This window comes from Electrophorus electricus, chromosome 9, assembly GCF_041902795.1.
Source record: "Electrophorus electricus isolate QZ-2024a chromosome 9, ASM4190279v1, whole genome shotgun sequence".
NCBI classification, from domain to species: domain Eukaryota; kingdom Metazoa; phylum Chordata; class Actinopteri; order Gymnotiformes; family Gymnotidae; genus Electrophorus; species Electrophorus electricus.
In genome coordinates this window covers 20,279,441-20,411,419 of record NC_137505.1, presented here as the reverse complement: position 1 = coordinate 20,411,419, position 131,979 = coordinate 20,279,441, and the positions used below count along the sequence as shown (strand labels likewise).

The 131,979-nt window shown below is 40.5% G+C and overlaps 3 protein-coding genes and 1 long non-coding RNA gene across 16 annotated transcripts; 2 read left to right on the top strand and 2 right to left on the bottom strand.

Annotated features, from left to right (window-relative positions):
• Nucleotides 1-16,177: 16,177 nt before the first annotated feature.
• LOC113592192 (uncharacterized) lies at nt 16,178-72,094 on the top strand. Of its 2 annotated transcripts, XR_014125397.1 has the most exons (4): nt 16,178-16,347; nt 19,249-19,405; nt 65,834-65,914; nt 71,973-72,094. It is a non-coding gene; the product is annotated as an uncharacterized LOC113592192 (long non-coding RNA). The 2 variants fall into 2 exon arrangements; XR_014125396.1 differs by lacking the exons at nt 65,834-65,914; nt 71,973-72,094 and adding an exon at nt 21,008-22,689.
• inhbb (inhibin subunit beta B) lies at nt 25,365-67,686 on the bottom strand. 8 transcript variants are annotated; one of them, XR_014125392.1, is made up of 10 exons: nt 66,531-67,686; nt 60,932-62,388; nt 59,639-59,700; nt 59,358-59,481; nt 46,414-46,550; nt 44,837-44,965; nt 33,438-33,640; nt 29,816-29,862; nt 27,131-27,207; nt 25,365-26,310 (listed from the first exon to the last, which is right to left on the bottom strand). XR_014125392.1 is itself a non-coding variant. In XM_027032965.3 (2 exons), exons 1-2 carry the CDS (start codon nt 66,913-66,915, stop codon nt 61,607-61,609), a joined length of 1,167 nt encoding a protein of 388 aa, XP_026888766.3. In that variant the 5' UTR covers nt 66,916-67,686; the 3' UTR covers nt 60,073-61,606. The 8 variants fall into 8 exon arrangements, 2 of the variants coding, with proteins under 2 accessions (XP_026888766.3, XP_081577103.1); XR_014125391.1 differs by lacking the exon at nt 59,358-59,481; XR_014125394.1 differs by lacking the exons at nt 44,837-44,965; nt 59,358-59,481.
• klhdc3l (kelch domain containing 3-like) lies at nt 69,439-76,628 on the bottom strand. 5 transcript variants are annotated; one of them, XM_027032937.3, is made up of 9 exons: nt 76,413-76,628; nt 75,362-75,440; nt 73,793-73,987; nt 73,587-73,669; nt 73,381-73,459; nt 73,129-73,175; nt 72,835-72,955; nt 72,035-72,215; nt 69,439-70,694 (listed from the first exon to the last, which is right to left on the bottom strand). In XM_027032937.3, the coding sequence occupies exons 3-9, from the start codon at nt 73,953-73,955 to the stop codon at nt 70,151-70,153; spliced, it is 1,218 nt and encodes a 405-aa protein (XP_026888738.3). In that variant the 5' UTR covers nt 73,956-73,987; nt 75,362-75,440; nt 76,413-76,628; the 3' UTR covers nt 69,439-70,150. The 5 variants fall into 5 exon arrangements, with proteins under 5 accessions (XP_026888738.3, XP_026888730.3, XP_026888744.3 ...); XM_027032929.3 differs by lacking the exon at nt 75,362-75,440; XM_027032943.3 differs by lacking the exons at nt 75,362-75,440; nt 76,413-76,628 and having other exon boundaries at nt 73,587-73,692; nt 73,797-73,930.
• Nucleotides 76,629-78,112: 1,484 nt separating this feature from the next.
• Nucleotides 78,113-89,262, top strand: ralba (RAS like proto-oncogene Ba). The gene is made up of 5 exons (XM_035522871.2): nt 78,113-78,259; nt 86,792-86,946; nt 87,120-87,328; nt 87,463-87,640; nt 87,778-89,262. Exons 2-5 carry the CDS (start codon nt 86,833-86,835, stop codon nt 87,892-87,894), a joined length of 618 nt encoding a protein of 205 aa, XP_035378764.1. The 5' UTR covers nt 78,113-78,259; nt 86,792-86,832; the 3' UTR covers nt 87,895-89,262.
• The last annotated feature ends 42,717 nt before the right edge of the window (nt 89,263-131,979 follow it).

Sequence of the window (131,979 nt, the reverse complement as noted above, 5' to 3'; positions counted from 1 at the left end):
TACATGATCTGTAATATCAAAAAGGCATTTAGGAAGCAAATGCATTTGTCTACTATCAGCAGATGAAAAAAACTTTCACTGAACACTGATTGATCTTCACATCATCCAGTGATTTTAGAAGCACTTAAAAACCTCTAATTTCTGTGAATTTTGTAAGTTACAATGACATCTAGAGGACAAAAATATATTTAAAACGTCATACATCTTGAAGGTATTAATTACATCACTTTTCAGAAAGAAACTCTTGAATTTATGAGGCAAATGATAAATCTGTTCGAAAATGAAGACAAAATAATCCTATTTGGAAAAAAATTAAACCAATCTTTTAAATTTATTGCTGTATACAAAGAATTTAAACACTTCAAAACAATTTCATCTATATCTGTTCAGGTTGGCAGTTACAGTTAACATAGATATATTTCAAAAATATAAATGATTTCCTGCTCAAAATGAGATTGCGTTATATTTCAAGTTTTTCAAATCTTTGCCCAAATGCAAAGCTTTGATGCTTTGACTGTTCCATTGGCTAGTGTGTAAAAGGTGTTCTTTGTAGAGATGCTTTAAAGAGCTGTTCTGTATCTACTCCTCTCTCTCTCTTGCTGCTGAGTGTAGCCTACCATACATTTCCCTTAGGCCATCCATTGAGGGGATAGCCTATGTCATCCCCAAATGCTTCTTTCAAACACACTCCTGATTCCCAATGCTGCTGTCAAGGCAGCAGGAGCTCCTAATTTTCTGAACTTCTGCGTCATTTGGATAGGCTCCAGAAAGTGCAATTATGCCATTATTCCCAACATTTCTCTGGTCAGTACTACGCCAAGCTCACTGTCACAGTGGTACTGCAATTATTGCTGGGCATGACCTGGTCAGGCTTTGAGGTGGATAGGGTGGCACTTGCTTGAGCTGTCCACAGCTCTGCCTGTGCAGTGAATGATGGTTTGTACACAGGCTGCTCACCTTGCTCCTGTGCCAACAGGGTCTAAGGCAGGAATGTTAATGAGCATGTTGGTCTCTTGCATGGTTGGGAAGAAAGAAGGAAAACTAATTCTCCTACTGCGAATGTTGCGTGAGCATGCTAGGTATGGTGTGGAAATAAGCAGGAAAAAAGACTTGTTATATATTTTTCCATATGATATCCTAAATGCAAAAACAATATATTCCACATACCCTAAAAACCCAGTGTTAGAATATCTTATATAAGGTACACACCAGATATGTTTCTTTATGTATATTTTAAAATCATTTCTGTGGTCATGAGTTAGGAGTTATGTTAAGCTTTCAATTTCTCCAGCTGCTGCTTAAACACTGAATTTAAAATCAGATGCTGTAAAAGTCAAAAGCACACTTATTCACACCTAATCTTTAAATCTGACATGAATTGCTCTGAACAATATCCCAAATTTATTGGATTTAGAGTCTCAGTCTTGCACAACAAGTTCTAGATTTGTCTTTAAATGTTTCGCAGATATTGTAAATCTTAAATAGAAGTGCTCTGTTGTTCCTCAAATGCACATATGCATGTATAATTACTCTCTGCAGCTTACTTTAGTCAATGGGCTCCTTATTCTTATTCTTGCTATGTCAAGTAACTTCATCTTGATGACTCTGATACCCCTTTTGGAGACAATGGTTGCCTTGTCTTCAACGAATCTTCACTGAGCTCTGCTTGATGGATCACCTCTCCATTCTTTTTCATCATGCCTTAGATCAAGGAAGCAATGCTGTGTCAGTGTATATATATATATATATATATAAAGCAGCATTTTAGACATAGAATATTTTACCTTATGTTACCTCACATGCTTCATTCTGTTTTCTTGCAGAAATGATGAGCTATAATGACTAGGATTTGAGGTAGCACTCAAATTATTGAAATATTTCTGTGATCATTTGAAAAAAAAATGGGATACATTCTGATTGTGTCTGATTGAGTGTAAATTCGTATGTAAAATCAAATGTAAAAAATACCTGCAAGCAAGAAACAGAAACTAAAAATACAAAGGCAAATGAATGCAGATAATAAACGGAATTTAATTTAAGTAAATAATCTGATGACAATAAGATATGTAAATAAGGCAAAAACAGTAGCAATATATTAAAATGGATATAAAAGTGAAAAGTAAGATTGAATAAGGAAAACAGGGAAATTAGAAGCTTTGTCTGATACATGCAATGGAAAACAAACTGCACAATGGTACTCTAACTACCTGTAAGAGATTACCTGGATATGGAGCCAGAAAGATCAACGAGCAAATGAAGTAAACATCTCCATCTAGTGGCAGATTAGAGAACATCCATGACTCTTCTGCATTGTTCACTTTTGCTCAGTTCATGAACAGATGGCTGAAATTGGAGCTGTATTTATAACATTTGAAAGGTAGGCTAATAGGTAGGCTAACACGCACACAGACACACATTATATATATATATATATATATATATATATATATATATATATATATATATATATATATATATATATATATATATATATATATATATATATATATATATATATATAGAGAGAGAGAGAGAGAGAGAGAGGGAGAGAGAGAGAGAGAGAGAGAGAGAGAGAGATTCAAAATTGTATTTCCAGAGAAGCAGCATGTTTTGAATATCAGCTGTGCAAGCAGTGTTTCTGAATTCGTAGGAGGAGGAGCCAGTTTATATATGAAACAGTAGATGTTTAAATCAAAATATTCATTCCATGTGGTTCTAAAGTTGCAAGCATGTAGATCATTTCTTTTCCTTTGAGATTCCTTATTTAATTTCTGCTTTAGCAACAATGGGCAATGCAAACAGATATGTCATGAATGCAGTGTCCATTAGTATTAAAATGCCTTGCCACTGGAAACTACAAATCCTGAACTCTGATGGTCTGAAGGTGTTCAACAAAACAATCAGCAAGCCTTCTCTTGGTTTCTCCAATAAAGTGTTTAAGTATATTATCAGCTACTGTTTTATTTGTAGGATGATAAATCAGCACCAAGGAAACTCTTGTGATCTTAAGAGTAGATTGTGTATAGCTCAATTCATCTACTCTCTGGTAAAACATGAGCACTGGCCTACATTAACACTTCAGAATCCTGCAGGACAATGCATCCTTTTTAAAGGATGCTGCATCCCTTTTTAAGGATCCTCCACTAATCTCTTACGCACGAAACAAAAACATCAAAGACATGCTTGTGAGATAAATGATCATTCAAATAATGGTTGTGGTACTGTGGCCTGCAACCGCTCTAGATGTACTACATATAAAATTATTAACACAGCTACTAAAATAACTGGGAAAAAAGGATCAGTTGGATCAATCATTCCTCATAATGCATCACTGCAGAAGTTTGTCTACTGTATTAATTGAAAGAGGTGTAATCAACCTTATATTGGAGAAACCATGAGGAACCTTGCTGATCGGTTTGTTGAGCACCTTCAGAATATATATACGTACTTCACTACAATTTTTTAATATCTCTTACTATAGTACACAGCAGATAACTATCAGGACTCTTCCTCAGATTTATATAAATCTGAAGAATATTCCAGGTGAAAACTAAAATGAGGGTTGAAAATGTGTAAAGTACAGTTCAACTCAAGAAGTTCAGCTCAAACTGAGTTAAAACATGTTTTGGCGATATGAAAAAATGAAATGCTACAACAGCAGCAAGCCCAATAAAAGAGGTGAAGTGCATGAATGAACTATGGATGAGGAGAAGGCCTTCATCCATGGTCACAGATCAGCGCTTCTTTACTTAGCACTCAGACGTCGTGAAACAAAGTCTCCTGCCAGAACTGGAGATGGATGAAATAAAAGGGATCTGTCACACCCAGGTAGAATGTCTGCAACTGAGAAAGAATGGTTAGATTGCAATTGGCATCCAGGACTACCAGAATATCACGTGAATATGTTCTGCTGCCCAGCTGTGAACATGCAGAAAATCATGACCATCATCAAGATGACTACTGTCAGCCACTGCTGTAGGATTCCCTTGCTTAGTGGCAAGTTACTGTTACATTCTAGCAGGTATGAATGGAGTAATAAGCTCAATACCAACAAGTAGTCTAACTGAAAAGAACAAACTGCTGCAATAGTCAGGCTTCAGACTGTCATCTACAGAATTCAAGCCATAGGCCACCCACTGTTCCCCTAGGAAACAAAGGCTGCAATCCAAGACAAAGACATTTTGGACGGAAGCAAGCAAAGTAATAGAGCTCCAGAACAGTATCAAAGATTGAGCCTGGCTATAGAAGAAATACAATAGGCAGTCCATAAGTGAGGCTGTACAAAGGTTTACAGCACAGGCTTCTAGATTGCTGAGGTACACAAAAGAAGCAGCAGACAAAAGAGTAAATTCCCACTTCACCAATTAATCATCCAAAGTGTACTCTCAGTTACAGAACAACAGAACCCTAAATGTATCTCCACCCAGAGCTGAAACAGAGCAGTACTGGAAAAGCATAAGGGAGAACTCACATAACACCAGTATGCAGTGGTTAAGAGATCTCAAAGCAGAGCATAGTCTCCCAGATCAGGGACAAGTCAGCATTATAACAGAAGGTGACCAAGAGCAGGGCAGAAACATGAAGAACTGAGCGGACCGTGGCCCTGATATGCCCACTGGCTAAAGAAACTAACAGCTCTGCATGGCCAACTATTAGAACAAATGAATACCAGCTTCCATCTGGGCTGGCAAACAGAACGCAGGACAGTGATGGTCATTAAGGAACCCAGCAAGGACCAAACACCATGCAACTACAGTCCAATAGCCTTCCTATCCACAGCATGGAAGCTCCTGTCAGGAATCCTAGCCACCAAGCTGAATAAACATATGTGCAAGTACATGAGCACTGCTCATAAGGAAATTGGTAGCAACACCAGAGGCTCAAAGCACCACCTACTGACTGATAGAGCTGTCCACTAGGATTCAGAGACCTGACAGACCAACTAAAGCATTTCCTGAATTGACTACAAGAAAGCATATGACTCAATGACACACACCCAGATACTCAAAAGTCTAGCCCTGTATAATGTCATTAAGACCATAAGAACCTTCATCCGGAACTCAGTGGAACACTCGAGCCAACTCAAAGACAATTGCCCAGGTGACTATAAAGTGTGATATATATCAAGAAGATTCACTTTTGTCACTGGTGTTCTGCATAAGACTCTCAGCCAGGTCATTAATAAAATGGAACGGAAGTACCATCAGCCACCTCCTGTACATGGATGACATCAAGCTGTACACAGAGACAGAAAAGGACATTGATACACTGATCAGGCTCTACAGCAAGGATATAGTAATGTCATACAGGCTGGTGAAGTGTGGTTGGCTGAAAGTAAAAAGAGGAAAAATGATCAGTACAGAGGGAATTAAACTTCCACAAGGCCGCATAAAAGGCCTAGAAGACAGCTACAAATACCTGGGGATTCTCCAATCACATGGGAACCATTAGTCAGAAATGAAAAGGACAGTATCATCCAAATACCTCCATAGGGTAAGGCAGGTCCTCAAGAGTCCTTGAATGGGAACAAGCCATAAACACGTGTGACCTGCCAGTCACCACATACCCTGCAGGCACAGTAAGCTGGCCAAGAGAAGAACAGGAAGCTGCAGACGTCAAGACAAGAAAACTCCTCACAATGCATGGGGCACTCCACCCAAGATCCAACATTCAAAGGCTGTAAACCAGCCAGAAGGAGGGGGGAAGGGACTTACAAAGTGTTAAATCCTCTGTCTGGGATGAGACAGGAAACATCCATGAATATGTACAAGCAATGGCCCCAAAGGATGAGCTGAAGAGGGCGTTCCTGAGTGAGGTAGGAATGTGCTTACCATGGAAAAAGAGGAGGTGCCATGGCCCTTTCCACGGAACGTATGACTGCCAGATAGGTTGCAGACATAAGACAATCATACCAATTGATTGGCTGGAAAATGTAGGATTCAAGGATAGCACAGAGGTGCTAATCATAGTAACACAAGATCAAGATCACTAAGCTAATTGAAGTAGTGTTGTTTGACACCAGAGAAGACCCAAGATGCAGATTGTGCAGAGGATCCTCTGAGATAATCCAGCACCTAAGTAGCAGGATGCAAGATCCTGGCAGGGAAAGCATACAATGAGAAACAACCAAATAGCAGGGATCATTTACAGGAACATAAGCAAGGCAGATAAGTTAGACACCTCCAAGTCCAACAGGAGGAACCACAAAGTGGTGGAGAACAACAAGACAAAGATCCTGTGAGACATTCAGGTCCAGACAAATAAATGAGTAGTGACAAACCAAGCAGACACCATGTTAATACTGTGATAGTAGAAAGATGCAGTAAACAGCAGCACTAATAGATGTGGCAGTCCCATGTGATGGAAACAAAGGACGTCCCAAAGGGAGGAATATGAGAAGTCGGAAAAATATCAGGGACTGAAAAAGAAATAGAATGTAGAAGGTTAACTTGGGGCACTTGGGGCTGTGACCCCTAAGCTGGAGGAGTGGCTCCAACAGATTGCAGGAATGACAACATCCATCAGTACAGAAGAGCACAATCCTAGGAACAGCAGAAATACTGCTGAAAGGCACTGTAGAAAGGCCACATATCTAACTGTAACATAACTATTGCATTTCCAAGTAATGAATTTCCAAAATGAAACAGTTAGTGAAGGATTTTTCTTAGGGCTTTTAGGGTTTTTAAAATGTCTGCACATATCCTATTTAAAATATTTAGTGCCATAATTCAGCTTTAACAGAATGTGAAGTGATGCCATTGCCATAGTAAAAGAGAATTAAAGCCTAAAAGTGAACATTATCAGCCGTTTGAAATTCACAACTGGTCACAGTTTTGTGAAGGTTAAATAATTCGCATGAGCACACAGCATCATGAGCATGTTTTTGACATGCCACAGGATATATCTACAGTTAGGCACATTGTAAAACTGCTGTGGAGCAGAGCAAGCAGTGGCAGATGTGGATCATAAACTCAAAGAATCCTAAAGCAAAGATTCCTAAAGCGGTTTTCAGGCTTTTAATAATAATAATAATAATAATAATAATAATCAAATCCTAAACTGAGTTATCAGTAAAAGGATCAGGGATAGTTCTAACAATCTATGAATCGCTATGCATGATAGCATATCAAGAAATAGGCTTTCAAGAAATTGACTATGGAAACTTATTGTGCCTTTGTTGAAGAAACTTGCCTACACATACTCAGAGGTGGTGGCCTTGATTTTTTATGGGAATCAGGCCATAGATGCATGTTGAGGTCAAGACAGGATGGTGCATTATTCTGCATGAAAGAGTCCCTTTGTGCCTGGACTTCCCATTGAAACTTAAATGAGCCCCCATCTTTTTACAGTACAGTTGATGGTATCTCAAAGGATGTCTTGATTTGTCATGCTAAAGTTTCCATGAAACCAGTGGAAGTATTTATTTATTTTTTTGCCCATTTAGGAGGGAGCTGATTATGCCAGTTTGTCATGGGAAGGTTTATTGTTTCGGGCAGTGCCACCCGTTTTAAACATGGGCTTATTAAGAGATGTGGTTCCTGATTTCTCACTTAGTGGCCTCAGTTTAGAACCAGAAGTATGTTGGAGGTCCTTTGGATAAGGGGCTCTATTTCTACAACTTCATTTTAAAGAAACATTTGAAACATTTTAATTAGTGACCAATTTCTTCTCACTGCTGATTTTTAATACTAGTTTGAGCAACTGGGAAAAGATGGTGTAACATTTAGATGGTTCACAGCCAGTGAGTGACTGATGTCTGACATGCAAATAGGAAATATGACTGTGCGCCTGCTGTTTGAACCCAGATTGCATCACAGAGTTTACAGCAATCAGGCCACACTCGTCTGTGACTCATAAAGCACTTCTTATCCTCACTCTGCCATGTCGTACTAACAGTGGCTGTGACAGAGCATGAGCCTTGACCATAAAGTCCTCCCTGCTAATGACAAACTTACGCTCCCTGAGAAACTGACCAGAGACCTCGGAAGCAGTGTGGTGACCTAAAAAAGATGCCTGTGGTTTTCCCGTAAAGTACCGCATTGTGGTTGATTTGGGGTTTGATGCTTTTTTAAATAAAAACAACAACAACAACAACGATAGAAGTGGTTTATTGCTGTTATTTCAGGGTGAATGAAAAGAGGGAGATGTTCAAGGACACAGTGTCTTTGGTGCTACTGGTGGTAGGGTTATGCATGCTGAAACATCAGATGGAAAAGTTGGACACTAGATGGTAGCAATTAGCTGTTTTTGCATGTCATATCGAAAACAGCATTTTCTGTCTGTCTCTGAGTTCTATCTTTCAGAAGTTTCTTGCAAAACATTTTTGTATGTATAAATGTAATTATGAACACATTTCCAATATATCCAAGGTCACTGTACATTTTTATTTACAAAAGACATTACTTCATTATTTAGACAACTGAATAGATATAGCAGATTCTAAACATTAAACTTACACAAGTAGAAGATTGAATGGTTAAACCATTTATAGAAAGTTTTTTTTTCTTTGCAACATTATTTTGATTTAATTAGAAAACTTAATGATACAGTCAGTTTTATTTTTTTGAGACCTCTGAATACTCATCAGAATACCTCAGCAAACAGAGGAAAAACAATTACTTAATTACACCAATCTTCACAAGCTTATACTACTGAAATCTTCATCAGGTATCTTAAAGTATTGTTAATAATAAATAAATACATGACAGGGTAAATACATGACTCTTACTTTGCCAACATGTTATATATAAGGTCATTTGAATCTGTCCACTTTAGTTTTCCACTTTATTTATTTATTTTACTATATTCTTCCTGTATTGTACTAATAGCTCAAGACCATTGAAAATCCTTATCTTTAACTACAGTTTAATATCTATTCGAGTGTTGATATTGATGCTTGTCAATATATGATGAAATTTGCATGGCCGTGAAGTAAAAATATGGTGTATATATGGTGTAATTATCTGAGCGCATGGTATAGGCATATGGATGAGGAACCTCTCCTTGTGTGATCTTGACTATTTTCCCAGATGACAAGTCTCAGTCTCCCTTTACACACCCGTTCCTAGTTATTTATGGGTGTGACTGTCTGCTTCAACACATTCACACACACTTGGCTCAGCATTAGAGTGTGACCTTGTTAAAGAGCTGACACCAAGAAAAATCACCAGGCAACTTGACCATTGCATTTCAGAAAAACTTTGAAGTTGGTTAAAAAGTGTCTCGTTGCGAGCGCTTCGTGCCCACAGTCCATCCTAAGATGTTTGCGACTTGTAGCACAGTTTCCTCTGTGCTCTGGATTATATGGCTTCCTTTTTTTTCAGTTGTGCAGAAAGCTCTTTAGCTTGAAAGGTTTTGACCTCTGACCCTTGCTCCTGCATGCACCATGCACTTCCCCTTGGTCACATATGGTGCAACATCTCTTGACCGATGCTACTCAAGACTATGAGAACAGACTTGCGTTCTGCTCCGTTAAAGGATCGGTACACCATTTTCAAAGGTTTCTTCCCCTTCGTTTATACTCACTAGCTTCTCATTGGTTGTAAGTTCAGTGTGGTGATATTTAAGCCTCCAAAAAAATGTGATAAATCTTTGTAAGCATTGAAAAGTCACAGAAAACCAGTGCAAGCCACGCTTGCACTGGTAATGGCTCTGTCAACCATTACTGGCTTTGTGTGGATGTTTAGAAATGGTCAGGAAGCATCACAGCAACTGCACATAGTTCCAAAAGTCTAATGTGATATTATGAACTACTGTTATTCAAAACAGGGTAAAATAAAGAGAAATACTGTGAGTGAGTTCCCCATGTTTGGGAAAGAAGATTTATCTGGATTTCTGAAGGTTTAAACCAGCACTGGAATGTATCCTAGAAAAACAGTAAAGCAGCAGTATGCCCCACAATATGAAGGTATTGCTATGGTTTATGCACAGTTCTGAAAGCTGGGAAGCAAAAAATGTAATGAGCTGTGGCGTGTAAAGCTGAAAACATTGTTTGAAATGAGAAATGAGAAACTATCACAGTACATGGATCACTGCTTTATACTGAACTTTTAAAAGTCCATAAAATGAATGTGCAGTAAAGAATCACTGAGCTCTGTGATCATTCATTATGGAACTAGAATTATTACATGACTTTTATTATGAACTACAAAATTGACAAGAGATGCCTGCCTTCTGCTGGGGATACACTATGTGTAGTGTGAGATCATACACAGACACAATCATAATATGCTATCACCATAGAGCCACCAGTTCACTCGCATCAGCTAGTGTTTATTTCTTTATTGCATTCTCATCAGTTTTCCTTTTTTTGTCATTCCTGTTTTAAGCATTTTTTCTCTTTTTGGTCGAATTTTCTTTTCTTTTTTTTTTTTTTTAACGCATGGTGCCTTTTCGGGAATAGTGCAGCAGCTTTGCATATTTACCGAATGTAATGAGTACAAACAGCCCCCCACCCTTTCCCCCTGGCATTCCAATGGTGCTGTGGTTGTTAACAGGTGGTTTGGCCAGCTGTTTGTGCTCAAATATACCACAAAAAGACCCTTTGGTCAGGTTTCGTCCATTGATGTATCCTGTTGTTTTCTGCCTAAAATCTGCTTGGAATTAACTTATTTTAACTGGACATTTACATCCATCTTGATAAAGGTCTTTAGGGGACCAACTTCTCGAAAACCTTGTGCAAGTTTACCACACGCTCAGATGGGACCTGTAAAAAGTGATACCTCCATTAATCTGGTTATCTGGATGGTTTTGCAAACTGTGTTCAAGGCTTGCATAGCCATAATGCTTCAAAATAATTTAATTTAATTTGTATAATATACATTTGTATTATTACATTTATATATTTTACATTTATATTTGTATAAATTATATACAATGAAGTAGAAGAAGAAGAATATATGCATATTGAATTTCTGCATTGTCTAACTGTTATACAGTTGTCTGATTGGACATCTTTGCACTTGCAGTGTCTCATTTCTCATTATGTTTTATTTCTGTCGTATATTCATTGTGGGGCAGTGACGATGTGAGTGGTTAGAGATATTTTTGAACTTCTCTTTCCGCTTCAGATGCTCTGATAAAGGGCCGTGCCTTCGTCTGACACTGACATGACATGGCGTTTGACATGACTCTCTGAATACTATCTGACTTGGTTCAAACAGAGTCAAGCATGAGTGACCACAGGTTAGGGCTTCATCTTGATATGTGCTGGGCTGCGGATATGCATCACTCATTCTGGGCATAAAGAAACGAAGGTCTCCTGGCACTGGCCATGTCAAGGGGCCAAAGCACATCAGTGCATCGTGGTTCTCTATGTAAAGAACAATAAGGGCATGATGGGAAGTGGCATACAAAATCCTAGCTCATTTGTAATTCTGCATAACATAATTGTCCACAATGGAAAAGCCGTAATTTTCCTATTCAAATCCTTTCTTTACTAGGTTTCTCTAAATAGGATGAAAAGTGTGCCCTACAAGGGCCATGTCTTCTGGTCTGTAACCAAATGACTTTAGGTCTTTGTGGAAACCCTTGCAAATGATAGATTTTGTCTGCTGGTCTTAAAGAGGTCCAGAGGCTGTGATTCTGCTGTGATTACTAACACTGGTTCTTCAAGCTTTTTGCATTCAGTTTAAACTACAAAGGCTTGCACATGACTTTAGGGGCTGATGTTGACTGCAGTGGGAGATTTGGCAGGCAGGGGAAGACAGGGTAAGAGGTCAGTGGGTTCCCCTTCTCTCTTTTGTTAGCCTCCATGGCCTTACGGTTAAGAGAATGAGCTAGCCATCCATTGCTTTCTCCAGCTCTGCTGCTTTCAGGCTGCTTTGATGCTGTGTTGTTAGATGATGGGGGATGGGGGAGATTTTCCTCTTTGACAGGTGAGCTTGATGAAGCTCAAAGTCCCTGAAATCGTGTTCAAAGACCTTTATGTTTTGGACATGTAACAATACAAGGAAAATCATTCACAAAAACAAAGACACAAACAAAAAAAAAACCCTTGTGGTGACATTATATCTCATTACCATTTCTATGTGATGTTACTTATAGTGATGTTTAACTGCATTTGAAATAATACGTTTTGTTTTTTAATGGTCCCCTGAACAAATCACCATGTGTTAATGACTACCCTGTCAGTGGGTAGGTGTCTTCTCATGTTACTAACCCTCATGCATGCATGCATGGTGTTGGGGCATTGTGGAGAAATGGGCATTTGACCAATAATTCAAACAAAAGACTCACTGTGCACCTGGGGCAACTGAATTAGAAAGAGGGTCATATAGTTAGCTTGATTGAAAAAGAGAAAAATAGAGAGAGAGAGAGAGAGAGAGAGAGAGAGAGAGAGAGAATGAGAGAGAAGAGAAAGAGAGAGAGACGTGGTTTTTGTTGGTGATTTACAAAATACACATTTATTGTCTGTTTCAGAGACCAGATTCATAGAATGCGCTGAAACTCTAAACAGATTCTAAACATCTTTGTCCCACAAGTCACCAAATTGCTTGTGTCTGGTTTCACCAACTTATTGTTTTTATTTCATTGGTGTGCAAAATCAGGCCTGATTATATACTGTGGCCCTGTACTTGAACACATACATCTTTTAATAACCTAAAGAATAACCTGATGGAAATTAAACAAACATAAGGGGCAACCTAATTTTAGGCTGAATACCTGCAGCATACCTGCTGCAAACACGAGCCGTAAACTGGATGGAGAGTGACCTAAAGCCTGTTGCCATCGCTGTTTCACCTTACCAGCATCTCCCATTCATCTTGTCACTGTGGGCCACCTTTAATCATAACAGAGGATGTGCAGTTTGTTTTCTGTCAGGCTTTCTAACTATAATCAGGTCATATTAAGTCTGCTGTGCCACAGGTAAGTTAGATGCTAGGTGTTGAACGAGTAGAGTGAAAAACTAGACTTGTTAAACAAGTCGAGTGGCATTAAATAACCTTTCATTTGTTTGGAAAATTAAGGGATACAAGGATCAATGAAGACAGGACATGTACGTTATTGCTAGCCTGGCAGTGCCAAAAGCTCAAGGCCTAGAACATGCATTGTCTGCATTGTCGACCAAGGCCATACAGTGTGCTATGGCCATTAGTTTAATCACAGGGAATGTAATGCAATCCTATGAAAAATTATACTGAAATCTAGATCCAGTGTTTTCCAGGGCCCCTTCCATGCTCACATAAGTTAATGTTGAGTGAGGCAGTAACCACATCCAGCCCTCTTTCTTCAACAATAGATTAATATCACTGAAAGCAAAAGCCTCCATTAAAACCACACATCATGAGCCAGATAATGACCTGGTATCTGCACCAAAGGCATACTGCAGCAGGAGTTAACCAGGATATGTGTTTATGGAACACATGGTTACACCTCTTTTTGTTTTATTGATCAATCGATTGATTCATCGGTTGATTGGTTGGTTGGGTGTTAATTCAGACTTGTTGAGAAGGAATTGTTCAAGGAAATGTTAGACATGTTTTCACTGCAGTGTAAGGCAAGTCATATTAGGTCTAGCTACTGACAGATTTCATTTGTTTCAGAAAAAAATGGTTACTGTGGATGATGTATCATAGAGTTATAAAGACAAATAATCATATATAATCTTCCAAACTGTGTTTTATCAACAATCAAAAATGTTTAAGTGGAATAAAGTGATGTTCATCAATGTACCAGTATATGTTCAAACCTTTTTTTTCTGGTTTTAGAACACTGTTCTAACATTCCTTATTTAAAACGCTCCAAACGAGCATATGACAAATTCTTGTTCGCTCTGTTTTCTCTGGTTGAGAACAGACATTACCTAAACATTTACTTTTTCCAAAGGCAAACCTTGCTCAGTTTTTATAGCCTGAGATTTTCTGTCCCCACGTTTGTCTAATGCATTTAATTGGCATGTCAAGTCACATGGGAACATTTCATTAGTTTTAAATGTCAAACTTGCAGACTACTGATGGGAGTATGACAGCTTTATTTGTAAACTGGAGAGGTTATTGGAGAACTGCCAACGGCTGGCTATCTATTAGCTGTATTGTTGATAATAGGTTAACACTAAGGTATTTTTCCACAGAGTTACAGCCATTTCCATTGGCTGTGCCTTCCCCCTTGGGGTGAACGCAAATTAGCACGTAGCTTTCTACATTTCTATTTACACTCTAGCTGCTTTTGTGGTACGCTAGGGCAAAAGGTCTGTGCATGACAAAGCAGTGCTCCACCTATACCCAATATGGCATGTATTTTCCTAACAACCCTATTGTGACCCCCCCCTGCTCACGCCATATCAATAACACCGGCATTACAAGCCCTTTGTTCTGAAGGTGAGATATGATGGGCAACATTTTTCAGATTTCAAAGCAATGTGATTTCCCGGGAGAGGGGAATCCAGCTAGGGTGCATTACCTCCCTTGAGGATGGACAGTATCGCTTTCAGCCACGAACCCTTGTGAAGCCATTGATTTGAGGCGGCCCATCAGGGACTGCATCGTGCTGGCTGGTGTGGCTTATTGTTGCTCTGATTTTGCTTTCTATTTGTTGATGCCTCAAGGTGTCCCATGAGGGCAGGACAGTGTGTACCTTACGAGACATCGGGAACAACAGCGAATTCGTGTTCCCTGTAGAGAACTTAGCCTTATGCACCATTCAGACTGTGCAGTGCACTAGGACGGTAAGCATTTCACAGAAGAACAACTTTCTAACCTCATTTCCCCACAAGCGTAACATTCTAAGGTTTGCCTAAGACATTCTTAGCCTCAGTAGATACATGTTCTGTAATCAGTTCAAGTATAAATAGGACAAAATGAATGTCCAACCAACACACAAGGCCTTCAATGCTCACCTTATGGCTGAGAGTATCATTCATTTTGATGCAGGCCGACCAGTCGGCTGTCTCTCTTTCAGCTAAACTCAGGATTTTTTTTTCTTCTGCATATGGTCACAATAGTGGACCTGTCATCTAATGCCTCCCTCTTTCACAATTCCTGTTTCCCACAGGTCTCTCTGGAGTGTCCATATGGTGTTCGTTTACTAAGCCAAGCGAAGGATACTGGAAAAAGGCGGGGTGATAATGGAAGTTTGACACAGGAGTGCCTGGAGCGAAGGGAATGTAATTTCAGGAATTGCTCCTTTAACTGCTGAATTATAACCAAACTGTGGTGCCTCCAGGGCACTGCCCTTAGTAGCCCGCCGATCACCTTGTTCCGGGGCTCCGTCTCTCTGATGCTGGGCAACCCGTGGAGCAGTGAAGTGGGTGCATGATGCCTGTGCCCTGGCTGGGCGTAAGCCCTGCTTCTTTAAGAGGTGTGTGCTCAGGTGAGCCTGGCCTCACGCTTGTTTGTTTTGGTTAGGCATGTGGGCGACACGCTTGCATGGGATTCGTCCAAATGACACATAAGTAGTATTAAGTTGAGAGGCAGGATTATGTAGGAACAGTCATTAGGGGACAGGCTGTGTGGAGTGACCTCTGGCTGCATCCAGTTAAGCATCAGTTTGAACTTAATACTTTGAACTGACTGTTCAGGAGTGTCCTACTTATTGTTTATATTCAGTATAAGAGTGGCTTTCCTCCACTGTATCATTTGTTTTCTTTCCATGCAGTTCCTCCTACACCTGCTCATAAATCTGAACAGACATCACTGTTCCATGTCATAATTTGGACTGTGTGTACCATTAAATATTTAGAAAGATGAAAATACTGCAGTGTTTGAACATTTTGTGTTTGTAAATGTACGAAAATGAGATGTGTTAATTAAGACATGCCCTTTTGTCCATTTCAAAGAATATCTAGGAATGCAAACATAGACTAATATTAATATTGCTTGCAAGGCCGCTTGTAGCTATAAAAAACTGTAAAGCCATACCTGTAAACTTTGTAACTATAACTTTAAAGCTGTGATGTAATCATCATTGTAAATGTAAGTACTTGTCTTGTCATCCTCTAGATAATTATCAAGGCCTAACAATATGTCAGGGGTCTGTAAAGTCATCGCAGTCCCGACCGAGCGATTTGACTTGAGTGACAGACCTGAATGACTGCTGGTGGGGTGTACCAAATGCCATCTGCCTGTCTCACTAGCTGGCCCGAACCAACCTGACACAGTCCTTTGCCATTGGTCCATTCCCAGTAGTCAGCAGGAACCAATGTCTAAGGGCCAATAGGGCATAATGAGCTGTGCTACAGTCTCAGTAAGTCAATGAGAGAACTGCAAAACAGGATAATTCCACAGGAATTAAAATACGAATTAAATTTTAAGATGCAATGCCCCTGAACCTGTGGATCATGTAACAAAGTTTGTGGATGGCTCACATAATAAGGAATCAAGAGAAGTCTGTTCTTGAGAAGATGACAAGGTAAGAGGCTATTATACATGATATACTGTATTTCTTAAGATTTATATTAAAAGCCTACTAGGCATTCTGGTGGTTTTGCTTTTTATGGCATATGGCAGTTAGCAGGCTTGCTGTTGTTCCCTATTTTGTTTCTTTCATTTTTTTCCCTTCCGGGAAGCGAAGGAGTGTGTTTAGGCAGAGAGTGAATATAGTTCTAATTTCTGCAATCAGCATGTCATGCCCCTGAAATAAAAGAAAACACTGTACAAACATGCTTGGTGTCAGAAACTCATTATAGCAAAGGGGCTGTTTCTAATACAGCTGAGGGGAGTTGTAAATCATTCAAGCCCCTGAGGTAGAGTGCACAGCCCAGCCCAGCAGTTGTGTTTGCCTGCTCCACGCGTTTATGTGCCGCTCCTCTAATTCTCCACTATCAGGCTTCCTGCCGAGCCACCACAGCAAACGACCATAAATGCAGGCGGACCCTGGTGACATGCCCTGCCTTTGGACAAGCATACATGTGCATGACACGCATGTGAAGGCCTACCACGCATGCTGGCAAATGTCCTTCAACAGTCCATGATCCAGCTCATGAACGCTTGCTTTAGCAAACAGAATCTCGCCTCTTTCTTCACCACTTGGGCGACAAGCATACGAGTGCACCAGAGCCTGATATCAGTTACAACCGTCCTGGGGGGAAAACGTCATAAGATGGCACACGAGTGTTCGTCAACCACACCTCTTATCTTAAGGAAACAATGCAAGCCCTGAAAAGGGCTAACACACAGAGGAAGAATTGTGGCTTTGTACAAGGGTACGAATGCCTGCTTTCTCGCTCACATGAAATGGCGCTGTGGATGACCACCGCCCCCCACCCCCCCCGGGCCTTCTGTGCCTGTTTTTGCATGAGGTAAATGCCTCCCTTTCAGACTTGTTAAGCAGCCCAGTTAACATTGGTGGAGGCTGTTTAAACAACATTAAACAGGGGATTAAGTTGGATTTGGCCCAACAGACCTGAGCTCTGTTTTCCCTCTGAGTGGGCTCACACACACCGGACTGGCACGCCGTGCAGGTTGACATGGCTTAAACAGTGGCTGGGTCAGGAGGACTCCATCAGGTCAGCCCAACACATGTGGCAAGCTAACGCTGTGTTCAGCCAGGTCACCCAGCATGGAGCACTGCACATGGATGTCCCACGATGGAAGTCCCACGACATCCTGAATACCCCTACAACCTCATTACTGAAGGACACAGTGTGAGACTGCGGGAACTGATTATCTAATCTCTTTATGATGCATTTGCCACTTTCTTTATAGATAACACGTCAGAATATTATATCACTATAATAGGATTTATTCATAGGAGGAAATATTGACAGTATCTTAGATAAATCAGCATCATGCTAAAACGTCATATAATGAGCATTCATATTCTTACAAAGGTACTATCACAGGTAAAAAAAAAAAAAAAAAAAAAGGGCTCACACTTCTAACCCTTTATACAACACTGTACAATACCTTGCCCTTGTATTTCTGTCCTTGTGCAAACCTTCCTTTACCATTGCTAATATTTAGCTGTGCCAATGCATTTAAATCCATCCAGTACATAAAGAGCATTTTTAATCTTCTGGTACATAAACATATTTCAAAGTCACTTAAAAAATTGTCCCTGAAATATGAGAAAAAAACCTGTTTCTGGTTCAAAAAAACAAAACAAAACAAAACAAAAAAGCGCAAGGCGAGCAAGTGAGGCTCAGATAAATGTGAAGTTTTTTGGGAAAGAAGTCTCTTTGTCTAAATTCTCCTAGGCGTAAGTAAACTCTGATGCCCCAGAATCCTTTCAGATGTCCTTGATAAATCTCTCTGGTTTTGGGGTATGGGCAGCACCTTTAAATGAATGTTTAAGTACACAATGCATGTTTCTTATTATGAAGCCATTTACCACAGAGGAGTGGCTGCTGCCAGTCAGGCCTTATCCTGGCCCTTAAGGGAAATCCTACCACATTAACTCCACGGTTTCACAGTCAAATTATATCATAGCAAAATGTTACTCAAGAGCTCCATATGACAGGAATCCACCCTAGCTTTGGACTAATTTGACAAATTGTGATTGTATAACAATGAAGTGTGCACCACATTGTGTGATTTTGAACTCTACTTTTTAGCACACTATAACCTGGATTTTCAACTTATGACACTTAACAGCACTTAGAATCGTATGGTAAGCCCTCAGAGGTTTTGCTTGTGTTTTCTTGTCGTTATGGTAGTCTTTATGTATCTGTGCATATACACCCAATAATGTTCTTGATGTGCTCAACACCTTTTAGGTGTGAAGCACCTCGCGGGCCTGGCCTGTAGCTCACTCACTCACACACATTTAGTAATCTAAGCATTCAAGGAGGCGGTATTAGATCTCAAGTAGGGTGCTTCACCTCACTGACTATGTGTGTCCTTTATTTATTCATGAATAAAAGCATTCTTTGGTACTCTGCAACTGTGGGCTGCCAGGTTATTTGTTATTGTTTGGCTTCTCAGTGTATTGCTGCTCCTTTAAAATGTACAAACAAATTTGATTTTCATATTCGTATCCCCCTTCTCCTGACCTGTTATAATTTGTCAAATCTTTCCTAATATGTAGTTGCTAAAATGCAGGAGACCACTTCAGAAATACAAATACTAGCTCAAGATTTAACTCGAGGACATTTGTTAAGGCTCATGTGTTTGAACTAATAATTTAATGATGCACATCTGGACATGAAACTACTATCAGAAAACTGTCCATATACTTCTGATCTCCCCTAAAATTGACTGTGCATACCAGGATTGCATTTCAAGTTCCAGCATGGTTCATTCTATATGGATGTATGTTCCCATGATAGGTGCTGGTTAGCACTTTAACTTCACATTCATCACTCTGTTTCAGATCCAGGCTGCTAGAGTGCACCACAACAACAGGAACTGAATCCCTGTCCAAGCACTTACAAACTGAACCATGTGACGGTAACACAGATTCATAGAATTAAACTGGCTACACTTGGAAATGGATGTGTGTCATTATGGATCCAAACCTTTATGTTCAGGTATGTTAGCCATATAGCCGTCAACGATCTTAAATTCACTGTCTCTGTCTTATCATGCTATGAGCATAGGCACTTTGTTGTTGTTGTTCATTAGCTATACATTGAATTGGCTGAGCAAATTAGAAGGACTTTTTCGAAGGTATTTCAAAATTCAGCCCACATTGAGTTTCGTGTAATCATAACAGTTGGGATCTCAGATATTTCAGCCTTCTGTTCTCATCAGTGAAATTATGGCAGCAACAGCCTGTGTTTTGTACCTCATTCTGCTTCCAGCAGGATTTTAAAACACATATTAAGTAGCCTGATTCTCCCATCAGGAAGAAGGATGCAGCCTTTTAGAGTGTTGTGACTGAGAGGGAGATGGTAAAAGGTAATCTCTCCTGGTGACCGTAAAGTGATTTAGATAAGACTTGATCTGTCTGGCACAGTGCTTCACTGGACTGTACCGGAAAGTGATTTAGATGAGACTAGATCTGTCTGGTACAGCGCTTCACTGGACTGTACTGGAAAAAGATTTAGATGAGACTAGATCTGTCTGGTACAGCACTTCACTGGACTGTACTGGAAAAAGATTTAGATGAGACTAGATCTGTCTGGTACAGCACTTCACTGGACTGCTTAAAACTCAGCTTCTCTAAGATGGGGCTACCCTCACTGTGTAAGGCCTTCATACCTATCTGTTCCTCTTTGTTGTTTCCAAGATCCATGACATTGTCAGTGTGATTATCATATTCACTGTAGTCCTGGCTGAAAACATATTAACTAATGTGTTCTTACCTGGCTATCTGCATTTTATGCTCAAAGATTTTACAGCCTTCAGTACAAATATAGATCTTAGAATTCCTTTTATAAAGTTCCTTTTATAAAGTTGTTTCTTAATAGCACATGAATTGCATGCTCTAACCCACATAGCTGAAAAGTTCCTAAACCATATTGTTAGTGGTCTTATACCCATTAAAGGATACATTTATAGTTAAAATGTTCAACTACTGCAAAGTACTTAATATCAGTTGATTTGCTCTGGTTTCTGTTTTTCTATTTGAATATTTTCAGAAACATTTAAAATCAGGAGGAGTTCATTTTCACATCTTTACTACCACTTTTACAATGTCATGGTAAAAAAATGAATATTATACTGTGGAAACTCACCCCCGCTAGCAGTACTCCTGTTATGTAAGCTTACTACCAACATCCAAAGATTCTGATTTATTGATCAAAATAATCAATGTTATAAGAATATATGGCACACTATGAATCTAGATGTTGATCTGGAGCTGAGGGGGCTGCTTGTGTGGTGGTGCTGAATGAAGTGGAACAGGGCACAGACGAGCAGGCACAGGACTGGTGTGGACAGCTGGGCTGTCTGAGCCCCTTTAGTCGGCTGCTAAATTGGTTTAAGAGGCGCTAATAAAGCTGATTATCTCCCAGCTTCCAAGTCCCACTAACCCTGACACCCAGACAGCTGGGACCCTTGGAAGCCACCTCAACCCCAGCCCACCCCTTAAAAACTCTCTCTCTCTCTCTCTCTCTCTCTCTCTCTCTCTCTCTCTCTCTCTCTCTCTCTCCCCTTTTCTTTTTCCCTCTTCTCCTTGATGTGTGCAGCTGGCGTGAAGCTTTCACAGAAGCTTCACACACTCCTCAACGTGTTATGCCATGCTGTCACCATGCTGTGCATGTGTGTTTTTAAACGTGTGTGTGGGTGGGTGGGTGAGCGAGTTTGTGTGTGTTTCTTGTGTCTTTTAATACATGTGTTCTTATAGCCTAACTACAGTATGATGATAATGCATGTTAAAGCATTTGAAAATAACAGAATGAGTTTTATGATTTTGACAGTGTTAAAGCTAATTCAGTCATTCTGCTGTCTTGTTGTCGACAAAATATTCATAGAATTCATTTTAGTATGTAGTTGCATTAAAGTACAAAAGAAAATATTGTTTACAAAATGGTTGATTCATTTTGACATGTTATACTTCAGTGGAGTGTGAATGTTCTGAACTATTGTTAATAAGCGTTACATATTATGACTGCCAGTTAGCCGATTTGTGAGTGTTGGGAACGTGAGTGTCGTCTCCCTCTGCTGTCATCGGCCTTATGGCCACAAGCTGGGATGCACTTTTGTTCTGCTTTCCAAAGGCCCTTTTCACAAACAACATTCGAGTGTTTGGATCCAGAGCAGCTTAAGTGACTTTTTCTCAGCAAAAAAACAAACAAACAAACAAACAAAAAAGCCAGATATTCATATCAAATTAAAGTTCTTTCTCCTGCCAAAATGACAGACATGGATGATAAGCCAATATTGAGCTTATTATTATAACTTAAAAGACCTAACAGTAGACATCAAAGATGGATCTAGAAGGTTATAATTGCCTGTTGACAGCCCAGATGACAAATATAGTGTATTCTTGTTAAAGTGGCATGAAAGAACAAGCCATATGAGGTAAACAGGGCACAAGTCATTCTCTCTAAAATTTGTTAAAATCCGGACAGTAGAGAGAGCATTAAATGGCTTCAGTACATGAAATAGGACCCATTAGCAATTCAGTTTAACTTTCTGTCACAATGTTTAAAAAGCTTTTATTGCACCCAAAATACATAGGATCAGCTCAGACAAAAAAAAAAAAAAGCCCTTGTATCATCTCCACGTAAATCATTCATATATGTGGAGTTCTGCAAGACTTTGCAAGTTAAAGAATTTAAGGGCTATCCGTTGCCAATCATATTCTAGCCAAAATAAGTAAACTTGCAAAGTTATTTATAGGGAGGTTAGTAACTGCTGAATTAAAATATTAAGTTACATCATATGTTTAAGCATGCCTAAAAGCGATATGATCAGGGCATAACTGTCACATCATCACCAAATTAGGCAAATACAGTCTCAGATAACAGGCAGAGGCTGATCCTGTGTGTTAGGACATTTAATGGCCTGGTAAAGATCAGTTGATTTTTTACATTTTTTTTTTTTTAAATGACCAGACGTAGCTGTGTATAACCATAAAATCAAATAGATATGTATTGTTTTTGTGTGGCTATAAATTAATAATAAATATACAAAATCAATCCTATTTATTATTAATAATAAATGAATATTTAAATTACCCTCTTATTTATTCTTTTACACCCATGCATGAAACTTGTTATGATTTTGCTTCAGGTCATCTGGAAGAGATGACATTAGAAGTGACTTTAGCTTCCTCCTTTACTTTCAATTTCTCCTTCATATTTTAAAACACACATCTGTCTCTTCATACCTCACTTAATACTTCACTTCAGGGACATTTTCTACAAATTCTGAATCCTTATGAACAGATATCTGACTCACTAATCCAATACCTGGAGAGCTGTGAGTGAAAGAAACAGCACATCACCCTATAAACACACCACTCGACTGTGAAAAACTAATGGAAGTACTAGGAAAAGGTAAGATTATGCAGTATATAATTTAGAAAATATATGTTTATTATTATCTAGCAAAGGAATTTTAAATATTATATCTTTTCTTTAGTGTTTTGGCAATGTGGGGAAAAGCCAAGCTGTTAGAGTAACTGAGAGGGGGTGGTTGGGTTAGAACTGGGATCAGCTGGATTGTCTCCCAAATTGATCTTAACAGAAGGGGAACTGCCTTAGAGCAGGAAACAACATCAAAGCCTTGGATATTTCTCAACCATTTGGAGACTGCACCGCAATTGCAATGTTCCTTTGTGTAACGCCCGGTCTTTACACTGGAATGTGGGATAGTTCACTGCCCTGCTCAGCGAGTTCTGCCTATCCACAAACATATTTGTACTTTTTGATCAGATTTTGTACTCACCTTAGAAACAAAGACATTCCCTGGTTTTTAATCATAGGTGACATTTTCTTTTTTTGGGGATGTGTTGGAGATGATCTCTAAATTGGTAGGGCATAATATCTAGAGATTATATAACAGAACAGAGGTTCTGATCTACACACCTCAGGGCATGCTTGGTACCTAAAAGTGCTACTATATATGACACTTTAGAACTTGTTGAAATATTATCATAAATCATATGTCATAAAATAAATTAAAAGATAAATCAAAGGACATCACCAAACCCAAACAGAATAGATGTTCAAAGGTTAAGCAGAAAAATATTGTTATTTATATGTGTATCCTACAAAGACAGCACAAAACCCTTTTTTTTCCTTCTAAACGTAACGTGTAATGAGGGTATAATGCTATTATTACATATTATAAATGATACTGCCTACTTTTCAATAATAGCGTTTGTGTATGTGTACATCTTGTACGGTCTTAAACACAAAAACTGTTGGGAGCACTAGGGGCTCAGCTAGCCATTGTCAAACTTGTCTTTCACTGTCTGTTCATATGTTCAGAGGTAAAGATCCCTCGAACCTGTCCTCCTGTCAGTACTGCTGTGGGCTGGGTTTGAGTCTGTGACCTCCCCCGCCATTGATTTCTAGTCAAAACAGTGGCACAACATGTAGGCGTGCCGCGTCCCCCTGGGCCTGGGGCCCGAGGCCCTCGAATGGTGTGTGGTGGTGGCAGAGGCTGTCACGAAGCACACAGGACTGGCTGAGTCATGCCTGCAGGAGCACCGGCTGTGAGCTAGCCATGCACGGTGGGCCTCAGCATCGGTACCCAGAGCACACACTCACACGCAGCAAGCGCAAATGGCCTGGGAGCTGTTAAATATTTAATGTCTGGCACCATTCTCACATGTCAAAAAAAAAAAAAAAAAGAGAAACGAACAAAATTTTACTGAGGCAAGTGCAGCCCTGTGAAAGCAAACAATGTAGGGCCTCTGAGCTTCTGCTACTAATGCCTTGACAGCAGTTTAGCTCCTGTGCACCTAGGCACATGGATACAAGACTGGGTTGTGTACAAAAAGAAGGCACTTTGGTGTCCAGGGAAAAGAGCAGTCTGTAGTCATGAAGAAAAGCACTACAGACAAGTCCAAATAAATAATTCAGCTTAATTCAGGTTAAAATGGCCTGTGGTTCCTTACTGTGGGATTCAGAATGCAAGGGTTCTCACGTATGACAAGGAGCTGTGTATGCTTTTTGTTTTCTTCTGCTGCAGTTTGAAGAGTGGGTGTACTATGTTTCTTCTGGTTTAGAGTGTACTACCCAGGCCATGTGTTGGAATTGTAAAATATTATACTGGCATTTCCAAGGAGAAAGGATGACTGAGGGTACATTGTTGCCAAATGTATCAGGGGGCTGTGAAAAACAGGGGTTTTGGATCAGTCCCCACAAACCTATAAAAAGGTCTAACCTGGTTTTATTTAAAAGCAATAGAAAATCTGCTTACACAAACACCTTTTATTTGAAGCTACCAGACTAGAAACAGTGCCCTTATGAATATACAAAAAATATATTTTTCCACACTTGAAAGGACTAAATCTACTTGGGAAAACAAATTGCATGGTTCTAAATGTAATCTTTACTCTGCTGCATCAAATAAAAACTAAAGGCTTCTGTTTATTACTTGAACTATAAAAGTGAAGCTTCTTAAACCCAACAAAGTTCAGAAGGACATGAGCCCACAGTTCTGCTTGTAAAATGTGGGAATATTTGTCACATGCTCTACAAAGTGGCATGTCATTGGTGTCTGTATTATTTTTACAGATTTTTCTGTAATGTTCTATTTTTGTGTATTGTTTGTGTCTCTGTTTGCATGTGGGTATCTATGTGTGTGCATTTGTTTGTGTGTGTGTGTGTGTGTGTGTGTGCATTTATGTGTGTGTCGCTTGTCTCATTTGTAGTGAGAGCTGCTAACATCTGGGAAGGCCCTACACAGTGTTTACCTCACAGAGAATATGTATCATGTAACTTTTAAAAAACATATTTGAGAAACAGTGAATTTAACCCTTTGTCTGACCACCTATAGATGAAACATTTTCACATACATTGTTTCAAGACAACACAACTTGTAAATTACTTCCAAAGGTGGTTTATTTAGTAATAGTTACTGAAACAACCAAACAAACAAAAAAAGTGTGTGCTAGATGGATTAACTGATGACAGGAGTTTTTAAGGTCAACATTGTAATCTATGTCAAATGTCATGCCTCTGCTCATATAATTTTTATGAAACCAGCACAGCCAGAACAGTTTAGTCTCTACAATGATCAGCCACCACAGCTCAGAGATGTAATTTGATGCTGACACATCTGGAGCATGTCAGAAAGTAAGTGTGTGTGTGTGTGTGTGTGTGTTTCTGTGTGTGTGTGTGTGTGTGTGTTTCTGTGTGTGTGTGTGTGTGTGTGTGTGTGTGTGTGTGTGTGTGTGTGTGTGTGTGTGTGTGTGTACTGAAACTCAAAATTGGCACTCAGTACTGGTAAGAGATACTCTGTCACCAAGCTATGGAATATTTTTAGCCTTACAGATCACTGATACTTTGACCCTTCAACATTTCTATTAATCTTAGATTTTGTTGACACATAAAGGCATATTTTTGTAAATGATAAGCAACATTAATGTATTCTTATTACACAGACATCAAATTCTTTAATAATGAATAAATATTCAGCAAATTATATATAAAAATGTATTAATTGCAATAGCATATTTTTTTTCCCCGCTTGTTGCATCTCTATAGGTGCTCCATGCATGAATACACTGATAGTATACATACCGAGAATATCAGATATCCACATTGTGCTTTGTTTGATAGCTTTGAAATTCCCCCTGATAAAAATGTAAACGTTTGTCCTATCTCTAATTATCTTGTGGCTATGACTCAGTCCATTTCACAAACACTGCTTTGTTTGTCATTGCCAAAGAATATGAACATAATCTGCCTTCCAAAACCAGCCCGCACTATCAGACATGATGTTAACGCCAAGTTACTGCACTCATGTGTTAGCTTGCTTCGTTCCTCTTGTCAGCTCACAAAACACCTTCATGATGAAGGCATTGTTTCATCTTCATTAAAGAAAAAGACAAGAAAGGTAAGATGGTGATTGTGTCTACATCTGAGTACAAGGAAAGGTTTACAATGAACTGGAATGCCTGTGATGGAGTAGAAATATGTTGCATTGTTTGCAGTATCATTGCCCTTTTTTCTGTATGTGCCTCTGTCAATGCCAAAGAATTTGGATATTGCAGAGACAATAACTTTTATCTTAGCCAGTGTTAGTGTAACAGTAGTGTGTTGATGCTGCAGTTTGCAGAAAAGAATCCCCTCACAGACCTTCTGCTTCTCACTGAAGCTCTCGAGCTGATTCGTAATGTATGAGACTACTCTGAGATACACATCAGCAGTTTTGGTCACAGTTTACTTTTTAATTATTATGAATGGCTCAGAAGTAACTTAAAAAGTTGGCTATCCAAGCCGAACTCCTTGAAATATACAAATATATAACCACTAGTCTGGTAGAAAATAAATTATAAAAAATATGCCCACAGACCAAACTGACTGAGGAAAGATACATTCATCGCTCTGACTTGCAGTGATAGGTTCAAAAAGAGAATTTGACTGGCTGGTTCTTTTTTTTTTGGGCTGTGGGGTTTCACATGCTGAGAAGCATAAGTGGGCTAATAAGTGCTGATGTTTTCAAGGTTGCCGACCTCGGGATAACTTGGCAAAGGCAGGAATTGGATCTACACCCTCTAGATAACTTCCAATGAGTCTATTGAGGAGATCAAGGTGACATGAAGTCCCTTGTGACTCCAGACCTGATATATTATATTGATATATAGCTAGGGTCACAAAATATAAGCATAATATAGAGTTAGACCTCACTGTCAATGTGTAGCTCATCTTTTGTAGATTACTGATCTTCTATTTGGTTCCATTTTCTCCATGATAAGGTCCAGTAACTGCATGGAAATACAAATTACAGCTGAAGTTATCCAATTCAAATGGGTCTGCAAATGATTAAGCAATCAAAAAACTTCTGAAAGAGGAAGCTAGCCTATTAATCTGAATTATATAGAGAGATCACGTTTCGTCATTTCATTTTTGCCGTTAAGAAACCTAAGTGAGTTGATGAGTGCTGAAGTGTTCCATGTGGTTCTGATGAACATGTGTTTATTCCCAGTGGTAGTGAATTTCATATTTAACTTTGATGGCCCTAATTGGAGTCAGAAATGTAGGTTACAAGTGGGTATTCTGGTACATTGCCAGTACCAAATTGACTTCTCTCTTTATGGAAACTGTGTAGGGAACAGAATCAAGATTCCAAAAGAAAAAAAAATAGGATTTGTGTCTCTGTTGGTTAGTGAGAGAGCTTTGGTTTACTGAAAGGCAGCAGGATATCCGTTGGTATCAGGAAGGACACAGCTAATCAAGAAAACCACAGGCCTCTTAAGTGGGCTGTCCTGTCCACAGTGCCCTTTTAGACTAAATTGAATCCTATCTGATGGAGTCAAAGGCTACTAATCGGGACTTAGTCTTCCTTATTCAGCACGAATAAATTCAAGACTTCCCCTAAATGATTTATCAGAGATAAGGTTTTAATAGCTTAATGTTGCGGCAATTAATCTCATAAGAGCCTCCCAACCTTTCACTCCAACTAAGCATGGTGTACTGCTGTGCTGGGGTCCCAGACTAAATTAATCCTTCAAGCGTTTGTATGCTGCATGTGTGTGTAGGATTCCCAGTATGTAATTTCAATTATATCTCATTGGGAACCTTATGTGACTGAAATCGCTATATGCATTAGATAAAATCTTTTAAAATTTCAAAATTTGTTACTGTTAACCATTAGATTAGAATCAAAATATGATATTCATCCAAAACAGGGAAATAGGTTGAATATATCAATTATAATATAAAATACTAGATTTAGTAGCAAGGTAACATTTAATGAATAGATGATCTGCATTATTTATTTTATGCATTCTTTGTTAGTTTGTTGAGTGACTCTAGGAGGTCATTTGATCAATTTAACATGCTCACTGCATGTTTTCACGATAATTTCTTTCTGTTGATGCAAAGAGAACATCTCGCATACAAAATGGCAATATTTGAGATGAAGAGTATTTTTAGACCCTAACCTATTTGTACTAGCTAAGGATACATTTTCTGTGCAGGCCCCAAAGCACTTTTGTAAGTCGCTCTGGATAAGGGGGTCTGCTAAGTACCATAAATGTAAATGATGGGCGTGATGCATAGTGATGCGGGAATGCGGGTCCTTGTTGTCTTTCCATTTGATTAAGAACGTGGCTTGGCCAAACGTGTCCTTGGGGACCCGCAGCTATGAGTGGTACCACTGGGATCTGAATGTCAGTCCGTGTCTGCACTACTATGTACTGCTTTCTTCTAAGCGTCCTTGACGAGAATAAGGGCTTAAAGTGTGACAGCAATGGGCGAGCTACTTTAAAAATATAGGTAGCTAAGCTGCAACATTTGGCAGACACTCTTATCCAGAGTGACATATTTGTCAGTGTGATAGATGATATCTGTTCTCTTGAAAAGTGAACCCATGGCCTTGGTGCTACTAGCACCTCACTCTACCTGCTCAACCAGCTTAGCTATGTTTCATACTTCTGAGAAATGTAGTTAGCTATGTTACACTAATGCTGCATCCCTGATTGATGTCATCTTTTCAGCTAGTACTAGGTAGTCTTGTTAGCAGGCAGTAACCATCTGACTCATTTGTCCTGTTTTCAAACAAACAAATAGAAGCAGCAACATACCTCAGTGGAGTGAAAGTATGCATGTGCGGAAAATGAAATGTAGCATGTGGTGTTGCCACTTTGGTACTTGTACCAATAAAATTAAAGTGCTTACCAGGTACTTGCTGTGCCAATATCACTGGAAGGCCTAAGTTAACTTTGCTGCATTTACATTTGCTGCATTTACCAGTGATACTAACCACCTATGCTGACCCAGGTATGATGTGATACCCTGAGAGATCAACAAAGTTGAAGCAAATTTATCCCTTAAAATATTTTTTTTTCCTGGATTGAAATCACTCAGAGGGGAGGGCAAGGGGTTGTCAGGTGAGGATTAGTGGTACAATGTAATTCACAAAGAACTGGAAAAAGCCCCAGATCCAAAGGCCCCCTTCAACTGCACCCATTATCCTATTTTCAGCCACAATACAAATATTGCAAGGCATAGTGTAGGAAGAAAACGCATGGAAATATTCACAGTAACATTTCTGTGTACATGCTTCACTCTTAGCTAGCTGCTTACTTGCAGCTTGAGTTGTACTTGAAATCTTTTTTTTTGTCTCCAGGTATTTTTTCAGTGTTTTGTTTTGTTTTGTTTTTTTCAAAAAAATGGTTGTCATGTAAACTAAGCATTCTAAGTAATGTTTCTAGTCTCCCAGACTAAGAACTTCTATAAAGGTATAAGGCTTACACTGCATGAATTGTCAATCAACAAAGAAACAAGGGGAAATTCCATATAAGCTGGTGGAAGATGTGTGCTGTAGGTAGACATCTGTACTGGGTACGATTTTCATTTGGAAAAACCAACCTTCTGCCTTCACGTGTCCCTTGCAGTGGAACCCTTGCCATTCCCACCTGGGGAGAAAATAATATCCATATTAGTGTTCTTTCCAAAGGCATTGGCCAACAGATGGTTTTTTACATCCCTCCTTGTTTGCCTTAGAGCATGGACATGTGTTTGCAAGATTCTTCCCTATAAAAGTCCCAAATATCCTGCTATTGTGCGTCAAAGATGCATTTATAAACATGGCTGTGTTTAACCTGTCTCCAAATGAATTTTCAAAGGAGATGCATTACATAATTACTGAGGCAGGACTGCTGCTAAAATATTTATTGGCCAATAAATATAGTGGAATTTTTACATGCAGGACATTTGGACAGTTAATAGGAAGATGCAATCATCCTTATAATGCAATCAAAAAAAATCAGCAGGCTGATATGTGTACTTTTGTGCCTACAATTAAATCAGTCTATATAGTCTACAAATGGTCTTATCAACATTGCAGGAACACTGGCTTCAGTGTTTGTAGGCAAATCTTTAGTGATGTTGATGGAATAGGCCTTTTTTCCGACCTTATGACGTACACTTTTCACTGTGGTGTATTCCACTCCTTATTCATATCCCCTTCCCTTGCACCAAACCTGCTATACTTGTGCAACGCAGGATGCAAAAAACAATTTCTAAAAAACCAGCGTTATAAAGCTTAAAGAATATTGCAAGGCTAGATGGGACAGTATCCAAAAAATAATATGCTCTGTTTTTAAAGTACACTAGCTACAGCTATAACATTTGAAACTCCAGGGTTACTATTTAGTTATTAATCTTAAAGCACACTATTTTGTAATGGCTGTGAACTATTCAGTAACTACACTGAAACTATCAACAGGTATGTTGTACTAGGAATTCAGATTGATAGTGTAGATTGATAGTGTGTCTTTGAAGCTTATGGTGTTAAAGACAAAGATTAACCCCTCCCTAAACAATGAAACAATACCTGCTTTCACCCCAAAACTGAAAAGCACCCTTGATATCATGCTGCCCAGTGATTGTGAGCAAACAATATTCATTACTGAGGTACTGAGGCAGAGGAGACGTATTTGAGGTCATCATTCCATAGCCAATTACTGACCCACACATGGTCAGAAAATCCTCCCCTGCACACTTTTCCACTGCTCTGGGGTTGAGAAAGGCGGCTCTGTGAAGGCTCACTTAGAAAAACAAATGCACAGTGACGGACACAGGGCACTCCAAGCCAGAGCTCATGTTCAAATTTGGCTGGCTTGAGCCATTCTCAAATATGACGCCGCAAACCCTTGCAAATAATGCTTTTGTATTTTTGTTAGCAGGACAAAACTGCAGTTTTCACAGACATTGTCATGGGCTTAGTCATTGAATTTGTGTCAGCTAAACTGGCCTCCGTGATTACACGGTCCCTCTAAAACATGCTCCTGTATCTCAGTGGGGCTCTTCTGCTCAAAGATGGTCATTTTAGTGGCTCAAACTCTGCAAGTAGGGTGCTTATTTGGCTAAGATGCTTACTTAACTAAAGAAGTGTTATTTGTTAAAACTTGTCTAAGGAATGCTGCCATGATTTTAGTGTTTGTCACGTTTCTGACCAGCTCCTGTTTGTAATTCTGCATGGAATTCAACGAATGGCACGACAACACCAGCACGTCACGTGTGACACTGTGTGCAAGTGACAGGATGATTCATGTACCAGACTTAATATTCGGGAGTGCTGGAGGCACTTGCAGAGATAAATTTTCTTTTGACTTTTTTGCTAAAGTAACGTACTTTGGTTTTATACATCATAGAAGTCTGAAAAAAAAGTTCAATCTGTACATGTATGGCATCCCAGTGTATGTTGAATTCAAACTCAGCCTCACCTTCTACCTAGTGAGGTATTGATTAGGTGTACACCCTAACCAAATCTTATTTAATGAGCAATTTGAAAGACTGGTGGAGAGCATGCCAAGATGCATGAAAGCTTTATTTGTAATTTATGAGAAATGTTGCCAGTAGTTTATGGAATCAAACAAAAATGTTCATTCAAACATACCTATAAATAGTAAAACCAAAGAAACTGATCATTTGCAGTGGTCTCTTAATATTTTCCAGAACTGTATATGTGTATCTAAGCAACGTGTTTATTGTCACACTGTTCAGAGCGTGGGTTTGAATGATGTGTTTTTGTGTGTGTCTTTGTGAATGCAGAAGGAATGATCTCTGAGCGTATTCATAGACATTGTGGTGAAATGAAACCAGACTCTTGCACTCTCTGAATGTCACACGATGGCTGCAAAGCCATCAGCCACAGATATAATGCGATATAATAAGATCCAGTGTGAAGGCCCTGCAGGTGCTTTCTACCCCTTAATTCCCACACCTGGAAGGGTACCAAAGGGCATGGACACCTTACACGCTTATTCACCACCATGGCGCGCTGTCCCCGCCCTCTCTATAGGATCCACTGTCCCACCAGCAGGCTGACAAAGACATTATCACTATCTATTCAACCCAGGGTGGGACGTGGTAGTCATAAAAGCTCCTGTCATTTTGATGGCAGTTATCATAGAAAACGTCTTTATGAAACCAAGAAAAAGACACTACAAGTCTTCTATTCTTTGTGCTCAAATACAGCTCTTTATGAGCAAAGTGAGAGAGATTAGAATGATTTATTTATAAAAAAAAAATATTCTATTTAGGTCAGAGTCCACTTTTCATTTATCTTCTTTCGAGCCAATGGAAACTGCACATCATAACAGATAACGTAACACTTAATACAACTTTCCAAATATAGGCTTCAGAGAAATTGGTGTAAAAGGTGTCCCACTTATGTAAATAATGTCTCTTATTTTATTTTAGAGACAAAGTAGTTTAAATATCATTTTTCTCAGGTCTGGTGTTTGATAAGTTAAAACTGAAGTTTGGAGTTTGGAGGAACAGGGACAGCGGAGGAGGAAAGACTGAAGAAGAGTTCAGATGCATACAGCCATCCTGAGAGTTGGAGGTGTAGCTAGGGTCTCAGTGGGTGGTACTGAATAGAGGCCTCCCCTGTCAGCCAAGACTCATTACTGCACCATGACACACTCCCATCCTCTAGGCACCGTTTTGGAAATGACTGAAAACATACTCGTTAAGGTGACCTTTAAGCTCGTTAAGGTGACCTTTTAGCACGGGGTGTGTGCTAGGAGGCATACAAACATCTTTTCTGGGAAAGTCTCATTGAATCTGGTGACTTGAAGTACTGTACAGAGCTGCGTCCAAAACCACATTCTAACATATAAATGGGATGTCAAGTGCCCCGTTCAGATTTTTTGTCAACTTACATCATTTAACCTCACAAGGCCTCAAATGCCACACTGAGTCAACTAGTGTCCGAAATGTTCCCAAGCTATTTGTTCATGGATTTGGAAATGCACATACTTTATATATGTATATATATAGTGATTTTGAGACAGCTCAAAAATATATTGCAAATATTGCAAAGTAAAATTTTGCAATGTAACAACCTTTGTTTTTTTTTAACCAAGCTGTAAAAAAATGTCCCTGAGGCTGCCTGATTCTGGTGACTTTTCTGTGTCCTGAGATAACCTTAGGTTCTGCTCTGCATAAATGAGTGAGCTGATGGCATGCAGTCATTACGTACCCCCCAGGCTGCGCTTGTGACCGGAGCTGGTTCGACAGGCACCGCTGCATCCACTGTCCTCTTATTCATGTCCAGTGGCCAAGAACATCGCTTTGGGTCTAAGGAAGTCACAAGCCAATTCGTTTGCTCCTTTCACTGCCATCGACAATGTAACGTCATTCATTTGTAAGCCCAGTTCCTAGACCATGTGGTGATGAGATGCTCTGCAAAACAAAGGAAGTCAGTTAAGGGATCACCTTATAGTTAGTCTCCCGGAATAGTTCCATAGCGTAGTCAAATATTCAGGCTAACATAGTTAAATGGAAAAAAGTATGGTTGTAATTTCACCAATGAATTGCTATTCCAGCATGTTGGTGTGAACCCTGGGTCTGGTTCTCCAGTTATTTAATTGGCTGTTTTTTTGGGTACCATAGTTCAAGTTATACACCCATTATAAACATGTCTCTCAATTAGATCTTCTAGTTACACATGTGTCCTTGTGCAACCTCCAGCGCTTTGTACAATAAAATCATTCAGCCTAGGATTCCGTAATTTGTTTTGGCACATTAAAGGAAAACAGAGAACGGAAACGTGATTTTGTCCCAGATTTGTTGGCTCCTTTATTGAATGCCCCAAAGGAATTGCTTGAATGAAATTATTTGTATTGCAGTTCGTTCCACTTCACCCTTGTGAAAATCTTTGGAGCAGGAAATATGACTACTTTATTTCGCACTCTTTCCAAGAGTGCAATAAATTCAAGTGAACTTGAATTTGTTAAATACTGAGGGTTTCCCCTAAATAACAAACTCTGATTTCCTCAGCAGTATGCATACAGACACCCTGTCTTATTTTAGAAACCCTGGAACTTGATTTATTGGTGTAAGGCAGAGGTGCTCTCTTTTTGAAGAGAAAATAACCCATGAATATAGCCCTTGGTTGTTGAACTTCACTGCACTGTGCTTCAGGTTTTACACGGTACTGAAATAAACTTTGTTATGCCATAAAACAGCCTGTAACTGTGACATGGAAGAAGGACGTAAGTGCTAAATCGAGCACTGTCTAAGAGTAATGCACATATTGTCATCACTAAAGTGGTCCATAGTCAAAGATCCAGATCAAACTGAAACAAAACCAGAAAACAGACACAAACTAAACAATGGAGAAGAGGAAAAAACAAAAGACTAGGCTAAAACATAGGGAAGATAACAACACAGATACAACGATGGAAAGCATGGAATCTAGGAGGGGGTGTACAAAAACTGACAACTAAAGCAAGATAAAGAGGGGTATAAATACACAGGATTATTAAAAGAAAATGAGACAGGTGGACACAAATCATTAGAGAAGCCAGGGACAAAACCAAAACATGAGTAAAAAGAAAGCCACATATGAGACCATGAAAGAATTCCCCCCCCCCCCCCCCCCAAAGCATGTCTCCTGAAGTGCAGCCAGCAGAGGAACTGGCAGGATATAGTCATCAAAGGGGAGCGCTGGAGACAGGCATCATACAGGTGGAGCACGACCAGGGGTAGGAACCAGAAATGGAGCCAGGTCAAGAGCCAGGGCAGGGGTCAGGCCAGGGACAGTAACAAGACCTGGGAAGGGGACAGACAGGAGCCAGGCGTGAAACATGAGCAGAAACAAGGGCAGGGGAATGAACAGGACCTGGGAAGGGGAGCATGAACTGAGATGGGAGCATAGATGGGAGGAGGAGGGTCCACAAATGCTAGAGGTGGGTCTAGGGGACTGTAGGATGGCAGGCAATTGCAGAAGACCAGGACATATGCAAAGGTGGCAGGTGGTCAAGAGTGGCCTTCTTCTCTCCAGGCACCTGGACTGCCTATACACAGAACACCAGGGCAGTGGCCCTAGGAAGTAGGGCATGGGGTGTCCTTAATGCTGGAGAAGGGAGCCAGGGAAGCATCTTCCACTCCATGGAAAGGGCAGCATCTGTCAGGCTGGATACAGGGGACACATGAATAGAACAGGCATTGAGATCCCTGGATAGTCCCTGAAGCCAACAGGCTTCTCCATGCAGTGGTCACATGAAGATTGGCTGGTTACTACAGAGCTAGACTCAGAAGCACCCAGTCTTCCCCCAAAAAAGCCATGAAAGTCCTCCCATCTGGGAAATATAACACCTAACATGGCCAGGACTAGAAGCAGCAGGGCAGAAAGGGCCAGGACCACAGGCTGGGACTGGGGGAAGTGGCATTGGAGTTTGAGTAGTTCTCCACCCCTAGTAGAGGATCAAAGTGATCCAGCAAAAAGACCAAAAAGCCATACCAGGGTTCTGCCATTTCATTTACCCTGCATGGTTTCTGCCCTTTCTCCAGCCTCCCCGATGAGTGCTTCCTTAATCAAAGATAGACAAACGTTTCGTGTCATTAGTTACTCTTTAAACTAGTACCAGCACCAAAGAAATAACTCAGTGCACCCACCTGTGCCGGGGTGATTACAATACGGATACAACAACTGAAACCATAGACCCTAGGAAAGGGTGTATAAAAGCAATGACAGACAACTAAAGCAGGACAAAGAGGGGTATAAATACACAGGATGATTAAGGGAAAATCAGACAGGTAGGCGCAAGGTCGAAGGTACACAAATCATCAGAGAAAGTGGGGGAAAAACAAAACACAAATCAAAACAAGACCACATGATGTGTGGCACCCTGAGAACAATGCTGCCAAAGGAGAAGACCATGACTAACATAAAGTGTGCACACATTTAGCACTTTAATTAAATATAATGCTTTATTCATATTAATATTTTAGAGTTCCCAAGCAAGATGTGACTCCTCAGTTTGACCTTCCCTGCAATTGATGTGTAATTGTGACTTTGTAATTGTTGAAGAAAATCTGTTATGACCATAAAACAATGAAACCCTTTCTTTCTGTTTTCATGGCATCCTGTCTTTCAGCTTCAAAACCACTCATGTCTCTTTATGATTAGGTCAGTGTAATAGAATTTCGAAGAACAATTTTTAGTACATTTTTCCTTTTAACATGTGAAAGAACATCAGCAGTGCTGACACGTGAGAAACCTGAAACATTTGAAACCTTGAGACAGGTTAATCTAAGCAGTGTTTAGTCTTTCACACTAAGGCTTTTTAGAAAAGTAAAAATAACCTGATACAGTGCTTTGTTTTTCTAGCGAGTGTCTGCGCCCCACATTCACTTTTTTTCTGAGAAGGCCCCAGTAATGCATTATCACTGGCAAAGACCAATTTTCAACCACATATCTTGTCTGAAGATACAAAGTGGGTATCACTCCATGGGAATGCACCATCTTGGCTCTGTTCCCAGTGTCTCATGCGTCACACTGAATGTCTGATACCCTGATACCTACAGTACCACTTGACTGGGACAGTACAATGTTCAGTACAGTACACAGGACAGTAGGCATAATTGCTGCATATAGAGAATTAGTATGAAGAGCTACAGTATGTGTTTCATGGGATGTAAATGAGTGTAACATAAAATATGGGGCATTTGTTTAATGGTTGAAGGTGTTCAAAAAAGTTGCCTATCTGCTATAGGATGTGCATGACCTTATATGCATGAAGTCATTCTGCTGTGACAGAAAATTAATCAGTTCATGCAATGAAAGTCTTTTCTTTTCTTTTCTTTTCTTTTCTTTTCTTTTCTTTTCTTTTCTTTTCTTCGTGTGTGTGTGTGTGTGTGTGTGTGTGTGTGTGTGTGTGTGTGTGTGTGTCTGTCTGTGCATGCATAGAGAGATTTTCATGACTTGAAATGGTTTTCTATCTCATTGCACTAAATATACTTCATGGTGTACATACTATTTTGCTCATATTGTAGGACTACTCATTGAGATTCACCAAGCACAGATTAAAAAAATAGTTTAGCTGTGTATGTAAGCTTAAATTTTCTGCTTAAATGAGTATGCATGTTTGACAATTGCTTGGGCATGTCCTGCATGCTTGCTGTGGTTTCTGTGGAAACCTACTGCTCCTTACTACAAGGTTGGTCATCTCCAATCCTGATTGGTCCCTTTAATGAATCTGAGCATCCAGCCAATCCTTGTGCCTCATGTGTCTTATGAAACTAAGCTGGAGCCTCATCATCTGAGCCACAGGAGGCCTGGCCTTAGCTCTAAACTCATTGGTCCAAAAATGGTGGATTGAGGGCTTGAAATGCTGGGGGTCTTAACCCTGATGACCTCACTGCTCCTGGGCTCTAATAAGTGTTGCCTCAGTGGCAGTAACAGAATGGTTAAACATATGTCAAGGGTAATCAAGGTCCAAATGCACCTGACCTTCTGTAATCCCCTTTGAAAAGGTCCTCCAACTGTTTACCGTTGCTTGCAATGACTAGACTGCTAAAGAAGCTTCACACGGGGAGAATGGTTTATAGGACCTATTTAGCAGCACATAAAGTGTCCTATGAGCTTCATAAGATGAGAGCAAATCCCAGAAACAACAAAATGGGGCCTGTGGTCACAAAGCAGTCATTGAACCACACCAAAAGTAAAAAAAAAACATGCACGTCCCATACTCTGGTGTTTTGTGGGAAAAAAAAAATATAGTGATACATTTTAAACAATACAGCAATCTAAACAAATTCTAGGAAAAAGTGCATTTTGACCACACAATGACAAAAAATATCAATATGTCCTCCGTAGACCAACTAAAAATCTTTCATTTCTTGTCTTCTGACCCAGAACACCATTTCTGAAATGCATATTGACACAGATGGCCTTTGAGTTTTGCAAAAACACATACAACATACTGAGTTGTTTTTTTTTTCTTAAAATCTCACTTCATCCCTTACCGGTGTGATGGGAATGTCCTGTGTTACTCATCAACCATGCCACGTCTTACGTCAGCCCCTGAGACCCCTCCAGGCTAACACATTCAACCAGACCCCAGACCCCCCCACGACCCTCGGCTTCAGTGGGTCCTGTGGGGAAAGGGGGGGATGATAGACCGGCCTTTTGCATCCACTAACAGTCATTTTAATGCACTGAAGGTCAAGGGATTAACCCCGTGGGGGTCACCTCACTTACGACATACTCATAATATGGATCGTACAGCGAGGTCAGTGTAGGAGAGAGAGCTGACAGAGCCTCAGTGCGAGCCTTGCCTCCCTCCCTGCATCTCTTCAGGACGCTGCAGTCCTGCTCCTGTGTCTCAGCTTTGCAGTAAGGTCAGGATACCTCAGATGGATTAATCCACCGCATGGCCCAGGCTGACAGGCAAAATTACGACACTGAGACAAAAGGGGGGAAAACATTACAAAGCGCAGCTGTAAAACTGCCCATTTGACAAAAACACTGAGCCAGGCTTAGTCATTTAAAAGCAGCAGCATTAGTTAATAGCTTAGGAGGGATAAACATAATCATTTTCTATAAGGTAAACAGACAATTAAGTCTCAGCATTTTTTGCAAATCTAAGGCTACACTGCAGTAGTAAAGAAAATGTGTTTCTCTACTCATCTGCCTTCTTTTATTCCATGTGACTACCTCTCTGAACAATGGCTCATGAAAGCCCAGGTTACCCTGATTACACAGAACGAACACTAGACCCTTTGTTCATTCAAAATGTTTCGTCTGTCATATACCATTACATAATGGTACTCTAGATGCATTAAACAAAATCCTATTCCCTCTTTGAAATATTTGATCTGTTTTCATAGCCTGGTTGCTGTCAGAAAGACAAATCTGTCAGGGTGAATCATTTACAACTCAATTCTGTTGATACAATAATGTGCAAAGTCAAATTGAGATGCCCCATCTTATTTTACAGAAGGTTTTAAAAATTAGAACCAAAGCAAGAACAAAAAAAAAAAACAAAAAAAAAAAAAGTAGCATAAAGATAACATTTGGCACACTTTTTTTTTTACATGTAAAGGTTCTTATCAGGCTGTCTTGCTTTTTTGAGCTCGGAAGTTGAGCTAAACCCCGACACATGTCTCTGTGTCCACAGAGGAAGCCACCACATAGCTGCTAGGGAGCTCAGCCAGGGAGACATGGACAAAAAAGCCTAACTCAACAAACAGCCTAATGGCTTAACAAATGACAGCTGCCGGAGCAAAGAGTCGGTCCATTATCTGAGGCAGCTAGCTAGATAACTCATTAAGATTACCCCGAATCAGCAATTAATGAACCACCACAGACCTCACAAACAGTTTCGAATTTTTTTTTTCCTAGCAGTTGTTCTAGAACAGGCGTTGGCTCTCATTTCATTTAAATAGCTTTTCATATTATTTAAAAAATATTTTTTATTTATGCTGATGCACATCTTGAAACAAAAGGGGTGATATTTAAGCTTTACTAAACCATTCTAAACTAATTTTGAGAACTGTAACCTGAGAAATATTACTTTTAGTCAAGGGTAAGGTTTTTATGGTTTGGAGATTTGCGTATTTTCTTCTGCCCATATGAGGAGAGAGAATCAAGGAGGGCTTATGATATCATAAATGAAAGGAAAAGAGATCTTACATAATTATTTATATTGTTAAACATTATATATTTCTGTAAATGGTGTTCAATAATCTGGTTTATGTATTCTCTTTTCAGTAAGCATTACATTGTTCAATATTTACAAAGAGTGAAGTGATTAGGGATCTATCTGTCTGGGGTGCCTGAAACACATTTAGGGTTAATATCCAAAACATATCGTCCCCTGTCAGTAGGAGAACCCACAGAAATCTTCTTTTCCAGGAATTCTGTGCCTGTTTATTTGAAGTTGCAAGTATCCTGATAACATAGTCAGCATAATCAACATTAATCAGCATTCACCTTTAGGGGTGCTGTATTGAGAGATAATGAGAGTGAGAATGTTGGTAAAAGGCACAGTTTAAACCAGCCCTAAGATGTTTAGAGGAGGAGGGATCTAAGGATCATCTGTGTACCAAAGAGAGGAAGAAAGGATCAGAGAGTGGGTCTTAAAGTCTTGTCTTTTGAGTCGCGACCTTTGTTCTGCTCGGTGGAGTCAATGTTCTCTGGCTCCTCTTATGATCATTGTCGTGGGAGCAGGCTTGTAAGAAAAATGGACTCTATCCTCCCACCCTCTTCCCTCTTAACATCCTCCGCTGTAAGATGGCCACCTGAAAAAGTCTAGATTTTATGAATATGTGGGCTGCATTGATACCTTAGTAGGAGGTTTTAATGTTGTAATCAGAGTTGTAATCAGCTGTGGCTGATGAAGTCTCTGTTCAACTTTCCCTACAAGGCTGGATTTGTTCAGACCTAAATCCAAGTCCTGGAACTTTACAGAATGATCAAGAGAAAGACAAAGGGTCTAGGCAAGGGCATCATGAATGTACACTTCAACATTTGTTAAAACTCCATTTCCGCAAGTTCTAATGTGAGGTAAATGCTAGGCTTTTGAGCTGAAGTTAATGTGCATATGCTGTGCAATTTAAGACACTCAGAGAAGAATGTAGATCAGGTTGCTGGGGAAGCAACATGAAACGGTTTGTAAAGGAATAATCTGTCTATAATCTGTTATTAAACACCTGCCTCTGTGTAAGACAGGCATATGGTTGCAGACAGGTGATAACAGTTTGGGCCAAATGTTCTATAATTATAATTAATAATTAGATATTATTTTCATAAGAATTTCTAAGAACCTCTATTTCATTTATATGTCCTAAACCAGGATTTTATTCCGCCATGTAAATGATGAACAACCCTGCTGATACAATAGGTATTGAGAGATCAAGCGTTGTTGCCACACCCTGGTCTGCACCCAGTCATATAACGTGGTGGCCGAGTGCCGCAGGGCGTGGAGCAGGACGCACAGTCTTCCTCGCCATGGACGAACATTTAATTGAAACACAAAGACAGTGGCACTCACATGTATCACAAACAATGAACGCAACATGGTTAACACTGAAGAAACACAATGAACAGGATACATTTAACAACGACAAGAAGAACATTTAACATTAACATTAACATTAACACGATATATTAACACATTACGTCAACAATAATCGACAACACTGCAACTGCAAACAATGACAAGAGTTTAAATACACAAAGACTAACACAATACAGGTGTGGCTACGAACAGGATCCTCCCACTGCACGTGGCAGGCCAAACCACATAACTCACGGGAGGCGAGTCAGGAATCTGCTCACACCAGTACCAATCACGCTTCACAACTACTTCCTTGTTCACGTTCACTAGTGTATGAATCATTGCCTTCACCTGTTCCCCATTCCTCTGCTCCTATTTAAACCCCCACAGGTGCATTTCTCCAGTATCCATTCAGCCTGAAGAACCTGAAGCTCAGTGCTCTTCCAAGCCTTTTGAACTGGACTCACTCGCACATCTATTGAGCCTCACTTGATCTCTCACTTATTGGTCTGCTTTTACACTTCTCAAAACATTGTTTTGTTTGTTAACTCCAGCCACTGGCTCCTTCTCTCATGTCTTGCTCCTGTGGTCAGTGATGTCTCAGCTGTAAAGGACCTGTTTGAGATACATACTTTACAAGTGAGCACTAGTTAGTTGGTGTGAAGTAAAATACATCCAGAAATGGTCATCTTATTGTGATGTATCATATGCAAAAGCAGATCATAAGCAAATATCAGTACGATGTATTGAAGGGCTATATAGAACTTAAGAAAAAAGCAAACATTATTGCCTTAACCCAATTTCTGTATAAACAAAGAGTAAAGTCATTGTCAAAATGTATAAACGAATTCTGTATCAAGTCACAAAATTAATCTGTTTCTTGAGGCCCGGCAGTTAGTGTAAAAGGACACAGCTATTATCAGTATTATGTCTAAAAGTATGTATCGCTATATGTCCAGTTTTTCTGCCAGGAAGCTACTGCTGGAAGCTTCTGGAACCTACTGCTTGTGTGGAGCTTCACATTTGGCCCAGTTAAGTCAGATTCCAGGTTTGTTTCCTTTTCAGTTCTCAGTGTATGGGTTACAGATTATATTTTTTAAAATAACTGTTTGTGTAGTTAAGGACTTTGGCTCATAAGGTATGACAATGTTTTGTTTTTTTTGTCATATGCAAAATATAGCATCTCTTAAGGATTTTTTTTATTTAAAATTTTTTTCCTACCTCTTTTTTAGTGTCAATCGGTTCTGTCTTAGATAGTGTTATAGTCAGAACCAGTAGTCTGGAGACCAAAGGGTACTGACATTTCATTTACGCATACAAATCCCTCCACTTCAGATACTCTAAAGCTGTCACATTGACCTATTTTATGTGTTTTCAAGCAGGATATTGGATCAGGATATTCACCTATGCACTCCTGAACTTTAACCTGAGTACCAGTTAGAGGTCACCATATTGTTCTTTATTTAGTAAACCCAGGCTGAGTGGTAAAAGGTTTGTTTCTGGGTTTCTGAGCAAGATAACAATCTTTGGTCTTTTCTAGTGCACAGTAAGCATGCAGACAGATACACAGTAACAATGCAAAGATACAAAACCTTGTGTGTTACAGAAAGTTAAATAAGTGGTATTGCTGCACATGTATTAAACCATCAAAACTATCAACATAAATGGTACCATTTACAGTCTGAGGTACCAGTGAATGAGTGCTGATATTTCAATCCTTTCAGTATAAGATTTATACTATACTACTGTTAAATACTCCATGTACTCTTGACATGTTGTCACCTTCTTTTAAATTATATTACGTATATGTAGCCATGAAACTACAATGTCTCTCTCTCTCTCTCTCTCTCTCTCTCTCTCTCTCTCTCTCTCTCCCTCTCTCTCTCTCTCCCTCCCTGCAGTCCTTGTGCAGTCCTTGTTCCTCTGTTTCTCACCTCTTCTTTATTAAACACTAAAAGTGTCACATTCCTCCTACAGTTGTTATGGAGAGAAAGTCTCTGCGAAATATTAGCTTCGCTCAGACTTGGCCCTTGTCTAATTAGAGGACAAGGCTTATATTTCAGAATCACTTTTTTGGTTAGTGTCTTGTCAGACCACCATGCCCAGGTCATATAGGCCTGTAGACCATCCCACACAACAGCACATCACACAAGCCAAAGTTTGAATGGAGCGTTAAAAAACTCACCAAAAAAAACCCTAAACTGTGTCATTCTCTGAATAAGTACTTCAGCGAGCCGGTCGAGCATGAGACAATAACTTGATACTGATATCACAAATGTGGCCAAACTTAGTAGGGTGTCCTCTGTGCAGACCAAAAACAGGATTATCATCTCAGTGATCTTAAAAGGAGCACAGACACAAATAACAGAAGCATTAATGATAGACATCTAAGTGTCCAGACTATCAAATTAGAGCTAATCCTGAAGTCCCACAGTGTTTGTTTGGTTTGTGAGATTAAGGCCTCAAAGGATGGAGATGCCAGTGCTTGTGCTGTTTCAGCTCTTTTGAAAAGACTTCTTATGGATTTATGTCCCTGTCTGTTAGAGATGATGGTAATTTGGGTAGGCCGAGGTCTTACATACTGCTGAGTGCATATACATGGTAAAGTTGTATTTTTAAAACTAGAAAGATCTTCCAATTGATTTTAGTAAAACAGATGTCCTATAAGTACTTTTTTGTGGTAATGAAGAATTGTAGTAGATATTTAAATAGAATATCTGTGTGAGTTCACCCATCTATCTATTTACCACACTTCGTTAACCTTATGAACCTTATGGTGACTTAAATTAAATGACATATAGATGAATGCTACAGCAGTATAATGGCAGTGGCTGTGCTGATAACCCAATATTCCTAGAAGAGGAAACTGCATTCAGTGACTCATAGCCATATATACAGCTGATTACCTTGCATGTCATCTGGAGATGGAAAATCAAATAGTCCTGCCATCACAATGTTCCAACTTGTGTTAGTGATGAGTCCTGGCCATAGACAGTGCATGCACTGTGGTGGAATTCACTCCTGCACTGCTCAGGAAGAAAGGGCGAAGAGCACATCTATGTCTCGTAAATCTCTCATACTTCCCATTTATGTATCACTTGGGAGAGCATGCGATTCGGCAGGCCCGAATCAAGCACATTTCCAGCCGTGAGCCTTGTGCAGGTGTATGGTTGAGCAGGCATGTTCCACGACTTCACCAATTAGCTATGCTCCAGTACTGTCTCGGTCAGAGGCCAATGGAGTGCCTTTAGTCACCCTCCATTACCCTGTTTCAGTACATCAAACTGCAGTTGCCAAGACATTAATGTGCCTTCTAATAAATATATCGTGTTCCTATTACTCTGCACATAAGAAACTGATTGTAACACCACATCATGGGGGCTGTGAGAGAATGGAGGGGTGAACATCTCTACTCAAAAGATAAATGCCATTTGAAGTTATCGTGTTGAACCTTCAGCTTAACAATGAAGAGAGTGGCTACCATGTGTAAACAACCTGGAGATTAGTGGAACTAGTAAGATAGCAGGGGTTCAAAGCTAGAACAGAAGATCAACAATCACATAGGAGGGATGAAAGAGGTGGTGGGTCTTACCGAAAGGAAGGGCAATCACCTGCCTCTGAGCTGGCTCGCTGTCAGATGTGGGCCATGCAGGCTGATTTGTGTCTCCCTTGCATTCATGTAGTCAGGCCCACATTGTCACACCTGAGGCTTTCAGCACCTCTACGGTCCATATTTAGGATCAGAGAAGCAGTGGAGATGGTAAATGTGGGATTACTGCCGGTAGTCCACCCGAATTTATATCTTATGAAGATTCTGGCTTTATACACAGGAACTTAAAAACCTATATATCAAATTGAGGTGCAAGCAAGTAGCTCACTCAAAAACATCAGTGCAAATTGTTTCCTGATTGACTTGCCCATAAAGACTTGAAAGATCTATGGCTTAGAGAAGAGTTTCACAGTAGTGGGCCATGCTACAAAGTTCTTTCAGAGCAGGCTTCCTTTCATATCCTCATCTCTCATTTAGACTTCGAAAACCTCAGCAAACACAACACAGAACTGCAGCGTTTGATTAATGAGTCTTTTATTGACATGCTTCCTTACATGTGGTTTGGCCATTGTATTACATGTGGTTAACCAAAATAGATCTTAGATCCAGGAGTCTGTGGCTTCCATTTTAATTCTATTTGTGACAATTGTCATTCCACAGTAATAGAGTGTCATATTGAAGTCTGTCATTAACAAGTTTTTTCCTCATCAAGTTTGAATAAAAGGCTTTAAAAATAAGCAGTACATCAAAGTAAATGTTTGGAGCTCATTTAGTGATCTGTTTTGATAAAGCACATCACCAAAGCCTTTTTTTAACTGGAGAAAGATGTGTTTGATGTGAATGGGATTCTGTGTGAAAGGACATGGCTGTAGTGTGCAGTGTTTGTGAAAAATGTTGTATGAAGTAACACAGGAACATAAGTCAATATACTGAAAATGTTCTTTGTTAATAAAATCCACTGACAAAAACATTTCACCAGAAATGATGAAGTTTAGACACTTTTACTAGTAACTATTTGGGGGACCCTATTTTAAATAATACATTCAAATTTGTATTTTCTAGAGTTAAAATATTCATAAGTATGTTTTCAAAAAAAATGTCAGTGCTGCATGGAACCACAGCAAGCACGGTTTCTTCACACAGGCCACATTACAGCTCCCGACCTTTAGAAATGACATTTGTTCGCCAGAGCAGGGTTAGAAAAAGGAGCATTTAGTTTTGGGTTCATTTGGGGATAGCCAAAGTGCGCTGCTCTAAAATATTAATGCTTAAGGACATGCAAATGCTTGGAAAGCCATTCATTGCGCTATCAGATGTGATACGTGTCAAGGGATCCTGTTGTTTGGACTCAGAGCTATTCTTATTTCTGTGACCTTATCATAACATGATATTCAGAAAAGCACAGTCAAAGCGTCTCTGTTCATTTGCAGGGGTTTCATCCAGTTATAAGGCCACAAAGAAATGCTTGAAACACATGTCAGAAAACAAGCATGTCAGTAACCCCTCTGCGCTACACTGACAATGCACGGCACCTCATTTGGCCCCTCCTGTGCCCTTTTACGACCTGGTGCATGTTTGTCATCAACCCATAGTGGGCAGATCGTGTCTGAGATTCTCACCTTGGGAGACTGCGAGTGGTCAAGGCTGTGTCAGGGAAGCACACGGTTCACACCAAAACCTGAAGGAAAGGCCTCGTCACCAACAACTACCGATGAGTTCCCTCCGGCTGTAAAACTACTCGCCTTCAGTCGTGAGCCTAGAAGCAGAGGTGATCATTTAGACGACACTACTCACATTTCTCAGTGTGGCAATATAAGAGCAAAATTGCCCCCCATAAACCATGTGGGCTTTAAGACGGGGAAAGTGATGACAAAGTCCCTGCTGATCTCTCTGAGCTGACTGAAGCCATTAGCTTTACAGCTGGCTTGCTGTTTCAGTGGAAATATGCTCAGTGGCTCACGTACGTTATTGCAACCGGTTGCCCAGGTGGGTATTGATACTGACTCAAAGTAGGCCAGTCGTAGATTTGACTCTAAGGCTTAGGCTTTGTTCACCATTTGCCTAGTCTCTGTGCTGCTAATCTGATATCAAGCTGGAGACACCAGCCTGCACGACACTGACTCCCCTGCCTTCCGAGAGACACCCGCCCCTTTACCCCACTCTCCCACTGTCAGCTGTACTGACTGATATCTTGAGCGGTTGCTAGGCCACAGGGGACCAGGTGTCCGCTGGTTCCAGTGCAGCTGCGCTACGTGCCGTGCCGCTCACACCACCTCACTGGCAGTGCACGGCCCTGGCAGCACACAGCACTGGCCGAACGGTGAGCCATTGTTTGACTTGGCAGAGATTAGGGCCTCCCTGGGGTCATGCTACAAAGGAGTCTCTGTTATTCACAGGAGTGCTTATTATTGAAAAATTACCCAGAGGGTGAAAAAAAATGAGGCCGGCAGAATGCTGTGTGAATTATTTTGAGCCAATGACAGCTGCTTAGTTGCTTTAATCACTGTATGATAGAATGGATTCCTATGGGCAAGTCTCATGGAAATAAGTGAGCTTTTAGAACAATGTGAAACAGTAATCAAGCCGTTTAAAGGGAATTACACTCATAACCCATTTCTCACTTGACTGCCCCTGTTAATATATAGATCATTCCTTCTTATGCCTTTCTTTTTACTTAGATGCTTACCATTAATGAAGATTTCAAAGTATATCGTAGGCTGGCACTTAGTAATTCTCTTTTATTTAAAAAAAAAATTAAAAAGTGCAAAGTATCTGTATTCCCTGTGAATGTGCAACTCTACAGGGCCTTCACATAGCACGGGTTTTCTGCATCATGTAAAATTCTGATGTTCTGTAATGGGTCTAAACAAAGATCAAAGCAGTATATGCTTGTGGTCCCAGAGCCTGATAACTTTTCTGCATATAATCTAAACTTCATCTACACAGGAAAAGAAACTTATGCCAACATCCCACACTGAAGTCTACAAAGACCATTCATGTTTTGTTTTGTTTTTTGCTGTCATCCCACAAAAGACCTCAAATTTACTCTATTGTGAACATCTTAGGGTTTCTGGTTTTTAAAAGTGTCAAGATCAAAAGGATTCTTTTACAATACATGCTTTTTCTTATTGCTGAGGAAACCATAAGATTGTAATGTTGCAAAGCAATTACAGTAATCAAGAACAAGCCCTATAACCCATGGATGTCTACTGAGACTTTGAGGAGTTAACCACAGACATTAAAAAAAAAAAACCTGATGATAAAGAAGTGTTCATAAAAATGTGATCTTCTCTTTGCAATGGAGTAAACAGAAAGTTAGACTCTATCTGTTCAAAGACTCTGGAGATTGAAAAATTGAAGGGAGTTGTTCTGGAGCATGTGTTGAGAGAGAGAGAGAGAGAGAGAGAGAGAGATAGATAGATAGATAGATAGATAGATAGATAGATAGATAGATAGATAGATAGATAGATAGATCAATCTGCCTTATTAAAGGGATTTTAATAAGAGATATGCGCTATTAAAGAGACTTTAAGGCAAACATGCTCTAACATGGTTTTACACTATGACTCTCTCTTTAAAATCTGCTTGCAAAATTTACCTTAAAACATTATGTAGCACCAAAAAGTAAACAATAAAAAATGAACTACAAAAAACAAAAAAGTATGAGTTCAGAATGGGCAGGTGCTGTGTATCACCACACCTCACAACCAGGCTCTCAACAGGGCGATTTCAGGGCTGGTGTGGTTTACCACAACTTTGCTTATCACATTGTGAGTAACTGGCTGCCCTGGTTGAGCACTGTCTCGCAGTGGGCCTCGGCCGGCTTGGCGCTCTTCTCCCCCAGCCGGGGCCACTCTGAAAGCCTGGCCGAGCTGACCCCAGCCCCTGGGCATTGTTCACAGAGCTTGGTATTCTCCTCGCCACATGCTCCAGCCGGCTGAAGGATGGGCTTTCAGGACCGTGTCCCACCGCTTGTCCGATTCAAACCCTCCTCCCTCTAGGCTCTACACTCCATTCCGCCTTCACCAAGTCCTAACCCTGAGGCTCTTTCCCTTAGACAAGAGCAATAATTCTTAAAGGGTCTTTATTGTCCTGAAGCTTTTTTTTTTAAAAATCCTATCTCCTAGTTTTGTGCTCTAACTGCTCTCTCTCTCTTCTCTTAACTTGCCTGTACCTTTCGCTCCCATTAGCCGGAATAGCACCATGCATGTCAAGTGTCATCATTTAAGAAAGGCCCTTTCAATGGGAGGCCCTCTCTGGGCTACAATGCCCCCTCTTCAGCTGAGGAAAGTAGTCAGAACCTGTCAATCATGGCATGGCCTAATTCTGCTAGTGAGCGTGGAGAGTATGACCTCATAATAGCAGGCTGGTTAGGATAATCCCCAAGCATCACATAGTAGGAGTTATTGATTTATGGTCTATTTTCTCACATTATAGTGAGGTATGCTCTCAAAATGTTTGTGTGTTGCAATCTAGAGTGGCATCCAAGCTGACCGTACATTTGATTTGGTACCAGCTTGGCTGTCCCCTTTGGTTTATCAGTTTCTGTCACTGACAGAGGTATGTGCCTCATCAGGACTCTGTGTCTAAGATAAATACGGAGGCAGTTTACTGACAGCACTTGAGGCTATGAAGGACCAGCCTCATTTACAGAATCCAGTCATTACCATAAATGCTTCTTTGGTGTAATGTACAATTATAAGCTTTCCAAATGTCTACTTATAAACCCTTTTGTCACAAGTTAAAAGGCCTAAAAGACAAAAATATTTCACATCTATTTTAGGTTTAAACTTTTCACAAACTGCTGAATTTCTTTAGGCTTGTCCAAGGTACAAGTATATTTGTTCAAGAGTACACACACACACACACACACACACACACACACACACACACACACACACACACGCACACAAATACACACACCATACAACATATTTTGAGCCTGTGTGTTCCAAATGACTTATGGCATGTGTTCACAGGTAATGATCCCTTGATTGCTGCATAGCTCAGACAGAGTGTGTTCATAGCCAATCAAGAAGTCCTGCATCTCCAACTTTGCTGTATGCCTGCCAAGGGGCCCAGGTGCAGACAAGGGGCTCTGACCCCCATGGGCCACACTGGACCTAGCCTGTGTTTATTGATATGTCCCACTCTGAGGTCTGGACCCTGCCTGAATTGTGTCATCACAGGTACAGGCAGCTTCCAATGCCAATTAAAATGTCCCTCTAGTTCTGAATGTGGCGAGATTAGAGGAGATATCTGTCACAATGGCTCTGATGGAATCTCAGCAAAGTATTTTTGTTGCAAGCATGACAATGCATAAAGAAAACAAGAACATACTTTTATCTTACATTTTCTAAATAAATAAAAAAGCTAAGAATACGTCATCAGCATTCCAGGTATCATGAAACAACAACAACACTGACAATAAATGTCGTCATAGTATATAGTAGATATTTTATCAAGGGTTAAAGCTGGAAGCCAGAGAATTGAGTAACCGATGGCTTCTCGCTTCATGCTAAATAAGATGGATTACTTTGACACATAAAATGTTACATGATGAATTGGTTCCTGTAACATCTGTAACACCTGGAAGCATTGTGACACTGGTATGACGATGGTGGCATTTCATCGCAAAATCAGAAGAGAGGTTGTTTCCGGGTCACTGCATTCTCCAGATCTGAACACTTTCTCAGGCCACTGTTTCCTACTTAACATATTAAGCAGATCATTTCTGCTGGCCAAGCATTTAGATGTGATCTCCAGAAAAACTAAAAGAAACTTTTAAAGCAGCTGGGCAGAACTGCATATGCTGGCTGAAAAGCATTTTGTGACTCCCAGCACAGGTTGGCTTAAGCTGCTTTAATGAGATGCGCTATACTGCACGCCCAGGCGACCGCCTTCCTGACTGCTGGGCTCACTCCTGCCGGGGGATTAGTGGAGCACACTCAGGCTCTCACCCACCCATGCTGGAGCCCCATCCTGCTGCAGCAAGTCCCGCATCTTGGCTGAGCGCAGGACTGGCAGGGAGGGCCCAGAGAGGGCTCCGTCAGGAATGCAGGGCTAATCTTCAGGTGCTGGAGTAAATTCCAAGCCACTCCCACCAACTGTCTTGGATAATAGCCTTTTGTTCATTTGTATGACATCAAATGTCAGGAGTCATATGTTGACTTATCTGCCCCTGCAGCCAGATGTTCCATCATGTAAATAAATTTCTTAAATGCCTTTGCTTTTGTTTCCAGTATGCCTGTGTTTTTCTGTGTTTGGAGCCCGTGACTTCACAAAACCTGACAATCAATGCAAGCAGCTGAGATAAAGACCTCCTTCCATATCCATAGGGCCCCTACGAACCTTCAACCCTGGTCCCCGCAGGTGGGTCCGACTGATAGGAATAGTGGCCATCAGACAAGTGTAGCCCCGGGATGGACCCAGGGCTACAATGTGCTTACAAAGTGTCGATGATCAATCCTCAAAGGGGTAATGTGTTTATTATGGCCCTCTCATCTCCCTTCCGGCTGTGGTTATGTCTGCGACCTATGTGGTAGTGGAATGAGGATGAGTAAATTCTTTGTGTGACTCATGCAGCTTTTATGGAGAGCAGCGTTCTTTCCCACATCTCCTTGTATTGCTGTCAAAGCCTTTTCACGTGTGTGTGTGTGTGTGAGTGCGTGTGTGTGTGCATGTGTATATGTGGTTTGTGGCCAGGGTCTTTGTCTATATGAATGAGTAATGTGTGTGTTTTCGTGTGTTTGTGTGTGTGTGTGTGTGTGTGTGTGTGTGTGCACGCACGTGCTTGTGCATGTAAACACGTGTGCCAGTGCTTGCGTGTATTGTTTTCACTGCAGAACATCTGCAGTGGCATGTCCCCCGCCCTACTTAATCAAAATGACTCACTCTCCATCGCGTTGTCCATGCCTGGGACAGGACCTCAAGGTTCCGTGTCAGGACCAAGCCTTGACACACCCTGCAGAAAGATCCACTTACGCTTTCGCCTAAGAGCACTACACCACATTGTATAAGGCAACATTGCATGGACAAGCAAACGCAACCCATTCCACTTAGCTGAATTGTAAACACAATCCAAGCGGATGATTTAGAGCTTTACATGGTAAACGCCTCAAATTAGTTCACGCCTGTAGTACCCATAGCATGAGGGGCACATTTTTTGGGTATACAGCTCATGTCATCTTCATAGCACTGAAAAAAAGGGGTTTTAAACATGTAGTTTGTTAATCCCAGCTGGGAGATGTTTATTGGAAAACTGGTGGACGACACGATTCCAAGAGCCACCATCAAGATGTTTCCCAACCAGAAGCCCTGGGTGGACAAAACCATCCGTGAGGCTCTGCACTCTCACACTGCTGCCTACAACACGGGAACATGGACGAGTACAAGACTGCAGCATATAGAGTGCGGTGAGAGAGGCGAAGCGGTGCTATGGGAGGAAACTAGAGACACAGTTCCAGCAGAGTGGCTATAGATCCCTGTGGCAGGGACTATGGACGATCACGGACTACAGGAGCCCACCTTCCAGGCTGATGAGCGCGGATGAGTCTCTGGTGAACGTGCTAAACACATTCTTCGCTCATTTCGAGGCTACATCTAGCAGCGCTAATGATAGCAGCGCTAATGCTAACAGTGCTAGCCCTAACAATGCTATCGGCTCATCCAACGGCACCAACGGCGCATACGTAATGCCCACCATAAGCCAGTGCATCATAGGCCCTCATCATTACGGAGAGTGACGTGTGGAGTCTGTTCAAAAGAGTGAATACCAGGAAGGCGGCAGGACCAGATGACATCTGCAGAAGAGTCCTCAAAGCCTGAGCAGACCAGCTAGCCCCAGTATTCACCGACATCTTCAACCTCTCCCTGACACTCGGTATCATCACATCCGGCTTCAAGCGATCCACCATCATCCCCGTCCTGAAGAAACCTCGACCTTCCGGCATCAACAACTACTGCCCTGTTGCCCTCACATCGGTCGTGATGAAGTGCTTTGAAAAGCTAGTCAGAGACTTTATCACCTCTTTACTGCCAGCCTCCATGGACCTACTGCAGTTTGCATACTGCCACAACCACTCCACTGATGATGTAATTGCACATCTGCTTCACACCACACTGACCAACCTGGACAAAGAGAGGGGTAATTATGTTAAAATGCTGTTTGTTGACTTCAGTTCAGCATTTAACACTATCATACCCTCCCTACTCACTACTAAGTTGGAGGATCTAGGACTGCATCCATCCCTGTGTGACTGGATCTCCATCTTCCTAACAGACAGATCACAATCAGTACAGGTAGGCAACTGTGTCTCATCCACCCTCACCCTCATCACTGGAGCTCCTCAGGGTTGTGTCCTAAGCCCCCTGCTCTACTCACTATATGCCTATGACTGCACAGCCACTTCCAGCTCTAGCATCATTGTCAAGTTTGCTGACGATACCGTCGTCATGGGCCTGATCTCGGACAATGACAAGAGGGCCTACCTGGAGTAGATTAAACACCTGGAGAACTGGTGCCAGGAAAATAATCTCCTCCTGAACATCAGCAAGACAAAGGAGCTGATCGTGGATTGCACCAAGAGCAGGAGTGGCACTACCAACCTGTGAGGATCAACAGGACCATGGTGGAGAGAATAGACAGTTTCAGGTACCTTGGAGTTCATTTCACAGGACCTGTCCTGGTCCTGCCACACCAACTCCCTGGCAAAGGCTCATCAGTATCTTTACCACCTCAAACGCCTAAGAGATTTCAGACTGCTCTCCAAGGCGCTGTGGAACTTCTACACCTGCACAATCGAGCGCATCCTCACAGGGAACATCACAGCCTGAATTGAGAATAGCACCAAGCAGGACACATAAGCACTCCAGAGTGTGGTGTGTTCAGCAGAGCGCATCATTCATACAGAACTTCCTGACCTGCAGACCATCTATCACAAGCGGTGCCAGACCAAAGCCAGGGGGATTGTGAAGGACCCCACCCATCCCAACAATAGGCTTTTCTCTCTGTTGAGGTCAGGGAAGCGCTTTCGCTCCCTGAAGACCAACACAGAGAGACTGAAGAGGAGCTTCTTCCCGCAGGCCATTTGGGCCCTGAATCAGGGCAACTGATGAACTCTGGGGACCACTGTGTGCACTGCGTATGATGTCAATAACATCATAAAAAGTCTGCAATAACTGTAAATTGTAAACTGTAAATTGTAAATTGCAACTGTTAATTGTACATTTTGTATATGCGCATATACTCATATACATATACATTGTACATTGTGTATATATACATATTGTATTGTACATATATTGTATCCCTGTATCTCCTCAGCTCAGACAGAGCAGTCACAAAAGCATTTCACTGCGAGTTATACTATGTATGACTATGTACATGACAAATAAAACTTTGATACTTGAAACTTGAGTGAGACTTGGTTTATAAATCCCAGGTGGGAGTGAGATGGTTTGTAAATCTCAGGTTGGAGTGAGAATTGGTTTATATATCCCAGGTGGGAGTGAAATGGTTTGTAATTCCCAGATGGGAGTGAGAACTGGTTTATAAATCCCAGGTGGGAGTGAGACATTTTGTAAATCCCAGCTCAGAGTGAGAATTGGTTTGTAATTCCCAGAGGGAAGTGAGAATTGTTTTCTAAATCCCAGGTGGGAGTGAGACGGTTTGTAAATCCCAGCTGGGAGAAAGATTTGGTTTATAAATCCCAGGTGGGAGTGAGACGGTTTGTAAATCCCAGATGGGAGTGAGACTTGACAGTGGTTTGTAAATCCCAGCTGGGAGTGAGACTTGGCTCTGGTTTATAAATCCCAGGTGGGATTGAGGCTAGGCAGTGGTTCAGGATTTTGGTTACAGCAGATTGGGATATAAACAAGTGGGTTCACAGGCTTATTATGGAGGCCACCATCTTATGAATGAAAGAGGCAGGGCGGAGGTTTTGGCACAGAAGTTCACAAGATTGCACAGCCTCTGGATCTACTACACGACTGCATGGGTACCTGGATATTCTGAATCCAAACAAAAGGATACAGTTAAAAAGAGACATGTCTCTGCTTTTGTGGACACATTTTATGATGAACCCCCACCACTTGCCACCCCGCCCAAAAGACAATGATCTCTTATATTCAGTATCTGAGTAGCTTTCTGCTCCCTGTCCTGATCCTTACGGAGTTTCTGTCTCTGTTTGCTCCTCTTAAATTGTTACCTGCACGGCAGTGCTTGCCACAGCTCTCTGGAATGTTCAGAATGCACCTGAATATGTCAACAATCAGTGTGTTTACAGGACTTTGAATAACACACACACACACACACACACACACACACACACACTCACACAATGGGCTCCGTGGGATAACAGAGGCTTTTGTTGGGTGCGTGCGGCATGTCTCCAGCTCTGCAGAGGAGAAAAAGCTTAAGATCTTATCACAGCCTGGGCATCGCTGTCAGAAGCATCGGAGAATCCCACGCCGTGTGTGGCTCTTGTCCCTTCCCCGACTCAGCGCCCCGTGAAATTCATTTGAGTCAAGTGTGAACCGCAGACTTTGATTCATGTTCTGTCCCCCAGGGAGAGGCATGCGGTCTGCACCCAGCCCAGCAATTTGATTTGGTGGCCTTTTCTCAGGACCGCGCTTGATGCTAGTCCAGCAAACATCTGCATACCCTCCTGGGAGCCTTATCTCCTTGTGCTAGATCAGATATAAGACAGAAGGTAAATGTTCACTAGAGACACCAGTTCCTCCAGGAACTTGTACTTGTCCACTGAAAATGCTTAATTTTCTCTCAAATTGTTTTGGAGTGAGATGCATGAGATGTCAAGGTCACAGACATGCAAAATGAGGTTTCTGCCACTTGGAAACTACAGGTTGTATACAGTTTGCCTGTTTCATGTATATTTAATCTATAAGATACACTTTTTAAAATTATATATTAGACATAAAAATAACAAAATTCTTGGGCATATCTAGAGTATATCTACTCCCTAAAATCACTGTTAAGGTATATATATTGATAGATATTGAGGGCATACCTTTTAAGGTTTTCGTTCAGTTCAGAGCGGTCAATGCTCCATTTATTCATCCAAGCTCAGGCCTTTCTATGAGAGGGGCAGAGGAAGGGGGAACTCTTCTATGAGGTCAGCCAGCCTCGAACTGACATTCAGATACCACAGTTTGTCACATGTTGATGTTACGGGCTGGCGTTACCCTGAGACATGCTTTGATAATCAAGGCTGTGTGTTCCAGAAATGCTGCTGCCTTTCAAAGGGAAAAAAAAATGAAGGTAACTAAAAAAAAAGATATCTGTAACTTTCTCCTTCTCTTACTCAGGGTCATTCCTTTGGTCCTGAGTTGGAAATCTCACTCTCAGAGTTGAAGAACTTGACAACGCTCTCTCTCACCATGTGATCGGGTTGCCTCTCTCTTTGTGTCATTGTGTCAGGGTCCCTTTTAATCAGGAGGCGTGTCACCCTGAAGCGACATTCCGTTACTCTTCCAGTACCCTTCTCTCTTACATGTCTTTCCTGACATCAATTTCTGCTCACAAAGAACTCATTTTTCTGGTCCGTGATGGAAGCAGCAGCATCTTGAGACACCACCTCCGCCCCCTGGACTGCATCTCTATTTTGGTCAAGTCAAAAAAAGCCCCTTAAGGACAGAACAATAAGGCAGCTGCAAAATAATGAGACTCCAGTCAGCCGTGATGTACCACACAGGCATGCTGATGGCTCGCTTTAAAGTGGTCTGAGATGAATCTTCAACCACACCTGAAATCCCCTTGAATGGAATTCCCCCACTCATGCACACGTACACGTACACGTTCTCACAAACAAATGCTCACTTCCTCGATTCTTTCTCCGAGCTGCGAGATCAGAGAGGCAGCTGGCTTTGTCGGTGAACTTGAGCCCATAGCAGTTTGATCGGCCTCATTCTCTCTCGTCATTGTCACCGTCTCCGGCGGTTTCTGCCTCTGCATGCACCGCATCACATGAATGTGAAGCAGAAACTCTGCGGGGCCAAACAAAAGGGCCAGCTGTTTACCCTCTCCCGCTTTCAACTCCGGTGCAAGCGCCAATCGGCCCTCACCTCCATTTCTGTCTAAAGGTTAAGCTAATCTCATCACCCGGGGGTATTGCCACGTAACAGCCTGGTTTCGTCCCGGCTGTTTGCCAAGCCCAGGCCAGCCTCAACAAGATGTCCAGTTGTATAGTGACATCGAGGATGTCTGAGGTGGCAGGCCAACACTAGGGGAGTTGTGGAGAATGTGGCGGGGGGTAAGACTAACTGTGGACTTTCAGTGGCAGTAACTCAGTCACCTTTTTTCATGCCACACTCTGCACTATCAGCTCTTTCAGTAGGGCAACTCCCTCACGGGCTCCCTGTGGAGGTGGCCCCTGTCGATCTCTGAGCCCAGGGCTATAGGTAGAGCGCGACATAAATGAAGGCTTTGTGGCCCTCGCTATACTCCAGAGCTCTAAGTGTCAGAAGGTCACCACAACGGGAGGGGGTATGTCGGGGAGAGAAGAAGAGAAGCAGAAGGGAGTGGAGAGAGAGCCACTAAAACTTTGGATTGTTTTCCTGCCAGCCAAATTAAATAAAAAAAAAAACAACTTGCAATCCTCTGAGAGCGTATGCAGCCAAACCAGTCTAGTGCACTGGTAGTACCGCTGAGCAAGAGAGGCTTGATAGGACACTTCTCATGGCTCGTGGGGTTGTTCATAACACAAGGCCATTTTTAACTGACATCAGTAATTTAGAGCCCTTTGACCTCTCGGCAAAACTTCCTTAGGGATGCCGAGTGCTAAAGTTAGTGAAGCTTAAGCAAACAAATGTATGTAAACATGCTTTGCATTGCTGTCATGTTCATTAAGACTGCACTAAGCAGGCGGTAATTAACTAACACATTTCTACACCCAAAGCCTGTTGTTGATTTAACGATACAAGCTAAACTTCCAGAGGATCAGTGTCAGAGCCACATGCAAAATATTTTACTAACCACTCAGAGGTCTTGTGACATTTTTAATCACATTAAAGGTATTTTTTGTGAACCTGCTATAGCATTAAGGTAGATAAGCTGAATAGTGACCTTCGGAAGCAGCACTCTGACAAATGCTCATTATGTGACTCTCATTTAAAGCCTGAAAATGCTTGATTCCGACCTTTAAACAGTCATTGCAGCAGAAGATTCTTTAATCAGGGACACGTTTTTACAGTGTCAGTGTTTTATCAGTTATTTTCTGAGAGCTGATAAACTAGGTGTGGGTAGGGGTATGTAAAGTAGGGGGTTGTGGGTGTGCGTGTATGTGGGTGGGTGGGTGTATGTAGAGAAGGGGGTTGGTAGGTGCGTGCGTGTGTGTGTGTGTGTGTTATGTAGGGAAGGGGGGTGGTGGGTGTGTGGTTGTGTTTGTGGGGGTGTGTGGGGGTGTGTGTGTGGGTGTGGGTATGTGTAGAGGAAAAGGTGTGCAGCCACTGAGAATGATTGGATTAATGCATTTTCTGCTCATTAGGGCTCTCAAATATGCTTTCAGGCTCCTAAAGCCCTTCCCTCTACCCCATAATCCCCTTGTAAGAATGCACCGGTCGATCCGGTTCAAATTGCCCCTGGGGTCGTAATATTTACCTGCATTTAAAAGTAAGGTAAAACACCCAATAATTCCTCTGTGTTAACCCTGTTTGGATACTATATGGTATATCTTGAAAATGACGTTTGGTGCTGAAATACACTCATACTATAGCTCTGTGTACTCGATTCACAATGCAACCCCAATGCCCTCTGACATCATACATGGTTGCTATGATACTAGACTATGTAAGAAGAGTACTGTATATAGAGAGGCTGGAGATGCAATCTGTTCATCTTTGTTTTACATTTTTAAGCACACAGGGAGTTCTTTATCTTAATACATTTGGTGTACATTTCTAACGCATTAGTTACCCTTTAGTCGTGCCCCATACTTCAATGTCATTGTAAAGTTATGGGAATATTGTCTTTTCCCAAACTGCTGTAATAAAACATTCCTATGTTTATTGCACATTATAGTCAAAGTGACTTTGTTCAATGTTTTATTTAAGCCTTTTTCCCCAAACATTTTTAACCTTTCACTGTTTCAGTGGTACTTTTAATACTCTATGTGTTTTGGTCTGTGATGGCTTGAGTGTGTTTTATGCATGTGTGTTTTATGCATGTGTGTGTGTGTGTGTGTGTGTGTGTGTGTGGGTTCACTACAGTGTCATTAACATTCCAGCAGCCATGTCGGCACCGCTAACACTGCACTGCATGATGAGACAGCTCAGATTCTCTGTATGATCACACATACAAACACACACCCCTCCCATGTTATACAGGCATACACATGTACATGCGCACACACACACACACGCACACACAAACACTTTGTCACCTCGCTATAGTATTACCCGAGCTGACTTTCCCCATTCCTCGTCTTGATTGAGATGTCCGACCCAAACAAGTTATTTCATACAACATTTGTATCTGGTTCACTTGGTAGAAGCAATATGAGTAAATTTCAAGCAATTATCCTGCCAGTGTCCTTAGGCTGGGTACCCTGTTTTGGAAGCACTGGAGTTCGGCAGAAACATTTCCCTCTGTTGGTAGGTGTGCAGGCCCACTCTGTTGGCCTAAAGTATTCCAACATACCAGCTTGTTTTCGCAGCTCTGCCTCAAGGGTCTAGAAAAGGCAGTGTACAAAAGGAACTTTCAGGGAACCCACTCTGATGTAATCAGGCCATGTGCCTACATGTTGAAGGGTGGGAATCCTTCTGCCTCACAGCTGAGAGGACACAGAGAATGACAGATATCAGCACTTTTTTTGTTCAGACATTTACCTTCATGCCATGCCTGTCATCCTTGGCACCACAGACAGACCAATTCAAACGATGTCTCTTAGCTGTAAAAAAAAAAAAAAAGAATATTTGGAATACTCTCTGCTTGCATCATCGTGTCTGTATGTTTACACCCCCCCCCCTTTTTTTTTTTTTACATCATACTTGTTTAGAAATGGCTGAATATGCCAATGTAACACATTCACCAATTTTATGATGATATCCACTTTTTAAGAAATATATTCCAAGTGTACATTTGAAGTCTAAAGCTGTGTGGTATCACGCACAATTTGTTTCTGACCCAAGATGCTCTGGTGCCTGGTGATTTTTGGGTAGCAGACCACTTTAACAACCCCAGCAGCACCCCTGGAGCTAAGCTTTACCGTCGCAAACCCTAAATCACTATGAATCACACAAACCACACAAAACACAGAGGATTCAGAGTAAGAATTTATTTTAAAGTTACAAAATATTTAAGAAAGGATATTTTAATTTTTTTTTTTTACATAAACTGTACAGAGATGATGCATGTTTATCTAATCAACTTCGTAACAACAGCTAGAAATAAGTTTTATTAAATAGAAAACTGGATAATTAAATGACAAAAAGACTGGTTCATAGGTTTGCTGTACAAAGTAAAAAAAAGAAAAAGAAAAGAGTTAAAATGGAATCCATGTTGTAGTGCCCTGATACAGTGATTAGGCCTCTTGATAAGGATTGACAATTATCTTACACACATATTGTAATGGCCTTGCCACCATATTATAATAGCTAAAATATTGGCCTCTTTGGTTCCATTATAAGGTTCATACATTTCCACAAAATCAAGCTTACTACTATAAAAATAACTTTCTCAATATCATTTTGTTTTTTTTGCCTTTTTTTAATCTCTTTTTTGTCTTTTAATTATTTTCCGCAACTTTTCAGTGCAAATATTTTAACAATCATCCGCTTTGGAAAGCAAGCGAAGATCAGATTTCAAGTATCTATTAAGAGTTTAAAGATCAGCATGTGAAAACGTTCAGTCTGATGTGGTTCGGGATTACTGTACACTGCATAGCTTGTGCGGCACTTTTTATTACCGGGACTATGAATGAGGGGAGGGGCGCCTCTCGAGAGCCCTTTTGAAGGCATTTTGATAGGCAAGTGCTTTTAAATTGTGCATTTTGAGCGCTTTTGCAAGTGCCTGCGCTGCCAGCTGGTGAGTATGACACCGCCTCCACAGAGCACATGGTGCCGACAGCATTTATGTGCCACTGAAACTCACAGCCAAAGAGCTATGACATCATACTTCACCTGTTCGACCTTACTCCTTGGTTCGGCGGTCTGCCACACAGACAGGGCGAGGGAATCAGTTCTGTCGCGTGCCGGCATCATCTGCATGGCCACTTGCAGGTCTGCGCTGACCCTACCCGACTGATACGTAACAATGCCACAGGTCATTTCAGTCAGGGTAATGGGACTGCTTTGAGGAACATGATGTCATATTACCGAGGACTCCACCTTAAAGGGATGGCTTGTCAGTGTCTTTGAAATGCTGTTGAAGTGCTGTTGTTCTGAAGTGTATAGGACGTTGATATGTCAGTGCTTTTACCAGTCTTGGAACGGGTGCTGAGAAGAACACATTCCAATGGGCAATACCAGCTTGTCACAGGTACAGTCAGACATAACCATCTTTTGCCTCTGTTAGAGAAGAGAGGACGACACCATTTTTTTTTAAAGTCTAGAAATGGCAAACTAGATTAAACTTTTGGTGATAACCTTTCCCTTCTCATTCCAATGCTTTTGTGTTCATTAGATGGGATTGAATCACTAATCCATCACGTATTTCCACCGCTTGTTCATGCAAAGATTGTATGCTCTGAGTGGACATATAATAACATGTTTCTATATGCATGTGGTACACAAGGGCCATAAATATGTCTGCCACAGTTTTTGTGGCATCGTTCTCTGACTAGATTCAAACAGGTCTCAGGCACAGCCGCATTCCTCTACGATCATGTTGGGAACGTCCCGCTTCACGATGTTGTACTCGTCGTCGAAGTACAGCATGGACATGGTGCTAAGCTTGGTGGGGATGCAGCAGGAGTTCACGGAGCCGGGGCTCATGCCCCGCATGCGGTACTGGTTCACCACAGCTGTGTGAAAGGAGGACGCTGAGCCCGGCACACCAGCCATGTAGGCCGGGCAGTTGCCCTCGCAGTAGTTCCCGAAGTAGCCGGCCGGCGCGATGATCCAATCGTTCCAGCCGATGAGGCGGAAGTCGATGTAGAACTGCTGCCGGCAGCACAGACCGCCACTGCTCCCGTCGCATTCCAGGCCCCGCTTGCGGATGCGGTGCTTGGCATCCGCCTGACGGGCGCGCACCACCAGGAAGGGCCGGTGCGAGGGGTCGGCCGTGTCCACCAGGATGGGCGCCACACTGGCAGCTTCGCAACCCTCACAGTGCACGTCCAGGTCCTGCCTCCGGCCGCCCGAGCCCAGCACGGCCCGCACCGCCTCCAGCAGGGGGAAGGTGTGCCAACCACTTCGCTTCAGCTCCACCCGCTTCTCCACCAGGGGGCCACGCCTGGTCTGGCCGTCCGACTTCGGGTGGTACACCCTCACCATCACCTTCCGCCGCAGACCCTTCTCCAAGCCCCCGGGCAGCAGCTTGAAATACAGCCACAGGCTGGCTTGCAGTACATGCAGGTTCTGGTTCCCCTCGTTGGAGATCAGGAAGAAGAGGCTCGACTTGGATGAAGCCAGATCATCTATACAGTAAGGAAAAAAAAGAAGAAGAGAGGAACAATTTTAAGCATATGCATTCCTTTGATATTAAAAGACATTAACTTGACACATGGCTGAAGGCTATAGTGTAAAAGTGCCAAAACATTCCGAAGATCTATTCCCGCTTATTTATACCTGAGGTGGATTTGGAATTACATGTCTAACATTGCTCGGCTGATCACATGACAGCCCAGGCAGGTCCAGATTCCTCCAATGATTTTTCACTCTCGCTTATATACGCTGCCTGGGCTGAGTGGCTGTACACGGCCCTGGGCCTGGGCCCAGTTGGCCCTGTGGTATGGGCTGCAGATGCAGGGGGGCAGGGGCGGACGTGGGCCCTGCACCGGGGGGTTCATTGAGTTCGCAGTGAGTGTAGAGAAAACCCGGAGCTCCCGGAGCCTCAGAGACTGACAGCACAATGCACCCTGTGAGGTATTAGGAGACAGCCGTGGCACAGCTTAGCATTGAGCGTGTGGCCTTTAAATAAAAGGCATGATGAGGAAAACTAAGGGCAATTTACATGACACTAGCTACTTTCTAAATACAACAGTATTTAGAATATAGTGCGGCCTTTTGAAAAGTTCAGGACGTTGAGCTTTTGTTTTCCCCTTTTAAAACCATTTTCCAGAGCCAACAGATAATTACGGATATCACCTTAGCAGTGAATGGTGTAATTAATCATATTCCATGTGATCTTTGTCTTGGTATAAGTAGTGGAGATGCTTACTGCTGGCACATGCCGAAATGGTTAAACTACCTTGTTTGCAAACTGAGAAGGTGAGGTCAGTGTCAACAGCTTGCCTCAGAAGACGGCTTGTTTCTCTGACAGTCTGCCTGCCCGCGTGTTGCTTCGGCTTTCCGTGCACTCGGCCCTGTCCAGACTCGTCTGGCTCTCTGCTCTCTGGCAGGGAAGCTAGCCTCTCCACAGTCCCACACTGGCACACAGCTAAAGCCCAAGGGGGCCAAAAGTAAAGCCCTGGAGAGGTGGTGTCAGGTGTTAAAAACAACAACCCCCCCCCCCCCCCACACACACACACACACACACACATACACACACACACACACACACACAAAAGTAGCCCAAAGAGAGTTACAGAAAGAGAAGTTAGCAAACAATTTGCCGTGCATGTTTTTGTCCTCGTGTGTGTGCCCCCTGGTTATAAATATTCCAGCATGGCCTGTGCAGAGAAGTGTTTCAATGCCTGTCTCAACAGCTCCTGCTCAAAAATAAATGACATATATCCACACAAGGGAGTGGTCTGAATGATGTACTGGAACAACAATGTCCACTAGCATATAAAGTCCCTCTGAGCATAGAGGGAGGAGTGCAGCCTGGAAAGTGGCCACATGACCCTCTGCCAACACTCTGATTGGGCGCGCCCACTCTCAGCTGAGCTGGACCACAGATGGGCACCCAGCACTGTCTGTCCGACTCCATGGGAGGCCAGGGAAAGATGGGTTGATTATTGGCTTGCATTAACACTTCACTGTCTTACTGAGCCTTTTCAGACAGACCTTTCCTGTTAAGGTGTCTACATTTCTGTGATCTCAGAGAGGCAAACAGAGGTGAGACAGGCCATAATAACACTTAACAATTTAGTATGCAGACTGCTTGCTCAAGCAACTGTCCTCACGTAAGTGGAGAACAAGACAGTAAGACACCTCAGCAAAATCGGAAACAGTCACTCGGGTAAGAGCTGCTTGACAGCTATCGACCTGCTAGCCGGGAAAATCAGCCATGCGAGTTTACATTGGTACACCAACTCTGAACGCTCCAGGGCTGGAAGCTCTGGGATGAGAGGACAGAAGTCCCAGGACTCAGCGGATGCCTGGGTGGGCCAGTCTTTCCTTCATGTATGCTGCAGCATGTTCGTACCTGTGCTGCCAACAAACAACACGGCTGGTAATCCACTACACTCATTACTCAACAGCTCAGACATCCTCGGACCACACTCTGCCACACCATTCCCAGACAGTGGTGTAGCTTGCCAGCACAGCCATTATGGCCTACTTTCCCCCCCTGGGAATCCTTGTGAGGAATGTCGAGCATTGCACGGGTAACTGGACTTTTGACCATATAAGCAGGTGGCTCGTTCTCAGCGCCTCGCTGGAGACCGCATTCATGCTTGAAATGCTTCACATGAATTGCTTGGCCAAGACATCAGTGAGACCAGAAATACAGAGCGCTGTCTGATTAGATTCTGATTCTTTGCCAGTCTCTCAACATGGCAGCATCTAATTTCCACAACTGGATACGATGTAAAAAACAAACAAACAAACAAACACATACAGACAATAAAAAACAACAACAACAACAAAAAAAACAACACAAATAGTTCCTGAAGGGATTCATTCAGATGCAGTATGACTGATATTGCTTATAAAGAACAGGTCATATTGCAAAAGCTCTCTTATGCTGAGAACACTGTGACACACTTATTAACGTCAAATAATAAAGCCTAATTCCATGTGCTGGACTGGGCGTGAAGAGTTCAGTGGGTCCGAATGGCTATGGATAAATGAGAAGCGCACATGTCTCGCTTCGCTCCCGTGGCTACGGGACACCAAATCCTTCTGGAACAGCTCGTACGATGGCGTTAGTGGAGACGTGAAACTGGCAGTTGTCCTCACCTGCACCTTGGCAGGCTTCATCTCCCCACTCTCCTACAGCAGGGTGTGAGGCGCAAGCCCGCCCCCTGGCCAATAACGGCCCATCGCGGCATGCGGCGGAGCAAAGGGAAGCATCCCGCCCTACCTCGAGTGTGGCCTGACCTGCCACACAGGCACTGATTTGCTCGCTCGTCGCCCGTGAAGCGAATTTCCGGGGGCCTCTTCGGGACGGACGTGTCCTAAGGTGGAGCGGAGGGCCGTGCAGCTCGGAGCAGAAAGCCCTGGCTGGTAGCCCCGGCTCTGGGGGTTAGCGCCAGCTGGCCCTGAGGCAGAAGGGGTCTAGAGAGCAGGGACCGAAGCCAGATCCGTGACACAATGCAGCTCAAAGGTTCAAAGGTGTCATGAATAATGGGGGCAAATGCAAAGAGGCCTGCATTTGCTTTGATATTTTAAAAACATTCTTTGCAGAACTGCGATATGAGCAGCCCCCCCCCCACCACCACCTCCAACCCAGACCCTGTCATCCACTACGACTCAAATGTCTCATGCATTATTCTGTGATTTCTTTTGTTTTCTTTTTTTGTTGTTCCCAATGTTGACATATTGGGTTTAGCAAGAACGTACAGTGCTCTACCAATAATTACCTCTCTTTTGTTCCCTTGTCATGAGTGTGTTCATATCATCTTGGTACAGAAATGGGTTTGTGGATGGTCCAAGCTAACTGTAGCATAAAGTGTTTCAGACTAGGGGATAGGAAAGACACCTTTATAAACATCAGGTCTTATCTTTCACTTACGTATTTTCCAATGTTCTTTTCAGTCACTGAAAGTATCTCTAGAAGAAAGAAAATTAAGGCATATTTGGATTCATCACTTACCCACCATATCAACAAAGACAAAGGTGAGCTATATAAAACTGTGTTGATCCCTCTGGGTGTGCTGAATGTGTCAGAGAGTGTCTGTACTCTTCAAGCTCCGTATATTTCCCTGGGAGCTGGATAAATGGCCATCTGAATTTTTGGTTCTGTTGTAAGTGGTGATGTCACTGCAAAGTTTTAGTCTTGAAGCGAGAACCAGGACTTGAACTGTTGCTAAGGCAATAAAGGGTTGTTATGTAAGGTTTAAAATTAAGGCTTCTGACAACATATTAGTGCTGGATGATACAGAAATTAGTCATAATAGTTTTATCTTCACATCTTTCTTTATTCCCTGATGCCCCGTGATTTAACTGCCGTGTTTACGCCCACTTCATGTCTACATTCAGGCAACCTAGTAACGATTTTCCGGCTATGTTCAGTGAAAGTTTTGTCAATCTATTTGCGACTGGAATTATCGGTGTCATTAGTAAAACTACTACGACTCCAGATGTTCCAAGAAGTTATTTTAACGTCGGTTACAATAAATCGACAATAAAAGTAATACCCCTGCTGAGAAATTAATCCGTTCCATATATGTGAAAATTACGATGATTTATTAATGGTCTGTAACGTCACATTTAGACAGAAACGTTTACACACCTGACTCGGCGAAACTGATGATTTCTGACGTTTCCTCTAGCACCTCGTTATTGTAGGCGGCTTGTCCATCCAAGTTAGGAATCTCTAACCTCCCGTCTTCTCTCACTTTGCCGGCATGGAGTTTCCTCAATGCAGTGACCATTGCAGCCTTCGGGATAGGGTGAGTTATATTAGGTCTCTGCTTCATCTGTAATCTGTTCAGTATATGTCTCTTAACCGCATCCAGGAAGTCTATGTCTTTTCTGTCAGAGTCATCTGGATGCCCGAGTAAACACGATGCGCACGACTCCTGGGACCCCGTTTGCGTCTCCGTTCCCGGGGTCAGTGCACACTGAATTGATAGTAGGCAAACCATAAAACACGTTGCTAAGACGATTATATTCATTTTCTCTTCAGTGGGGTGGCTGGCGATTGTCTTTAAGTGCACTGAGTTTCTCCAGGGGTTTGCTTTGCATTTACAAATCCGTCATTCCAGGTAAATCGACGCTGTGCGGCCACATGACATATTTAAACAACGTGTTCTTAAAAATAACTAAACAAATAAGTTAAGATTCTACTTAAGAAATGTTTTTTTTGTTTGTTTTGTTTTGTTTTTTTTGTTTTGTTTTTTTAAGTTACAACCGGTAAAAACCTCCAGCAGTTACCTTAGAGAGACGTCCATGTCTTTTGTCATACTAAAGGATGTAGAAACTTAGTCCCGTCCGTTTAGTGATGGGGATTAACTTCGAGCATCCAAACTCAACCTCAGTCGAAGGCAGCTGACACAAAACTTGAGAACCTCATTCTTTGTAGAAACAACGGTGGTCTTATGGCTGACATGTCAGTCTCCCAGTCACGGTATGTGCAAGGTAAACATAACTCAGAATGCCCAGCTGCCGTCTGATTGAACAAGTTATTATTCCTTTGAAGCGCTACGAGGTCAAATACGTGTTCTCCTGGATCCTTCGTTTTAAAGTCCAGATTGCCAGTTTGTAATTTTTTAAACGATGTTTTTCATTATCCTCCTGTCTCCTCTCAGTCGGGAATGCCAGTGTTCCTGCGCGTATGCGCATAGACCGTGCGCCCTCGTGGAAAGGATGTTGTCTTTAAGTCTTTTCTCCCGTGCAATCACGACGCAAAGCCACCGCACGCCGAAACTTTTTTTATACTTGAAACCACGTGGGGCGTTGCACCAACTGGAAACGAGAACTGCGGGTGATGGAGCTACTCCAGCATATGATTAACAGTTCATGTGGCCAGCCAAGGTGAATATGCTAGACATCTATGCTAGGCTCTACTTTTAAAATCACACTTTCTTTTTGGATGTCAGTCATTCAGTCACTCTCATGATTTCTCTAACGATTTGGAGCGTTCTTTTATAACATAGCATGGTCATACGTGAACACCATCAAAATGATCAGTTATCAATAATTTATCAAGGCTGGTTAAAAATGTTAATATCACATTTTTATTACAGGTTACTGCTTTCTTTCAATTTAACAGTCCTTCGGACAATCAAAATGCGCTAAAGTTTAAACAATAATGGAATAATGAAACTTGGGTTTTCATTTTGTTGTAATGTATCTGCGGCAATTATGTTTGGAAATTTTATTATCTGAGTTCAGTTTGCCTTTCGTTGCATACAGAGCCACGCCGGGAAGACTATCCTTTTCATTGGTGTTTTGGCGCCCTCTCTTGAGTTTACTACATAATGCCACATAATGCGTGTCAGATCATCTGGCCCGATATCTTTTCTGCAAGAACTCTACCGGGATTTTAGCTACTTGTCCTTATCACATCCAATAAATTTACATGTGCCACATTTAACCGACACTCTTATCCAGAGCGACTTACATATTTATCAGCATTACAGGAGTACTACAGTAACCTAGCAATAGATGCAATAGGTGTGTAACGACAGACGAAACAAGCCTATTATACAAGAGAACCACAGACATCTGAGAATGACTAGACGTCGACGTGAAAGCACTCTAAAAATAACTGCCTTAACTGAGCGAATGTCGGGCCAATTTAATTCAGGTTAGTAGGTCAAGAGATCATTTCACATGGTGCACCTAAACAGGGGCGTAAGCATCTCTTGTTTTATGTGTAACAAATGGACTAGCCTATAGCCTAAATGGACAAACAATATGTAAAAGAATTGAGAAATCTGTTTCCAGAGAAATGTTTTGGACAGAGGTCTTTCATCAGCTGTGCAAGCAAAGTGCTTCAGAGACATTTGGCTTGCGCAGCTGATGAAGGACCTCTGTTTGAAAAGTGCTGTTCCGCTGGAAACTCTGTGTACTTTACTGCAATTTTGAAATCTCTACATCTCTTACTACAGTACACTGCAATTACTCACCTAAAATTCATCATTTACCCTTACCTGGACTCTATAAAACTCACATGCAGTTCCTCAGTGTGAGGTCACTTCTGTTCGTGGCAAATTACCAAGTTGTCTTTCTGTTTCTGCCCTTTTATGCCCCTGGACTGTATTTTGGATTTGGCATTTTGCCCACTGTCTTCAAGACCTGTTAGCTCCTGTTGAAGCTGGTCTTTTTTGCCTCTACCTGCCATATTTCCACTGTGATTGGTCTGACCTTCATTTTGAATAGTGTTTTTTGGATTAGTCTATTAAACCTGCACTTTTGTTCAGAGATGCTTTCCTGCATCTGCTTGAAACTTTACAATAACATTTAGATTTCAGAACTAGGCCTACAGCAGGCAATAACTGTCAAATTATTACTGTACATCCAGTGAGATTAGCCTACAAGCAATTTAAAGATGTCTCAAATAATTGTCCAGGTCTCAAATAATTGTACACCACAATGAAAATATTGACTCTTTTACGTTGTTTATAAACTATTATTCAAATCCGTTGAGTAGGTTAAGTGGAAAAATGTGGATAAACATGAATATTTCAAACTACTTGGAATTGGAATTATGTTTTTATTAAACAAAGTTCAAAGTAGAAGTACTGAAAAATGTATGTTGCTTGCACCAATATGAGCACTGTATCTGTTACCAAGCTATTATATGTGTTCTGAAAACATGAACAACATCAGCAATTACTGAATATTAAGTTTAGCCTATATAACCTTTTTAGAAGAATATATAGAAAGTAAATTCTCCCCAGAAAAGTTACAAAATTTATTTAAAACTTTCCAGAAAATAAAATCTAGAACTAATATTATTTTCACAAAGTTATTCAATATGGTATAAAAATCCTAATACAAATAAATACTGACAATTATAGGCTTAATAATTTATAATAAATAATACACTGAACAAAATTTGAACATAAAAATAATTGCCAAATAATGCAATAACCTTTATTTTTTTTGAAATATATTACAATGCCACCAGTGTACAACATCTTGCTTAAACACTATATAAAATATGCCTGTATGTCCTTATATTGTATCACCAAAAAGCTATTCTATTGTTTCAGAGAAAGTATCATATGTATTTATGAGGAACACAATGGAAACAAGCTCTTTGAGTAATGTTTGTGCAGGGGTATTGTATATACTTATAATCAGATAATTTCGTTTCAGCTAAAGAAGGGATCAGCTTCTCCAAGTCAGTTGTCTGCCCATGTCATTTTCCACACTGAAATGGAAGCATGCTCTTTGAGAGGTTTACCGCCTAATATGAGCAGTAGGTTTGGCATGGGCTTTACCAGGCCGTCCTGTTTCCTCTGCTGAGTTCTCACTGTTGCCTTTCTTTCTGACATCTTGCTGGGTCACTGCGGTGAGGGAGTTGCCCTGTGTCTCAGACCCTTCAAAGCCCAGGCTATTGCCCCTCAGCCCATTTTTCTTCCAAGTTTGTGTCGTCTGGAGCTCAATATCCTCCCTAGGCTGCCCTGTGGATAGCGTGGATGGGACACACTTGTTCTTAAATGGTCTGAGCTTGATCAAACTGTTGGATGTGGAGATTTCCTTATTGATGATGTCAGTGTGTGGTCCAGGTTTAAAGTTTGGGCCGAGACCCACACTGCAGTGGTGAATCCGACAGGGAGCGGTGGATCCCGGCAGTGAGAGCAGCTTCTCCCAGTTCAGTGTGGTAAGACTGAACCCCCACAGGCAGTTGCTGGGGGCACTCTGGGTCACACCTCCACCAAAGAGCAGCATGCTGTCCTTGTACAACACGGCAGAGTGGCCCATCAGTTTAGAGGGCCCTGAGCTAAACAGTAAACAGTGACACAGAAAACCAAAATTTATAATAGTGCAATAAATGACTAATTCAGCCCCTGTTACAGGTGGATTCCTGTAGTAACTGCTGTGTAGGGACCTCACTGGTTAATACTTATCAACCATTTAAAAAGGCTAGGTGCAAGATATATTTCTTTGTCTACTTGGTTACCTTGAAATAATACAATGGGAACTATGTGTTTTATAAAGTTTAATCTCCTAACCGTGTGTATTCCTGATAAGAAACTAATATCAAAATTCATTTTAAACAGAAATACTGATAGAGAAGGTTAATTCAATGGCAAATGATCCAGGCTAAGAAAAGGCAATGTGCTAGCTATCAGTGCTAATATAGCTGCATTTTGGGTTATTCTTATTTTATACTGAGTTATGGTGTCCAGATTCTCATACCCATTGCAAAGGATCACTGTTTTTCTTTTGCATTTCAAAGTATTTTTAATTCTTTAAAAGTGTTTCACTGACTACACAATATTGAATTCACGAGTATATCCCTGGCAATGAAGGTGGGCAAGTGCCCTTTCAGATAAGTGAAAAAACACCTGCAATATTACCAATGCAAATATTTCATATCAGATTAGTACCATAGGCCTCTGATCTCTACCAGTGCCTTTTACTCAGTACCATTGTGTCTAGCTGCACCTTTACTCTAAATGTCCTGTGTTCCCTCAAGTATGTCAAATGTTGAATCACTGTATCCATTGTGGTGATTTTAAGGAATTTTTCTTGTTTCCATTGTTTTGCCCCAGCCATTGGAGGACTCTGTGCATACTTCTGATTAGGACTGCACAAGTAAAAGAAAAACAATTATTGCAATTTTATTGCAACAATTGTGATATGTTTTGCCACATATATAAAAAACCAAAACAAAACAAAAACAAACATACAAAAAAAAACAAAACAAAAAAAAAACCACCCACAATGGTGACCCCAAGATGTGATATGATTATGGGCATTATTTTTACCAAAGTAAAAATGCTTGTTGGATTATGTCATTCATTTAAACACACAGAGTCCTGATTTGCAATATCCTAGATTGCTCAAAATGCTAACAGCACATATGAAGAAACGTTTGATAGGTTAAACAGTTAAGTTGCATCTTGTAGCATCAGTATTGTAGATACCAATATTATATCAATTACCAAACAATATTTTGCATTGCCCTATTACTGACATGTAAATAATACATATGACTCACAGGACATTTTTATACCTGCTATTTTTACTTTGATCTTTATCTTTCCTATTGCAGTGCTGAGCACTACCTCTGCTATGGTCAACACTGAATGTGTGCAGATCACAGGAATCACTCACAAGACTCTCATGGAGCTCCAGGTTTGGCTGAGAAAGTTCCATCTCCACAGGTCTCTCTGCTCTTTTAGGCCTTGCAGGCCACCATACAGGTACATGGAATCCTGGTGGACCATGACAGAGTGACTATGCCTAGGTCCAGGACCTACTTGTCCTTTGCTCAACAATGACCACACCCCAGAGTCTAACACACACACACACACAAACACACACATGCACACATTTCTAAAGATCGTGCATGTGTATGACATGCAAATAAATCTCTAGCCACAAGAATAGATAGTAAGTGTAGAGAAACTGCATAGTTGTTGGGCCTTTTAACCTGTAGACACTGACGTATATGAAATATGCAGTTTGTTGAGAACTGGATAATCTATTCCAACATTAGACCTTACATATACTCATTTAGCTATGTTTGAGTCTGGTGATGATCCAAGTGTTGAAAGTGTAATTCAACTGACTACTAAATCTGATCTTCATTCAGAACGGTAGGTCCAAAAAGTGCACAGCATTTGTTTCTCTGGTATCTATTGCCTTTATATATTGATGTTAGCATATTAAATATAGAATTTGTCTTTTTAACTCTGGACAGACAATCTTCACATATATCACAGTGATAGACCATTCCTGATAAAGAACAACTTGCCTGATAAAGTCTTTGAGCAGATCATCAAATAATGCCCTGCAACATTTTGTCCTTTCTGGAAGTTAATATACTAACCATTTTATGAGAGTGGTTATTCATTATATAAACAGTGAGACTGTCTTCCTATGATTTATCCTGTGAACAAAATATTACTCACCAAAGTCATATGCCCAGAATTCCTGTAAGGTCCTTTGCATGTCATTGTATCCACCATAAACATACATGGAGGATCCAAAAACAACAGTACTGTGTCCCTTTCTGTTGCTTGGCGCATCATTCTAGCAAAAAAAAACCAAACAACAACAACAATAATGGGTTCAGAGTAGATGCAGAATCTTCAGAACTACATTAATAATCACCGAAGATTGTACATCAATACAAAATATAAAATCCTTAATGCATGAACTGTAATAGTCTACAGTAGGGGATTGTGTTCATAATTGCTATGTACCTGAGAAGAAGAGTTTTTCACTTGTGAATGCAACCATTGCTCCATAGCTGTAGAAAACAGAAAGTGGAAGCCAGGGTAAATTATGTCATAGTGACAATAAAATAATAATGTTCTTCTTCCACATCTTTCAAAAAATATTGCAGTAGAATACAATGCTAAAAATAAACTTAGCACACAGATTTGTGAAATAAATGTATAATGTGTTTTAAATGGTTTCTTACAACGCAAATATTTAAAAGTCTGGATAATTACCTGTATCAAATAGCCAGAGTGGTATTTTTGATTTAGAATATGCTGTACCTCTTAGGCCTCCAAAAACACAGAGAACACCCTTAGAAAGAATAAAACCATAATATGATATGAGGACTATGTTAATTTACCATATACTTTATGCAGCAGTTCACATATTTGCACTGTAAGACACTATTCTTACTGGATTAATGTTTGGTTTAAGTCACCTGACGTGCCACCATGCTGTGTTCCTCAAGCTCTTCAGGTGCCTTGTCATCATTACAGTCCAGCTCAATCCACACGTTACACACTAAAATTACAAAACACCACTTCCTGTAGAAAATTCATGCACTTCAGCACACAGCGAGGAATAGAATTGCATGCACTTAGATGCATCTTAATGTTCACACAAAAAGAAATACTGATAACTTACTGACATTATATTTCCAGAAATCCTTTAATGAGTGCCTCTCTCTACCTCCCAACAGGTAGACATTTCCTCTGCAGACACAAGAAGCATGCTTGTAGCGGTCACATGGTGCGGGAGAAACCTGAGGAACTGATGTCCACAGACAAGAGCTGCTTCTCTGGCTCATACTAGGCCACTGGGTGTGTCATAAGTGCACTCCTGAAAGTAAAAACATTTGTTTTAGCAATCAAACCTGGAGTAAGTTAGATGGGAGTTTCAAAGAGAAAGTGTAAACAGCACAGGAAGCTAATTACAGACTGCAGGCACAAGAGGCTGTGGCAGCTGTGAGGAATTTTCACTTCAGATAATATAATTTTGTTCATTGGCAAGTGATATGCACACACAGAAAATTGTAATCCTAAATGGTTCAACAAACCAAAACTACAGGCCCAAATGTCAGAGCTTTTTTTTTTTTAATATATATATTTTTAGGAAATGTTTTACTCAGATGTTATTTCCCATCTTGACAACATCCTTTCTACAACAGCCTGAGTTAGGAGTTCAGATACCTCAACCAAAGTCATCTTCTGATCTGTTATGTGAATTCTCTGCCACAGGTATAAACAGTCTAAAACTGAAACTCTGCACCACAGGTGCATCTTATATGGGGTCTGAAACAATTTAAGGTAAACAAATATTTTTCAAAGCCTTTACCCTGTTTAAATGAGAGTTAGGGTGGGTTTTTGATTACAAATGAAAAAATCAATTTTAAGTCTTTATTTTACCCCAACATGACAATAATATTCAATTGGCCCTTATAACTGTATATACAAATGCTGTGAACTATGAATGTAGGGCTCTAAGAAATTCTCACCTGAGCACTACAATCCAACAGAGAAACACCCTTCTCTGTCATAACTAAATATATCTGGTTGTAGCTATAATGAATTCTATTGAAAATTAATTTACCCATTACTTATATATGTAACAAGGCAGAATCAAATAGATGCTTTTGGATTAAAGTGAATGAGTGTTTAATGACAAAAGGATAATACAAAATGTAATCAGACAACAGGTCCTAGTCAAAACCAGAACAGTGGGACTACCAAATTAAGGGAACATCAGGAGCAGAATAAAAGCCAGTTCAGGTGAAAGTAAGAAAAAACAATGCAGTTAGTAAACATATACAAATATGGAGAATACAAATAGCAGAGTCAAGGGACAAAAAAGAACACAAGGTACACAAAAGGCAAAACACACAAAGGAATATTGTGTGCTCTGGAAAACAGTGCAATACGTCACAAAGACAGAGAAGAAATACACTCTTTAAAAGGAGTATAAATGAAGACCCAATCAATACTCCAGGGAAGATGGTTTTAAACAGTGTCTGACTGGGTGATTGCTGGTTGTGGAGGTCCAATTGACTCCCCTGGGGATACTGGGGGGTGGAGTGTAGTCCCAGAATGCTTTGCATATTGGTTAGGGCTACAGGGCTTTGTGACACATATGATGAATATGTAATGGACTTCCTACACAGATAACTACATTTACATTTTCAGAATTTGGCACATACTCTTATTCAAAGCAACTTACATATTTATCAGTATGTGTATTATCTGGGAATCATTCCAGGAACTGCTACCAGCTTGCTCCACTTGTCCTATCAGGTGAGCTACAGGAACAAGTGAAGTTGTTTACTTATTTTACAAAATTGCTTCTGGGACTGCTACGCACAATATAATTAACATAAAAATGATATGTAACAGTATTATTGCATTTTATTAACATCTTTATTTACTTACTTATAGAATCTAATTGTGATAAACGTCTCTGCTATATGCTCTTAATAATATTCTAGATTTTTACATTTATTGCTAAGATGTCTAATGGATTTGCCCAGAAGTTCGCAGTTCCAGTCAACATCAGAATAAGATAATATAGCACATATTGCGCGCGAGCACACACGAACACTATTAACGTGTGAAGAGCCACATCACTATTTGAATAATTAAGCATTAAATCAAAGTGTGGTCTTTATTCTAAGAGACCATTACTGTATAATAACAACACTCGGTCTACACTTACTCGTGGCATAACAGATTGTTTTTGGTCAACAATTTTTAGACTTCCTGTTGACCTGAGAAAGTAAACTAGTTAGCCAACTTAAAGCTGGAGGATCTGGTTACTCAGACGTATTTAGGTGCGACAAATGTGTCATTTTCAAGTAGTTTATTAATATTTAGTTAGCTACTCAAACAACAGCATTATTCCTACTCCACAGTTCCGCTTTAGAAGGGCCCCCACCTAATTTAAACCGTTTTAGTTTAAACCGTTATCTTAGCTGGCCATGAAGCAGCTTATTGATCGACCGAACAGTCTTGACCATTAGCGTGATATAATCCACAAGTTTATCAGTATATCGTTTTGTAACATGCTAACGTTAAGACAAAGCTAGGCGTTTAAAACTATTTGATATGGCAAATCATGTGACAGGAAAGAAGCGAAATGAATTATTTTATAAATCCTAAGATTCTTTTGTGAATTAAAACCTGTGGTCGCTTCTCACTTACTGTTACTAAACCAGCTATCTTTAATTTAAATGTTCATTTTGTTTATTTATTAAGAATAGGCCCGAATTACTTACAGTTGAAACGTCCCCCCGCCGTTCCCTCAGTAACACAGGATGGGCGTGGCCAATCTCCTGGAATTTTTGTTTTGTATTTTTTTTCACCCAATAATTTTGGGTCTGCAACGTGCAAGATAGTTAACGCTCTAATTTAATGAAAACATATTATTAATGAATGGATGAGTGAATGAATGGATATAGATAGTTTTAAGATTTGCAGGATCACATCCACATGTGAAATGCAGGTTTATTTGCAAGGTAGGCTGTAGCACAGACGCTTCTGTATAAGTCAACAGGTCAGTTATAAAGCTAGGGTATTTATCAGGCAGAGAACATCTTACGGTTGTAGATTTACTTCATTCGTATTAATACTCCAACGACTATCAGCTAAATCAGGCACTGGCATCAGAGTAGTCTTCAGATGTGCTATATTGTACAGCAGGGGGCACTATTATATCACGCCAGATCCCACTGAAGGCTTATGCTGTCTGGACGGAATGATCTATCTTATAACTATAACAATAAACTTTTGTTACATTCGGTTATTATTTTATATTATAAGCGTACACACCTGTGATTGGACGAATCCATAAACAAATTCACACGTAAACGTTCTCTGACAAAGCACCTCTTCAGGGCTGGTTAAGAGTTGTTTACCTTTTAATATGTGGGATGTTTTTATACAAATGTAATCATACATAAACGTTTGCGCCAGGAATTAGCTTTACATGGATCCTATTCCGAGTACAATTTCAAATCTCAGACCGATTAAAAATGCTACATATAAACAACTCAAGATGTTTAAACTATGTAAACGATTTAGCCCGATTATCTACTGGCTGCGTTTTCTGCGCATGCCCGACGCCTGTCTCAAAATGGCAGTTTCCAAGACAAACACATGCCACTAAAGCGGCTGTAAATGGGTGATGGGAAAACACTGCTTTGGGAAACACTGTCGAAAATTGTTGAGTGGTTTCAAAACAATTGTGTCGAAAATTGCTTAGAGGTTTTGAAGCAATTCGGCACCCGTCTCCACGGTGACGCCTAGTGGCCGCTTTTGTTATCGTCACATCTTGATAGTATTATTCTGTAAGGCAATGACTCAAACTCCGCGTTCGCGAAGTTCGCGGATTACATAGACGGGATAAGGGTTGATTCAGACGCTGAAGATCAAATACAGGAGTAGCAGATACCGTATGGCATCTACTGAAACGGAAGAAACGCCACAGAAAGTGTTACATGGGTGTGACACTTCGGAGCCGTGTGAAACTCGGAAACCTCGAAACGGAAGTATCAAGCGTCCCATCCCTATTCTCAACTTATTTCACTACTTGCACAATAAATGCTAACACACATGTACATGCACATAATACAACGTAGCTGACCTGCGGTAAAACAGAAAGCTAGTGCGAGAAAATGTTTGTGCTTTTTGACAAGTCCAGTCCAGTGGCGGAACTATTTGTGTTGTGTTGTGTTGCGCCAAAAAAAAAAAAAAAAAAATCTCTGGTCGTGAAGATGGCGCTTGTAGAACTGTTGAATAAAAGCAATATCACACGAGAAGGCGATTGTTAAACTGAAATATCAGCACGGCCGCGATCGCCTTTGGTACTCAGCTCGCATCCCATTACAACCAGCTGAACCTAAATCTTAGCACGACAAAGCGTGTGTGTGCGCCCACCCAGCTACTGATTAAATACTAAAATCGGTATTATGACATCACATCCTGTTCTGGTTCCTTTGCACGCGCCTGGAGGGTGGGGTCGGCGGCTGCTGCTTGTGAGGTTGACAAGTTCTGTTTCGCAGCATAGATTAATGCCTTTTCAAAGATAGCACCAAGACAACGGACACGGCAAAGTAACGTGGTGGTAAGCTTCTGCCTAAACGTTGTATTGCAATTAAGGATTTCGATTCCTTCTGCTTATTTGTAGGCCACTGAAAGACTGACAGGAGTAGCAGATACCGTATGCCATCTGTTGAAACGGAAGAAACGCTTAGCGTTTGGTTAGCTATGCTAGCTAACAGCTATTTTCCTTACTGTGAGAAATGTTACAGATGACTTCGCGGCCCTTCCAACACATTGCAGTTATTTAGGATTTGGGTCAGAATAACCATTATCGAGGCACGGAGAGCTGTGAGCAGAGAAGGCGTGTTTGACCGTGGATGTGGGAGAGGGTTTGCTGAGGGATGTACTTCTAACCTTACCGGTTATCGCTACTGACCATGTTACAACTCGCTTTGAATTCAAAGAGATGATCGCTTTTTTTTTCCACCAGGACGTTTTCTGATTAAATTACCTTTCCGATGAGGGTCTAAGGAGGTATTTGATTATTATAGTCTTGCTGCTGTAATCAAACAGAATTAACTCACAGTTAACCAGATGCCGAAAGTTGATATTTTGGACTGTTGCAATATAGTTTGAATGGGGGAAAAAAATCGAGTGTCCACATAACCAAAAAACCCACAAACAGGCCACACCTAAATCTACCCTAACGTCTATCTGAATGTTTTTACCTATTACTTTACTCGTACACCGTTATTTTTAATACCATCTACCACATTGTTAAGATAATTACTGTTTGTATGATTTGTCCTTTTATCCCACATAACCTTGAAATGTTAAGACAGGTTGGCCCCTATACGCCTTAAGTAACAGTATGTTTTGTCACCAGTTACTATAACCTCTTCATTGCATGACCCATGAAAGGATCACGTCGCATATCTGGGAACCTGGCCGATACTTTGTAAACGTGTCATTTGTTTTATTTTACTTCCATTCACGATATCCTTTTTTAGATTCCTATAGCAACTTGTCACATCGGGTTGACTCTCTCTTATTCTTTGTTGTCTGTGTTATAGACCTCGTTTCCATCTACATAGGTATTCAAATCACAGTCCTCACGGTTCAGGTCCTACAGATTTTCCAACTTCCCTTTACCTAGATGTCAGTTACATTAATCATTTAATCAACTACTGGGGATTACAAAATCCAAGACTATATTTGGATTGAGGTCCAGATTTGAATACCACTGACAGAGTAACATACTGTGGTCCATTCCAACTGTGCCCTTATCACTGGTTAGAGTGTGAGGGGCAGAATTTTCCTATGTGTTGTTCTAGAGGCCTCTTACCAGGGCTGCTTAAAGCGATAAAGATTGGAAATTATACCTTGGTTGTTCCCCAGAGAGGGATTGTCACAATAGTGGGGCCAGCATTGGCATAAAATAGTGTATATAGTGGTAGTGTATTAGATACAGCTCTATAGTAGTGTGCCCTTATGTAGTGATCATACAATGTCTGTTATTTAAATAATCAGATGGAGAGAGGGGGTAATATACAGTAATTGGTCTCAAATGCTGTGTGGTCAATGAGCTCCTTTACTCTGCTGTTATTTGGATCATTGACATTGATGCCTTCGTAATGAGATTAGGCCTATAAAATTTCTTTAGAACAGTGTTTGTCTGCACAGCAAATGCTCTTGTTAGTGCCGGACTTTGTAGTGCACCACATGTTACTTCTGTGGGGTATTTTTTTTCCATATCATCCTACTTAAAGTTGTCCCACTTCCACATCAACTTAAGTGTGATAAGTTTTTTTGTTTTGTTTTTTTAATTCTTGTTGTTTGGCAACAAACCTGTAAAGCTTTTCTTCTCTTTTGTGGTAGGCATTTCTTCTATTATATGGTAGGCATTTATAGCTTTGTAGTTTTAGGTGTTGTGCCGAACACTCATGTCCCTGCTTTAAATGCCTCTCCTGCAGTTCCTTCTCAGGACTCTACATGTGGTTTGAGACTTGTAATGTTGCATACCATTTAGTTTCTCATTAGTTTGGTGTGGCCTCTCTTTGTTTACCTTTCGGGTGGCCTTTTACTTGATAGGTGGGTTTATCTCAAAAACAAGCACACCAGCTTGTGTTGGCTGTGTGTCTGCAGTTGTATAAGTTGTTGGAGGTTTTAATGGTTTGAATATCAAAAAAATGAGAATTTGAGAAATTTCATGACTGAGGAGTACTTTTTTTCTTGTTGGTGTGTGTGTGTGTGTATGTATATATGTATATATGTGTGTGTGTATGTGTATATATATATATATATATGTGTATGTGTGTGTGTATGTGTGTATATAATATATGTATATATGTGTATGTGTGTGTGTATGTGTGTATATAATATATGTATATATGTGTATGTGTGTGTGTATGTGTGTATATAATATATGTATATATGTATATATGTGTATGTGTGTGTGTATGTGTGTATATAATATATGTATATATGTATATATGTGTATGTGTGTGTGTGTATGTGTGTATATAATATATGTATATATATATATATGTGTATGTGTGTGTGTATGTGTGTATATAATATATGTATATATGTGTATGTATGTATGTATATATATATATATATATATATGTATGTATGTATGTGTGTGTGTGTATATATATAAAAGGCCCTCTTCTAAATTCCTTTAGGAACATGAGGTTTTTTTATCTGAATCTTAAATTGAGCACCAGGGGACCCTGTATCAAGTTGTATATTGGCCCATGTAGTTTGGCTCCCTGCACCGTTGTGGAGATTGTCTAGAATATGTTTTATGTCCGCATGCAACAAATTATTTGCTTTGGGAGATTGTTATATTCAGTAAGCAGTAGTAGTTTTGCCTCCAAGTCTGTTGTGGTGCACAGCCTGATTGCTGTTGTGTTCCTATTGTCATTGTTCTTACCAGGAGATTGCTGGGATTTCCAGAAATTGAGTGGGATAAGTTGGAGAAACTGTACTTACTTGCAATGTTATTTGGTACAACTATCAGAACCTTTTATAAGTGTGCACTTGCAAAACGTAGCTGATCTATTGGCATGCCAGCGACTCTACCCATTCACCACTGGTCAGAATCCAATCACTGCTGACTGACTGGATGTTATTTGGTTGGTGCACCACAGCATTAGTGGAAAGGTTTTTAGTGCTGCCTATATGGCAATATGGCTCTAATCAGTAGAGCGAAGTCTGGTGGGTCCCCTAACTCAAATGTCCATATCTTACGATGCAAAATGGTTAATAACACACACAGTAGAACAGAGCTACAGAACATCACTGTTGATTGCCATGATACTGCCAGGCAACCCAAACATAGACAGGAGCAACTGAGGGCTAAGGGCCCAACAGCAGCGACCCGGCCACGCCAGGGCTCGTACCAGCAACCCCCCAACACAAGTCAAGCACCCTAACCGCTGACCACCACTAACCACCACTGCCCCTAATGGTCAATGAGCTGGAGCAAATTTACATTTACCAGTGTTGTTAGAATAAACATTAGAGGAAATGTAAACATTCCATTAATGATAAGTATTGTGATGGCAGTGGTCTCTTTATCCATTAACATTACAAACAGCTATCATTGCTTTCAGTTCTAACAAGGAAACCTTTCAGTATTGCCTACTCTACAGTTGTTGTACTCTACAAAATGATCTGTTCTGTGGTGGGTGTGTGTGTGTGTGTGTGTGTGGATCTGGGTACTTTCTGAGGAAATAAATATATTTGAGCAAATATTATTGTAAGTGCTCCTCCAGATCTGGTTTTCTTCAACCCTGCCTTCTGGTCTGCTGACTGACAGGGAAGTAGAACATGGTAAAAAGGTGTTGAACTTCGTCTGTAGAGGTGGTTCTTTTTACATGTCCTAGCATGCATGCATTCTCTTCCTGGTTTTTCTGATTTCATGAAAGGTGTTGACTCCTGGAAGTATTTGCATATCTGTAGGGCTCGATTTTTCACCCATTCTGTCCCTCTCTGCAAAGCCATATGGAACATTTTTCAAAAAAAAGATTTTTGATCTTGTGTTGTAAACCATGGAGTGTAGAATGCCACAAAAACATAAACTATACGTCTGCCAAGTGCATTCACATGACCCACTCTTAGTTCTAGTGAGTTTATGGGCTTTTAAAGTAACTGATAAATCACCCATCCAGTGACTTGCTGTTTAAGCACTTTGCTGAAATATGTCATTAAATCATTCTTCTACACCTTCTCAAAGTAGTGCAGCTGAAGGAGTCTAGTAGAGTCTGTATGCTTGTGTGTGTGATTTAAAATTTTGGAGCTATATAAAGAGACATCTGATTCATGTTAAGTAGGTTATGAATGTAATGTATGAAAGTGGATCATGTTTAAATCTTCAGTTAATCTTACTTTTCCGCTTGCCTTCTTATGGCTTCTTTACCTGACTGCATGCATGTTTTCCTTTCACTGGTTTCCTCCAGCCCTTGGTCCCTAGACGTATACATGCCATGTTGGCTCTTAATGCCGTGCATCGGTTTCAGGGCACTCTTAGAACTATAGGTTCCACTTGCGGTGTGTTCACCATATTGTTCACTGTTGACTCTCTGGCACTCTTCCCAATTCGGGGATACCAGAGCAGTGTCGCTGGCATTTACCAGGACTTCACCTCATGATTAAAAGTTGCTGGGGTCGTCACTGCTTGGGAGCATGCAGCAGAGTTGATATGCTGCGATCATAACTGGGATTTCCTCAGTAAGAAGACCCATCCTATTGATGTCATAGCAGGTTGTGTAAACTGCAGCCTGTGAAATGTACACAATCTGTGTTGATCTCTTTACACCTCAAAGTTGTATAGATTGTTGTTACATCCATTTTATTGGTTGAGATTCATTTCCTTTGGATTTTGTTGAAAGAACTGCACAAGCAGGTTTATTTTACTTGTTAGAAAATGTTCACAAAAAAGAACTTCTAGCCTGCCTTTCTCACACAATGGTGGTTGCATTTTGCCTGTTTTTCCAAAAAGCACGTGGTCAATATTGCCAATAATGATTAGCCAATGTTATATTGTACAGCATTAGCTGCTGTTTGTAAAACTTGGTAAAAGGACCCTAACTCTGTGCCACAGTTCTTATATCTTTCCGTAAGGACTCCAGCACGACATGTTTAATATTCTACAGCGATGGCCTCTGAGCCGCACATCAGCACACATACTGAGCCGTTGTTTCTTCCTGTAGAGACTGAAGATTGTTAATTGTTAACACTTAACGTACATGTTATAACATAAGATCATTTGTCTGTGTACCTTGTGTAATATGCAGGGTCATTCCTGACACCCGTGTCACACATCAGCATTTTTTCAGTGGCTAGTGATTTTATCTTGATTTGAAGGTCACTCAGGTGGAATTAAAATAGGAATTCTTGTAGTGGTAGTGGAACACAGGATGATGCAGACAGTATTGAATGCGAGGGCTGTAGCGGATCTTGGCTGGCTGGAATGGGGCCTGTCACTTTGTAAGTAATCTGTCTTCCATATTCAGCTGAACCACACTTGTCTTAAATCTCACCGCAGTGGAAGACAAGCGCTCCAGTTGATGTGAGATCTGTGTTCCCTGGGGCTCATGGGGGCAGAGGACATGGTTTCAGCCAGAGGAAATTCAACCCTCGTCATATGGGATGTTGTTGCTGATGGGCCTTGGCCCAGTCATGCTCCTGCTTTTCCCATCATATTGGGCAGGAAGTTTCACACAAGCCAGCTGAGTGAAGTAAGACCCATCTGGTTTCCTCAGATATTTTCCTCAGCTTCACTGCGGAGCTTGAAGGAGAGCTCCACAGTGTACCACTTTATTAATGATTACTGTAATACTGGCCTCTGCACTATTAGTGATGTCACAGAAGACTGCTTTATGTAAATGAGCACTCATGAAATGTCCTTTTTTTTAGGTATGCTGAGTCTACTGACCACTTAAAGATGTCCAGATGAGTGCTTTGACATGATTCAACAAACATGCATAACTGTACTATTTTGTCTGTGCCATGCAGCTGTAGCCTAGGAAGACCAAGAGGAACCAATCACACAAACTGTGATTTTAACAAAGGTGCCAAGCCTATTTATGAGTACCCGATTTATGGCACAATTTACCTTTTTTATTTGTGGAGTAGTAAGCAGAGCAGGAAACCAAACCAAAATGCATTGTGAGCCACTACTCTAAGCCCATCTGTTCTGGTACATTCTCCTCATACCCTTATACTCTTCTCAGCCAGTGCCATCACTGCAGTGAAAGCAGGACTAGGAGGGTGGCACTCCCATTCCTGTGGCTCCAACACGTAGAATGAGAGCTTAGACTCAATCCCCCCAACATGGACCCCAGCCTCCTAACCGGATTTCCAGCCACTGCATGCATCAGTGTCTGGCAGTGTGCAGTAAACAGAACCGTACTGTGCTGCTCTCTTTCAGTTGCCTCAGTTGAATTTTCTGCTTGGACAGATGATTTGTGTATGATAATCACACAGAACATGACCTCTGGAAGATCAGAATATACACATAGTTTGTAGCAGCTGGTGGATTTGAAGCCATTATGGTTTGTTTTCCATTAGTGACATGCTTTTATGTTTAGGTGGGTCTTGAAGTACAGGTGCTAGTTCACTGACGATGCAATAACCCTTAACGTAGAGTTGATTTCAGCAGTTGGCTGATACCAATTGTAGGTAGACAAACCTTTGGAGCTAATTTAGAATGAAATTTAATTGGTTCTGGACCCCAGCACACTAGTATTCAAAACCAGCAAGGCACTGCAATGGAGCATGAGGTTTATGTGTTACATTTATTCAGTAAAATTAAATTATACAGATATATAGGGGGTGATCCATATTTATTTCCTTCATTTTTTTCATGCCATTTTGTATAGCCCTGGAATGTGGCTGTGGCATTCTGGCATAGAGTTTCTCTTTGGACTGTGAACTGTATGCCTTCTCTCTACATGCCTGAATTCTGGACGTGTGATGTGATCATTCCCAGTGTCACTACTATCTCTGGGCCTCTGAGAGTGGAGGGTGTGAGGTTGAGGAGGTCAACGTGCAGATCATCCACACACACTCTGTGCTGCAGGAGGAAACCTGAACAGTGGACCTCAGTTCAAATAGTTCCCATATTGGCTAATCATTCATACATACCTATGGTCGTCAGTGACCTGGCACTGGCACAATACAAAAAATCGCTATACAAACAATAATTGTTTGATTTTGTTTATATAACATAGGCAGTAGTACAATTTACAACTATTTTTGTTGTTTTCATTATTTATTTGTTTTTATTTAATGAATGAATTAACAAATGAGAGGCTAAGAAGACACGGGTTGCTAGTGACATGAGGAATGCCGGGTTAAATGTCAGGAAGTGCAGGGGTTTACGTTGCCCACCTCTACAGGCTCCCTCTAGCAGAGACTGTCCGATGAGGAGCTTTCAAGTTCTTTGAAATGCAGTGGCTGAGCTGGCCCATCTCCCACGGCCCTGCTCAACCTCAAGCCCGAGTGTGTGAGAAGGAACATGGCCTGTGTTACACAGAGTCTCCAGCACGCAGGGAGTCCTAATGGATTCCTGTAGCTGGTAGTTGGGGTTGAGTGGAGAACATTTTATATTTCAGCAGCCCATAGCCACAGGGAGGTGGATGGAGCACTCCATATCTAGGTCACAGCCACTGGAACATCAGGCCCTTTGTACCTTTGCACTCTGATGGACTCCTCTCCTGTGCTGACCCATTGTTGGTCTATTAAAGAGGCAATGCGCTTTTCATTTCCCTGTGTCTTATGTCCTTATGTCCTTCCTGCTGGGTCATTAGGAAATACAGATAAGTACAGATGTTAAGGAGCTTCGTATACTAGACACTAACTGATAGAGTTTTGTAATAATTTTTGTACCAGTGGAAATATTAGAGCCGGCTCACCGTTCTATCTAAAATGGTATCAGTCTATTTGAACTGATTTTACTGACTGTGCACCAGTATGCATGGCTGTGTGCAAGTGTGAACGGACAACACAAATGTCATAGCCAGCAGATTCTGAGGTAGCGGCTTGTTAAGATTACCGAGAACAATGGTCGGAAACTTCGGGTCAGGCTCTCTTTTCCTGGGTAAAGAACAGACGTTCCGAGGTTCCACATCCTTGAAACCTGACACTAACTCTGGGACTGTCAGTGGTAATAGTGTCTCCTTTCTGTGACTGACTGTAATGGGAGGCCAGGCCTGGCATGGAGGAGTGGTTAACAAGGTGCCAGACTCACAAGGCAAACCTGATGTAGCACAGAAGGAGGTCTATATGAACCACATTCTAGAACATGTATGATCTTACCAATTGCCAATAATATGGAACTTATACAAATAATATGGAATTTGGGTTGCATGTAGTAGTACACTGGCCACTCAGAAACAAGATCTTGTCTGTCTCCTTTGTCAGGTCACATAAGCTGGCTTTATACTTATAATATTAAGGTGTTCTTTTACTTTTAGTAAGTGCTTTCAGATTTAAAACATAAACATTGTCAACAGGCTAAAACAATCGTGGTCGAGTCGTGAATTCATTCAGGCTTTATTTTCATTCACCTGGTCTTTTCACCGAAGTGTCTGTCTCTTGGCAGGTGGCGTCGGCTCGTTTGGGTGCAGTGTAGTGTCGCTGGAAATGGCAGCCAATAAGGGTAAAAACCAGAGTTCCTTGGCACTGCACAAGGTCATCATGGTGGGCAGTGGGGGAGTAGGCAAGTCTGCGCTCACCCTCCAGTTCATGTATGATGAGGTGAGCAGGCATGCTTGTATCACTCTGTGTGTGTGTGTGTGTGTGTGTGTGTGCGTGCGTGTGTGGTTGCTTTGGAAATGATCCGTGGGATTTGTGGATGGAACGTACAAGTTCTAAGATGAGATAAACATCAGTGTTCTTATCTGATGACACGCGTGCACGTTGTTGTTCAGTTCGTTGAAGACTATGAACCCACAAAGGCAGACAGCTACCGAAAGAAGGTGGTGTTGGATGGTGATGAGGTACAGATCGACATTTTAGACACGGCTGGGCAAGAGGACTACGCGGCCATCCGGGACAATTACTTCCGTAGCGGAGAGGGCTTCTTGCTGGTGTTCTCCATCACCGAACAGGAGTCCTTCACGGCCACAGCGGAGTTCAGGTCTGTGTAGGTGACGTGGGATGAGGACACGGGGAGTAGGTCACAGCTCACATTCAGTTGCTGTTAACTTTTGCACATTTGTACTTGTGCATATACATGACCTGCTGATGTGGTGCATGTTTGTGTGTCTGCAGAGAGCAGATTCTGCGCGTCAAGGCAGAGGAGGACACAATTCCCTTGCTCCTGGTAGGGAATAAGTCAGACCTGGAGGAGCGCAGGCAGGTGTCTGTGGAGGATGGCACGGCAAAAGCAGAGGACTGGCATGTGCAGTATGTTGAGACGTCAGCCAAGACTCGTGCCAATGTAGATAAGGTTTGTTTCGATGCCTGTATAACCACAAACACAAGAATTACTAGACTTGGTGCTTTGTCAGAGTCTAACAAGAAATGTGTAATAACCCAAGAAATGTGAATAAAGTTTCCTCTTTCCCCCCCCCCCCTCCCCCCCAGGTATTTTTTGACCTCATGAGAGCTGTGCAAGCCAAAAAGAAGTCTGAAAATAAAGACAAAAATGGAAAGAATAAGAAGAACAAGAAGAGCTTTAAGGAAAGATGCTGTTTACTTTGAACTACAAATGGACTTTTCTCTACACCAAATCCACTTGCTACTTTGAGGATCACTCCGATTTACACAATTTTCTTTAATAACCGCACCATAAATAGCTGTTTTTATACTGGCAGGACATCATTGCTAAGGCCCTTCATTAAGTTCCACATGCAAACTATCAAATCGATATAATAAACATATTTTTAATGCTTGAGGACCACTGCCAAAGTGGCTACCTTGTGACAAAATGATTGTAGCATTTTTGGACTCTGATCAAATGGAGGTGACCTGCCTGCTCCCTACACTAATTTTTCTTTTTCTTTCCTTTGTAATTTATCTTCATTTCACAGTTTGGGCTAAGCCTCAGGTTACCTTTTGGATCTCAGCTTTTGTGTTCATCTTGCATCCTTCAAATTATAGCTGTGATTTATGATTTTTTTTTCTTTCATTATCTTCAGAAATACTTGATACAATTCATCTTCTTTGTCAGATTAAATAAAAACACTCACAGATTTTACTGCATTCCCCAAAAGTTTACATTCCCTGCCCTGATATTCCACATGTACATTTTCTAAAAGTATATTGAATATAATTCCTACCAACTTGAAACTCAAACATTAATGATCCAGTGACCTTTTAAATCCCAACAGTCAAAAATGTTGAATGTATCTTCAACCTGTACGTCATGCTAAAAGCACGTGTGACCAAGATGCTGTGCTTCTCTAAGGCCTGATTCCAATTCACAGCTTATAGCCACTTGAGATAATTTGTGGTGGTTTATACAAGACCATCTAGTGGTGTTGGATCCAAAAGCAGTTGTAATTTCTCCCAAGAATAGACTGAAGTAGAGTAGAATGGAGTAGTGGAAGATATGGTTTTATTTTTCTATGAACTGGAATCACACCCAATTGTTGCTTAACCTCTGAAACTTCTGTCCATAAACCCATGTGTTAACATAACAGGGACCACACTGCCTTCAAGTGGTTGGAATAATGCTTCACAGAGAACACAGAGGCACCCCACGTTCTACAACTGTGAAATAACTGCCACGATGCCTTTGGGTTTTACTGTTTTTGTTTTTTTTTTGTTTTTTTTGTTTTTTTAATGTGCTGCGTTTTGGACATCACCCAGTGAGACAAATGTGCTATCATTATGTGTGTGCCAACCTAATATAAGGAATGGAGTGACTGGCTGACTGAATGTTGAATATAATGAAATAGTAAAGCTTGCTTTAATTGGTGTTCTGGGCTGCTGACCCAGGGGTCCATTCCCTAAACATGGCCTGTGATTTCAGGTCTACACTGCAAGTTTTCTGACTTGTTTTCCACTTGCTGATGAAGAGCAATCTTCAGAGTGTGTTGCCTAATAATAAAACACTCTTTTGTTGTATTTCTGTTCATGTCCTTTACTAATCTGCTGTAGTTTTATAAAACACTGTTACCCAAAGTGCTTAAACCTCACCCACAGGGTCACGTCAAAAAGGAAGGCTATGGTCGCAATGATTCATTTTCCTATCCCTACCAATAAAAATAAGACTGGAAAATCAGACGTGGGCTACCTGTAATGAACCTATGTCATGCAGAAAGTTACTGTCTAATGTATAGCAGAGGAAAGTTCCGCTTCTCTTTCCAATGTTGACCGCTTAGTGAATTTTCGCTAGTTCACCAGCAGTTTTTCATACCCGTTTATTTTTTTTTTATTTTCCTTTAAAAAAAAAAAATCTACAACCAAAGTAACATCTAAAAACGTGTATAAACCTGAGCTATTTATTCGTGCTTGTACACACCTTAGCTAATAACTTGCTAATAGCAAACCAGCATCTGGAAGATTAAAAGGTTTATCCATTAGTGCAGAAATGGCTTTGAAATGGCTGTGAACTCACTGCTGGTCAACGTGTTAATGGACCCGCCTGTCTGACAACATAATCAGAAAAAAAATATGTAATGAGCGCAGCATTGTTGGGAATTTGGCGCCACCTGGCGACATTTAGAGATTAGGCAGGCAGGAGTTGACTAATTACTTTTTAAAAAAGTAACGACGATTATATAAATTAAATTAATGAATTTTAGAATTTAAGGCTTGGTCCTTACAAAAAACAGGCGATGTCAGTTTAACTCCACCGTGCTGGACACGGTTAGTGTGTAAAAGGCAGGTGCAACTTTGCATGTTTTCAGAAGAAACTCCCCTGAAAATAAAGCCTCAGGAAACCCATTCTGTGTCTATATTTATTGCAAATATATTGCTGCATTTATTTCTATGGTATAAAATGAATGACTTTTGACTATGAAAAATTATGAAAATGTTCCATAGATAAAATGAGGAGAATGTAAGACGATTCTGACGATTCTGATACTTCTATGGGTCGTATTTTAATAGCCTAGTAGGTTAAGTCACAGAAGATAACAAACCACTGCAAAGGCTAATTTTGGCCACTGGGTGGTAGTCATGTTACAAAATTTGATTTAAACCTTTCAATTATGTCCGTGCTGAAATAAAGGTCTTTATCGTCTACCTCAAAGTCATTTTTGTAATATTGTGATGAATAGTTATGTGACTCATCAGTACTGTATTTCAGTCAAGGTGGAATATGCATCATAACGCAGCCAGTGTTTTGAGAAACCAATGAAGCCCGGCATAAATATTTTCTTGTATATTATAATGCATCAATAGTGTGCGCATTCATAAAAAAACAAACAAAAGTTACAGTTACTTGGTAAGCAGTTAAAAGGGATGATACATAGACCTTTGATATTTTAAATTGAAGGCAGTAGTTTAGGGAACAGATAAATTGAATAATATTTTACCCAGTGTAGAAAATGTTTGACTGTGACACTATGATCTCCCCTTTAAAATGTAATATTCTTGAACAATGTACGTATCTACATATACTGTGGAAAAGCTTACCTCTTTGCATCAGTTCTAGTCAGCGGGTGCCTTTATTTGTGGACCAATAATGACCCCTTTACCGCCAGGCAAACATCATTAAGGCACAGTGCAATTTTCCAGACAGCCTCAGACAAATTTTAATCAGAATTGCACTATTAAAAGGGGATTCTTTACTGAAACATCTTTTGACTTCACAAGTAAGCTCTGAGAAAACGAGCTTTGGCATTGTGGCAGAGACTGACCAGGCCTGCATGCAGAGTCCCACTGTCAGTGGTACTGCTGTGACTGTCAAGCCGACTCAGGTTTAAGGAGATTAGCCACAGGCAGGAGGCCAGCACGCCTGGAGACAGGCTGAGATGCTGCCATTTGCCGTTTTCTTGACATGACAGCATGACCTTTTGCTCTAGCAAAACTCTTTGTTTGCTCACCGCCTCGCACACCAACAAAAGGGCCGTAAAAGCCCTTGAGACTAATGAGGTTCAGGTTATTAGAGCTCATGGCACCCTCTGGGCCTGGTGCCATAGTGATGTAAATGTATGCATTAGTCCTCAGCATGGGTAATTTTTGAAGAGTAAAATGAGCTGTGGTGGTGCTAATCAAAAGGGCGCTGGTAGCAAATTACTCCTCCAGCCGCAGCAACGTTGCTCCTGAGGAGGAGGGAGAAATACGGAGGTAAAAGCTGATACCAGTGCAATGCCAACGGCACCAAAACTTTCAGGCTACACAAATTTGGACATATTTGATATTTAGGCAGGAAGGATGCAAAACACGAGACATTAAAATGTTACATTGCTTATGTGTATGCCATCTTAAATAGAGGTGCCAACATTAAGCAATCATTAATAAACTTTGTGATAAGCCTTCCTGTCCAAGTGGGAAAACAGTTTGGGATGTGTTCAGTTAATGTTTGCTCAGTTAAAATATTATGTCTTTTAGAATAGCCATGCAAAAGAAATTTGATCTAATATATTTGGGTGGGAAAACAACAATAACTCATGGCCTGTGATAACCAGGAAATAGCTGTGTGTTTCATCATTATCTACTGTGCAAATCTGTAGAGCCAGGTGGAACGCTTCATCAAGAAAATTAAGAGTACACAAATGTTGCCTAAAATAAAATTAGCCCCATTCAAATGCCTGCAAGTTGACTGCACACTGTTCAGGAATAAATGGTCCCAGAGTACTTTGCAGCAGTGCCCCATGAGACTTCACTGATGTAGGCCTAATTAATCAACACACCCAGTCCGAATTCCATTAAAAAAAAATGTAAACCTTTTCTCACTCCCTTAGGCACTTTCACTTAGAATAATCCATTCTGTCTGAGTTTACAGTTTTTATGATAAAATCATTGGTTATGTGTTGGAAATTTGCCATGCCACCTGGACAAATACACACACACACACACACACACACACACACGCACGCACACACGCACACACGCACATTATAGTGCACTGTGCTAGTAACTGAACAGGTTCATTACACTATGCACTACCACTGTGTACAGTTTTACATATTGCACATCTTATTATTAAGTGTGCATAATTGTATAAGGGCCATTTACAATGCACTGTCACTTTATATTCACTCTAGTCTTGTGTGTATATCTATTACACAAGACATTCTACTTTTATTCTATAGATTATTCTATAGATGTTGGCACTACACCTAACTGCACAGTGACTCACATTCTTTCATATCTATAGACTTTATCTTAATTTGCATAATTATTTTTATTTTTATTTATTTATAAAATAGGTTTACTTTTTTCCATTTTCAAACCACACTGACAATACACCCTATGTTAGAGTCACTTACATCCTTCATTTTCATATTATTTTGTGGACTTTGTATTCATTTGCATATTTATTCTTTGCAATGTGTCTTTTTTACTTTTGATAATGTAAGTTTAATAATCATTTATTTTGTTTATTAGTTCTTATGTTTTTGCATTTTCTGGTGTTCCCACTGGCACTGATTGATCAGTCTGTCTGTCTATCTATCTATCTATCTATCTATCTATCTATCTATCTATCTATCTATCTATCTATCTATCTATCTATCTATCTATCTATCTATCTATCTATCTATCTGGTAAATACAATGAGAAGCCAGTTCAGTGTAAATGTACCTACACTCTATCAAAAAATATTGCGCTAAATTTGTTGAAGATTTTTTACTTCTTTGGCATATCAAAGACTTGCCAACCTTTGCTGTGAAGCAAAACATTACTGCTGCTATTTTTGTTTTTTCTTCTCTACTGGTTGCATGTGTATGTAACCCAGATTTATTCTTCGATCAAAGTTTGCCAAGCATTTTGCTGGTGCACCACATTTTTTAAGAGATTCACAGTTGATGTATAATAGCCTGAAGTTGTTTGGCTCACTGCTGACAGATTTCATGTGAGGTCACTTATGTACCAGGTGAAAGCTAAAAGCTAGCTAATGAAGTTCTCTGCATAAGCAGCAGAACAGAAGACAAGTGTGAACTTTTGCCACTGATTTTATGCACGTACAGGTAGGAAAAAAACAGCAATTTATTTTACAGGAGAATTAAACCACTTCACAACAGAGTAGATAACCTAGGCCATATGGCTGACCAAAGGAGACATGACTTGAAATAAGAAGAATAGATAGAAAATTGTTGCGGCTCAGTTTTAGACTTGTTTGGAGAGTTTGGACTTCTGACATATGAGGCTGGTAACTCAATGAAGTTCTAAACAGAAACAACACTGGCTTTCTGTTTGGTTATGGGATTAATTCATCCTTATCTATTTATAAAAATTAATCTGACATGAAGACCCTTATTGCTTAAGAACTTGAAGATTTAAGGCTTCAATAAATGACCAGACTTAAAGGTATACCGTATCATTAAACCTCGATAATATATTTTATTCAGCATTCAGAGTAGTTTTAAGTGGTTTTAGCATTTCTTTTGTCAAATAGTTGATTTAAGAATTACAGATAATCCCCTAATTTACCTCACTCACACTTCCATGAGGCATAACTGCAAGGTATATTTTTGTGTCATCCAAACACTAAAACCAAATATTTGACAAATAACACTCTAAAACACTCATTTTAAACTGACTGCTAAATAAAATATGCTTTCTGAGCTTTAGTGCTGGAGTATTCTCTTAACTTTAACCTATGAAGACATGAGAATTATTGTTCTCATCTCTGCTAAGAGGCAGCTACCCCACCTCTTGAATCCTTCTATGGTTATTTTACACCTGCAAGCTTATGTAACATTAAACAATTTATCTTAGCCATATTTGAACCTTTGAACTCTATGAACCAACCAGCAATTTGCAGGCAAGCAATACATGCTCATTTCAGAAGGTGTAGTATACATAATGCAAAGGAATTTCAGTTGTTTTTTCAAAGGGGAATAAGTGGACAAATAGAGAGATGAAAAAGAATGACAGAAGTGAGGGATCATCCTAAAAACTACCTTTTTTGGGTATAGGTCAAAGGTTTCTAGAAGGTTTGGTGGTTCAAGCTATTAAATCATAGACGAAAAAGCGTTCTAACTTTGGGAGGGTAGAGGAGTAATAATAAGATGAAGAAATAAGAAAACAGCAAGTCGGCTTTGTGAAGCCAATTTAATTAGCTGTTCCCTTTGATTGCTGTTCCCTGTAGATATGACTGATAATATCTGCTTACTATCATCAAAAAACTGGTTATCATAAAACTGAAATTCAAACTCAGCAGTAGGCTATTTAATTATTGTAGGCATAAAAAGATAATCAAAAAAGTTATATAGCATCTTTAAAAAGTTTTTAACCATACATTACACTATAATGTGTGTTTTTTAATTCTTGCCTTTGCGGACAAATAAATGTTGTCTGTTTTATCTGTCAGTCTGCCAGAAGAGCAGCAGATTCCTTTGTTCCACAGAGAAATTAAGCACAGAGAAGAGACATTAATGACCCCATAAAGGCTAGATTGGCAGCAAAGAGCCAGGCATTATGAATTGCTTAGAAACTAAGCTTAGAAAAGACTATGCTGACTTTGTTCACATTGGCTGGCCTTTGTGTGCATTTTGAAGCACTTGGGAGCAGAGAAAAGCCGCAATCCTTGGGTTTTTGAAAGTGTGTTTCGGTGATGGATAGAGCCGACTGAGTGAAATTATTTCTGTCTGTGTGTGAGCTGCAGCATAGCCAAAAGGCCAGCCATCGATTCCTGACCATTGGCACAGAGGCACTAATAAGGACTGTGGCATTTTTCCTGACGTTATCGTGGTTCTTCTGCTTCTTCTATGCAGCTCTATTATTTCCTTGCTGAAGTCAAGCAGTATGTACAAGGCAGATATGAAGTGATTTCTAACTATATTATGATCAAAGTTGCTGGAATGTACTTAAATGTGGAAATGCACTGTACTTAAATGTGAAATAGGCTGCATAGTTGTGTGTACATATATTTGCTATTAAGATTCAGGCCAGAGGAATCACATAATTGTCGAAGGCAGGGGCAGCAATAACATGCTCTACATTTGTGAATCGTTTTGTGAGTCATCAGTACAACCATGCCAAGTATGACATGAATGTATTGGTGGTCTTGATGCATGTAGGCTGGAACACAGTGATGAATTCTTTTGGCAGAAATGATGAGAAACAAAGCTCTTTAAATGTTCCCATTTTCTGCCTGTCAGTGAGAACTGATATCACGCTATGCAGCATACAAATTACACAGTGAAGAACAGAACTGATGATGAAGGCTTTGTATCAAGGGCAAGGTCTCTCAGGATACACTGTTTGCTTTGCAGATGTGGTTTCACATTAAATGAGTTGTGCATTTATATTCTGTGTATAATCAACCTCCCTTATGTGCATACAGGTCTGCTACACTGAAGGCCAATTTCCTGAACTATTCCTTCATTAAAGATTTAAAGTGATTTAAATTTATTTACATTATGGTAAATAGCTGAGTGTTACTGGACTTTGTAAAGACTATGCTCATTTCTTTAGACATTAGATCGAGGCCGTATTTGCTGAGGCTAGCTCAGATGTTTGGGTGTCACTAGTTCAGCTCTGTGCAGCAATGTTATAGTCTGACAGTACAAGCCTCTTCATATAAAGAAAGGGGATTTTTTTAAAAAGAACTGCTCTCCCCAACAGACTTCCATGTGCATCATTTTTGTGTGTTTAATAAGCCATCCTAAACCTTCTAGACCCCCAAAAAGCTGCCACAAAGAATGCACACTAAATAAGGATGCATTAAAGGGTTTAATGTAATTTTAGCATTTTAATAGGTGTTTGCAATCTAACACCTCATTTTCTCTAGCCTGGGAACCTCTATCCACGGTGCTGAAGATGGCAATCAGCCATTTGTATCGATTCTGAAGCAGGGCTCCATGGGTGCAGGAGCAGGGTCTGAGGCTCATTAACTGATTGCAGAAGAGACAGAAGTAGGAGAAGTGAAAAGTGAATCAAAAGGGAAATCCAGTTCCAGTAAGTTCTAAGTGCTCTAAAAGGTCAAACATTTTCACATTCACTCTACACATTGTGGCTCAGATGAGAATTTTGATGCACAAACAGTTTAAAACCGCATAACCATTTATTAAATGAGACCCCGGGGACGAGCTCTTGGGGCACTGCCCTGTTACACCATCCCAGCAATGCTGGTCTGAGCTAATAATTAACTGTGCCTCTACCCGTCGGTCAAACATAACAGCAGGTCAAGCAGAAATCTCTAGCAGGAAATGCAGCATAGGATAAGAACCTATCACAGAGTGAGGTATGGTTACAAACTAGTATTAATTACCTCCAAGAACTAGAATTTTAGAAGTGTAATGAATTGCTGATATGCAAACATTAAATAGGGAGACAAAGCAATAGCATAAATATTCCTGACAGTAACTTTTACAAGAAGTGATAACACTATGCAGATGAGATTTTATGCGACCGTGATTAAAGTATGCTGTGAGTAAGTGAGTCTTGAGATTACAATGACTGATCATTTATTTGCTTGGATTTACCTTTACTCAAGGGAGACCAGCTGAGCTGGATGAATATTAGTCATTTGCGTTCGCAATAAATTCTTTATCGTGTGACAATCAGGACTACTTATGGACTCTCAGGTGAGGGCCATAGAGCTCATTAATACACCGTCCAATACTTCAGTGCAATACACAGCAGGTTTACTGAATAAACTCAATATGTCTGTTGCTGTTGCTTTGAGTCTCATTTTGTAAAATAACACTTTTTCCTATTAAGTTCACTTTATGTGTTGTATTTGGTGGTTTGATTTTTTTGTTTAGTTATTTATTTATTTTTTAATATGGCGATATTCCTTTGTCTGAATGTGGAACTGTATTTCTCCAGCGCTGTTGGTAGCATTTACAAATGAGTGGACGCCACAATGCAATATGCAAGAACTGTTAGTTTTACTAATGGAATGGCAAATAACTATTCGAGGAAACAACCAAGCATCATGGACAGATTCTCATGCCCCAGAGGAGATCATTACACTGAGTTTAAGATGGGCATACTGTATGGGGGAGAATCTGAATCTAGCAGGGTAGCAGAGAGGACTTTGATCACTAAAGGACAGTGGTAGAAAATAATGGATTACCATGAGGCTACATTTTCTGCATTTCTGCTGAATGAATGATATACCTGCTCAGATGTTAAATATATCATGATAAATTGAGGAGGTGGTGGGGCCTGATTCTGTAGACATTTTAATATGATGAAGACTAATGGGAAAACATTTTTCAAACTGCATGAAGAAAAAAAAAAACACTCGCAACACACTCAGATTGTGCAGGTGGAATGTTTTTACTGTGGCTTGTAATAAGAATCCAATAATGCTATCCTGACAGGAACCCTAAGTAAAGAGATTTTCATTCTATTCATTTTTAATAAGACTCATATGTATGATATGTATAAATTGTTATTCTGTATATGGTCTAATTTTGCAGTAGCTTACTTCTGAGCCAGTCAGCTACGTAGTTTTAAGTTTAATAGACCCAACATCATTTTCAACACTTTTGGAACACCAGTGCCATTCTTTCACTGTGAATTTACTGTGATTTTTTACTGCAAGCAACATGCATATCCAGTACTGTGCGATGAAGACCAGGCTCAAATTTCTGCCAGTGTAGTTACACAACTCCCAGTTGAGCCCTGTGTGCGAAAGCTTGGGTACTGTGCAGAGATCTTAATTGCATCTTGCAGTAATCTGCCAGCTTGTCAGAGGAGCCTGTGACAACGGCATCTTCAAGAGATAATCACCTGATTGATAGTGGAATACTGTGCACACCTGTCCCTCCCTTGTTGCTACAGGAGGATAAAGAATTAGCCCGCCTTTGATGTGGACTTTGATATCTCCAGAATCACAGCCCCTGCTCATAGGTGCTGGGTGCTTGAACTTACAAGGACTGAATAACAATAACTCCAGCACCACAGTTGCTGACCTTGCAGTGCAAATAGGTTTTTATGCGCATATGTCCTTTTGATATTTTATTTCACAGAATCATGCAATTTGACAACTCACTTTAAGGGACTGCTGTCATTGTAGTTGGTAACCTGTTGGTCTTTTAAACTGAAACAGTTTAAGTTGTGGAGCTAAGTTTTGTTTTAATTTGCACAGACTTGTAATTGTGTCTACTTGTAATCATTTTTTTTCATGTGTACAGATATATATATATATATATATATATATATATATATATATATATATATATATATATATATATATATATATATGCTGGTTTTATTTCTGACTGGGATTGAATTTTTAATAGTATCAAAAGCTTTTCGCAGTATCCTGATTTTGTATTGTTTAAATGCAAGGAATAAGTGATATTGCATCACTGAATGCCTTCCCACTGATTAATCAGTGATCACTTCTAGCATGTTCTAGACTCATATTAGCAGAAATCATGAAATTATAAAAAATTAAAAGCTAAAAGGTCACAACATTAAATATTTCCCTGAATGGTTAGGTAATAAGTCCAGAGGGATGAGTCAAGAACATTCAGACTCTTCTTTCAGAGCACATCCGAAATTATTCTTTTATCTTAAAATTTGGTACCTATTCTGAGGAAAAAAGATTTCAGTTTCTGATCACAGCCAGCTTCTGTTCCCTTGGCTACCTCTCCCACAAGTCTCATTGACAGCTATGGCTGGCCACTGATGCATGGTGCCTCAACAGACTTAAAATAATTGTAGGTTATTTGTTGAGTGTGAGAAATGGCCAGCACTCAGGCCAAGTCCTGCAGCACATAATGGAAAGTTAAGGTGTCACAGGGGGATGCGTAGAGGTGACTTTTGCCGTTGACCTTGGCAGTACAGGGTAATGGAGGTGAAAGAGATTGCTTGGGGAGGAGATAGGCAGTATTTCTCCAATGTGGAGTAGGAGGAGAAAGGAATAGGAAAAACTCTACCCTGCTACTCTACATGTTATTCTACACTAATTAGTCAGACCGTGGTTTCATTCACCTTTAGTAAGGACAGAGTGGAAGTAGAAACTTAAACTGGCATCATTTATTTTCACAGAGCATTTGGATGATTATAGAAAATCAGTGACTGATTTATTTCTAAATCAGTATTGTCACCTCCAAAATATTGCATCAATCAGCTGTGGTAAGGTATTTTTATCATTAATCTTGACAATTTTTTTGTCAAGATTAATGATATATTTTGCAGGTTAGATATTATATTATTTTTTTTAACTCACTTGTTTCAAGATTGTTTTTCTAGATTGTCAGAATTACTGTGAAAGGTTTCCTCATGGAAACTGGAGAGTAATCCTCACACAGGATATACTGCAAAGAGCCTTTCTGTGGGTTTATATTTAGGTGGAGGAAGCAAATCAACCATATCTGATGCACCACTTGCTTGTTGTTTGGTGATTAATTTGCTAACACAGCACAAAAGAAGAAGCAAGCCATCAGTATTTTGAACTCATGGAGGTAATTAAAACCTTTCCCTGCTGATGGAGAAATAGAGCTGATTTCCTAAATAATTGTTTCTTGGACCCCAAGAGGATTGCTCTGGCTGCTTATAGAATGACCTAGCGTATGCAAATGCAGTGTCAAGCACGTGAGGCAGGAGCTGGTTAGGAGGTGCTCGAGTGAGGAGTGAAAGCAGGCCTGCAAATCTAGCAGCACTGATTTACTAAAGCGGCGAATGGAAGGAAAAAGAGAACGCAAAAAGGCCGAGCTTGTCTGCGCAGAAGAGCGCGTGGTACCAGGTGCACGGCAGATAACAAATATGAGGGATGGCTCATTAGTGCCAAAAAGGCTATTTCAGGATGGGCATTTGGCAATTTAATGACGTGATGCATTTCTGTACAAATATAGCATTGGTACTTGGTAAAAGTTAGATCGTAGTTTGTTTTTACATTTACATGTACAGCATTTGGCAGACACCCTTATCCAGAGCGACTTACTGAAATGCTTTTTATGGTTTTGAAAATTCAGCCTTCTGTATTTCAATTTGCTATCAAATAAAATTAAAATTAAAATTAGATAATAAAGACCCTTTGTCTCAAGTAAGATCAGTGGTTTCAGTGACTCACAAAGACAGCACAAGCTATTAATGAAACTACAGTACTGCCTCTCACCCTCATGTAAGCATAGATATCCAGTGACTAGACTACTGTATTCATTGCACATCATTACACATCATTAGGTAGAAGTAACACGCACGTTGATCAATCACCTTTAGACAAACATCATTACAGTTGCTTTACTGCATATTGGAAAGCAATCAAGACACCAGCCACCACCCTCTGGAAATTTAACACTATGTATTCACCCAGTTTTGAGGTGGAGAACTTGCATTCCATTGCCAATTTCATCATTAACAATTTTTATCATTTGCTAGTTATTCCAAGTTTCAATTTAAATCCAAGACCATCATTAAGCGGTGGAAATTGAGCATTTAAAAATATTTGTAGAAAACAGTGTCATCAACTTGTCCTGATAAGTCGTACGCATTGCGTGATCATGATACGTGACATTGTCAGACTCCTGCTGAAGGCAACGAGGCTATAGTAATAACTCAGAGATAAATAAAGGCAACATAGTGAAGCACTACAGGTCACCTTTTGTCACTTTGTTGGAGGAAAAACATTGCAGGAGAAGCATCAGTAGGATGATATGTCTCTGGAGACAGAGTCGCCTGGGAAAAGACGGGGCTCTTAATCATGAGGGACCCAGTTCTCTGGCGTTTCTCTCATTGCTGCCACACACTCCAGCACAGAGCATAAGACCATTTGCATATTTGTACATCCATAGCAATTTTTGCTGAACTGGGACAGCTTGTTACAAAAGTCCCAAAACTAACTTTGCAGTTTTAATTGTTTTCTAACCAATGAATGGGCTTCTTGTTAATCATGCCGTACAAATAAGGAGCAGAAGCACATACCTAATGTGAAGCCTATGAAAGCCATGTGTTGGGAACACCAGTTTATTTTGTGAACTTATGAGTTAAATGAGCCCATTTACTTCATGCTACTTGATTAAAGGAAATACCGTAGGTAACTGATGCCATAAGGAATGCATTATGTGATAAATAACGAAGCTGCCTTGTACCCTACAGACACTATGGAAATTTCAACATTGTTGCTTGCTGCCCACTAAGCCTCCAGGGAAAACTTATAATTCCCCTCAAATCCAAATTCACAGTCATTAAATGTGAACGTGGGTTGGTGAAAGTGGCTAAGGAGCTAAGCATACATGGCTCATGTGTAATTAAAATTTCAAACAGGGGTTTACTGCCACATCAGTGCAGTGCACATGCTTGTGTGGGAGGTGCAGTTGCATGAAGGATGCTGAAGGAAACGCATCTACTGAGGCATCACTGAACGTGAGTGCAGCTCCTTCATGGGGAAACGTCTCTGAGGTGTGTTCTGTCAGTTGGTGTTGGGAGAGTGCACATGGCAGAAGGCACGAGGAGACAAGCTGTGCGATTGTGTGGCGCTGAAACAAACAGGAAAAAAAAAACTGAAAGAAAAACAAGTATTACAATTATCCAAAAGTGTTGGTCAGTATAAATTGTTAAGCAGATTTTATCTGGAGGTACATTAGGCTTGATATGCACTATTCAGGAACATATTAATTTAAAGTAATTTATATTAGCTGTTTGAAATATCTTCATATAAAATTCACTAATGCTTTATTTTTGAAAACAGTTGTATCTCATGTATGTTTGTTACGCAGAGTTAACTGTCATCTCTCACAAAAAGGTGCTTTCTGTTTTATTGTTGTTACTATTAGTGCTTTGAAGTGGAATAAGGATTCCTGTTGAATATTTTCCAACTGTTTGTAACAATGCCAAATGAGTGCAGGGAACAGACTGAGGCTAATTTGTTATTTTGAGAGTTGAAACACAATCACAAAATTCTTCTGAAGTTGGTAGTGCAGTCAGACTTTTGTACTGATGGTATAATTAAAGTAGCACTACTGGTGTTTCAATTCTGAGGCATGAAAAGTGTAACAGAGCCATGAAATGAGCTGCAACTCCATCACAAGAACAAAATTATAGTCCTTCTCCCTCCTGGGGATATATGACATTGTGTATTCAACTGCTTAAAAATTTCAAACGTATTATAGTGATTTTCATCATCTACATCCATGCTGGTCTCTCGACCTGATTTACCACTGCCCTATAGGGGGAACCGCTGCACTGCAAACGAAAACAGACACAGTGTAACAGAACACTTGTGAATCAGAACCAGCATTTTAGATTTTTGATGTATGATTTATAAGGCATGAGTACATTTACACACTCATTAACTGCTTTATTTAAAAGATTTGTAGCAACATTCTAGTTCACACTTTTTATAAGCAGAGAGTGTGTGGTGCAGGATATTTATTTATATATTCATTTTTTCTACACTAGAGTGTGGGTAGGAGAGGGATTCTTGGGCACCAAATGGGTGAGTAATTAATATTCTTGTGTGAGCGGAGGGTTTAGCTTTAGTTTGGTCACGTGTAGCTCACTGCCTTTGCTGCTTTACACTGGAGGGATAATTACCTATTTATATTTCACCCAGACAACCTCTGCTATGTGTGTGTGGGATTGTGTGTGTACTATTTAGAGTCTTTCTAAATAGTACTTATAAAATATGCTAAAATATGTTCAAATATTTTGTTTTTATAATGTACAAACATTGGCTCAAAAAGCTGCAAATGTTTTTAGTTTTAAGTACTGAAGTACTCATATAGCAAAACTTTTGTAGGACACTTATCACATTTTTGTTTTCTTGTTCTGCACACACACACAAAAAAATAGTTTTAACAAAACCTTTATTTCCTACAACATGTTTGATAAGTTACTCATTAAAACTATTAATTTCAGGTTTGTTATGTAATTTGGTGATTTATATAATGCTCTCTATAATAGATGAGTGATTTACCTCTAGTGTGACACCAGACATATTGCATTGTTAATCCAGTCCAGGAATTACTGTTAGGGAACACAAGTAAAAAATTCTTGGAATCTCTGGCAATGCTGGAGGATGGCTACTAAAATAGCTGTTGATCTCTCGACTGTATGAAGGAGCTTGGACTCGCTGACTTGTGCGGGCAAATGTAAGCATCAATAGAGATTCAGCAGGTTGCATTAGATATATGATCTGGTCTCATGGGCAAGCTTGGGACAGTGTGCTTTCAGCCCCTGGAAAAAAACAAAGACTTCCTCCCTGTTCCTGGAAGGAGTGGTTGCAGCGAAGCTGCTGGAGCTCTATGTGGAATCTTACTCAGCTTGGCAGAGCTGCCTCCGGGCTGCACCCTTCTGCCTGGGCCAAGACGCAGAGGGCCGTTCGTTGAGCACAGAACAGGAAAAGATGATTATAGAGGATTTACTTCTCAGTTATGTTTCCAAGGGGTAGGTTTATGAGGGTGGTTTTCATCATAGTAGAACCTTCCGGGGTTTCATGGCTGAAGGGTACCAAAAAAAAAAAAAAGTCCCTCTGTAGAATTAGTCTCACCTGGTTAAGCAGAGCTACTGCTTGCAGGTTTGTTAGGCTGCTTTGCATAGGTGAACTCTTAAGGTTTTTTGGGCTGGTTGTTATGGGAGATATACATTTAAGGAGTGTTTGTTGAGAGTAGGGTAGTGGACAGGGCGAACTGTACGTCTGCGGTGTGCCCATGAGCATCAGCCAGGACTGAATGTAAGCTGCAAGATCACTCCCAGAAAAAAAACAAAAAAACACAAAAAAAAACCACCTCAGGTGATGAATTGGGCTTTGGTTTAGCTAAGGCTGCGATGAGTCGAGTTCATAAAAAGAACACCTGACAAGGATTTTTATCTGCCAGTAGCCGGCTGATGCAAAACAGCATAGTTGTCTAGTTTGTTGTTGTTTTTTTTTTCTCTTTTCTATTTATTTACTGCCTTTCCACTTGTATGTTTGGGAATACATTTTAGCATTTGAATGGTGGTCTTTTTTTCAGTTGTCACTTTTGTAGTCTCACCAACATCATACCAATTTTCTAATGAAAGACTGATAGATGCAAAAGCAGAAATTATATTTTATATAGGCACAATATTTGGGGTCCCCTTTCACTCCCTAGTTCTTTGTCCTGTGTTTTGCTTTTTGTCCCCGCCCAGCCAGAAACATTAATTCTAGGCCACTGTACATTTTTTTTTGAGGTTTATATCTTTTATTGGGTACATTTTATTGAAGTTTGCAGCTTTAAGTACTGAAATCTGTTACAGACAGTAGAAAAAATGACAGTTGCTATGACAACATCAGTAACCTCATAGAAGGTTTGTGTGGTGTGTGTGTGTGTGTGTGTGTGTGTGTGTGTGTGTGTGTGTGTGTGTGTGTGTGTGTGTGTGTGTGTGTGTTTGAGAAAAACAGAGGAAGACTGATTGTGAGAGACAGAGAAAGAAGGTGATAGTAAATAAAGAAAAAGAGCGACAGAATGTGCTGTAGACATCCACTTTTCCAAGCAGCCAGACTTAAACATACCAGGCTAACGCAAACACCCTGTATGTCTGAACCTCCGCAGACATCTCATATCCTTCAAAGGATGGCATAATGACCTCTGATAAAGACTGTTGACTCAGACTAGTCTAATTCAGCAGACCTGATTAATGCTTCGGACTCACAGTGATCTTTATCATGGCAAATTAAGGGGAGGTTTTGAAGAACGTCTGATATATTTTGAATACCATTTGGTTAACATGCACAAGAAACGAGTAACACTGACAGATTGAAACTGCATCATTTTGTGGTGTGATGAGAGTGAAAGACAGTCAAACCAAGCACCCTCCCTGTTGGCCACAAGTCAGTCCTGAAAAATCCCTGTTACTAGTGCACAGTGTAAATGAATTAAGTGATAATAACTGTTCACCCAGTTACACATCCCACTGGGCACAAGACTTTATTTCAGTGTTTAACGCTTAATGATATTTGAGTGTAATATTTTGGAATTCATTCAAATTCCAAAAATAAGTTACTTAACTGGGAATATCATGAGTCTGAAAATCAGTCAAAGGACCAAATATCCACCCAATGCTGGAACAGTTAGCCATAATTCTTTAATTTTAATGTATTTTGTTGAAACTTTTGAACATGCAAAATGGCACCTGTTCAACACCCTGTTCAACCCCATGCACTGATTCAGCTCATGTAGCCATTCTAGTAAAATTAAGCAGCAAAATATTGCACCTGGCTAGCTCTGTGTGCAGGTTACTGTGCTTCTTTGTTGCAAATTATGATGTATGCAAGTTTGAGTGGGTGACAGAGATGGAAGTACTGCTTAAACTGTGATCAAGACAAGGCAATAGTAATCCCGACAAAGTTGCTATTAACAATTTGCGGTGGCCATTTTGAATGCTCTGTATTTTTATTGATTATTATGTATTATCATGCATCAAGTATTATCATGTTTATATATTATCCTTTTCATGATTGATTAAACATTCATTTTAATTTTCATGTCATTTTTGCAAATGTATGTTTGTTTGTTTTTTCACCAAATGCAAAATGGGTGGATATTTAATTTGAAAGAGATTAACATTTTGTAAAGCTTGCAAAAAGCAGACAACTTAATCACTTACAAAGAGATGCAAAGGTACTCAAAGTAGTGATGTTATTTGGTGTGAACAGTTATGCAGCTGTAGATTCGATGGATTTTTAGAGAAAGTGAATCATCACTGAACTGATGTCTGCTCGGGTCTTGGTGAACAATTATACAGAATCCCAGGGAGCCTTAAAAAATGAGATACTTACTGAGACTGCTGACATAACATTGTCAGTCCCATCTAGAGTTTTACTGTCAAGTACTGTCACTATGTGGCAGGCAAAACATGCTCAGGACATGCAAACTATTACGAATGGGTACATATTATTAATAATAGCTTTGATGTTGGTGAATATGAATCTGAAAGGGCCTGACTTTTATTATGTAACAATGAAAGTATATTTAAAGAGGAGTTTCTGCGCACTACATTTTAAAGCCTATCAGTGAATTTTATAACCTGCCAATTATTATTCGTCAAATGACTAACGTCTCACGTTTGTCATTAATCTTGATCACTTTTTTTATGCAGCTTGTATCTTTCTTGCAAAGCTTTATACTTAAACCTCTGCAGGAGACTGTGCTGTTACTGTCTTATGTTGTTAATGTGTATTTAAATTAATTAAGCACATCACCGTCATTTAAAAACAAAAGAACAACAAAAATTATTGAAGTCATTTTTGATACCATCTAAAAACTATTATTATTGACAAAACAGACAAAGGTAAACAGGATCATGTATTCTTTAGTAATGAGGTAGCAGTCAGCTGTCAAAGAGGTAAAGGTTCTTTATGCAGTGGATTGTGTATGTCATCCATGCAGGCACTCTTACTACAACATAATGTGTGAATTACTTGAGCCTCGACATAGAAATTGCATTAGGTTACCACAGAGGTCATGATTTGTATGTATGCATGAAGTATGAATGTTTGATATTTGACATTTTGCATTGTTGAAAATATTGACTACAAACTGACCACAAAAGAACATGAATATCATTTGGGAGAAAATTTCACGATATTGCAAATGTGGGGTGAATATTGTGTTACAAAGGATCGTGCATAATGTGGCTGTGGTTTAATTTTATCTGCACTTACAGCCTACCTGCTGTTTGTCCATAACATACTGTTCTTGTTCATTATTAAATGCCTCACCATGAATCAAGAGCTCTTGCAGCAGCAGCCTTGCAGTGAGGTATGTGCCTGAGAGGTTTCTGAGTGGTTCACCCATTAAAAGCACTTGTGCAGAGGTGTGATCTCTCGGATTTGGGTATGAGTCCTAGGCATTCAGTGTACTGTCTGAGGCTGGAGTTTTCAAGAACATAGAACACTTACATCAGTCCATGTTGCACCAGCCAGTCAGGTGCTTATCGTTCACACTGAGACACCCAGTGACTGGGCAGGCACTGGAAAATGGCTAAGACATCTTGACCCCAGAATAGTTATATAGCCTTTTGTACAGTTATGTATAGAACTTATGGTAAAGCATTATAAATCTTCACTAAGAAACAGCCAACTAATTGCAATATTGTGTACATTTCAGCTAACTGTGACATAGACATTTCAGCTAACCCATAGACATCAAAAGTTCCTGGGCATCTTTAATAATTATGTCATGCCAGGCCTGTAAAAAAAAGCTATTTAACTTAAAGCCTGTTTCTTGGTGTTTTTGCCTTCAGTTGTATCTTCAATAAATCATACTCCATTAGATCAGATCAGGTGATTAACTTATCTAGTCACAAACATTCCATATTTGGTCCTGAAAAAAAAAAAATCTATTTCTTTAGTAGTAGAGACAGTGCTTCAGAACACTGAGTACCAAACAAATGATTTTGACTCACATGATGTTTTGTTTATGTATCTGATTGATATATTCAGATTTTTCAGCCTTATGATGACCGGCATTATAGGCACTGATACTCTTTTGTCATCATGTTGACAGACAACAGCAACAGACTAGCGTCAACTGTAAACGTTTTGCAAGCTTCCTTGTTCATGCAAAAATTATGCAATGACACACCTGGTCAAAAGTGAGTAGCCATTTTCCAATAATTCCCTGGAATTTGGGAATATGTGTAAAAAGAGTTGTGATTCCTATATGGTTCTTCTTCCTAGTATTGTCCTGCCAGTGCAGGGTCAGCTGTTCGGATCTTTGAATATCACTTCACTCGATCAAACGTGTTGTCTGGGTGCCAGCGTGCAGCCTTCAGATCCACGTTAATTGTGTCTTGCCATCTTTGCTTCGGTCATCCGCGCGGCCGCCGGCCATTCATCTCAAGATGGTTGGAGATGCTGGCAACAATGTCTGGAGCTGCACGTGGAACATGGCCAAACCAGTGCAAGCATCCATCTCTCACTTTTGCCACAATGGGCAAAATACCAAATTGTCGTCGGATCATAACATTGGTAATATGGTCGTGGAGGGATACACCCAGTGTCCACTGAGCCATGGGCATCTGCATAGTGTGTTGATGCGATGTTGAGGCGCAGGCTGAACTGGCTCAGGCAGTCACTCTAAGCTTGCACCTGGTGCTGCAGCTTCTCTTGGGTGGTGGTTGCAAGCATGACGTCATCAGTATAAAGCAGCATCCAGGGCAGATCCCATGTTACGGTGTCCATGACAAAAATGAACAGCAACGGCGACAGTGTGGAGCCCTGGTGAATGCCAATGCTCACTGGGAAGCTGTCAGATGTCCCAGCTCACCTGACTGCTGGAATTCATATAAAGCAATTTGACCCAGCCTACAAGCTCTTCAGGCATGCCGTGGTCGTGGAGTGCGTACCAAATAAGCTGATGTGATACCCAATCGAAGGCCATTATCTAAATCAAGAAAGGCAGCATGTAGTGGCCTGTTTTTCTCGCGGTGCTGCTCCATCAACTGGTGGTTGCACAGCCTTTCACAAAGCCGCATTGGTTGATGCTGATCCGGACAATGTCTCATAAGCGTCGGTTGAGGACGCATTCAAAAATTTTCACGGTGTGTGAGGGCAGCCATATTGGCCGGTAGTTGGAACATGCTGCTGGGTCCCCCTTATTCTTCGGTATGGTAATGCTCATGAACCAGTCCATTAGCGGTGACCACGGCATTGAAGAGCACAGTCAGCCAAGCTGACGCCTTGGCACGCAGATCCTTGAGCTTCCAAATGTCTGCTGGCAGGTCATCTGGGCCCGGAGCCTTCTGGTTCTTCATACTTCCAATAGCCGCAGTCACCTCCTCAGTTAGAATCTGAAGCACTGGTCCGGAGCAGGGCAGGCCTTGCGGAATTGGCAGATGTGAGAATTCGATGTTTGAGATCTCGTCAAAGTGTTCACGCCACCTGCTCAAGATTTCCCTCTTATCTTGTAGATGCCAACTGCTCTTATCCTTCGCGCACCTATAGTGCTGGATGTCATGTGCCGCCCTCATACGTGCATACACCAGTCGGTAGACCTTCCCGCGTTTCCAGCTGCTCACAGAGGTCTTGATAATGTTTGGCCCGGGCTAAAGACACTGCTCTTTTGGCTTCCCGCTTGGCATCAGTGTAACACTGCCAATTATCAAAATGATTGTCTTGTTGGCAAACCAAGCCCTGAAGGCCGCATTATTTTCCTGTATGATTCCTATATGGTTCACCAAACACAAATTTGAATATTAATTGAATATTAATCATAGTGAAGTATATACAAGATCCTGCAACAAAGATCCTGATTTAAAAAGCAACAAGAACAAGAACAAACAAACAAACAAACAAACCAAAACTCCTGTCACTCTCCATTTAGTTATGAAAGAGGTACTATGCCTCATTAATTAGTTAACTGGGATTGTGCTTTTGTAAGGCCATTGTACACTCAGTATTGCTGTGCATAGTTTGTTTACCTCAATCTATCAAGCTCCAGTTCTCCAGTGTGCTCTGTCATGAGAATGTTCTGCGCCAGTGGTTTCAGTCAGGTCAAATCTACCGGACAGCAGAGCTGACATTCTACAAGTCTTCCATTAGCTAAATGTCCCAGCGCCTGGATGCGGTTCTCCGCATCTGTCTTATTTTATCTATAAGTCAATTTAATTGAACTACGGGAGGGAAGAGCTGTGGTGGAATAGACAATGGTTCAATGGTTTAACACTAGGATACAACTGCAAATTATCTGAGCAAGGCCTGATCAGAGGGCTATAGCAGTGGTAATGTTACAAGCAAAGAAACACACTAAAAGGGAAACCGCTGATGCAATTATTTAAGCCATCAGATTTATAAGTCTCCTGAAACTGAAACTGACAGTATAGCCTTAGTTGTCCTTTTATATTTTATTAAGAATATGTTTTGAATAATAAAAGTACATTTGAGCATTTTAATTTCCTGCTTTAGGCACAGATGTAGCCAAGAGAAAGTATTTGCAGAAATGTAAAAAAAAAAAAAAAAGTCAATAAAACAAGAGAAATGCTTTGAATAGAAAAAATGGAAAACATCAACTTTGATGTGCCTGGGTGGCTGAACAAATTTCATTTCCTTAAACAAAAATTCAGAATAATATGCCCCTAGGTCGCATTAGGTTATATAGCTTTGATCTTGATTCAGCATTTGCAGGTGTAATGGGTTCTTAACCTTGGTCTATCTTAAAGTCTTGTTTCTTCATTTCTGACCAAGCAAATGGTTATCTTGCAAAAAGGTTTTTCTTATAAAGAGTTTTCATCTCAGAACAGTAATGCTTGGCTTTGAAATGGTATTTCAAGCGGGTTTTTTTTCTACATTTGCTTCCCTATAACAAATATTAGAATCTAGAAATATTAGAAAAGTCATCTCAAGTATCATGATGTTCATCACATTTTGCTATACTGCACTCAGCTGAGCTTAGCAGCATGCAGCTTGTGACCACTGTAAAATCACAATCTGTGAAATTGGGAACAAGCTTCCGCTGGAGTGCCATTGATTAACCACGCAGCTCATAACAGACAAGATGGACATTTACAATCATGGACCAATCCATGTCACTAAAATGTTACGAAGGACAAATTTTTATAGGACTGATGGATAGGATCCAGTGCTATAGCATGTCAGCAGCTACTGTTGTATATTTACCTAGCCCATGAGGCAACATTATTTATGATGTCTCTTTGACCCTGCTGTATCACTCACTTATCCTCAGTGTCCATCATGGTAACATTTAGTTTTCAGTTCAGAAGCTCATATTTAGTACAAGTGTAATGTAATATTTTATCCTATAAAGTTTTATATTCACTGAATACAACTATATATATTTTGAGTAAAAGCTACAACAAAGGTGTCTATAGGTAGTTTCACTGGTAACTGAAATATTGATGATCCAAGAACCGATAGGTAAAGACTTATCTACCTGCCTCCATAGGTATCTCTGCTCTGTTTATGAAGTGATGTGGGCTCACACTAAGATCTTGAAACTGTATCAAACAGTCAAGATGCCAGTCCATTTTATCAGCTGTCATTTTTATGGATACTTCTTTTGGAATAAAGCTTACTTAAGTGCAGCTTCTGAAGTGAGCAGACTGTTTCTGCTGTTGGCTAGAAGTCAAACTTCTGCAAATGCATGTTTCATTCTCTCTGGAACTGATTTTCAAGCATGCTAACTTCAGTCATTAATATATGACCAGAAGTGATTAATTAGACAAATTCATGTGGTGTTCTCTTGAACACTAGTAATTCTCTATTTATAATATATTAATTGACGATTTGATCAAGATTTCTGTGCAGTTATGCTGAATTCTTTAAACATTTTCATGGAAAGACAAGAGGTACAGTTTCATTTTATGTCTTCTGTGAAACATATCTCCTTTGTCTATGTATTGCGCATTGAATTATGAGTGTTCATTCATTCTGGCTTGCATAGGTGCATGTATATTTGACATGATTTGGTCTGAAGTTCATGAAATCAAGCCAGCAAAACATTCATTAGTCCTTTCCCCCCTGTATCTTGCTTTGAAAGCAATGAAATACAAGGAGTAGCATGTCTTGTAGCCATGCAAGTTCTACAGGACTCAGCAGTAATTTGAATGAATCCTTCGAAGAAGGTCAGTCCTGTTGTATGGAATGGTTTAAATCCATTTCTTTCTTTCTTTCTTTCTTTCTTTCTTTCTTTCTTTCTTTCTTTCTTTCTTTCTTTCTTTCATCTATCCATCCATCCAAATGATATTTATTACTTAGTTTGTGTATTGGAAAATAAACCTATGTTTGTGTCTTTTGTTTCTTCTTTAGTCTTATTTCTTCATTTGTTTGTTTCTGGGAACTTACATGTTGAATTCCTTAAGATAATTCACTTATCATAGGAATAAACAATCAAAAATGGATGGTGCAGTGGTTAACAGTCTCCAGTGAGTAGTGAAGTTTAAATTCAGAGGCCTGACTGACTGAGAGCACGGCATGATTAACCAGATGACCAGTGCCAGGAATTAACATATGCCTGTTCCTACTCTAATGTGATCTGAAAGAATATGATCTGCTGGCATCCTGGCACTTGTTACTAAAATGAAAATGGGGAACTTCTAGTCCAGAGCATTTTTATTTTATTATATTTTACTTGTGAACTGGAAATCACATGTGATCATATGAAGGTTTGATTGATTATGACAGCAGGCAGAATGTATTAAACATTTCACTGGAAGTCCAGTCTTAATAAATATTGAGTAATATTTAGTTTTCTTCAACTCTCCCTTTGTGCTGCATGGCTTTTTAACTGTGCAGTGTGCTTTTGAGTGCACTGTATGCTTGATGAAGAATGGGGAGAAAGACTTTTTGATATCTTTACTGCCAATGTGACAGCTACCATTTAAGCAAGGAACTTATAGCTTGACCCTTTGTCCCAAATCTCTTAATTATAGTACTCAAATATAATTAGACAGTGGTGCCCTAAATACTTATGCTGCACTTAACTTTGACATAATCCTGCTGCAATTAATCACTGCAACACATTTAGAGGATGCTGAGTAAGACATTTAATTTCCATTCAAAAACATTGCCTGTCTCTCCTAATCCTAAATTGAAAAAAAATCTTATGTGAATATTATTACTCTTTTAGCTTCTTAATGGATTTGTTCAATGGGTTCAAGTTTCAACAGTCAAATCATTTAGAATAAGACATGCTTAGAATACCCCTTGAATATGTGCTACAAAGTAAAGAGAGAACATGAAAAAAGCAGAAAAACCTAAAGTAGAAGTAGTTGTGCTTTGTGTTTAGCATTCACTGAGAGGATTTGGAGTCACATGTCTCTGACTGGATCCGCTAACTTTATTGAGCACATTCATCTGTTTGATCACTGGTCTGACCAGATGCTCATGTAGAGAAAGAGAAATCCCTGTGTGATCACAGTTCCAACTCCTGATGTTAAAATTGAATTGTGTGTGTGTGTGTGTGTGTGTGTGTGTGTGTGTGTGTGTGTGTGTGTGTGTGTGTGTGTGTGTGAGAGAGAGAGAGAGAGAGAGAGAGAGAGAGAGAGAGAGAGAGAGAGAGAGAGAGAGAGAGTTATCAGCCCTGTGGTTGTGAAATCTCATAGAAAATGGACTAACGATAGCAAAATCTTTTGGATCGAGAATATTGTGGTTTTGACCAGAAACATGGTCAGTTCTAAGAGTTTTCAAATGCTGCAACAATAGTATCTAATGAGCAGACAGGCATATCTAGCCAGATCTTTATAGTTATACTGAACCATATTTTTTAAACTAAACAAATAAATTCAGCCACTGCTAATGACTTATCCAAATAAATAGATGTTGAGTAAACTATACTTTGATGGTTTTACCTGCTATTTGATCATATACTTGACATAAAAGTACCTCTCAGCATTCTCTTTAAGCTTTCTGAGTCTGCTCTGTAGCTGCACAGCTGTGCCTCACAGAATGATACATACTAGACTGGATTAAAGGTCATTTCTGAGTTTTTCAGAAAAGAATGCTGTGCATTTGTATGTGTATTGATATTATGAGATAGTGTGAAAGGTATTGATGTCATCAGGCTAGTCTGCCTTTAGTATTTGGTTAAGTTTATGCAACTAATTACTCTGAAGCTTTTGCATCTGTTTTCTTTAACTTGTACCTGTATACAGAGAATCAAGCAATGTGAATGCATGTTTACATAGCATAGTGTTTCTTATGACACTGCAATATGTGTTATTTGTTAAATTAGGTTTAAATAAGATCATTATAACTTAAATAAATCTTAAACAAACTTTTTCATTTTTGACGTAAATGGTGATAAGATCACATTTTGGTGCCATTCATGCAGAAATTCAGGTCATTCAAAGGGTTCACTTTTTGTTCCTTGTATGTGTACACTGCAAATCTACCTTCAGTAAACTTTCCTTTGGTTTGTTTGCAGTAAAATAAAAACAAAAACAAAAACAATGCACACTTTCATTACAGGGAGAAGAGAAACCTTTTCTCCTCATACATTGTCCATTGCTATTGTTAAGTTTTTGCCTATAGTACCTGTTTGAGAAGTGTATGATGCTTGAAGTTGAAACATCAGCATTCTTTATTCTGCTGTAATTCCACATCAATCACAGCCCACTGATTATGTTAAATTACTTTTATTTATATTTTTTTCCTCAATGAGCAGGTTCAGAGCTGCAAGTGCTGAGGTAAAGTGTGCAGGTTGTACCCTCTCCTGGGTTTTCCCTTCATATGTGCTGACAGCTTCATTTGAAGCTGCAGACGAGAATGCATCAACAACAGCTACATCATCAAAGTTTGGTCTAGGAGGAACCAACTCACATGCTGCAGTGGCTGCTATGGTAGCTCCATGCTAACAGTACCTTTTTTTCTGACGTTGGCTGGATGGAACTAGAAGCAATAGCAGCATGCAGTCCAGTAAGTTTGGGAATCTCAGAGTTTAACAATCATGATGTTGTTTTATTTTCTGTGCTTTCCTATTCTTCATCCCATTGTTGTTCCTAAACTTTAACATTACAAAACATTAGCATAGTTTCTAAAGTTGGCAATGATTGACTTGATGCATGCTATTTATTGCATATGACCTTGACAAAAACAGTATATCTCAGTGAATGAGTATCTCTCGAGTTATGACAAATAACTGACAGCTTTGGTTTAAAATTTAGTATAAAAATATCTAGTTTATTAAAAATAAATTAACCTATTGCATCCCCCGCCCCCAATCCAGAGTCTGTGATTGTTTAATTGTACCTCTAGTTCTAGAATTCCCATTTCTCTCAAATAAATGTAATGTCATTTATTTATGTAAGCCCAAGAGTGCGATTTGTTAATAGTTCTCTTCTCACATTGTTGTCCCGTCTGTTCCATGACAAGCTGTCACGGTGAAGTGGTCTATTTGATTACACTCATTAAACATTCACAGTCTCCTTTTTCTCAATTTTCAGCCCAGGAAAAAATTATTGCTTGTCTCCCTTGGACAGGTGTCGTTCAAACCAGTTCTGGCTGGGGATTTATGAACATCTTTATTGTCATTAGAACCTGACCAAAGCTGTTTGAAAGCTTGCTGGAAAGCTGAACTTTCAGTACCTGACCTAAAACCTGGCTGATGGTGGCTGATAAGATCCAAGAGAATAATATAGAACTAAGAAGGAACATGTACTGACAACCTTGGCACATAATGGATCTTTCTGACCTCATCCAGTGAATGTGAAAAACAGCTTGAGATGTTATCTTCTTTTGATTAAAAAAAACACAGATGAGAACAACTGCAGAGCAACACATCACAACGGTTGCTGTGTCCTGACACCCTCCATACATTTGTTTACCTCAAGTTACATATGTATGTGTAAGTTTGCAAAACAATAATAAAAATAATAACAAAACATTTAGAATGCAACCTAAACTTACTAGACACGCCTCAATATAACACAGCAAAAACACTGTAACAGAAAAAGGTTAAAATAATTTTTAAAAAAGCTATTAAAAGGAAATGCAGTCATTCAGATTTCTGAATGGGCATACCTAATGATATGACAGACTCAGATGGACGCATATAAACTCACATTTTACAAACTAATATGCTGTAATATCCACGACCAGTCCTGGCTCCTGGCACTGGAGAAACAACCTTTCCTACAGGGAATCTATTTTTTACATACCTTGGTTCTCCCTTGATGATGAAATAATGGAGCAATTTTCCACATCACAGCATGGTTTCCATGTCCAATTGTGGTCTCTTTGGTTCATATTGTGTGTGGGAGGGATCAGACATATACGGACACACAATGACACGAAGAAAGTGCAGATACAGGCCTCATACGAAAGTGAATTAGTCTAATAGAGTCCTTTACTGAGGAATTCTGGCCTAGTGACCAGATACTTAGAGTTGAAACAATCTAATTAGACATTTATACCTATATGAAACATTATACATTTGTTTATTAATTTAGTTATTAAACCAAAAGGCCAGCAAGCTTACAGACAAAGCTGTTAGTTTTGTGTTTTATTTTTTTATTGCCTTTGTAAACATTTTTTAACATGTTTATATAACTTAAGATAAAAAAAAATATCATGCAATATCATGAATTAAATTTTCTGCAGTGGGTGTTGGGATGCAAGAATGTAATAAATTCTTAAGAACGGAATGGCCTCCTCTGTACTATGCTAATGCAGGCACCACAGCTCGGGCTTGGCCTCATGCTATAAAGAAGCTGGACACTTCTCTGGTTTTCTCATTGATATGACTGGCATCACGAACCTTCCGATCACCAGGGGCAGGCCTTAGCTGTCCATGGCTATCGCTCAGTTGAGCTAAGACTGCGCTTTATGACTACACTGCTGTGGTATCCAAGCCCAACAGATGTTCGGCCCAGCATCTCAAAGTTGCTCGGGGAAGCCAGTGCAGATTTTCAAAGAAGCGACTCCATGGGGTTCTAGGAGCAAGCTGTCTGGTGCTGGAGAGAACAAAAGAGGATGCAGATGAGAAAAACCGAAGCTCCAGCCAATCTTTCCCTCATTTAGCTAGATTGTTCCTCTTGAAGCTCTGCTTCAAAGCCTGTCTCGCCTATTCATCTTCTTGATGTGCTTTACATCACTGCATCACCTGGTTAAAAGTGTCGGGCTAGTTTTATGGGGAGTGAATTTTAAAACGGCTGCTTAAGTTTGCCTTCATTAATTACAAAAGGAATCCCTTTAAAAAAAAAAAAAGTCTGACTTGACATGTTAATAGTGTCACATCTTGTCACAGCTTTTGAAAGTGGATGTCGAGTTTGTGCAGGGCCGTAGTGAAACTGGGATAGTCGGAAGCGGCGGTGATGAAGAGGACTGCAGTAGAAGCTGAGAAGTCCCGCATCCCATTAGAGCTTAGTCAGCAGGATAAGAGGTCATGCATATCTGTCTGCGAGACATTTGTTATATGAGGAGTATAAACAAGCTGACAGTCCCACAAGTGTCCTCAAGTATAAGTCCTAACCCTCATCGTTTGAGGTTCACTAGCAATCATAATTGTAGGGAGGACACTTTCCTTAACAATTAATTTCTCATGATAGTCTGAATACATTTTTTATGGAAATATATTTCTTACAACTGCAAAATGATGATTATTTATGATGATTTATTGCAGTTTAACATGTACATATTTCCAGCACTTGCAGTGTTGGATACATGCAGGTCATACACACTTAACTAAGCAAACAAGCAAAAAAAATAAATAAACAATGTAAACACATAACAATATCTTGCTCGGGCTACTTCTTTCTCTCAATATAATATTTTCATTTACTGTCTGCATGTTTGAAAAAGGGTGCAGGACTGTGTAATGCATTTGTAGAACTCTGCATCTCTTATAAATTGTGCTCTTGCTGATCATGGCATAATAATACCATTAGTCATCTTTTGGTATAAGATGCAGATTCACTAAGAGCCAGTAAAAAAATAGTGAAGTATTTTATTTTAATGATGTCATGCATATGAGATAAGGGGAACATACTAGTGTGTGTGATTATAACTGACAAATGCAAAAGAAAGTATGGGTTACGCTATCATTTCCCCAGTTAAACACAAATAAAATTGAAGTTTTATTTATAGTTTTTTTTCTCAAAGCAAACTTGAATAGTTTATGAAACTGTCTGACCTGATTTCTTATGTGAAAAGGAATTTGACTACAGGAATAGCACCCCAAATGGCCTTAAACTTCACCATGATGAAGTATGTCTGCCTTCAAATTCACTCCAGTCGAGTCTCTCTCCATTTGCCCTTTAATAGCACAGGAAAATATGGTGCTGCTACAAATGTGTGGGTATGAATTAGACTCTATAACCAAGATGAATGAAATAACTGCCATTTTAATACCATTTGCTGAAACTTATGCTTAAACAGAAATTTAATTAAACACACAGCTGTGAACAGCAGAAAACCGCAGAAATGGTAGAAAGACAATTCTGTAGAATGAAGAATAAATGCCTTAGTAGAGATATTTATTCTTGTGCAAGACAATAAATCATACAAAACATGAGAACTGGACTATTAGTGTATATGACCACAGCCACACATATGTACATTTCCATATGTGTGTTATTTCCAATATAGCAATTCCGTTATGCAATATAATGGAATACAGTGAGTTATCTGTCAATAAGACTGCCCTATAACACTATAAAATTATGTTAAAATATACAAAGTTGTATAATAACAAATGTATTTTTGTTGTTGTTTTTTATTCAGTCTGTATCCGGAAGTAAATGTTTATTAAGACTCTACACTACATACTCATAAGTATGCATTAGAGGAAAGTGTATCTATCCCCCTTAGATATTTTCATTCGCACGCTGATGTATCTTAAAATCCTGCAGTAGCTGATATAAGCTTCTGAATAAATTACATTTGTATTAATAAAAGTGCATCCTCTTTTGCTGGTGATGTTTCATTAAATTCACAAGCAAAAGCAACTGAAAATGCACTAAACATAACAAAGCATCTATCACAGACATTATATCTGCTCAAATGTTGTCTTCCTTTCTTTCTTTCTCTTTGACTTAGAATGAAAACACATTTTCATAGTAACCTTAGTAAAAGGTTTTTTCAACTTCTTTGTTCAATGAAGTTAGGTTTTTTTTTTTGTTTGTTTTTTTTAGATGTGAGGTTTTTAGGTTCAAGCATATATCTTGACAATAATTCTAGTGTTTTTTTAACATTATCACATTAAATGTTAAACAAAACATTATCACATTAAAAAAACATTATCACATTTAAATTCAAATATTAAATTAAGTGTTTTATTGCCGAGGTAAAATAATTCCTTATTTAGAATGTTATCTGACTAACGTGTGTGTGTGTGTGTGTGTGTGTGTGTAACAGTAGCTCCTATTCTAGCTCTTCAATCTGCCCTATTCCATTCCCAGTGTAGCAGTGTGAATTAAAGTGCCTGACATGTCATCAATATAACAGTGGGTGCTTTGGTGGAATATGGATGCATAATGAGTGAGATCACAGGTGACCTTACAGAGCTGCTAATCCAAAAGAGCTTCCGGATAACCAGCTGCTGATGCCCCTTTATAATGGGAATACCTGCTCTCAGCCCCTCTGTGGCTACCACTGGTCCCCTGAGCTTAATCTGGTCCCGCTTCAATTCTATGCCTCTTCCCTACCGAACTGTGGGAAAACAGCATGCATCTGAAAATGAGACACACTTCTGTATATATGTATTTTAAATTATAGTTTTGAGGTCAACTATAGTTTTGAGGTCAACTGCCAGACTTTATTTCAGCAAGTGCATAAGTTTATAAGCATGCCTGCTGCAGATTATCTTAGATTATGGTGGGACATTTGAGCAGGCCTGTCACTGTTATCTTTTTGGGGAAAAAAAAGTTACTATAAGAGATTCAACTCAGATTCTATTTCATTTCCTTCCAAGCCGATAATGCTGGAACTATGCCTGAAGTCATCCTGTTTGGGACACCTGATGATGCTGGGGTTTACCTGCTTGTTTTTGCCAAAGAACACGAGTGTGATACTTCCTCCAGGTCAGTGAAGTCAGCTTCCTATTTTTTCCCCACTGTTTCTCAATCACCTTTTGTGTTACAACCTGAAAATGTACACAGACCGAATTCAGTCTATTCTATTCAAATGACATGACAGTGAAACATTTTACAGTGTTGCCATAATATTGCCATAATATTCCTCAAACTGCACTGTAGTCTCATTAAGTGGGTTTTACGTATTTGGGTCATGTTTGAGCAAACTTAATTTGCAATTAATTACTTGCCTGTCACTCAGTGGATCACATGAGCAATGCTTTCTGCAACCTGTAAATAGTAGGACAGAAGAATGTATAGAGCTAGGCAACAGTAACTCTCCTCCTTAACTTGATAAGTGTATTTTGAATTTCTACAGTATATTAAATTCTGTAAAAAAGATTTTTTTTGCCAATTTTCAATTCTCAATTATTTTATAAATTAGATTTTTAAATGCATGATTTAAATGCCAAAGGACTGTAATTATGCCATCTACCATGTGACATGAAACTGGAAGGGCAGAATAAAGAGCCATTATCACTCTGAGCTGAGCCTAGTGGCATGGTCTTGGAATCGACCTGCTGAATGCATGTCCCTGGTGCTTATCAGAGCCCTGCAAAGACAGACCAAAATGATTACACGCCTAATGGCGCTGCTTGAGAAGGCGTTCCTGCACCAGTGAGAAATCCCATCAGCGCTATCGTTAAATCTGAGAAGCCGTAACAGAGTTCTCAAGGAGGAGGCCAGCAGTGATGGCACCCGCGTTTCCCAGTGGATTCATTTCCCCTCAAAATCTAATTTGGTGATCTGCAATTAAACAATTAAAACATGTCTCTCATGTAATGATCATGTTCACCATTCAGTGGGGGATCTCATCATGGTGTTTAATCTCACCCTTCCTGTTTGATGTTTTCTATAATGTAGCATGATGAAGGCATGTAACATCATTGAAGTGCAGCTTACTTGGCACCAATTTTATACATTCAATTTTCCATTTCAAGAAGGCTGGGAGTAATTTTCTTACATAGAAAATAATATGTGTCTCACGTATACATTGTTTATACAAATTGGAATGTTTTCTTAATTCATACCTGATTATTTCAACCTGGATTGGAGATAGATAAACAAATCTATTCCAAAAAGTTGCCAGCTGTAATGCAAGAAAAGGGGTCATAATCTGAATTTAAATCTGGATAATGTCCTATATGTGTTTATTTAAGGAAAAATGTAGCAAAGTGTGCTTGCCTTTAATCAGTATGACTCAGTTCCCACTAGGAGAATACAGAGAAGCATTACCCATAGATTTAACTCAGCCCTGTGCTCAACTTCATTTATTAAATTAACAGTTATAGGTTGCAATGAAAAATGCCCATGGAATTAACATACCTAAAGAATAGTGGCAGTGTTAATTTTCAGTCTTTATTTACTCTGTGCGAATTAACTGACCCCATTTACAGTTTTCTTTTCAGAAGTTATGTACATGTGAAGTATGCATCTGTCAAAAATTTGTTTTGACAGTGCCGACATTCACTTTTTTGTGACCTACTATGATCAAGTTAACCCTTACACTCCAAGCACCTGCCAGTTTGTCCAGTCTGTCAATCTGTAAATCTAGCCCTCATAACTCATACCTTTCATATTTGTGCCAAAGACTCAAGAGAATGCATGTTGGTTCTTTGCATCACACTTTGAACAATTCTTTAGTATATGAGAACCTTTTCTAGACAAATGTCTAGAGGATTTTCTCTTTTCAACAGAAAATGGACACTAAATAGGTTAACCCACCTATCATAAATTAAACGATGAGAGTCAAGAATACAAAAAAATAAAAGTTTGTTTTTTTTTTTTTTGTTTTTTTTTTGAAGAGCCCCAGTGATTTATTGCTGGCTTTAGTATGTAACCCCCTGTGTTAAACTGCGGCAGAGAGGAGTATAAATCACACCTCACCTGAAATATAACAGTTCATTTGGCCTCAGAAGTCACCCGTGCAGGCCAGTGGCCACTTATAGCACTAAATCACAAGCTGAATCACAAGCCAGCACTGCTGCATAAAGAGCTGAACCCACCAATTAACTCCAAGCCATGTCGAGACAGGCTCTGCTATGATGCTATACATCAAGTTGTCTGCCTTTATGGTAAACTTAGAGCAACTTCACTGTGGACTATGGCCACTCTTAAAGGAAACGCAGGAGGATAATGAGCATAGGTGATTGAGTTTTACTCAGCTTACTTTAATGACTGGACATCACTCTCTAGGTTGTTTTTCAGACCAGATTATCCTACTAAATGGTCTTCTTAAAAGACATGGCAGGATCACTTTACATTCTGTTTCTAATTGGGTTTTTTTTTGGATTGTGTGCCGATAGACTGATAGATCATTGAAGATACACAAAGCTTACATTGTAGCTTACATGTACCAGGAGGTGGAGTACATGTTCAGAGTAGTTACCTTACTATCACACACCAGAAGCCCTGGGTGGACAAAACCATCCACGAGGCTCTGAACTCTCGCACTGCTGCCTACAACGCGGGAATCATCAGCAGGAACATGGACGAGTACAAGTCTGCGGCATACGGAGTGCGCAGGGCGGTGAGGCAAAGCGGCGCTACAGAAGGAAACTAGAGACACAGTTCCAGCAGAGTGGCTCTAGATCCCTGTGGCAGGTACTGTGGACGATTATGGATGATAAGAGCCACCCTCCGGACTGATGATCGCGGATGAGTCTCTGGAGAACGAGCTAAACACATTATTCGCTTGCTTCGAGGCTACATCTAATAGTGCTAATGCTAACTGCGCTAACGCTAACAACGCAAATGGTGGATCGGTGCAGCCAACGGCGCATGCGCTGAGCTCACTATAGAACAGCGCCCCCTCATCATTACAGAGAGTGACGTGAGGAGAGTGTTTAAAAGGGTGAATACCAGGAAGGCAGTGGGACCAGACGGTATCTGTGGGAGGGTCCTCAAAGCCTGCGCAGACCAGCTAGCCCTGGTATTCACCGACATCCCCAATCACTCCCTGATGCTCAGTACCATCCCATCCAGCTTCGAGCGATCCACCATCGTCCCCGTCCCCAAGAAACCTCGACCCTCCGGCTTCAATGACTACTGCCCTGTTGCCCTTACATCAGTCGTGATGAAGTGCTTTGAAAAGCTAGTCAGAGACTTCATCACCTCTTCACTACCAGCCTCCATGGATCCACTGCAGTTTGCATACCGCCACAACCACTCCACTGATGACACAATTGCACATCTGCTCCACACCACACTGACCCACCTGGACAAAGGGAGGGGTAATTATGTTAAAATACTGTTTGTCAACTACAGTTCAGCATTTAACACTATCATCCCCTCCCTGCTCACTACTAAGTTGGAGGATCTAGGACTGCATACATCCCTGTGCGACTGGATCTCCAACTCCCTAAGAGACAGACCACAATCAGTACAGGTAGGCAACTGTGTCTCATCCACCCTCACCCTCATCACTGAAGCTCCTCAGGGTTGTGTCCTAAGCCCCCTGCTCTACTCACTGTATGCCTAAGACTGCACAGCCACTTCCAGCTCTACCATCATTGTCAAGTTTGCTGACGATACCATCATCATGGGCCTGATCTCGGACAATGATGAGAGGGCCTACCTGGAGGAGATTAAACACCTGGAAAACTGGTGCCAGAAAAATAATCTCCTCCTAAATGTCAGAAAGACAGAGGAGCTGATTGTGGACTGCACCAAGAAGCAGGAGCGGCACTACCAATCTGTGAGGATCAATGGAACCATGGTGGAGAGAGTAGATAGTTTCAGATACCTTGGAGTTCACATCTCGCAGGACCTGTCCTGGTCCCGCCACACCAACTCCCTGGCAAAGAAGGCTCGTCAGCGTCTTTACCACCTCAGACGCCTAAGAGACTTCAGACTGCCCTCCAAGGTACTGCGGAACTTCTACACCTCCACTATTGAGAGCATCCTCACAGGGAACATCACAGTCTGGTTTGGGAACAGCACCAAGCAGGACAGACAAGCACTCCAGAGGGTGGTGCGTTCAGCAGAGCACATCACTCATACGGAACTTCCTGACCTGCAGACCATCTATTACAAGCAGTGCCAGACCAAAGCCAGGTGGATTGTGAAGGACCCCACCCATCCCAACAATAGGCTCTTCTCTCTGTTGAGGTCAGGGAAGCGCTTTCGCTCCCTGAAGACCAATACAGAGAGACTGAAGAGGAGTTTCTTCCCACAGGCCATTTGGGCCCTGAATCAGGGAAACTGATAAACTATGGGGACCACCACCACCATGTGACTGTAAATCTGTAAATTTGTAAACTAAAATTGTACATTGTGTACATACACATATATCCATATATCCATTGTACATTGTGTATATATACATATTGTACATACATTGTTATATATATTTTCTTGTATATATATAGATATATATTTCCTTATGCACCCCTGTTTTTTTTCCTCAGTTTGGACAGAGCACTCTCAAACCATTTCACTGCGAGTTATACCGTGTATGACTATGTACATGACAAATAAACCAAACTTGAAACTTGAAACTTGAAACACACACACAGTGGCACAGTCAGGGATTTTGGGCCCCATGAAAAGATATCACATTGGGCCCCAATGAAAAAAAGGTCTAATCTTCTAATAATGTTTCAGGACCTCAGTCAGTCACAGGCCCATAAAACTCTCCCACCCCCCATAAGCTGGTCCTGCACACACCATCTAATATATTTCCCCTTATGTGGACTACACTGTAACTGTCAGAGTAGGCCGGTCTGCCAGCAGGAAGGAAACACCCACTCACGATAGGGATCCCCCATGTACCAACTTCGCTCCCAATCCCCAGAGTATTGATTGTGCATATCTGTCCTCGCTAATTGTATGACTATTTAAATCCACAGGTACATGAGGACAGTGCTGCACATTAGCGGATTATCCCTCAGCTTCACTGTTGAACGTCACTGCACTGCCTATGAATTTTTGTTTTTTGCTTAGCTAGTGCTTCTATTTAATTATTATCTATGGATAATAAAGAGCACTTCCCCACAACCCCGCCTCTTGCTTCCTCTGTGCCAACTGCATCACAGAATGTGCAGCCACCTGGAATCGAGGCGAGTTGCCCTGACTGGGCACAACTTCTAGCTGTACAGATGGCAGCACTGGATCAGCAAAAGCAGGAAATTGGAGAGATTCACTCTCTTGTTCAGAATCTCAGAGCATGTGTGTATCGCCTCACCTTAAACCCCGAGAACCGATGCCCATCTCCTGCTGCACCATCAGTGCCAGAAGGAGTAAAGAGTCTCATAGCTACCCCAGAGGTATACGGATGAGACCCGGAGGACTTCGAAGGATTCTTAATCCAGTGCAAACTTTTCTTTGGTTACCAACCCCGCTTTCCTGAACATGCCAAGGTTTCTTTTGTAATCTCTAGGCTTACTGGGAAGGCTCGCACACGCGGGGAACCACGCTGGTGATGAATGCATCCCCACTCCTGAACGATTATCGTGCTTTTATCCAGGAGTTCAAAGCTGTTTTCCATCATCCACAACAAGGGAGACTATATGGGCAAGCCTTGCTGCGTTTGAGACAGGGGGTTAAATCTGCGGCTGATTTCGCTATGGAGTTCACTATGGAATGAACCGGCACTGGTGGCTGTATTCTTAAGCAGTCTGAGGGCGGAGCTACAGGCAGAAATAGCCTGTAAACAGGAGGTTTAAATGAAGCAGACTAAATGAAGCAGTGCAATTGGCCATTACATATGATCGCCTTCTGCAAGAAAGATGCCGTTAGCTAGACCGAAGGAATCCCTATCGGGAGAACGCTCTGTCAGGGGGACTGGTGGAGACCCCAGAAGAACCCATGCAATTGGGTGGGGCTGGGGTCTGCAGTAACCCTAGAGAGAGCAAGAAAAATGACTCTTCTTTTCCAGATTCTAGTTTCAGGTTACCTATAGACCAGGATAAATGAACATCATGGCAGACGCTCTCTCAAAGCAGCATAACGTGGAGGCCCAACCTACCAATCTGGAACCAGTTCTCTCCCCTTCATGTTTCTTGGCCACGCTGAAGTGGGACCTCGATCGGCAAATTGAAACCGCAAACCCTCACCCATACTATCCACCTAACCGCCTCTTCGCTCCTTCCCGATACCACAGCACCCTCATAACATGGGCACACTCATCGGTGGGAATGGGACATCTGGGGTCCAGCCACACAGCCCAACTCCTGAGCACGTGTTATTGGTGGCCCGCCACGCATAGGGAAATCGTGAAATACATGGCATCTTGTGCGGAGTGTGACCGCAGCAAGATACTGCGCACCCCAGCTGCAGGTAAGTTGATGGCCTTACCCACTCCTTTATGTCCTTGGTCGCACATTGCTATAGACTGTTACAGACCTGCCCTGTAACACAGGAGAACACAGTGATATTGGTGACCATGGACCGATTCTCAAAGATGGTGAGATTTGTCCCATTAAAAGGACTACATATGGCCTGGGAGATGGCTGACCAGCTCTTCCGCTACATATTTTAGCACTTGTCAGACCGGGGCCCACAGTTCATGTCCAGAGTCTGGAAGGAGCTGCTGGGAAAGCTGAACATCACAGTCAGCCTTATGTCTGGATACCACCACCAAGCCAATGGACAGGTGGAAAGAATTAATCAAGAACTGAGTAAGTTCTTATGTTTATATAGTTATCAACACCCAGAGACCTGGAGAACCTTTCTCCCGTGGGCAGAATATGCTCAAAATTCACTACGCCATTCTGGCACAAGGATGATGCCGTTTGAGTGTGTTTTAGGGTATCAGCCAGCGCTTTATCCATGGAATGCGCCCACATCCGACCAGCCGGCCGTGGAAGACTGGTACTGCCGTAGTGAGCGGGTATGGGAGGAAGCACATCAAAACCTACGCAAAGCGATCACACACTATAAAAGGAAGGCAGATATGAGACGCGGGGAGACTCCGCGATATGAGTTGGGACACCAAGTGCAGGTTTCCACAAAAGACGGCTGGGCAGGCCCCTTGGGGAAACTACATGCAAAATATGAGGGCCCATACACCATATTAGAGCGGGTTAATGATGTCACATATCGTGTGGGTTTGCCAGGAAACAGTAAGGCATCTCGGGCTTTCCACGTGTCTGCCCTGAAACTTGTGGTGGAGAGTCCCCTTGCAGTGGAGGGTTGTCCCTTGGGTCCTCCACCCCTCGATATTGAAGGAGGGTCGGCATACAGGGTACATACCCTGCTAGATTTGTGTCAGAGTGGGAAGCAACTTCAATACCTGGTTGACTGGGAGGGGTACAGTCCAGAGGAACGAAGCTGGGTACCGGCCTCCCAGGTATTGAACACCAACCTCACCGCCTCCTTCAACAGAGAGGACTTGGGGAAACCCGTTCCGCGATGACTGGGTCAGCCGCATGTCTGGAGGCTGGCGGGGGGTTCTGTCACGGTAGGCCAGTCTGCCAGCAGGAAGGAAATGCCCACTTGCGATAGGGATCACCCCACGTACCAATCTTGCTCCCAATCCCCGGAGTATTGATTGAGTGCACATGTCCTCACTAGCTGTATGACTATTTAAACCACCAGGTACACAAGGACATTAGCAGGCGATCCCTCAGCTTCACTGTTGAACGTTGCTGCGCTGCCTACGAACCAAAGATTACCTTTTGTTTTTTGCTTAGCTAGTGCTTCTATTTAATTATTATCTATGGATAATAAATTGCACTTCCCCACAACCCCACCTCTTGCTTCCTCTGTGCCACCTGCGTCACAGTAACATTTTGTCTACACCGTCTACAACTAGTGTTTTGGGTTTTTTTTTATATTGTTTAGTTTTTTATGTTTATTTTTCATTTTCAGTATAAAAGAAGTAACATGACAGGATCTTGGCAGGGTGACAACTTACAGGAAAAGAATAGCACAATTCAGGATTGCATTATTTAAATGTGTCCATACAGCAATAGGAACTTCACATATCAAGCAGGTTTAGTGGGCAGTGTTTCCATATTTTATCAAACAACTATAGCTGGTCATTACATAGAAAGTACAGTTTGTCCAAGTGTAGAACTAGTGCAGAAAATGCAGAATTAGTTAATTCCTTTACCCACATGTCATACTCTGTTACTGACTCTAGTTTCCACATTTATAATGTACAGGTTTTTTTTTGTTTGTTTTTTTGCAGTAGTCATATGAAAAAGAATAGCCCACTGTTCACACTTCTCTACTGCCACTGACAAACATTCTAGACCAGCCTCACAAATACATTTTCAAAAGAACATTTTTGTTTGGATGTTTGATATTTTTCTGTGCTTTGGAATGGGCAGGCTGCCCCTGGAGTCAAAGGTATTTCAGAGAACTGCTGAGTTAATCATTTCACTATTATAATACATTGTAATATTAGAATTATTGAAGTAACATGTTTGGCTCTTAAAAGCAGTGTTTGCAATGGGGCATCATATGGACAATAACAAAACAGAATGATGTCTGGCTAAATTTAGCTCAGCTGTGAGTAGGAACTGCCATGACAGCAATTCAAAACACTGTGCCATGGTGCTGCTAAGAGCTTCTAGGATGTTTATTACACAGCACGCCTGGAGAAATGGGAAAATCTTTGAGTGTAACAGGCAGTAAGACTGAACGTAAATGCTGTTAGCTAGATTGGCTATCAGCCTGGAGTAGTTCTCTATGCTCGTCCCTCTAATTGGTGATAGGGTGCTTCTGCCGTGACATGTGTGTGCAAGTGAGGTAGAGAGCAGAGAAGGTCTGTCTGCCTGGGGCAATAACCTGTGAAAACAAAAGAAATTGGGCCGATTTGTGAGAGCAGCACTGCATGTGAAGCGACATTTATCGCCTGCTCGAGCTTTGCTCTCTAATAACTTTTCCATCGTCGCTTCTGCAATTTTTCCTTGGACTACTCATCCCATGAACCTTCGTATATGTTTATTCCTCTGTATTTGTCTTAAGGTGGTCACTATACATCATGCTAATGTACACTGCAGTTTAGCTTTACTGGGTCTTAAAAAATGTTTTCTTAGGAATGTAATTGTCACTCAATAATGACCCTTTTGCTTCTTCGTTCTTTTTTGGCTTGGTATGAACTTTGCACTCAGTCATTTTCCGCTGAACTGACAACAAAGTCATGGCAACTGGCATTCCTAGTGCATGCCTCTTGCTGCCTGCAATCAAGGGTCACTTGACAAAACTGCGTCTGTGTGACTGCCGGTGTTGTTATAGTGGGGAGATATGGTGACTGGATACCCCATAAGGAGTAGCTGAAGAGGCGAGGCTTCCCCTTGGTGAATGATAAATTGAAGTGTGCCGAGTGTGGTATTACCCACAGCCACTGAATCTCCTGAGTGGAGGACTGGCACTGTGCAGAGATGTTGCCCCTCCAACCCTCCTGCTCCTACGGGAGAGTAGGGGAAGTGGAGCCAGGCCTTGGGGAGGGAATTAGAGCCCACCCCAGAAGCCCTGTGGGATTTATTCTCCTTTCTGCCACCGATGGGGCTTCAGATTAATTTATGTGGGTTTGGTTTCAAGTAATGGATCATCCATGGATTTGCCAGGCTCCTTGTGCCACTGGATATATTTCATTTTAAGATCCCTATGAATTATTATTATTATTATTATTATTTTGGCTTCAGTGTAGTATTACCAATATACCATCCAACACTGTATTTTCCAGTTTTCCTGCTCAGGGCTCCCTCTTGGTAAACTTAAAAAGGCTCAAGCACAGTTTGATTCATGGTACATCGTGTTGTGACCTTAATTTGAAGAACAGTCATGAAAATGAAAAAACAAACAAAAAAAACCAACAACAACAAAGTTTAAACATAGAGAATTAACACTCTGTAAGAGTGTAATGAATGTTTTTTTTTTACCTGTTTATTATGTAATTTTGTATGCTGAATCCAAATATGTTTTCATAATTTCTCCATCACCCATAGTTTACCCATAATGTATACTATACATATACATTAAAATCAGTACCAAGGAAAGTGGAAACCCTCTATGTTGGCAGACTACTGCTGGACACTGAAGAGGGATGTTTCTGAGTTTGTACATATTTTAGTGTAATTACAGCCTAATTTATGAATAAAGTAGTATTTAATGTGAAACATAATGGCTCTGTCATCGAACCCTACACTGAAAAAGTCTAAACAAATTCATCATAAAAATTTCTAGAAAGTCCATCCATTTTAGTTTGTGAAAATATTTTTTCAAATTTTGTTGCCCAATATAATGGCTATAGATTTAGTTGCAAACCCCATTGTAGAAATGCACTAATTATCCTAAACATTTAACTGCACAAATAGTATTTTAGAGGTTTTACATCAACACATTTAGAGCTGCTTAGTTTGCATAATTATGCAACTAGATATAATAAATGTACTTGATGTAGATGCAATTTCAATGATCTGGCCAGATTTCTTTACTATAAATGGTACATACCCCACACAAACTACTTTAATGGTTTAATCATAAATATTTTCATGACAGTAAGGTTTTACACTTGTAAGATACTTGTGTTATGAGGCAACTGTTCTGTATGCTATGGAAAGTACCATCTATAAAGCTTCTTTCAAAGGCAAACAATTTTATCACCTATTCTGTGCAGCTGAATTAAATCTCCTGTCTTTTATCACCTCACCAGTGTGGCTGTAACAAATGTTTCCTTTTGCCCTGTCATTTCCATTCTGTAAACTTCTGTCACCTCATGCACCTTGTGATTCTGTACACATGATAAGACACAGCGTTAGTTCCCCGCAGCCTTTAGTCTGAGTCTTTTCCTCCACAGGCAGTGGAGGGGAAAATGTATTACTATGCACGCTGAATTATTCAGTGGTCGCGCAGACACTAACACTAAAACTCAGACACTCTCACCGCCTTGGCCTGTTATCGCCGCTGTCTCCGTCTGGCTCATTTGACAGTGCAGGTAGTGTTGAGAGACGAACCACATCAGGCTCATCTGTTAGGTAGTGTTTGCACAAGGTGACACCCCTCCTGAGATTGGCTAAAGGGACAGGGATGTGACTGAAAACCATCTCTGTGGTGAAGAGCACTTTATCTCTCACATATATGCTTTGGACTTGAACATCCAGGGATATGATTTCGAACTATTTGTCACTGTTATTGCTCTGTTTGAAGCATTGATTTAAAGTTTTCCAGTACCGTGATTGCCTATATCCAGAAAGAAAGCTTGTAAATGCAAATGCAACACATGGAATACTAGGGTATTTTATATTTCTGTCATCTAGCATTGCCAACAGCAATATATTAATATTTCAACATTGCACTGACAATTTACAGTCTGTCAAAAAAACGTGCACATTAAATCAGCATCTGAAACTTTGTTCAAAACATCTTTTTTTCCATTCGGTCCATGCATACAGTATATGAAGATTTAAATTCAGTCAGGCAGAGAGAAGAGATGCAAAGGACTCGGACCAGCGTAGCACTAACCTGATGCTGTTGATGTTGGAACGAAAGAATGTCGCAAGGAGAGGCGGTAGTCAGGTAACAATATTTAAATCACATTAAAATGTGAGAATTTCACCCTGGCTAGTCACATGGTGACTGAGTGGTCATTTTAAACAGAGCTTCCTCTTGAATAGCGGCTTTGCACTTAGATAGAGCAAATTGCTCAAGCAGCGGCAGGTGATGAGGGTCCAGTGGAGAGGATGGCTGGAAGCTTGGTAGGTGTGGTCTAGCTTCCTGTAGGCTGTTCAGCTTGGCACAGATGACAGAAACCAGCTTGGTGATGGGTTATTAGTGACGCTTGAACTCATGATTATTGGCCGCAATACATAGGTGGGACTTGAACTCTCAAGAGCACTGCTGAGTCTGAACAATACTAAGCTCATGATAAAAATCTGTTAGGTAGCATAGTAAGAATATTGAAATATGCACACACGTCAGGTCATAGCTTTGGTGTTTAGAACCAATGAATAAAAGATAGAGGCGATGCTTATGCTTATTTTGTGTCATGAAAACTTTAAACTGAATTTATTTTGGTCCTTAATTAAATTGAACACTTGCATAAACTATGCTTAGAGAAGCATGTTATAGTTTCATAAATAAATCAGAGATTCAATAGTTCTGTCTGTTGCAATTTTGTACTTTTTTTGAAAGTAGCTCAATAGACTGTGCTTTGGTGTCATTTTGTATAAGTGTTCAAAACAAGCAATACCAAAGCAGTACTTTGATCATAATGAGGGAAAACAAGGAAATGAAAAACATTTGTCACCAAAGACAGTTTAATTGGATCTCAGTTCTCTGAATCTTCGAGCCTGTTTCCTGGAAAACACAGGATTTTAACTCATTGGC

What these genes read in the sequence shown, in the direction of transcription:
- inhbb (XM_027032965.3), bottom strand. Translation starts at nt 66,915, where the DNA reads ATGAATATAATCGTCTTAGCAACGTGTTTTATGGTTTGCCTACTATCA. An exon ending in CATCAGTTTCGCCGAGTCAG is followed by an intron (nt 62,389 to 66,530) that starts GTGTGTAAACGT and finishes CTTACTGTATAG; the next exon opens with ATGATCTGGCTTCATCCAAG.
- klhdc3l (XM_027032937.3), bottom strand. Translation starts at nt 73,955, where the DNA reads ATGAGCCAGAGAAGCAGCTCTTGTCTGTGGACATCAGTTCCTCAGGTT. An exon ending in ATTCTGGGCATATGACTTTG is followed by an intron (nt 72,216 to 72,834) that starts GTGAGTAATATT and finishes TGTGTGTGTTAG; the next exon opens with ACTCTGGGGTGTGGTCATTG. An exon ending in TGGAGCTCCATGAGAGTCTT is followed by an intron (nt 70,695 to 72,034) that starts GTGAGTGATTCC and finishes TTTACTGTTTAG; the next exon opens with CTCAGGGCCCTCTAAACTGA.
- ralba (XM_035522871.2), top strand. Translation starts at nt 86,833, where the DNA reads ATGGCAGCCAATAAGGGTAAAAACCAGAGTTCCTTGGCACTGCACAAG. An exon ending in TCCAGTTCATGTATGATGAG is followed by an intron (nt 86,947 to 87,119) that starts GTGAGCAGGCAT and finishes GTTGTTGTTCAG; the next exon opens with TTCGTTGAAGACTATGAACC. An exon ending in ACGGCCACAGCGGAGTTCAG is followed by an intron (nt 87,329 to 87,462) that starts GTCTGTGTAGGT and finishes GTGTGTCTGCAG; the next exon opens with AGAGCAGATTCTGCGCGTCA.